General features: G+C 44.7%; 3 protein-coding genes across 6 annotated transcripts; 1 reads left to right on the forward strand and 2 right to left on the reverse strand.

The window, feature by feature from the left end:
• Positions 1-15069: 15069 nt before the first annotated feature.
• On the reverse strand, positions 15070-22118 carry SLC35C1 (solute carrier family 35 member C1). The gene is made up of 3 exons (XM_078601506.1): positions 21523-22118; positions 17375-17561; positions 15070-16066 (listed from the first exon to the last, which is right to left on the reverse strand). Exons 1-3 carry the CDS (start codon positions 21925-21927, stop codon positions 15522-15524), a joined length of 1137 nt encoding a protein of 378 aa, XP_078457632.1. The 5' UTR covers positions 21928-22118; the 3' UTR covers positions 15070-15521.
• Positions 22119-23035: 917 nt separating this feature from the next.
• SCYL2 (SCY1 like pseudokinase 2) lies at positions 23036-49131 on the forward strand. Of its 4 annotated transcripts, none has more exons than XM_078601507.1 (18): positions 23036-23168; positions 25749-25952; positions 29121-29278; positions 31212-31356; positions 32579-32728; positions 33523-33747; positions 34363-34479; positions 36710-36835; positions 39038-39214; positions 40166-40288; positions 41111-41224; positions 42084-42216; positions 44219-44337; positions 45328-45428; positions 46190-46256; positions 46372-46485; positions 47033-47152; positions 47910-49131. In XM_078601507.1, the coding sequence occupies exons 2-18, from the start codon at positions 25767-25769 to the stop codon at positions 48675-48677; spliced, it is 2943 nt and encodes a 980-aa protein (XP_078457633.1). In that variant the 5' UTR covers positions 23036-23168; positions 25749-25766; the 3' UTR covers positions 48678-49131. The 4 variants fall into 4 exon arrangements, with proteins under 4 accessions (XP_078457633.1, XP_078457635.1, XP_078457634.1 ...); XM_078601509.1 differs by having other exon boundaries at positions 46375-46485; XM_078601508.1 differs by having other exon boundaries at positions 23048-23168; positions 25761-25952.
• Positions 49132-56043: 6912 nt separating this feature from the next.
• LOC144723011 (metallophosphoesterase MPPED2) lies at positions 56044-112568 on the reverse strand. The gene is made up of 6 exons (XM_078601511.1): positions 112412-112568; positions 98940-99121; positions 79848-80073; positions 64606-64721; positions 60717-60830; positions 56044-58572 (listed from the first exon to the last, which is right to left on the reverse strand). The coding sequence occupies exons 1-6, from the start codon at positions 112552-112554 to the stop codon at positions 58454-58456; spliced, it is 900 nt and encodes a 299-aa protein (XP_078457637.1). The 5' UTR covers positions 112555-112568; the 3' UTR covers positions 56044-58453.
• Positions 112569-133916: the final 21348 nt, after the last annotated feature.

A 133916-nucleotide genomic window follows, 5' to 3' on the forward strand; every position in this document is an offset into this window, starting at 1 on the left:
GTCTTTTAAACTACATAAAAAAGCTACAAAATATTTGTATTCTATTAGGTAAGGCCCACTGAGCTTTATAGCTCTGTTTCAGAAGCGAGCTGGCCACACATGACAGCTCAACCAAGTGGCTTATCACGTGGAAATATAAAGCAGCCACATACTCCAAACGCACGTTTCTAAATGTGGAGGGAAAACCCAGAAATCAATCCACGACCACGGGGGAGAGAGACACGCAAACTCCAAATATACAGCAGCAGCAGCCGTCAGGGGTCGGGATCGAACACCACGACCTCCTGTACACCAGGCGAGGTAGTTAACACCTCGCCACCGTGGCGCCCCTTGTGTTGTTGCTGTGCACAGGCATCACGGATCTCCCGTGTAAACCACCCGTGCGACTGGCGAAGCGGAGATCATCATCCGTGTGACAAATAAAATCAACTCTCGACTTTCGGAGCCCCACGGGGTGTTTGTGTCGTTTTCTGTCGTTGCTCACAATCCGACCTTTGCACGTTGGGAAATGAAGCCTTCATCTAGCGTAAATTCGCTCGCGTTTAAACAGTGAGGCGTGTTTAAAGCAGCTCGGGGTTTATTTTCCTCAATGGATGTTTACATATCCCACCTTTTCACAGATCTGCCTTTACGCATTCCCTAGCGAGAGGCATATGGGACACTGCACTGTATGTGAGAGTATTTATTTTTTTGTACCCGTAATGCTTCACAAGACCAGTTAATGTGTTTATACAATACAGATGTGTTCGCATTAAACTGGCCCCTTCGTGAAGAGGGAGTGCTCTTGCCAATAACATTTTGAGCAACCCAGCAAGGTTTTTTTTGCAAGCCTCACTACTGGTGAGTCCCCAGAATATTGAAACCAGTAAAAAAAGTTGTCTTGTTAAGCCATGCTTCTGGATGACATAACATTTCTGGGAGGGCAATTGAGTGATGGGCTAAAAAAATCGTATTTTATAAGTGGAGAATAGAGAGAAGGGAATGTTGTCTGTCCGTTTATTTTTCAAAGCCATTTGCTAATCCACTGCTGGATGAAGGCCTCACGCTGGCTAGTGGGGGTTGGGGAAAGGGGTGGCCCAGGACCGGTTCAAATGTCACTCACCAATGATGTAGTCATGGCCATAACAAAACTAACAATAATATCTAGCCCTTTATCAATCCATCAGTACATGAAGGCCTCCCCACACTGTCAGTCATGTTCAACCATACTTCACCACGCTGGTCAGTGTGGGCTGGTAGCAGGTTTGGTCAAGGAACAGTTCATATGTCACTCGCCACTGATGTTGGCCTTGACCGTAAATTGAACTCAAGTCTCTGGGTTCGTAGCGCATTGTGCTCACCATTGCGCCATTGATCTGCCCCTATGTTTACTTCTCTACTGTGTATGCGTGTGACAATTTGCTGTACCCACATTTACCCTTACCACAGGCAGTCCTTTGATATGATCAACATGGCCACTGTGAAATAGCGATGTAAATGCTCCGTAAAATTGGCCAAGGCCAACAAGGGGTAGTCAAAAACATTTCCGAACAATACGCAGGATGAAATGTTGTACGCACACACAAATTGTAACTTTGTAATGCCACAAAGAATTGGCCCAGTACATTATCGCACGCACAATTACCAAAGGCAGAGCTTAACAATAAGAATGTAATATCGTTTGAGTATGGCCCTGTTAAATGTCTTCACCCAGCCCTCATACCTTTACCTGGTACCGTAGTCTATACATAATTAAAAATCAAATGCTGTACTACCAGGATATTGCATTACATAATTAAAGCTCTTAACGATCCACTGCTGGATTAAAGCCATCTCTATGCTGTGTCAACCACGGTGGTTATTTTTTTTTTATCATACTTCACCATGCTGGCCAGTGCAGGTTGTCGACTGAAAGAGCTCAAGACCGATTCAGACATCAGTCTCCTCTGACGTTAGCCATGGCTGGGAATCGAACTCGGCGCACATGTTTCACAGCGCAGTCCATTAACCACTGCAGCACCATTCCACTCCGGTTATGGTCGAACTCCTCTTATCCATGACCCTATTACCCGCAACTCCTATTATTCATGGGAGCCATAGGGTCCCTGAAAACCCGTATTTTACATGGGCCTCTTCATCCTATTATCCGCAATATTTATCCCCACGGATAAGTGGATGTAATATCATAGGTTAACTCCCGCTGATAAATAGGATCAGCGACAAGTCCCACACATCGTTACGGATGAGTTCCGATGTTTATACTGTAAAAACACAAAATTGCAACGCATTGCACGGTACGATTTTACAACAACAACAACGAACACAATTGCCAAAAAAAAATAAGTTAGAGGCATTTACCGTCAATCCTCATGATTTTAACCACTGACGATCAATCCCTTGCCATGAAACATCAAAACCCAGAAGGAGGTGAGAACGTCGTGGGAGCATGCACCTGTTGAGGGCAGATGGCTCTTCACTGCGAGGATATCTGAAGCACCCACATATTGTGCAACTGCTCTCCACAGCAGCGGCAGTAGTAGCAGCAGAAGCGATAATACTGCAACATCAAAGGGCACATTTCTTCCACGCTGTTATGTGCAGGTGTCGTGCATGCAGGTAACAGGTCCGATACCAGCAGCACTTATTTTCGTTATTTATTCATTCACCCGATGCATGTTACACACCGTTAAAGGCGCAAGATTCATTTCTGCCCGATGTTTAGTATAATTCTATTAATCGGGAATTGTTCCCTGGCAAAACGGCATTCACTAATTTAAAGTGTGTACTGATATTATCTGCTCATTCTCCAGCCATCTGATTGACTGAATGCAAATCCGTAAATGATTGTTCATATAATACCTTCTTAGGATGTTTGACCATATAATAATCATTCTAATAATTTACTCATGAAACCCTCATCGAGTCACATGACAATTTCAGGAGGGTCTGACTTTTGGGATGTCTGGCCGACCAGATGTCTGGAGAGAATCCAATACGCATACGGAGGGGTGAAACACAGCAACGCTATCTCCTACCCACATCGCAACACCAGGCCGACAACACATGAAAGCCCCGGGCGTTACCCATCCAGGTACTAACCAGACTCAAATCCACTGAGGCTTTGTAATCAAACGAGAGTGGGTACATTTAAGATATGTTTTTGCTTTTTGAATGGTTATATGTTAGGTAATACACAGCATTTACCACACAATGCATCTTCTCCGTTCATAAAATGTTTAAACAAAAACCTGTTTTATTTTTTCCTCTGCAAGAGAGTACTCTCTCCTGTTAATCTTATTCTCATTGGGGCGACAGACGTAACATCGTGCAATAGCGCCCCCAGTCTTTGGCTTTCAGAATTGTAATATCAGTAAAGCGTAAATTCATTTCAGTCAATGTAATATTTGATAATTGATTTTTACCCTTCTATCTGGCAACAAAACTGACACCTTTTTTACAAGGAGTCATGTTTGCATAGACCGCAATACCTGCAGTCATAATACAAACAAAAGACATAACTCTGATAATGTGCACTGTCCTTGAAGTTGATTGGTCCACACCCGAGACAGCTTTCCTTAGAGCCTAGTTGTGACACTTTTGCGGTCTATGCAAACATGACTCCTTGTAAAAAAGGTGTCAGTTTTGTTGCCAGATAGAAGGGTAAAAAACCAATTATCATATTTTTACTGGCAAATGAGGTTCCCATAATGTAATATTTGTACATTGCGTTACTGTGCAAGTCAGACCGTTAAACTTTAACAAAGTAACTATTTTTTAAAAAAGTCACGTACCGCCTTTGATTAAGATGCACGCGGAGGATGCTTGACATCTCACGGAAAATAATCTTGGAAGTTTGGAAATGTTGTAGATGTAATCACCGACAGCAAGTTGCAGCGTTTTTTTGGTGTTCTGTCTGTTGTCCTTCCACCGCACCTCCGATTAGCGCGGTTCGCTACGAACGGTGCTAAACAAGTTCAATGTACGTACGTACAGAGCAGGTTAAAGCTCTTTTTCACAGATGTCAGAGATAGACTTAAAGCCAACTGATGGATTTCAAGACCTTGGACGATGGCAACCCACGTTGTGACACTTGCAAAATCTAATTCTAGATTTGAAGCTTTCGTGACTGCAAGGATTCATACTCTTAGATACAGTCAATCTAGCTGTGACGGTCCCACCTGATGACGGAGACTTGTGTTGCCTCCGAAACGTCGTGATTTATTATTTTATTTGTATTATTACTTTTATTAATTTTAATTTTATTATTTTTTTACCTACGTGACTTTACCTATCTGTACAGGGTTGACTGTTCGGATTTTCTGTCTCCAAGTGCTGCTATTCGTCGTGATTTATTATTTTATTTGTATTATTACTTTTATCAATTTTATTATTTTTTTACCTACGTGACTTTACCGAAAACACCTATGAGTACTTGCAAAATCTATCAAAAGCTAATGTTGGTGCAGTGTTCCAGCCAGACTTGAGACCTTAATTTATTCTACTGCCCATGAATGAGCCGCTCTCTTTATCTTATACAGTTACCCACTGTTTATGTCCAACGTCTTGAAATGTGGTCTCATTTAGACACTATCAGGAAGGGAAAAAATTCTGACCCTTTCTATCATATGGGCGATGTTTGCCCATACTTCACCATGCTAGTGAGTGTGGGCTGGTGAAGAAAGGGGGGTCCCAGGAACGGTTCAGATGTCTCTCGCTGCTGATGTTCGACCTGTCGGGAAAGTCAAACTCAGTTCGCTGGGTTAATAGCGCAGGGTGCCAACTACTTGCACCACAGCTCTCTCGGTTAGAAGCTTTATGAATCTAAATTGTATTGTAACTGCAAGAAAGGCACGCTGCACCGTGTCGCGTAAGCTACTGTGAACTTGAACTTGTTCCGTTGTAAAGTTAAAGCCCTCTTGTCCACGTGGGGTCTCTCGAACTGATATGCCGCGTACATGGGCGCCTGGGTCACAATCGGCTGAAGTCACTGCTCACGAATACGAATTTCCAACAATAGCAGATCGGATCCAATGTCACCACTGAGGGCAGAACAGCATGCAAGAGAAGTTGAGGCGTTTATTTCCCATTGTGTGGTTAATGTGGCCATGATGTACAATTGCCTATTATGTCAGTTACAGAATTGCAGGATTTTCCCCCCACAGAGGATTGACACAGCTGCACAACTCAATGCGTTTTTTTGTTGTTGTCTCAATGGCAAGGCCAAAGGTTTAGAGTCCATCGGCGTATTCTTTAAGGCCAGAAGTCCCAATACTGTACAAGGTTGACTGTTCGGATTTTCTGTCTCCAAGTGCTGATATTCCCTGGTTCTTCTCACGACACGTCCACTGTCCCCATATCTCTTTCCACCGTGTTCTTCCATCTCACTCGAGGTCTCTCCCCTATTCCCTCTTCCCTGATTCGCCCATATATCTTTTCAATTTACGTGTAATATTGTTGTTCGGATTTTCTGTCTACAAGTGCTGCTATTCCCTGGTTCTTCTCTAGACACGTCCACTGTCCCCATATCTCTTTCCACCGTGTTCTTCCATCTCACCCGAGGTCTCTCCCCTATTCCCTCTTCCCTGATTCGCCCATATAACTTTTCAATTTACGTGTAATATTGTTGTTCGGATTTTCTGTCTACAAGTGCTGCTATTCCCTGGTTCTTCTCTAGACACGTCCACTGTCCCCATATCTCTTTCCACCGTGTTCTTCCATCTCACCCTAGGTCTGCCCCCCCTATTCCCTCTTCCCTGATTCGCCCATATAACTTTACAATTTACGTGTCATTTTGTGAATCCATGACTCTTCCAGGAGGAGGGTCCCCCACTGGGGTATTGCACTGCAAACACCACGCACGTGTGAGGATAATCTTCAAAGCTCCGTCCGTACAGGTTCACAAACACATTCAGCGTAATGCCATCTGTTGGCCGCTTTACAGCACCAGTGACTTTGGGATTTTCCGCTGTACGATCCACCGAGTCCATGCTTCTATACTGCTGGATTCCAGGCGTGCACAAAAATGTGTAAATTCAGCCAAATGTTGATTATTTATTGAAACTAAAATCACAACATAAGCAGATATGATGAATTCGTGTAATTACAATGAGGAAAATAGAGAAAACGTGGATTATATAGAACATGCACCAGTTAAAAACTAAGTTGCCTTGAGGAGAACAGGCCGTTAAAAAAGTATTCTTCACTAATTTTCATGAATGTTAAACTAAAAAGTAAATTATACACCACTTTCCGAACATATTTGTGAAACAGTTGCTCAGTTTGCTTCCAGTACAGTTTAACATTCCATATCAGTGTTCTTCACTCATTTTCAGAGGCGGGGGGGGAAGGGGGCACTTTTGCCGATAAGACATCAGCGTGAGGGCCGCCACGAATTTGAAGCTATTGGGTTTGACAGCACGATGTGGGTGTTTTCACATGCTGTGTATGGTCGGGGGTCACACGTCACAGGCACACTAAAGGCCACCAAGGGCCGCCAGTGGCCTGCGGGCCTTGCGATGGAGAACACTGCGCTAGAAGGAATGATGTCCGGCGGTGAAGACTGATGAAAGAATGGAACGCATCGGAGAGGGCATCCACAGGGGAGATGGAGCGATCAGCTTGTGCAGGTGCTACGTCGATCGTTCCATTGCAGGATCATGAGAGATGGTGGCAGCTTGAGGGAACCTTCATCCAAATGTGGTTTGACCATTGCTGATGATGACAAACCAACGTAGTGCAGAATAATTGGGATTCCCGCTGTGATGGATGTGGGTTTAATTGGCAAATGTCAGCTTCCTCCTTCATTTAAAAATATCAAAACATCTCATTCATGAGCCTGTTCAAATAATCTTGAGATTCAGTCAGGCTATCTTTAAAGAAGAAAAAAAACTGCTGTCGTATCCAAAGGTTAATTAAACATGATTTTTTTGGTATGAAAATGTTATTTTGCAATTGGGGGCAAAAGGTAAAAATATGTCCTGTAGCATAGTGCAATACTGCCATCTAGAGTAAATGTAACCTTCTTGTCTCTACAATAACATTGCCGTTGACTTGCGTTGATCCATTACACAATGCTCACAACTCTGCTTGTCCTCTCACAGGAAACGAAACGAAGCCACCCGCTCATTCACCGGCGTCAGCCATGCTCTATCCGCTGCTGGACGAAGGCCTCCCCAAGTTGTCATTGTCCCTCGTGGATCTCGTGACTAGACGATCAGCTGACCTCATTACTGCACCGCTAGCTCGGTGGTCGTCCTGTCGCCGTGTTTCCCTCCTTCGACAGCCGCTGCGTCGCCAGCCTCGACCATCAGCCGTCGTCCCTTCTCTCGACGAGTCGTGCCTCAGTGCCACTTATTTTTCTCGACGGTCACAAATATGTCGATGCCGATGCCAAACAGGAACATCAGCAACAACAACAGTCGGCGTCATGAGCCACCACTGTGTTGTTGCCTTACGAGGGAGCATATACTCACTTCTTTAGAACTGAATGCTGTTTTAGTTTATCTTCTTGGTTCTTTCGGTAAAGTCACGTAGAAGGGAAATAATAAAATAATAAAAATAAAACATAATAAAATACAATTCTGACGACGTTTCGGTCACAACGCAAGCAGCCGTCCTCAGGTGAAGAACAGGGCTGTCGGAAAGACAGCGTCTGAATGTCATTCAGTTAATAAAGGAGGTTGCATTCAGACATTCAGACGCTGCCTTTCCGACAGCCCTGTTCTTCACCTGAGGACGGCTGCTTGCGTCGTGATAATTGTATTTTATTATGTTTTATTTTTATTTTATTATTTTTATTATTTCCCTTCTACGTGACTTTACCGAAAGAACCAAGTAGATGAATCCCTGCAGTCACGAATGCTTTAAATGGAAATTTTACTGTTTTAGTTTGTTGTCCTTCCCCCGAACCTCCAATAAGCGCGGTTGGTTACGTACGGTGCGAAAGAAGTTCAACATACATACACACGTACGTGTTTGTTCCCCAATCCATATGTGTCTCTTGTACTGTCTCTAAATGTAATATCAAGCAGGGACCACTCAAGGCTTCTTGGTGCACTTTTCGACCTTTGTTCCAGTAGCTTTGCCAATGTCTGTGTTTCGAATGAACCCACGTCATCGTGGGTGATATGCCTTACTTGAAAGATTCCTCCTTAGGCACGTTGCGTTTGCTTTTGTATGCGAGATATGTTGAACTTTTTTGGCACCGCACGTAGCCAACAGTGCTATCAGGTTAAGCTCCAAAATCTCTCCAACCCACTCTCGCTGGCATCTTTATATCATTACCCCCTTCAATAATTGCATAAGGTGTGCGCACTGTGATAAATTTCCAGTTGTATTCCTCCATCAAACATCTTCATTTGTTTAGCCAACTTGTTGTAGAGTACTCGTGTTTTACTGATATCTATCTTGAGCCCAACTTTGCAGCCTCCTTTATTAACTTCTTGAATCATTCCTTTTCATTTATATCCATTGGTTGTTACAAACAACTGCCATCAGCAAATCTGAGATAAGTTCATTATTTACTGAGAGTGACAGTCTTAAAACTCGTCGAGGAAATGTGTGCGGAAATATAGGAACAAATTTAATACATCCCAGGCATTGAACCATGTCTTTAAATTAATTGGACAATGTACTGCAGGTCACTTTTAAAGATGCAAAGACTACCTTTCGCAGGATGGAAATATGTAAAACTCCACGACCAAACGGAGTAACTTAGGACATGAGCAAAGAAGCAGGACCAGTGATATTTTGTTCAACTCGGTTATTCTCAATTGCAAGAGTAACCTCGGTGTTGGCACAAGCAGTTGGAACGAGTTCTAGCAGAGCTATTTCCTAAAACTTTAATATGTCAATTACTGAACAATGCCTGAATCATTCCTATATTCAAAAATGGAGAAAAAACTGACTTGAACACGTGTACGATCATTCGTGTCCCATCACGTGTACGTAATCCGCTTACAACGCTCACTAGAAGCAGAATAATTTTCAATTTTGAAGCGAACCAATCACACGAACATACAGATTCTGAAATACACTAATGTATATATGAAATATAATTATTTCTAACCTTTGTAAACTATGAACAAGCATTTGACTGTAAAAATCGATGCAATTACAATTATATCGAAAATTATCCAAGATCTCACAAACCTAAGCTTAAATCAAAAATATATATTCAGAATCGAAGTGTAAAAATCATGGACATAGATAAAACAGCAACAACCACAATTTAATCCATAAATTAATGAAAATGTATTTTTCTTATCTAGATTTTATATACCACACAGGCCCCCTTGCAGTCGAAGGCAGCTGCCCTGCCTATCCCAGTTCTTGTGCAACTTTACTTTGTTTATACTGTACTGTATGTGTCATGCCCTTTGTTGAAGGCAAGCTGCCACGGTGGAATGGTCAGCACACATTGGACTTGCCACCAAAAGCCGCCGGCTCGAGTCACACTCTCCCAGTGCGGCAGCTGAAACAAAGCTGGAAGTTTCCTAACTCCCCACCACCACACGCCTCTTTTTGCCCACCCAGAAATATAAACGGGTACACAGCCATAGTTAAACTAAAAAATATATAGAAAAAAAGCTATGAACTATAACTTAACAAAAATATATATTTGCCAGGTAAGGCCCACTGAACGATATAACTCTTTTCCAGAAGCGACCTGGTGACAAATGATAGCATATGTGGACATTTATCACAGCCAAGTACTCTAAATGCATGTTTCTAAATGTGGAGGGGAAAAAAACCGGAGGACCAAAAGAAAAAAATCCACGCGACCAATGGAAGAGAAAACGTGCAAACTCCAAATATGCAGGCGTCAGGGTCGGGATGAAACCCAAGCCCTCATGGACACCACTTCACCGCGGCAGCGTATGATGGAATAAAGTATGGGTTAACTCCCACCTTTTCCAAGTTATCTGGGCAGTGCGGGGAAGAGTAGGCCAAATGCCCTCTGGAGGGGAATTCAAGTGCTCCCTTGAGTAAAAGCCCTTTCGTCAGCAGTGGCATGAGGAAATAACTGCATGGCTGCACTTTTAACTTAGTCGTTTGTAATATGTTTGTGTGTTTTCATTTCTGCCAACTGGCTTTTGCCAACTGGAACCTCCCCAAAAATAATACCGGAAAGGTTCCGAGTTCAATGTTTAAAAAAAAATTAATGCACAAGAATGTACCACTTTTCACACCCTGTGTGTACAGGGCAACGCTTTATTTAAAATGTATCTGATAGGGCAAAGTACCCCTGTACTGGTGACACATTAATTACCATTATTTCAAATTAATCTTCATATTCAAGTTCGTGTTGTTTATTATAATAAAAAAACTATTTAAATGGTACAGTACAATATAGATACAATGTATACGCTCTTCTGAAACCCGTATCATTCTTGGGAAGAGCGTGGAAGAGTAGACCAATGTATCCTCCGGAGGGGCTCTCTAAAGCACTCAATCCAGGGGGGCCCTTCCATTAACAGCAACATGAAGAAGACATTGCAGGGCTGCACCTTTCTCTATAACCACTGAGGCACTACAAAAACAAAACCGAAACAAAATCAATTTCCGAAAACGATAATAGAATATTTTGAACAATAAAATCTAGACAATTTGGATTCAAGTAAATTATTTAACTCCTTTTTACTTTTATGGAACCTCACTGAACGAGTACTTAAAATGTCTGCTCCACTTGACATTATCATTGGGCTGACAAAAAATCTTGCGAGTGAGTGCTAATGAGTGAACGTTTTCTAAGCTCTTCGGTGTGTTTTTAGAATTGGACTTCGCCGTGTGACCGAAAAAAATGCACCGGAAAGCTACAGACTTTGACTTTTAAACAACTTTTATTGCCGCCAGCAGCAAAAGAACGGGAGGCGATCTCGATATGAAATATACACAAAGTCACCAGGAAACAAATGAAAATCCACGCTACAAATCCACGCGCTGTGGCGCTAAAAGCACCGCGCACAACACGAAAGAAAAGCCACGTGGTGGTTCTGGTGGTCATCGCGCACGCCACGGTGACGGGCGAGCGCTTCGGAAGAGCGCAACTTCAAAAAAACGGACCGTGATTTGCATCGCAATTCACGAAATGCAAAATCGCGCTGAAATAATCTCTGATGCGCATTGCCGTCTCCTGCCACGCTGCCTCCATGAGAATGACCGCGCAAGGTCCTCGGCCCTCGAAGTGGTCGGGAATCCGAGGATGCGCGTGTTCTTGAGCTTGGAATGTCCGCGCGACGCGTGGGCCCCACGTTTCGGCAAAAGCGCCACTGCCAGCGATCGTTTTGACGGCAACATCGTCTCGAGCAAATCAGAATCAGAAAGGGTTTAATTCGCCATGAAAGTTCGCACAGACAAGGAATTTACTTTGGCAGGAAGGTGCATACATTCAACATATAGGAATCTTAAATAAGTGGTGTACAAGTCTTAACTATACTAAAGGTACAAAGTCTAACTAATACTAAAGGGGCTAAAGTATGTAAAAAATTTTTTTATCAAATATAAAAAAAACTGTAATATACAATATAAAAATACAAAAATACAAATAGGGTAACATAGTTACCCCAAAGGGCCCGACGCGAACAGTCCCCTAGCCCACTCTGACCCCCGCGACCTTTACGCACGCCCGATGCACTCCTTGGCAGGGGGAGCGATGATCACGTCCCCGCGCGAGCTCTCGATGAGTCCACGTGAACGCGCTCGCCCAGAAAATCCGCTGTCGGAGCTCGAAGAGTTCTTGATCGATCGACTCGCAAAGGTTGGGGGGGGGGGGCACAATCCTGGCAGGTTGTTCCCACCTGTGTCGCCGTCGGTGGCGTTACGACATCATCAGCTCAAGGGGCGCTGCAATCCGTCAGGTGGGGAGAGGGTGATCCCAATTCTAGATTTGAAGCTTTCGTGACTGCAAAAATTCATACTCTTAGGTTGTTTCGGTAAAGTCACGTCGGTAAAAAATACAAATAGAAAAAATAATAGAAATAAAATAATAAATCTATTATTATTTTCTATTGTTTTTATCATTTCTTTTTATTATTAATTTTTTTCCCTACGTGACTTTACCGAAAAAACCTAAGAGTATGGGGATCCCAATATTTGATTTGCCTTGCACGGTTCACACCTGGGCTACATATCGCGGCTCCTCTTCCCTACGTCTTTGTTCTTTTACACTGTTGTTGAAAAACACATCTCGTGGCAGTTGTCGATGGAGGGTCTAACTCGTAGCCTGCCATATTATGTTCTACATTTGCATTGCTTCCTTGCGCTGACCTTCGGTGAGGACTTGCAGCTATGTTCCACACATTTGCTCTCTATCTCGCTCTCTGGCAATACAGGTTAGGCAACCGAAATATAAGCGGAGACATTTTGTTTGAATTCGATGAAAAAAAAACACTCTATTTCAAGAGAATATGAGGAGGTGCTTAATAAATAACATCAAAACGCATTCCTTAAAAAGGCCGCATATGGCTACCCCAGCCGCAGATTCCCAAACCCTGGGTTAGGCCATCATCATCTAAACAGACTCAGGTACCCCATTGTATTTCCTGCATAACTACGTGTGTACTCACATATGTCAGCTATATTTAGAGAGTATGTCACTGCATGACGCTTGCACGATATTGGGGCGCCACGGTGGCGAGATGTTAACTACTTCGCCTGGCTTGCAGGAGGTCGTGGGTTCAATCCCTGACCCTGACGCTTGTATACATAGAGTTTGCATGTTTTCCCTGTGGTCGTGTAGATTTTTCTCCACGTCCTCCAGTTTTTCCCTCCACACTTAGAAACAATCGTTTAGAATATTTGGTTGCAGTAAATTTACACGTGATAAGCTACTTCGTTAAGCTATCATTTGTGGCCAGGTCACTTCTCTAAAAGCGCGAAATAGCTCAGGCGGCCTTAACTGGTAACATTAAAAAGGTTGTAGTTTTTTTTTATATTAAATGTGGTGAAGCACATGTGCATTCACTTGAAGGTGTACTTTTGGCAGATTAGTCTTCTCATCCGGATATCTGTGATAATAGCTCCTCTTCTGCAAGATAATTTGTGGAAAAACGCAGACAATAGGATTAATTTTTCGTGCACCTCAATTTAAATGGTAATTGTTGTCGGTTTGCTCTCCAAAACCCCGGTGTGCTGAACTGGTAACGAATTGGCATGTTCTGTTTATGTAAAAACCCTTACTAATTGGCTGTGTCAGGTGGTGGTGGGTTTTATGGCATTTATACTTATGCGATCCTACCCAAAAACTCCGTTTAAATGCCAATGGATGCATTCAGTGGCCACCATCACGATGAACTGACTTCTTATTCACAAAAAAACTGATATGGAGATAAAATGCAAATATACACTCACATACTTCAGGAATTCAGTGCCTGAGATCGCAGTTGTGGTTCATCGGGTTTTGGATAACAAAATCTTACAGACCTACGGATGCAATATAATATATTAAATGTGTGCCATCGCATTAATTATGCTCAACATTCGCATTTAAAATGCATTCCATTTACTAACGTTAAAAACCTTGAAACGCACATATAGTAGTATATTTTGTGTTCTAATGCTCACAACTTTAAAAACATCTTTGGAAATTTTAGATTTGAAGCTTTCGTGACTGCAAGGATTCATATTCTTGGGTTTTTTCGGTAAAGTTACCTACGTGACTTTACCGAAAAAACCCAAGAATACGTCTTTGGAAAGTTGTGTGCATTGTAAATGCACCCGCGGTACTTTTGAGTTGTATAAAAAAAATAATAAACATTTACCAGCTCTTGTAAAGAGCAATTCGGTGTTCTCAGGTCACAGACAACCCACTTTAAGGTGTTGATGTTTAGCCGCCATGAGACTGTAAAGGAAACCGTGATAGCAGTCATGGTGACAGTCCAAAGGTATTGCCAGTGCAAGCAGGTCATGCATCACCACAAGGGGCACGAGAAGGCTCAGCTGCACATTCCATCCAAATAAAAATTGGATATCCATGAAGTCTTCCTCTTTTACTAAACATTGTTCGCGTGGCTGATGTTGATGTCAAGCAACAACTTATTATATTACATTGAGCTGGTGGAGTCAAGATAATTGCGTCAGGGGGGGGTGGGAGATTGTATCGCTGTGAAGGTGTCGCCTTCATATTTGTCAATTGGGCATTGAGTCGTCAGATGTTCCGCGGTCTGTACTGGGTGACAGTTGTACACAGGAGCTGTTTTAATTTTCCATTTGTGCATCAGGTATCCGCATCTGCTGCCATGGTTTGTGCGGATACAGTTTAAGGTTGCCCATAAGCTTCGCAAAACATAGATGTTATCAAGTAAAATTTTATATTGTAGTCCTGTAACGTTATTCATATATTTTTTAGATTTCCAAACTCATCATATCTACACAGCATGTTACGTAATAAAATTTGACGGGTGCGTTCTCATTTGGTGAATCTGGGTGAGAGAGGTTATCACAGTACAAATTTAAATAGTTCCAGAAACCACTATAGTATAATCACCTCATTATATCCAAAGCCATTCAGTGGGCTTTGTTAATATATTCTTAATACAGCAGAACCTTAGATACGCGTTTAATTATACACAAGGTCAAATATTCTTACATTGCACTTTAACAATACTGACGCTCAAGTGTGCGATAGGGCAAGACATGCCAGCTTCCAAGTATATATCTGAGGCCACTCAAGCATTGGGATGTCCCCCGTGTCATCTTGAGGTCATCGTGATGCTTGGGACGTGTATTGGGTTCACAACCAGTGCATAATGGGACAGTTGGGTAATTTACAGAGGTGTAAAGCACTGTTGACTGCTGCGTTTTGCAATATACGATTTTGGATTTATATCGCAATATAAAATGTGGCTGCATCTCAAAGTGATGTACAAAGAGCAGGACGTGGATACCACTTAATACAGGGCAACATGAATTGTGGCTGTTAGCAGCAGTCAAACGTGGCTAGGAATTGTTTTCAGCAGATGTAAATCTCAGCAATATTTTCTGACAACGAATTGGGGAGTGGTAATATCAGCAATGGTCAAAACGGCAGAGGTCTGAATACACAGACTGTGCCAAAACAGTCACTCATAAAATAGCACGTTGGAAATATGAAAAGATACAACTCAATAACTGTTTTTAATTGCATAAAATAAAATAAATTACATTATAGTAACAAGGACAAACAAACACACCTGCTGTGTTTTCTTACCTAAAAGTAAATGAGTTATAATAACATAAGTTGGCTCTTCTTCACAGATTACGATGGGAAACAATCATTCTGTAACATATCATGAATTCTAATTTATAATTACGAATGGTTTTACCATTAAATTAAGATATAAAACAAATCAGATCAAACGCAAATACATTTTTCACACTTACTACAAGATTTTAAACATTTGATTATTAATATTTTTTTCTACAAATAACATACAAAAATTCTTCATGGTCACTTGCAAAACCTTTCATTTTCGTTATGCAACGCTAACAAAAGCCAGAAAACATTGCACCGTTACAGCTGAACGAATGTATAGCATTCATTACCGCAATGACAACACTTTAGTTCAAGCCTTCTGGAGGTCCTTCATGAAGTCCTGCTGCGCCTTTTTCATCTCGTGTCCTTTCACCCATGTGTAGAAAAAAGATCCGGTGAGGACCAGCACGTTGCTGGCCCACCAGAGCACGGTCTTGAACTCGCCAAAGTAGGACACGGCGACGACGGTCTGAACGCACGCTTTCGCCGTGCCGGACACGTTGTGCGTGAGCGGGCTCGTCGCCTGGATCTGCAGCCCCGTCACATAGCCGATGCCGAAGCCCAGCACGCCGCCCACCGTCATGATCATCCAGAAGTGCGGCGAGAAGACGTGCTCGAACGCCAACAGCTTGGGCACCTCGCCGACGAGCAGGATGATCGGCATGAAGAGGAGGCACGCGTTAATGTTGTTGTAGTAGGCGAGACGCCACAGGCTCCCGCCAACCAAGGGCAGCACCTTCTTGGTGTAGATCGCGTTGAGGGAGACGCAGAGGCTGGCCACGACGCCGAACACCACGCCGGCCACGGAGAGCGTGCCGCTCATATCCTCCTGGTCCACGCCGAGCCAGAATCCACCTGCGCTCGTGGAAATGGGAAACCACAATCAATACCACCCAGTCACATGACACCGAGTAAATGTATGAACAATAAGTGTCATTAATTCTAACCATATTGATTAAGCAATGCTACATATTAATTATAATTCACAGCTTTTTTGTCAGATGAAGGCCTCTCCCCCATGACGTGTTGGTCGTGAGGGTTGTTTGACCATATTTCACCAGGCTGGTGGCCCAGGAACGGTTAACACATCAATCGCCATTGATTGGCAGTAATGGCCAGGAATCGAACTCAGGTTGCCGGGTTCATAGCCTAGTTTGCTAACCACTGTGCCACTGCTTCACCACCATACTACAAATATAGGGCGAGAAAGTTGAAACTACAAATACAAAATATTTTCAATTTAAGTCGTGTCTAAATGCAGCCGAGCCATGGGGTTGCCCTTGAACGTGAGAAAAATAGTTAGATGAATGTATACAGCTTATCAATTCCAAGAGGGTTGGATTTTAAACTGGTTTGTCCTGCATATTATTGTTGTTGTAACTTTACCGTGTAGCTAAGATCTACGGTGCTTTTGACCAAATATCCGGGAATGTGCCCACTCTAGTTAGATCTGGAAGCTAAGCCTGTTTGAGCCTGGATGTGTGACCACAATGCACAGCACGTTGCTATAGGCTGCAGAGCGACGTGGTGGCGAGCATAAGACAGTGCAGTGACATCTATTACTTAAACTGTATGGCTATACCCCAAAATCTAGATTTGAAGCTTTCGTGACTGCAAGGATTCATATTCTTAGGTTTTTTCGGTAAAGTCACGTAGGTAAAAAAAAATTAAAATTAATGAAAATAAAATAAAAATCACGACGTTTCGGAGGCAACACAAGCTTCCGTCTTCAGGTGGAACAGTCACAAGGCCTACCTTGGATCCTCCCACCCTCAACCAGAATATATACAAATAGGGTTTTCTTGGAATTTCTCTCACTTGATACAGCAATCATGCTGTGACTGTTTCACCTGAAGACGGAAGCTTTTGTTGCCTCTGAAACGTCGTGATTTTTATTTTATTTTTATTAATTTACATTTTTTACCTACGTGACTTTACCGAAAAAACCTAAGAATATATACCCCCAAACCCTCCTTCCTTCATATCCCCCCACTGACCAGCGTTGTGAATTATGGTCAAAAAAAGCTTTATGATCTGCACGGCGTCAGGCGACCCTCATCAAGCAGTGGAGTCGCAATAAAAAGACCCGTACACGTACATGTACGAGACCCCGAAAATGTTGATGCCTGGCAGAAGCGGTGCGTGACTATTCGCAGCGAGTACCGATGATCATTCCGCAGCACAGGAGCGCTGGGAGGGATGTGCCTTGGCCCAGGATCATGTAGGACATGAGCACGTTGAAGACGGTGGTGAGGGAGCGGCCCACGTTGTAGAAGGAGATGCCCACGAACTTGAGGCAGAGGTTGTTGAAGGTAATCATGCCAGTGAAGACCAGCGACAGTGGCAGCACCTGCTCAACGAAATTAGAAATGTGTCAGTGCGCACTTTCTTATAACAGAGACACAAACTGAGGCTCCATCGTCAACCAAGATCGTGTCTTTTAACTTGCATTATGTTATTGTATTCATGTGTTCCTCGTTCTGTCTCAGTGCGTTGACAAACATGCACCTCTCCATGTCTAGTTATGCAACGTGTCCCCAAAGGAGAACTTCTTCCTAACCTACATCACTGTATACCCTCAGAGTAAATGAGTAACTTTCACCCATAAAGACAGACTTTTTTACGGCATCACTTTTATTTGTAATATAACAGTTACAGTACTTATATTTTAGTCATTTTCTGAGTTGCTTCTTGTTCAAACAGTACCTAATGAATTGATCTGCCTCTACATATATACCACATTTAAATTGTGTTTTTTCAAAAAGTTTTACACAATGTCTAGACATGTAAAGTGTTAACTTTAAGTGCTTTATTCCACAGAGCATGAAATATTAATCATTATCTCCACACAATCCCCAAAGTCATAAAGGAAAGTATGAAATAATGGCATTTTCAGCACTATATCTTTTTGGGCACATCATTCCCAGCATAACATTTCCTTAAACAATGAACATTGAGGTCTAAGTTAAATGAGCTGCGAGGCTGTAGTATACATATGCCAGGGTCCAACTGTATTGGAAACAGAGCAGTAACTCAAACAGCCTCAACGAAAAACTGTGGTGTTGTTTTCCAAAAAGTCAGGACAGTAAGAACACATTCGTAAAGAATTCAGAAGCGTTACAGTCTTGCACCAATGGGCATCCAACTGTTGGTTCACCAGACGCTCAGAATAAATCCTTTGGTTAAATATTACAATAGGATATTCAGTGCCTGCTGTTCACAATAGCCTGTCGGCTCTCCCTTGTATGGATAAATGATAAACTTGTTCGACAGGTATTACCTTACAAAAGCAATGGTCAAGCCACTGTGTCCTTTCCATCATAAAGGTGCAGCCCTGCAATACCTTGCTCACACCACTACCGTCAGAAGGGCCCCTAAAAGAGGGAGCTCTAGAGAGAATATTTTGGCCTCATATTCCACACATGACCTTCCCATCAACTGTGGTATACTCATTTATACAACTGGGTGGTAACAAACTGAGTGATTGAGAAAAACTTGTCCTATTTTGAAATGTCATTTTAAAAAAAGGTCTACTTTTTAAATGTTAGCAATGTATTCGGTAAGGGAGTGTAGGGTCATGAGCAATGAGTGGATCACTACATATTATTTTAGCTAACCTTTTCAAATGATCACAAGATGACATACTATATTGGAATGGGATAAGTGAAGTGTGATCTACACCCAAAAGTAACCTGCAATGGAAATCATAGGGCACCATCGATGTGTACAAGTTTCAATGACAATTTAAGGAGTCTATGATATGTATGGCGGTACAGTGGTTAGCGCACCACGCTATAAAAACAAGGCGGGCCCAAGTTTGAGTCCCGGTCATGGCTAAAAGCAACGGGTGATTGCTCTTTATCACTGGGAGCTGCAACAGGTCTCACTCGTTTCGGATCTACAGGTCAACTAACTTGTTAAAGCTTAAATGTTCTTGGTTCTTTCGTTAAAGTCACGTAGAAGGGAAATAATAAAATAATACAAATAACTATAACATTCTCACGACGTTTCGATTGCAACACAAGCAATCATCATCAGAATATGAATCCCTGCAGTCACGAAAGCTTTAAATCGAACAAAAAACTGCTTAAATGATCAATGTGGTAGTACTCATGTGAGCCAGTGGTGGAAGTTTCACTCTTCCCCTCGATATCTGCTGTGACACTACTTGAAAAGGCAGTTACACAAGAAAAGCAACACATCCTTATGCTTCCCAGTGCCAGAACAACGCCTCCCCTACACCCTTGCGGGTCCAGTAGGTTAAAACTGACCATACTTCACCACGCGGACATTTACATTTGTGAAGGTGAGGGAGCATGGACGTGAAGGGGCATAGAATTATTGTACAACAGTTCATGTTGCTGCACTACAACTCTGCTGCCCGTCACGCAGCCTTGGATAAAGCTACGCTCTTTATGAATGGTGATCACGACACAGACCCAAACCTTTTAGCTGGCGACATGCGATTAGATTTTGCGCATTCCGGGCGATTTGGTTATTGTCTCAAGTCTACAACACCTCCAAATACAACACCCTTCCAACTACCTCCAACACCTCCAAATACAACACCCTTCAACTACCCCCATCACCTCCGAATTCAACACCCTTCAACTACCCTCCAGCACCTCCTAACACAACACCCTCCAACTACCTCCAACACCTCCGGGGTACCGGTCACATGCGTGCCAACCAACCACGCAAAGCGCCTCTCAACCACTGCCGGCATCCTGAACTCTCCCCACCCTAACCTCGTGTGTGTGCAGCCTGACCCGTACAAGGTAAACATCGCTAAGCGGGGCGCCGTGACGAGGAGGTTGTTGTGGGTTTTGTGCAGAGGTCGCAAACGGGTTTTGATTCCTTAACCGTACCCGTACCCGCCCGTACTAGGGTCGCAAATGGGTACCCGTACCGAGTCGGGTACAGTCGGGTACGGGTACCCTTTCCCTACCCGTACCCGAAATGAGTGACAAACGGTTACTCACCAGTGACTCACGGCCTACCCGTACCCGGCCGCACCAGGGTCGCAAACGGCTACCCGTACCCGGCCAGGTACGGGTAGCCGGGTATCGGGTAGGGTACGGGTATCGGGTACCCGGTTGCGACCTCTGGTTCTGCGACTCTTTAAGCCAGGGGTGGGGAACGTATGAGACCCGATGGGCCGTATGAGGCCCATGAAATCATTTGGTCTCTGGCCCTGCCAAGGCAAACGCGGGCGGGACTCGAACTTCAATAAATCTAGGAGCAAACCTGGAAAAGTAGTTGCGAGCAACAACATCATCAATATCAGCTAACATCACACACCTCACCAGAGAAGCAGTTCCAGCCATCGCATTAGGGGTGAGTTAATTAAATATTTGACCAAATATCACGGCCTAATTTTTAAGTTGATAATTTTGCATGGCCCGCGAATGATGTTACAAATATCCAAATGGCCCTTGGCAGAAAAAAGGTTCCACACCCCTGGACTTTCAGCGTCGTCGTCGCCTTTGCCCCGGGGGGGGCAGCAGTTGTAGAGCATCAACTCTGTCATGATGTGCAAGTACAGTAGTAACAATGATGTAACTCGCTTGATGTACACAGAGTTCGCTAACAACGCTGCATATCCGAACGTCGCCTATCAGCCCTGACCAACTATTCGCCCTCGCCACCCACCCACTCATTGCCAGTATCTGTGCACAGTTTTGCCAATTACATAATTCCAACAGATGTTCACCACACGTTGCAGAGCAACGCGTTCTCCACACGTATCCGGCACGTACAGATATCGCTTCACTCCGCTGATGAGACCCAAAACATCGAAACCATTACACAACGGTGGTGGGGTGGTGGTGGATGGGGTGTTGGTGGGATGGGGTGGTGGTGGGGTGGTGGTGGTGATGGTGGGGTGGTAGTGGTGGGGTGGTGGTGGATGGGGTGTTGGTGGGATGTGGTGGTGGTGATGGGGTGGTGGTGATGGGGTGGTGGTGGTGATGAGGTGGTGGTGGTGATGAGGTGGTGGTGGTGGGTTGGTGGTGGGTTGGTGGTGGGTGGGTTGGTGGTGGTGGGTTGTTGGTGGTGGGTTGTTGGTGGTGGTGGTGGGTTGGTGGTGGTGGTGGGTTGGTGGTGGTGGTGGGTTGGTGGTGGTGGTGGGTTGGTGGTGGGTTGGTGGTGGTGGTGGGTTGGTGGTGGTGGTGGGTTGGTGGTGGTGGTGTGTTGGTGGTGGTGGTGGGTTGGTGGTGGTGGTGGGTTGGTGGTGGTGGTGGTGGGGTGGTGGTGGGGTGGTGGTGGTGGGGTGGTGGGGGGCTTAACCATCCTCCCAGCAGCTGCCGCACCTGCAGCAGGATCTGCGTGTCGCAGCCAAGCTCGGGGAAGCGCACGCGGCCCGGGAAGAGACCCGCGAGCGAGCGCATGGCCCAGCACAGCGCCACGGTCACCGCGCACTGGTAGAAGGTGACGAAGAGCGGCGCGTCGAGACCCTCCGAGGCTCCCGCGCCGCCCAGGAGGTGCTTGTTGAGGAACACCATGCTGACGGACACGAGCCAGTAGAGAGCCACCACCAACGCGATGCGGACCGAGCGCTGGGCGAGACCCGTGGGGCCGCGGCCGTCGTCGGACCCCGGCTGCAGCATGGCCAGGCGGTGCGGAGAGTCGGAGTCGTCGGTGGTGGTGGTGGTGGCGGTGGGGCGAGCGCGTCGCTCTAACGGGACCGCGCGTTCCCGCGGACGCGAGGGGAGCATTCTGGCGCGGCGGCGAGCATCGTACGAGCTTTGGTGGTTCGGTTAATGTTGACGAGGAAAGAAGGAGCGACAACGATTGTTGTGATTGTTGTTGCAGCCGCGGTGGCGTTAATCTCGTGCGAGGCTTGCTGCTAGAGCAGAGCAGCCTCGCGCTGCTGCTGCTGCTTGACACGCGCGGGATCAGCTGACTCGCGGGTAGCCAGCGCCCGATTCGAGCAGCGGGGGCTGATTCGCGGCGGCGATGACGTCATGTCGCGCACAAGGCGGTGACGTCGGAATACAGAGGCGCGATGCAAAATGTTTAAGGGAACGTCCATGAATGACGTCACGCGATTTTGGACGATTTTTGACCCTCCCCCTCCCTCCTCTCGTCACACGGCGTCACAAATAGTCAGACCCCCCCCCCTCTCAAATATGACGTCACAAAGCTCTGCCCCCCCCCCCAAATAAAATAAAACATGCTTTAAATCGCTTAAGACTATTGTCATTGTAGTGCGTATTTAATGTTGCGCTGCACTCTGATGTTGTAGGAGAAAACATTTATTAAAAAGTCTATTCAATTAAGTAGAACGTGTCTATATTTAAAGTTGCGCAATTTGATGTGACGTCACATTTCTCAAACCCCGCCCACCCCGTCACACATCGTCACAAATATCTGACCCCCACTATGTGCGTGACGTCATTTATGGACGGCCCCTAAAAGGTAACAGTTGCGTGCGTGACGTTTTTATATATTTTTTTTACAAGCGCGCGCTATTGCGAACGGCCTAGTTTTTTTTTCATAAATTCTGCGAAACCGGAATGCCTTTGGTGACGAAGCCGTCATTACGTAGAAATTAAACTGAAAAAAATTGATGGCCGGCAATGACGTAATCACGTAACACCTCACGTCCTCACAGCCGTCAAATGCGACGCGATGACGTCCGGAAGCGTTGGCGATGTCATCGCGTGGCACTCAGCAGGTGAGTGACGTAATCACCTGCCATTTGAAGACGTCATCGTGCACGGCATGAGGTAGGTTATACGTCATCGCGCAAGGCGTTTAGGCTGTGACGTAATTACGTACAAATCCGGCCCTACGACAACCCGTCTTGTAACGTCATTACGTCGCCAGCGTGACGTCATCACGTACATCTTTCCCCGGAAGAAGCTACGTAAACGTGGGGCCGTGATGATTTAAATGAATATTGGGCGCTCTACGGGGGAGATCGGAACGATTGTCGTTTACAACCCGACGCCAGGTACGAGTCTCTGCCAAGACGAATGCAAACTGTGGCCTTCCTTTCAGCGTCTCGCGTACGCGGTGTTTTGCGCTTCGACGCCACCCTGGATGACACGCCGTCCTCGGCTAGTTTGTCCGCCGGGTTCCCTCGCTCCTGCTCGGTAGAAGTTCCTAGGCCTTTTGGGGGCTGCACTCGGGAGCAGGGGCGAGCTTTCATTACAAGTGTGTAATTTTGATTGCGATTGAATGAAGTCGTTATCATCATCATCACCACCATCGGCTCGTGTGCAGGTGCTAGGCGGATTGTTGCTTCCTAGGATCGCGAGGGATGGGGATAGCTTAGAGAAGACTTAGTCCAGCAGTGGACTGATCATGACTCATGATGATGATCACTTCGTAATTGTAACATGCCTTTGATGGTCGCAGTGCTCTGCGCTACGAACCTGTGGTCGATTGCCAGCCACGGTATCTGAACTTGGCTTGAGTCTCCCTTAGGTTGCCTCGGCCTTAAATGATTACTGAATCTGTTGCGATGGGCAAACGTTAGCATTGTGGGGAGACTCAAGGCCGCTCGGTGCTGGTCAAACCACCCACTCGTGAGTTCTTAATGAAGGTCTCTAACTTGCAATTCTAAGTGATAAAAACACATCTATACGGAATATTGTGTTTTAAATGAACACATAACAAGTACGGCCCTTTGCCGTTCAACGACTGTGTTTTTTTGTCTGTACAGCACTTAACCACGATGGTTATTGCTCGATGGATTACTCGGTACTAGTTGGTATATCACTCACCACTGATGCTAGAGCTGTATTGTACCCGGGTATCGAACAACAATGCTTTTTATCAGTGCAATGACGCGCACAACATCTCTGCTATGTTACGTTTAAGTAAACGCAGCAATACGAATATCAGTTGTAAACATGTTCACGTGGAATAGCGATGTAAATGTTAAAGTATGTGAAACTGGCAACGATAATCAGTAATCCTATACTTCGTAAGAATTATGTCGATATACGGTCACGCCAGAGGTTTGTATGTCCGGAATGAACCTGATAACACTTTATTGACGTATACATCATACAGTAAAAGCTGATTTTGCTGGGTATAATTCCTTTACTGTACTTGTTATTTACACCGGCTTTCCCATTTCGTAATAATGCAATTCGTGCACGGCCAACATCAGTGTTGTTATAACCCCATTGCAAATGTCAACGGAAGCGCCACGTCCATCGGTATCATCTGGTTTGACCTTTATGCGAAATGCATTGGCTAATCATCAACCATTGTAATGCAAAATTAGAACAACCAAAAGACTGCCATGTGTTAAGGATTGGCATAGAACATTGGATCGTTTTAACAATGGAAATCCATTCCTCCACTCACAATGCATTAATTGTTTACGTGGCAATGTATGATTTACGAAGAAGACTGCTATGTGTTAAGGATAGGCATACAACATTGCATTGTTTAACAATGGAAATCCATTCCTCCACTCACAATACATTAATTGTTTACGTGGCAATGTATGATTTACGATGTATTCAAATGATATGCTAATGTGCAAATGTATTTTTTGTTGCAAATTTGAGAGATAAAACTCATTTGGCACAAGACGATAAACATGTAACGGTAAAAAAACGAGACGGGAAAAAAACACGTATCCTTTAGTCCGCTTATGAAAATGTAACAACAACTGTCAGGGTAAAGGATTCGTATGTCGTGAAAGTTACACATTACTGCAGTATTGTATTACAATTGCATACCATCCCCTTGTTTTCTGCTGGATATTTCAACTCTTTTAATGATGGACTCATACATAGTGCAACTGAATATTTTGAAATGAGTATAATTACATACCAACAGCGTATTCGCCCTGGCACGTTAACCAATTAGGCGGACGTGTCAATATAAGCATTTTTGTATTCTGCAAGAATTGTAGTCCTGGTTTTTCATTGGTAACACTGGGTTTTATTCCTGACTCTTGATATGTGGAATTTGTACATTCTCCCCTTATTTCACATGGAGTTCTTTCGGGTTCTCTGTTTTCCTCCCATAGCAAATGTCATACATTGAAATTATTGTTGTTCAGGCATTTCAAAGCAGGACTCTTCAGAAAAAAAATCTTGAAAATCAGTGTGGCTTTCCTGGATGAATGTGTAATTATTATATTAGGTTGTCCACATGGTGTAGAGTCAGTAAACTAATGATGATGATAATTGCCTCTTGTAATATATATGTATAAGCAGAACTCTGTTCTGTCTAGACATGTAAATGATCATGTTTCGGTCTATCGATCTATTGGCTATACAAATCAGTTATATCAATATTATCCAGATTCATATTCTTGGTTCTTTCGGTAAAGTCACGTAGAAGGGAAACAATAAAAGAATAAAAATATAAAACAATAAAATTCTCACGACGTTTCATGACTTTACCGAAAGATCCAAGAATATGAATCCCTGCAGTCACGAAAGCTTTACATCAAAATTATCCAGATTGTTAAACGGCTTATTTCACAAATGCTGCTGGGTTACTTGGTGTTATGGCAGGAAACAGCATTTGTCCCTTGTCTTGTGCCCGTTGTCCCGGTGGGCAGAGGACATTGCAGACTGCCATGGAGTCAATGCTGAACAAGCTGAAGAGCACCGTCACCAAGGTGACAGCAGATGTGACGAGTGCTGTGTCGGTGGTGCTGGGCAACCCGGTCACACGCGAGTTTGAAATCACCCGCCATGTCGCCAGTGGAGGGCCAGCACTCTCCTGGAAGATTTACCATGGCTTCAAGAAGTCTACCAAACAGGTGTGGACATCTTGCGTTGACGAGCCCATTCTCCGTTAGGTCTTCCTTTTTTAAATCCTTTATATTAAGTTCGCTTGCTTGCTTGCTTGCGTGCTTGCTTGCTTGCGTGCTTGCTTACGACCGTGCAAATCTTTCGGTCGTTTTTTAACCCACTTCCCGTGATCCAATCGAGCTGACATTTTCCACACAGACTCGTTGTGCGAGACAATTAATGTTCGTGAAAAAAAATTCCCAAAATTGTACACTTTTTAGGCAAAAAAAATGTATTTTACATATATTCAAATAGAACTCATTCACAGTATAAGAGCCCAGAGCGTAACCCCTCCACAGGCCGTGGCGGAGTAGCGCAGTTGGTAGCGCCCTCGCTTTCTATGCCAAAGGTCGCGGGATCGATCCCCGCGTCCTCCACAGGCGAATATATTTTTAAATCCTTTATATTAAGTTCGCTGCCATGCATATAAAGGATTTATAGTGAAAAACTTTGTTTTTACGGGTTATACTTATTTCTAGTTCCTTTCATTTTTCCTGTACATTTACCATGGCTTCAAGAAGTCTACCAAACAGGTGTGGACATCTTCTTGCGTTAGGTATTCCTCTATTTCTAGTTCCTTTCATTTTTCCTGTACAACACACTTTTTTATTTTCCCGTTGTTTATCCTGCATATGTATGCAAATAGTGCCAGTTGCCTTCTCATCACTCCCTGCATCAGGTCTTCTTCTATGAAACATATCATTGAATTAATTTGATGGCTCCCTTAGCAATGCATATGTTATGAAAGCCTATTACAGCTGTTGTTACTATAGCGTGAAGTAAAAAGCAAATAGAAAGTTTCAATTACCTGTGTTTACTATGTTTAAATCACCTGTCATTGTACAGCTTTTTCAACTTTTATAAATTAATTGAAAGTTATTCTTTGAGGCAATAGTTTTATTGTACAATGGAGTAGTAATATGGATAAAATTGGCTGATTCTTTGGGAGCATAATATGCACATCGTGGTTTGTAGATTCATATTAATTCTGGCACTCATGATACATTGATGAAATTATAATGTCAAGGATTTTATCTTTTACAATATATGCACATTACGTGCAAATGTTTTTTTTCTAGGCTGATGAAACTAAAGAGGCAGAACATACGTGACCATACGAATGAGACAAAAAAATAATTGAACATGGCACAATCGTTACAATTAATTGAGTGTCAGTGGGGTGGTTAATCATCACATGCTGAGGGCATACATTTTACATCTCTGTCAAGCAATACTTAGGCGTGTAAAATTCATGAACACATTTTGGGCCATTTACCCTCGGCCTGTTTTTTTTATGTTGCCTTTATATACAATTTCGTACCAGCTGATGGGGTTTTCATCCATTAAATAGATCATTACTATGTAAACAGTTATTTCTGTTTACGTACCCCCTGCTTGTTTGTATTTTGTCACATTAGCTTTGCTCTCGTTATGCTTAATGATTAATAGTGTAAACATCTCATCCAGTTGTGGTTGAAGAGCCTCTTGAAAGTGCTTATGTATTATTTAAAATCCTGATGGCTGTTTCATGTGTGTGATGAATATGAATAATTAAATTTATTTGAAAGTGAAAATTTTGTTTATGTTAAACGAGAGGGTGTATTTTTTGTATTTTCGGGACAATGGGGTACACTGATTTAAATTGATTCGAATTTTATACAGCAGAAACATTTAGGAACAACACAATTTGGATTCATACAGCATTTTTTTGACTTAACTTTCGTGACTGCAGGAAATCATATTCTTTGGTTCTTTCGGTAAAGTCACGTAGATAGAAAAAAAAATTGAGCATACTGCCAGTCGATAATGTAGACTGTAGCCTGACAGACCGTAGCCTGGTTTTTAAGCTGGTGAGTGTATTGGTAGTCTAATGTAGACTGTAGAAATGATTATTAAACTGAACCTGAGTGAGCGTACTGGCAGTTAAAAATGTAGACATATTCTGGTTCTTTCAGTAATAAAAATACAATTTTAATAAACCCCAAAACCACGACGTTTCGATCGCAACACAAGCGGTCGTCATCAGGAAAAGGGGGGTTAGCTTCTGAAGGCAAACTGTTTATAAAGGTTTAGAGATGGGCGTTAATGAGCGAGGACCTTAGGTCACATTTGTTCTTAGAAACAGTGAGGAGATCCAGCAGGTAGTCTGCTGATTTATTTTGAAGGAGGGGAACTTCAGACATAGTGGCCTATAGGATAATAATTGACTGGGGTTTTGCCAGACATCCTTGGTTGCTGGAGTGGACGAGTGCATGGATGATCTTGACATTGGCGAGGGTGATCTTGAAGTTAATCCAAGAGTGGATTGGTAGCCAGTGAATGGTTTGTATTATTGCGGTGATGTGTTGTTGTTTATGGATGTGTGTGAGGAGTCTGCCACTGGCATTATGGATCACCTGGCATTTGGAGGTGAGGGATTTCAGGAGGCCATAAAGGAGAGAGTTGTGTTAGCCGAGTCGATATGAGGAAGGCATGCATGAGGGTCTCAGCGGCAGCTGGGGCAACAAAGTTGCACAGATCGATGTCGGGGGCTTCTGCAGAATTAAGCTTTGTATGTAGAGAACTACAGGTCAAAATCAATGACAACTACAAAGTTACGCACAATCATTCCCATCGTAATGCAAAGTTTATGATACTACATGCTGTGATAAGGTGATGGGCACAAGCTTGATATGTTAAAAAGTTGCTCAACAAGAAAAAGTTATTTATTGAAGACAAGCTGTCCAGCAGGACAATGAATGAAGAGTCAAAATCTTTAAGGTTGTACAATAGGCACCCAGTGTACTCATGATTGATGAACATTGGTTAATTTTCCCCCTTGGCAAGACCTTGTGGGAACAATTGCACCGATTACGCAGCCCGGATGTGGAAATATTTAGTGGCCCAGTGTCAGTAGTAGCTGTAGTATCAGTAGTAGCTGCAGTACCAGCGGTAGTATCAGTAGTAGCTGTAGTAGTAGCAGTAGTACCAGCTGTAGTATCAGTAGTAGCTGTAGTATCAGTAGTAGCTGTAGTACCAGCTGTAGTATCTGTAGTAGCTGTAGTATCAGTAGCAGCTGTAGTACCAGCGGTAGTCTTAGTAGTAGCTCGAATGTTTTTTTTCTCCTACACAAAATCTGTGTCGCGTCTCCATTCCAGGAGGTGGCAGTGTTTGTATTCGAAAAGAAGCAAGTGGATCGCCTCGGGAGGACCGAGCGCGAGCACGCGGTGGAGGTTCTGAAGCGTGGCGTGCAGCAACTCACAAGGCTGCGTCACCCGCGCCTGCTCACCGTGCAGCATCCCATCGAGGAGTCCAGGTCTCAGACCCCTCCTCGGCCGGCTGTGGGACTGGTTTTTAATGCTTCGTGTGTGACACGATATAACAATTTAATGATGAAAGTGAATGTATCTTTCAAATAATAATGCATACTGTCTCCTGCGTATAATGAGGGTTTTTTTGGAGGGGGTACTCGTGAAATTGAAAGTAAAAAATGGAAAGTTGTGTTCACGAAAGCTAAAAAATTCACCCGTAAAAACAAAGTTTTTCACGATAAATCTTTATATGCGTGGCATTGGTTTTATTTTATTATTCATTTCTGTTTTTCTTGAGTAAGAGTTTAATTTTTATCACATTGGTATTTAAAATAAATATGACATTTATTTTTTCCTAAAGTGGAAAATTTTGGGAAAAAAATTTCACAAAAATAAATTGCCACGCACAACGAGTCTGTGTGCAAAATGTCAGCTCGATTGGATCACGGGAAGTGGGTTAAAAAACGACCGAAAGATTTGCACGGTCGTAAGCGCGCAAGCAAGCAAGTGAACTTAATATAAAGGATTTTTAAAAAAGATACATTTTCACAGCAACGCTGGCTTGTTGTTGGCAGTATCTCCATGTTCAGCCGGAGTGTCATGCGTCAGACAGTCACAGGTTTGTCGTGTACCGTACAGTAACTCCTGCGGCATTGGATTTTTGTGCATTCCAGAACTGGCTTGAGTTTTAGTTTTGATGATCCATTGCTATATTTGTACCTTTTATATCTCTTCTTGATATATATGATGTTAAAAAGCCATAACAATAACATTACAGGATGTAAAAATGAAAATAACGAGGTTATGTTGAGAAAACAAATGTACAGTGGTGAGTCGCACCCCTGAATTATCCTGGTATTTTGAGGGTATTGTAAGTTGTCCAGTTACCAATGAGAAAATGAAACTATTTTGACAGCCAGAATTGTTTAGAAATATGATTATTTTTGCATCTTGACTCAATGCAGGAATTTATTATTTTTTGTGATTTTTTTGCCATCCCATTTGTATTATTTCTACTTTAATCTAAATTATGTTAGCATATAATATGCATGTAATTTAAATTCATCAGAAATAATCGATACTCTGCAATTCAATGCTTGTATCTTGAGTGTAAGAATCTGTTTTATTTGAGTAATTAACACATCGTTGCGTGCGTTATCAATTTAATTTACATGAATGGGGTGGTGTGATGGAGAACAATGGTTTGCTCCCTATGCTAAGAACCCAATGACCTGAGTTGAATCCATGGCTAGAGCTCACATGAGTGGCAGAGGTCGCAAACGGGTTTTGATTCCTTACCCGTACCCGTCCGCACCAGGGTCGCAAATGGGTACCCGTACCCGTACCTGGCTGGGTACGGGTAGCCGGGTATCGGGTAGGGTACGGGTATCAAGTACCCGGTTGCGACCTCTGATGAGTGGTGAGTGATATATGAACTGGTCCTGGGCACTCCTGCCTTCGCCAACCTGCACTGACCATCTTGGTGAAATATGGTCATACATCCCCCATGACCGTCATGGCAGTGGATTGACAAAGGGCGGTGTGTGTGTGTATATATATTAATATTTATTTATACTGATTTAGTTGTCCTGTACACCATTGTCCATGAACTTGGAGATATTAATATTATTTGGGTCTTTTGGTAAAGTCACGTAGATAGAAATAAAAAAAATATCACGACGTTTCGATCGCAACGCAAGCAATCGTCATCAGAAACTCTTTCTTCCGCCGAAAGACGCAAATAATATTAATTCCTGCAGTCACGAAAGCTTTAAGCCAAGACTTGGAGATATTGTTGGTTAATAATAGAATGCTGCATTGCTCTGCATGAAACACAAACTACCAGGGCCTTGAGTTTCTTGCATTAGACAATACAGCAATGAGTATGACCATGCTCAACAATTGCTGCCTTTCATAGCATCGACTTTGGTTTGGCAGGGACTGTCTGGCGTTCTGCACAGAGCCCGTGTTTGCGAGTCTGTCAAATGTCCTTGGCCAGCACGAAAATCTCCCGTGTCCCGTGCCGCTGGAGATTCGCGACCACCAATTGCACGACGTGGAGACCAAATACGGGCTGTTGCAGGTAAGCGGACCCAGGGAGAGTGCACACTCGGGCCTCTGACTCCCTTGTTTTTCCCCGTATGGTGTGCAGGGGTCAACCAGCCGCGACGTGTATTTGTTCAAAGTCGACGAGGTTGGTGAGTGAGCCAGCGGATGGCGGCTTCAGGGGTAGCCTGATGAATATATGAATTGCTGCCAGTGAATGAGTCCCTAATGAGTAGTCTAAGATGATAGTGCTTGTGTCTGGATTAAATGTTTGTTCTTTCTAATCTGACCTTTTGCACTTGACAACACACAATGTATTTGTTCCTGGGCAATGTATACATTAGATACTTGTAAATGTAAAATGTACCTCTGCATGTCGATGCACCTTTATTTATAGTGGGACATTGTGCACCCATTCACCGGCTTCAGAGCATTCTGAGACAATGTGTCGTTTGCAATGAGAAATTGTCTGTATTAGTAAAATTACATAATTTTTGCGAATTATAGGCAGTTGAAAATATTTCCAGATTGTCACATTGTAAATGCCTGCAAGGGATGAGTTTCGCTGCCAGCTTCTAGCCAACACTGCCCTTATACAATACTTGAATTATGGGCATTGGTGAAATATATGCACATTTATAAAGATATGTTGTTATTCCACATCGATTGTGAATGTGTCAATGAAATGTAAAAAAAGCCCTTTCCGATTGGATGGCAAAGAATAAAACAACAATTTTGACAGAGACCCTTTCAGAGACATTTTGGGAAAAGGACCTGTCGGCTACACATTGATTATTTATTTAGCACATTTCACTTAAATTCCTCCCATAAATACAGCGCTCGCTGTGTGCTTCCGAACACAAGTGCCTAATTTGAGTGTCGTTTTTTTTCTCCCTGCTCCCGTCAATGCATTGAAAATTGCACCTAACAAAAAAGCTTGCATGTCATCATTGGCTAATGTATGCGACCTCTTCAATAGTCAGAGTGTGTTGTGTCTGGAGTGTTTTTGATGAGTGAATATAATCTAGATTTGAAGTTTTTGTGACTGCAGGGATCCATACTCTTTGGTTCTTTTGGTAATGTCACATAGGCATAAAATAAAATAAATAAAATCACGACGTTTCGATTGCAACACAAGCAATCATCATTAGGTGGGAAAACCACAGCAATAATTTTTTTAAAAATATAGTTTGAAAGCGATGTGCAATTTTGATTTCTGCTTTTACCCCACGTTTTTTTTTTTCTCTGTTTCTAAACAGCTCGCAGAAGGCCTGTCCTTTCTACACAATGGCGTTAAGATGGTGCATGGTAACCTAACGCCGGAGAACATTGTCCTGAACAAAAATGGGGCATGGAAGATCATGGGGTTTGATTTCTGCATCTCCTCCAGCAACCCGTCCGAGCGAGAGGTGATATCTGTGGACACTGCACATTTGTTCGTGTGTTCGCGTGTTCGCAGGCACGGCAGCGTGCATGTGCATTTTAATATCAATGCAAATTAAAGAGTAAAGGAACGCTGCGTTTTGCTGCTGCTGCAGCATCGGCAGCATTTGTCAACATTTTAGTCCAGAACACTGGGCAATTAAAGTGACACTGAGAGTAGAAAAACACAGTTTGGGTCAACATTACAATTGATGTTTTTAATAAAGGCCAACCGGTAGAAACATTAACATCGTAATTTTTGTTGATGTCATAATTCTATATCATAGTTTTTTTTTTACTCTCTTGTCCTGTATATACAGTCATGGATGAATTTAAAGAAACCACAACTGGGTAAATAACAAATAGCTCTAATCTTGCAGATGCATAATAAGCACACGGGCTGTGCTTCACAGGTCATCCGATTCAACTTTGAAATGTTATGATTGATAAAACGACCTTAAATTACAGTCGGGAGCACTGCAGTGACCTTACTGCGGTGACGTATTAAAAAGTACGAGAGTTGACGTCGCTGTGATTTCACCGGAGTACATGTGAAAGTAAATTCGAAGTCTTTTACTCATCCGCAAACCTTGAGGCATATTTCTGAGCTAACATCATTGTCTTCGTCTGCATCATCATCAACAGTGGTCAATCTACTGCTGAATTTAGGCCCCCCCGATCCACCACCCACCGTATATATATCTCTACACGGTAGGCAATCACATGTTTTTTAGTTGCATCTTGCTTCAAGCTTACGCGTTAGCGTCCGTGGCTTTTGCAGGTGACTTTCACATGCAAAGAGTGGGTGCCGGATCTGCCGCCCATGTGTCAGCCCCGGATTGAGTTCCTTGCTCCCGAGTACATCCTGTCCGTGAGCTGCGACGTGGCCAGCGACATGTACTCGCTGGGCATGCTCATGTATGCCGTGTTCAACAAGGGGCAGCCCATATTTCAGATGGACGGAACTCACGACATGTTCAAGAGCTTCAGTCGCCACCTGGACAAGGTCAGCCCTGGACAGGGGAAATGCCACCGCAGCCTCCCGACTTTGTAGCAGCGCGGCATTATGGATCCCCCTCTCGTGTGTCTGGATTCTGTATGCGGTATTCTGTCCACGTGTGTGCCGGTGTTTTATAAGGTCAACGTTTCTATTTGCAAGCTCCCTGTTTTGTTGTTACCGTAATTTATGTTTATTATTTCCCTCTTAACCTTTGTCGGGATGTTTCATTGGTAGTTAAGTAATGTATTTTTTTACGTGTGGGGGTGAGTTTTTGCGAACGCTTTATGTTAAACAAATTTTTTAAAGTGGCCATGGAATCTGTGTGCTAGATTGTGTGTTTCACATTGTGCTGTTGACCTTGATGTTAAAGGGACTCAGCCTTAACTGTGCCCTGTATTGGTAAACAGGGTGACATTGGAGATGTAGGAGAGTGATAAAAGCAGAAAGGTGATGTTTTCCAGATAGCCACCATTAGGGTGATGATAAAAAATGTGGAGGACACTGGGTTTAGCGCTGCACCAGTCTGACCGGCCTGCAGTATAAAGCAAAGCTGAATTTTTTCATGTTTTCCCGAACTGAATTTAATTGTTCATTCATTGCATTTTGTACTCTTGTGTGCAGTTAAGTAACTTGGGACCATCGGTAATGCAGAAGGTGCCAGAGGATGTTCGTGACCACCTAAAGATGCTCCTAAATGTCACACCAACTGTACGGCCCGATGCTGATCAGCTGGCCAAGGTACCCCCCACTGCTAAGAGATACATGTACACCAATCCTACATTTCCACGACCAGAATTGGACAGCTTGGATCATGTCCACATGCTTCCCGAGTGACGTGATCTCGTAGGCTCCAACCCTCAATGCTACGTATTCCCCACCCTCTCCGCTTAACTATCTTTCCTATCTTCTGCAGCTGAAGGGGAATGATCATGAAACAATAGTTTGAATAACAACAACAATTTACATTTATAGAGCATCTAAGTGTGACAGCATCTCAAGACGCAGTCCAAAAACAGCGGGACAAAAAAAAGAATGCAAGAAGCCCACACGCTACTGATGGGGCCTAGGTTAGGAAGCAAAAATAAAATATCGCTACAATCTTCCGCTGTGTGTGTTTATACATGTGCAGCATGTCACCGGTCGTCCTCCTGAGAGCGTGTGGCTATCTTCTGAGAGGTAGCCACAAGGCCTGCTTTTAAGGAGGCCCATACAATGCCGTGTAGGGGCTCGGTAAGGCTGCTGTGGGCACTTCTGCCGAGCCCGCGAGCACAGTTAAATTAACCGAGCCGGCTCACTTCCCAGCGGTGGTGGAAATGTGGCGTTAGTGTATTCAGTATTAAAAAAATCCTTGTAATCTCTCTGGTGCAATGAATCAAGCTTTATTGGAGGCATTATTCTGTGTGTGTAATTATTTATGCCCGTCTGCCCTTCCACAGAGCAGTTTCGTAACCGAGATGACTTGGGTTGGCTTAAAGCACTCACAAGCTAATCTTTGCCCTTAATGTGGAATGAAGCTGAATAAATTTTGAACCAGAACTGTGCTCCACAAAGGATGATCTTTGTTAGGTAATTATATTTTCAGGCAGATTAGCATTGACATTATGTTCATGAAAGAACACATCCTCAAGTGCAATACTGGGCACAAAATGTTTAGGGATTAGACTTTTAAAAAAAGTCATTCTCATTTATTAGCTGCAGTGCCAATGGTATTTCTTTTACATGTAAAATTTGATGGCACGCCTATTATGAGTGGCAGGGAAACATTGAAAAATAGCTTCAAATATGTTACTATGTTCATATGAATGCGGATAATAAAGTAAATGTTGGCTAAATCATCTCTAATGTTAGCTGATACTCAATGTGATATGCAGACATGAAGAACAGATGAATGTTGGTACAGTGCACCATGGACATAAATAATGAACAGCTATCTTTAAGCGGGCTAGGACTATCAATATGAGATGGTCAAGAGATGGAAAATACAGCTATGGATTTGTATGCATGTAGTGCTATAAGCGTTATCCTCTCTTATACATGGGTTTTCCACGTAATCCGGTTTCCTGCAGCTCATTAACCATTTCCCGTTCCGATGACGTACTTGTTGTACATCATAAAAACGAAACCGAAAGAAAAACTAAAATAAAAAATAATTATCGGTCCCGTTGCTCCCACAAGGCCATGTGGGCGGGAGGGCGTATGGCACAGTTTGGCGCCAGCTATCGTCGTGTTGCTATAGTTCTCTGCGGTGAGTACAATGTCTTTAAAAACAATGGCGCTATGCCTCTAAATAAAATTAACGCTGAGCCGCTTGTACATTACAAGATTCGGAGGTCAACGGGACCCACCCAGCAACTTGCAGATGTCTCGGAACAGGAAAGGGTTCATGGAATTGGTCAAACGTCCCAATGTGGGACCCTCCTGATAAAAGTATTCGGACTCATTGAGCCTTCCCTGCATAAAGGGTATTTATCTTGATCAATTAATAATTGAAGTGGGAATAGGCAAGGCTCTCAAATTAGGCATTATTGGAGCATAAAGTTAATATTATTTAACTGTAAGAACTATTACATGTAAAAGGTATCTTGAAAAAACGTAGTTGTATATATATATTTTTAAAATTCTTTTATCCACATTTTCTTCATTCAAACACATTTGACGGTCCACTTTTGATTTTGGAACCTCCCAATGGATGAGCACACAATGAACTGCATAATTCACGTTGTTTAACACACCTCACAGTATGAACAATTCTCTATTGTACGTTATCAGGTTTTTTTCCAGGACATCCATCATTAGTCTGTATCTCACCATTTTCAGTGCTCAATAAAGGTAAATCCAAATTAGTTTCCTTTATCAATGCTAGATTTCCATGAATTGTTTGTATTCTCATCTGCTAACTAAAACGACGTAAAAAATAGAGTGGTGTTGGTATAACCTAATTCACTTTTGTTCTGACGTTTCATCGCAGATTCCCTACTTTGATGACGTAGGGGCCATGACGCTGCAATACCTGGACACCCTGTTTCAGCGCGACAATCTGCAGAAATCGCAGTTCTTCAAAGGCTTATCCAAAGTCCTGTCGAAGCTCCCAAAGGTACTTGTGCCCTTTGCTTACAGCGCAGTATCGTAGGCGCAGATTTAGTTTTTATCATAGGTAATGTAATTAGAATTTACTTCACCATTAATCTTTATTGGCATGGTAGGGGGTACCTCTTTGTACATTGCTTGCTTTCAGTGCAGTGGCTCTTAACCTTTACCGCAGCCTTGCACCCCTTTGGTTCTCAGAAAGGGCATCTCGCACCCCCAGGGGGTGCGTGCACCCCAGGTTAAGAACCACTGCTGTAGTGTGTGTGCACCACTCCGTCTGCTTTTGAGGACATGCCCTTTGTGTATAGCTGGTGGGGGGTGGAGTAGTGACACATTGGTTCACGCTCTGTGCTACTAATCTGGCAACCATGCGTGGAGTTTGACCCACCCTCCCCCCCCAAACTGGCCACCTTTATTAATTTATTTCCAGGAGTCTACAATTAAGATTCAAAAGAAAGTAATTAATGATATGCACCCGCGATTCCTAATGTGAGGGACAAAGCGAACCCCTGCCCCGCCAAATATAGAAGTCAAACGCCACCTATACTGGCAACTTAAGTCATATTCTTTGGGTCTTTCGTTAAAGTCACGTAAGTAGGTTCAACCTATCTACGTGACTTTACCGAAAGACCCAAAGAATATGAATTCCTGCGGTCACGAAAGCTTTAAGTCAAGATTTAACTTAAGTTATAGTTCTAACCGTAGCTAACAGTGGCAACTGATATCTGAACCGGTCTTGAGGCACACCCCCTTTGACCAACCAGTACTAACCACCTTGGGGACGTATGCTCACACAACTGATATGGTGTGGGGAGGATTTCGAACAGCAGTGGACGGACAAAGGGCTGGAAATTATATTTTTTAAGCTGGTGAGTTTACTTCCCTACAGCCAGACCACTGAAAGAGACTAATTGGTATATTGATGGTAGCTACGGCCTTGAATTGTCACTGCTTTGCAAACAACCTCGCTGTTCGTAACCCAAGTGCGGCACAATGGCGAGATGTTAACTGCCTAGCCTAGGATACATGAGGATGTGGGTTCAATCCTGACCCTGATGCCTGTATATTTGGATTTTGCATGTTCTCCTCGTGGTCGCGTGGATTTTTCTCTGAGTCCCTCCGGGTTTTATCTCTAGTTTCAGTCTAATTTATGTGGTATCGCCCTGTGAGCCATTCGGCTCTTGAATCGGGTGCAACCGCAACAAACAAAAAATAAAAACGTGAACAAGAAAACATCATAAAGTGACTATGCGCAAACAGAAAAATTCAGTAAAAAACTGCAGAACCTGCCGTCAATTTCCGTTTGATAAGCCACTTCGTTGAGCTCGCATTTGTGGCCAGGTCGCTTCTGAAAAAGAGCGACGTAGCTCCGTTTAGAAATAGTTTCTTCTCAACAATATCCATATAATGGCGATGTTAACATCAGGGGTGGACATTGGCATGCCGGTTGAAATGCATGTGTTAATTGATAGGTATTTAACGATGCATTAAAACATTGATTAAAATAGATTATAATGCTTTTGATAAAGGCGTCACATCATGCATGTGATAATTCCAATTTTTAAAATGTTGTTGAAAATGTTGTCATACTAGCCGATTTCATTGCTTCATCTTCATGGTAAGAGGGTAACTGCTTAGAGAGGCCTTTGTTCAGCATCGTACTGTCTTGGTTGACAAGGATATGCTAATGTTATTTTTAGGCTAATGATCAGAACAAAACTGTAAAAATTAGTCTAAAAAAAACAATCAACAGTTAAAGCCAATCAACTAAAATAACTGATTCTTTAATTGAATTGTGATCCAAATTAGTGACATTTCTTTGGATTGGCAGCGGAGTGACATGTTACTCACCTCGTGATGATGTACATATGTCTCTGCATTGATTATAATTGTTGAACAACTACTTAAATCAGAACAAATCTACCACTGGAGAGGCATGTCGACTTCACAAATCCTGCTTGTGTTACTGTACAATACAAGTTGGATTTACAAAGTATCATACAATATTAGCAATCAAGATGCTGTACAGAACAGTGGGACATGGGGATCCTGGGCAAATAATAATAATTGATTGAATTCGTATGGCAAAATAGGCAGGATTAAAGAGGAAGATCTTGAGCCTGAATACTATAAATTATGTCAGTGGTTTATCTGTTGGAGGTGCAAGGGCTTAACCACGACCACCACCACCTTGTGGCATTCATTTCAGAGGGTGGTACAGCAGCGCGTGCTTCCCAGCCTCACCACGGAATTTGTGAACCCCGACATGGTTCCCTTCGTGCTGCCAAACGTGCTGCTCATTGCCGAGGACTGCACCAAGGAGGAGTACGTGCGAATGGTGCTGCCCGACCTCATCCCCGTCTTCAAGCTGCAGGAGCCCATCCAGGCACGCTCAACGACGTCGTAGTCCTGCTGCTGTCGGTTTTTCGCGCTGTGTGCGACGCTGCTCCTCCACCGCGCTTCCACCGCGCTTTGAGGTTGTGCCACCGTGTGCGCTGCCTCGGGAAGTGGGGGGGGGGAGCCGGTGACGCAGCGGTAAGCACGCCGCGGTACCAAACCTTGGCGACCCGAGGTCGATTCCCGCTCGCGGCCAACAACGCAGTGACGATTAGTTGAAGCGGTCCTGGGCCCCTCCCCCGACGTTGAATGGGCCTCAAATGAGTACCTGGTGCGGTGTGTAAAAAAACAAAATATGAGCACTGCGGAGGCAAAGGCGACCAGGCGTGATGCTGGCCGCACCACCCCCTCGTCTGTCGTGTCGGCCTTCATAGGCGCTTGCTTAACAGCACTTGCCCCAACAATCTGTTAAGGCTCCATGTGAATCTTTGTACGGCATAATGTCCAACGTTTCACCCTATGCTCTGAGAGCCTCATGAAATGAATGGAGTCGCTCGCGTTCTTCTTCAATTATATCAATTTGCCAGCTGCTACTGGTGTTGATCTAGGCTGGACAGCGTCGGACTTTGATGCGTCTGCCCACAATTATCTAGTGTTTTGAGAGCAGTGAGGTGTTTGTGCAATAATCCTTACTGTAAATTCAACCATAATGAAAATAGGGTTGCGTAAATTTGCCGGACAACGTGCTGTGACAGTGTATGTGATGTGTAAGTGGTATGCTCGCCATTAATTATATGTATCGTTGTACTTGCACCTCTGCTTGCATGAAGGCTAGCAACATGGTGAGTCTTGTGTCTTTTGCAACCGCTTGTTATTTTATTGTGGCATGTACCAGACTGTCAATGTGAACACTACAATTATGAAATTGTGGGGTCTTTATGTTGCCTTGGCTATCGTCCAAAATACAAACTTGTAATTTGTACATTTTCACTTACCGCAGGTTCTGCTGATATTTTTGCAAAAAATGGACCTGCTGTTGACGAAAACGCCGGCAGAAGACATCAAGCAGCACGTTCTTCCCATGATCTTCCGAGCCCTGGAGGCTCCATCCACACAGATCCAGGTGGGGGCAGTGCATATTGTGAAATGGCACCACCTTGTTCAAGCAAGGCGAGCTGTATTCCACTGGTACCCGTCATCCGTCTAGAGTACAACATAATCTCTGATGATGCAGAATGACGCTGCCAGTCTTTTCACCCGCACCCATAAGCGTGGCCACCCCAATACTCAAGGCTCCTCCACTGGCTCTCTATCCAATGCCAGATAAGTTTCGAAATCACAGTCGGTGTCTTAAACATACTCCATGAACTCCTGCCTGTTTTTTTCCTCTCATTTCACTCTACTCTCCTCAATGTGCTCTCTGCTCCAGCAATCAAAGCCTTCTGTATAAGCCTGCTGTCAGTGGGAGGTTGCTATTTCTCCTCTGCTGCCCCTATAATCTGGAACTCCCTTCCCCCAGTCAGCCATGTTGTCAACTTCCTGCTGCTCTTCAAGTCTCGCCTCAAGACTATCCTCTACACATGGCTTTCTCTCTCGCTGTATTAATAAATACATAAATATACCTCCAGGATGCCCTTGTCCTACTGTTCTCTACAGCATCTTGAGATGTGGTTGCAATGAGATGCTGCTAAATAAGTCCAACTTGTATTGCACAGTAATATAAGCAGCATTTGCAAAGTCTAAATGAGCCCAATAACTGATGTTATCTAATTTAATTAGTCGTCAAATAATCAATGCATGGACATCTTAAGCAGACGCAAACATTTTTTACTGAAAGACGGACCTCATTCATTTTAGCCATACAGTGGCTCAGTGTGGTGTGTTTGATGTTGGTCGACACACAGGCTCCTGTGATGTTTCACGCTTGCCACTTGTGTTTCCCTAGGAACTCTGCTTGGGAATCATCCCTACGTTCGCCAACCTCATTGAGTACCCGTCGATGAAGAACGCCTTGATTCCTAGAATCAAAAACTCCTGTTTGCAAACCACGTCTTTAGCGGTGAGTCTTTCCTCCTCTGCGAATAGCTACTGAAAGGCCCTATTGTGTCGAGGTGCCGCTGCATGCTTAAGCCTGCCGATGTATTTATTTTTTCAAAGCAAGGAGCACGGTAGAATGTTTTTCATAGGAAGTTTCCTTTCTGCAACGTTCAAGTTAGATCAGCGTACAGGCAAACACCTGCGCACAGCTCACTGTACCGTGCGTTTATCATCACCGTGCTTGCCGTCGTTCCAGTTTATGGGTTAATGCCGTGTTTATTCCAGCGCATTAAAAGGTCCTGCCAAAGTTCTTTACGAGAGTTCCTCTTTGTTTTTTGCGAGCGCGTTAAGTGAAAATAACCCTGCGCCACAAGTGGACTTCAACGCAGCGCCAGGCACTGTAGCTCGCCGTTAGCATGCACACTCAGTGCTCGTTATCCAATTTACACTCCAGTGGGGGAGATTGGTTGGGGGGAGGGATGCAGTATTGACCATGTCAATAACAATTGTATTGTCTCTCAAATCCGTGGTCCGTACAAGACACCTATTCAGACTTGCCTTCCCATAGAATGTAAAATTTTAAACAAAAACTGTCTCTTTGTTTTTCAATTATTTTATTTACTACTTAAGTTTCTTACGCGATTCGTTGCGCACGGCTGCACTTTATTTTGCGCTCGGTTGCAATTTACTTTTGCTCAGTCGGTGTTCGCCGCTGACAGTGTTACGGGTTTCTTTTTTTATTCCTGTTGCTCCGTGGCCCCTGCACCGTTCCGTTCCCTCGTAATGTGCGCCGATGCATACTTTGTTGAGGGCGATATTGGAACGTAAAAATTAACATCGAAAGATTGAATTGTCAACATGTGCACACGCCATTCTGTCAGGTGCGCGTGAATGCCCTGGTCTGCCTGGGGAAGCTGCTGGAGCACATGGACAAGTGGTACGTGCTGGACGAAATCCTGCCCTTCCTGCAGCAGATCCCATCCAAGGAGCCTGCTGTACTCATGGGCATCCTAGGTACGTACATGCAGAGGACCTCCGTTGCACGCACCACAAAGCGATCGCGTGCGCCGTGTCGCCTGCGTCGCATCGTTGAACTTAATTACGGCTGACGAGCTTATGGCTGACATTATTTGTTGCATCTGCCCTACCTAAAGAAAAATCTAAATCACAATTGAAATGAGAAATGTGAGCACGTAGATTAATGAATTGCGTAATTACCCAGGAGGCCGCTGTGCACCCATGGACTCTTTTCTGCAAGAAGATCCTGCGTTGTATGTTTTTATACTTGGATGTTTTGCAACATGCGGGGGTGTGGAACAATCCAAATGCAGTATGTTGTTAAATAATATGAAGATTAGACAAAGAATGCACTAAAATGTTACATAAAAGGGCGTAATTTTTTTTTTCATAACATGTATTTGTCGGACTAGTTTCGTGTCGGGAAGGTCTATTTTTCCCCGTTTAAATATGTCTATGCATGTTTTTGCAATGTAAGTGTACGTGGTTGAATAAGGGGCAGGGACTGAAATCAATTCCTTAATAAACCGAGCGTGATGACAATGTTCACTAGACCGTGACCAACGTGGTGGGTATGGCTTAACTAGCCCAGCACAGGACCCAAAGTGAAATTGACTTGGTAGCTGAAATGGACTGAAAAAAATGTCTGGCCCTGACTTGCTAAGTATGTTAAACTAAATTAAATGCTGATTCGACCTATGAGAGTTAGATGTTTACACATAGAAATGTTTACACAGCACTGAGGATTTCCAGTGCAACAACGTTTGCACTCCCAAAGCTGAAATTATTTTATGTTGTCAAATTAAATTCACGCTTTTGAGGGCTGTGAGTAATAGGTAAGATTGTTGTTCCTTGAGCTTTTTGTTCTTATATTGACATTTCTACCTATGTATGTATGTTGAACTTCTTTAGCAGTGTACATAGCCAAACTTATTAACCGGAGGTGCGGGTGGGGGGGGAACAAACTAAACACAAAAAGCGGTTCTCAAGAAATGAGTTTTCAATTTACAGTTATAAGTGCAAAGCTCCAGTGGCTCCAGTTTAGCAGAGTGAGTGACCCCTTTAGTAAGCATGCCGTCAGCCAGATTGAAGTTGTAAAAATTAACAAGTGACTTGAAGGAGATTGTAAAGCTTTCAGTGGACGTGTCGTTGAGTGAGAGCATTTGGCAATTCGTTTTCCTATTTCAGCCATTCAGCTTCTAATGGGACGGTGCGTTGTGCAGTTCAGACCCTGGTGGACTTGTTCATGCCTCTCATCCACACATGCATTTTGTATAATTCGCCGCATGACACATTCCATTGGTAGCACATTCAAACGCAAAAAAACACAATACATAAACGCATCATCACATACCTAGTGCATGTGTATAGCAAATGGGTTTGAGGCAAAAGTCAGGAACCGTACGTCTGTCTGCTAAATATTAGCAAACGTTCGCTTGACCCTTTGCTTGAGCATATATCTCAATCCCTTTCCCATACACGATGCTCAATTCCAGTCTCGTAGAGGTTTAATGTTGAGGCCGCCTCTTCTCTGTGCACACCAAACAACATGCATATCGTGATCTTGAAGTTCAGAATCAGAATCTTTATTTAGATTGGAGAAATGCAATGAGCTTATGAAGCTCTTTTTCAAAGATGTGCGGTAAAGTTGCTATAGTTTCTGACTTTTGCCACACCATGTACATTTTAAAGCAGCCCTTTGAATTTCGATTTAAAGCTTTCGTGACTGCAGGGATTCATCTTCTTGGTTCTTTCGGTAAAGTCACGTAGAAGGGAAGTCTCCCCCGACAGACCTGGTCTTCACCTGAGGACGGCTGATTGCGTTGTGGCCGAAACGTCGTGAGAATTATTTTATGTTTTTTTTTGTTTTACTTCCCTTCTACGTGACTTTACCGAAAGAACCAAGAAGATCAGCCCTTTGAAATCAACTCTCCCAGTTTGACCAATGCGAATGAGGTCTATGTGAGAAGAGTTACATTTCTGGCCTTCGTTTCCACAGGAATCTACAAGTGCACTTTCAGCCATAAGAAGCTTGGAATCACGAAAGAGATTCTGGCTGGGAAGGCCCTTCCCCATCTCATCCCTCTGTGCATCGACAACAACCTCAATCTCAACCAGGTCAGCGATGACGTAATCTGATATTTAGGTCTGGTCAAGGCCGGTTCTATTCAAAAGTCTCAATGCGTTTACGCCTGCATGCCACACATACACGGCCAAATTATTGCGGGGGGGGGGGGGGGGTTATTCCAGGCCTGTTCAAAGGAAGAATCAAAGCCCAGCTGTTGCAGGCTGACAATCACGTGGTTCTGCAGTGGGCCCACTTAAAATCATATTAATGGGGGACCTCAGCTGCAAATTCAAATGGGCATATCTGTATATTGGGCCAGTGTGAATTGAGAAAATCTTGGCAGTACCAAAGTAAAAACCTCAAGCGGGTACTTATACATGTGTTCCATTTGCTTGATTGTGTGCATTAAAGTACCACCAACACTGCAGGATAGATGATTTAATATGAATATGTGCACATACCCGCAGTAATTCAGCTCCATAAAATAAAACAGGATTGCTCTGTTATATGGAGCCAAATGTTACTACTTCCGATTTTTAAATAACTTCGCAGCAACGCTTTCTTAGGCAAAGCCTCTCCCTGCATGGTTTTTGCCAAAAACTAACACCGTATGCTGAGATTTTGAACCCCTCTCTGGTAAGTGGCTTGCAAATGTATTTTTAAATGGTGATGTGGCCACTTGTCAATGTTAATCGTTTGGACGTGCAGGAGGTATGTGCACGCCACGTTCACCAGCGATCGTGGCGAATTGCAAAATTAACCAGTGCACATTTCCATTTGCAGATGCCTAAAGGCCTCCATTCATTTTCAGACTGCAGTTCAAATGTAGTCTTCTAATGGCACTCCCAAGTATTTATGACGGTCTCTCCATATGCGCACAACAGTTGGCTTCACTCTCGCAGCCGTTTGACCATTCACGGTTGAATAAACAGTAATTGATATTAACACGGTGCAAGTTTGATGTTGGAAAGGAAGCATTTAGAACCAGAAAAAAAATACATTTCCTTGCAATGCGGGTCTCGTTTTCGTGCATGCTGCAGTTCAATTCCTACATGGGCATGATTCGGGAGATGCTGTCCAAGGTGGAATCGGAGCATCGCACAAAACTGGAGCAGATCAATGCCATGCAGGACCAGCAAAAGTGAGATTCTATTCGACACTTAACACCTCCGATTAGCACGGTTGGCTACGTACGGTGCAAAGAAGTTCAACATGCATACATACAGCCTTCCATTCATCGCATTTCCAAGACTTTGTGAAAACGACTGCGTGTGCTATTTAGAGTAAGAAAATATGAGGTGCAAAAAAATATGCTATCATGTAAGAATCTTTGCGTAAAATAATCTACCATTGTCTTGTTTTTTTGTAGCTTCATTTGTTCCCTTACTGTTTTTTGAATTCTTAGTTTATAATTTAAATGTAGGTTAATGTTTATCCAATACAATATTTTGGTTTTAAATTATATTTATTTCAGCAGGAAGGGCCCATTGAGCTGTTAGGCTCTTTCATGGTGCACATGTTATACAGATGTCATATAGTTTAACACAGGCTGTGGATTTCTCCACAATTATGGCTGTCACCTGATGACGCTAGTTGTAATTACCGGCGAAACGTCGTACTCGAATTGTAAATGTTGTGGTTTTACTCTCCATCGTACCGGTGCGCTGAACCAGTAACTAATTGGCATATTTGGTTTACATTACAAACCTTACTAATTGGCTGTGTCGGGTGGTGGTGGATTTAACTACATTAATATTACGCGCTCTAACCCAGAAAACCTCTTCTAGATGTTATACAGCATAGATCTTCGAGGCAATCATATACATTTCAGTGAAATGCCATGAAAAATAGTAAAATGTTTTGGAGGGTATTCTTTTTTTAAATATTGTTTTCCTGTGTTAGGAGCCTCAATCTTCCAGCACAGCTTTCTAAATCGGATGACAGTCGGCAACCCAGTGAAAAAAATCAGGTACGCATCCAAGCTGTTGTGCATGTATTGCACGTGCACTCCATCCGTAACGCGAAGCATTCGCATTGAAAGCGATGGACCGGGTTTCACGGCTGTGTAATATTTGTCTCCAAAGCAGGTGGATAGCATCTTTAAGAGTTTAGGTCTGGAGTCATCCTCGTCACCCTCTCAACCACCCAACGGAGCCAACAGCAGAGAGAATGGCCCAGCCTCGTCACAGCAGAGCAAGGTCTGACCCTCCCTCAGCAGATCGTGCGGCTGATGTGAAAAATTGATTTATTTCCACGTTAAATACCTGCAATAAATGCGCTGGCGCAGAGATGGCGGATTACCACCGGGTGGAAAAATGGAAGCGGCAAATGATGCGTTATCGTAATGAGCGCATTCATAAACATGACGGACGTGTTTTTAAGACAACAGATGAATGCGCGCCTGTGCTCTCTTTAAATTGCATTGGCGTGGCATGAATTCGACATGCGCGTTCGGTGTCCCGAGTTCGTGGGTGCGTTGGTAACCATTGTGCGATGCACTCGGCAGTTTGCGTTGCGGTTCAGAAGGGGGGCACGGAGGCTACTCGGGGATGATTCAGTGTTTTCGGGTCGGGCGAGTGCAGACGCGAAAGTTTTTCCCATCGCTGGCAGCGTTGACGGCGAACTTGAGTGCGGAATGCAGCCTATTATTTATTTATATCGCCTATGCGTTATTTATTTCGCGCCGCTCGCGTTGCTCTTGTTTAAGGGGCCACCCTTGGTGGGTTTTTTTTGTTACCACCGCAGGTCTCGCTGTCGCTGGAGGAGAAGCAGAAACTGGCGAAGGATCAGGAGCAAGCGCACAAGCTGAGGAGTCAACCAACGCTTAATCCCAAGCCGTCTGCCGCAACTGCCGCCAAGCCACAGGTAGGGCAACGGCGTGCGTCCTGCTTGTCCTCTGTTGATAATAAAGCCGACGGGAGACCAGCGACTGTCTGCACCCGAGGGCACCGAGTACAATCGCTGTGACGATGGTTCTGGTGGCATTACGTGCACGTTGCAGGAGGAAAGCGTGTGTGTGTGTGTGTGAATACAAAGCATATGCATATCTGCGAATGCTGAAATTCGCCGCATACATAAATAATGGGGGGACCACTCGCATGTACACATTCACAGATTTTATTAATTCCAGAAGAATAATTTGTCTCTAAGCTTAGACGCAAAGAATGAGCACTGCAGTTCTATATCCCTGCAGAGAAGCAATAACAAGACAATGAACCATGCTAATGTCAGTTAGTGCAATTTTATTTAATGGATATTTTCAATAAATTACCACAATTCTTGTTGGAAGAACACTGAATAAACTACATTGTCTTGTGCCTTAGTGCCTACTGCCTTCATTATGTATTATTCTCGTGTTTGTGCTCGTATGTTTTTTAAATGTAAAATTACAGACTGGACAGCCTTTTTTTTTTACCCGTCTGAACATTTTGATTAAAGACCAAAATCTTCAGTGGGCCAATAACAAGCCGGCTTGAATCAAATCGGCGGAACGCAAGGTCAGGAACTCAAAAGGCTAATGTAATTTTTATTGGTCGTCTGTTCAGGTGTCACATTTCACATTTTATCTTTACATCGGAGCTTCCGCTTGGTGGATTTGCAATTCGTTTTGTCATCTCTCCAGGCTAAGAACCTCACAGCGACACTGATCGCTGGTCCGCCGTCCATGGGAAGCCTGGCCATCGGTCAACAAAAACCAGCCATGCCGTCCACGCAGACCGCCGGCTACGGCAACCCTTCTGGCGGGGGCTTCACAGGAAGCTCGGGAGGGTTTTCCATTGCCGCGTCTACCTCCATGAGCAGCGGCGGCTTTGGCGTCGGTGCCACCATGGGCAACCCCGCGGGATTCAACGCCAGCGCAGCTCCGAGCGCGTTCGTCTCGTCGCCCATGAACAGCGGCACCTCGTTCGCGGGCGGCGGCGGCGCTACGTTCGGCCAGGGCGCGTTTGGCAACGGCGTCCCCAGGATGCCGCAGTCCGGCAGCATTCCCAACTTTCCTGCTGCGCCTTTCGGCGGCGGTGGCGGCGGGGGACTTCACCAGCAGTCGGGAGCTGGTGCCCAACAGAAGCCGGTGAACTTGGCATCTTTCGATGACCTCTTTGGTCCGCAGAAGCCCAAGGTCAGCCTCAATCAGATTAGACCGCCGATGCAGCAGCCCGCAGCACCGAGCCCGTGGCTCAACCAGTTTGCTTCTCAGCCCGGTGCGCAGGGGTTTGTGGGTGCCCCCCCCCGTGCAGGCGTTCCCATGATGGCTCCCCCCCAGAATGTTGGAGTCCCCATGTATCAGGGGAACCCGTTTATGTTGCCTCCCCCCCAGGGCTTTCAGCAAGGGGCCACCGTCAATCAAAGTAGTAACACCGGAGGAGACGCCCTGAAAGATCTGTTGGGCTGACGATGCATTTTTTGCCACCGTGGAACAACGTTCTTTAACAACGAAATATGGAGGAGCATTATCTCTGTCGACCAATGTAATACTACAACCGAGTCTCGTTATTGTAGTTTCACGCGACAGATGGATGTACAAAACACATTTGTGTAGCAGACGATGCAACTGTTATGTGAATGCGCTTCACCAAGGTCACTGTTTACATATTCCCTTCAAGCATATTTCAAATGGCAATTGAAAAAAAATGCAAATATCAACACACAAACATGTAAAGCAGGTTTATGTTTCATCATGACAGGAAATTAAATGGACAGCAGAAAATGCTACGTGAGGATGTTAACGTGACCGTAAGACAGCATAAAGCATAGCGGATCCATTCACGGGGATGGGCCTTATCTGATCTTTGCCAAAATTGCTTTGAATTTCTGCACACCATTAATTAAACATCCCTATCACCTGATATAGCGGCTCCAGGCGTAGTTAATGATTTTTTTTTACCCATTATATGTATGAGATATTATGCGAGATGCTCATCTCAACACAGTTTCTCATATATATAAATTGTATTTTTTTTCACCATATGTCAGGCACGTTGCCTCTATCTGGCATCGTTTGTTTTAGGTGCGTTTAATTTATGGCGTCACCGAGCCCAAAATGCAATAGAAGCTGCGGTCAGATTAGAACAAAATTGAGTAGGCAAGCTCCGTTTTGGGATGTTCTTGACAACCCAATGTAATTTCCCCATACACAACATGGCTCTTGAAAATAGCCAAGTGCATCGGTTGCAATATATATCCAGCATGTCAATGCAGGATGCACATCGATAGTTGTAATAGAACCAATAGTTTTCCCACACACTACGCATTGGTAGCTGGGAATCTGTTGGCATCATTCGGCATTTATAATCTCTGGGGATCTTTTCAGGTTTAATTTTGCACGCAAATGCTTCTGGGGAGATGGCGCAAGGAAATCGGCTCGTATGCGGGAGTTAGGCGGATTATTACATGGCAGGATCGTGAGAGATGGTGGTGGAATTTTTCGATTTAAAGCTTTCGTGACTGCAGGGATTCATCTTCTTGGTTCTTTCGGTAAAGTCACGTAGAAGGGAAGTAATAAAAGAATAAAAATAAAACACAATAAAATAATTCTCACGACGTTTCGGCCACAACGTAAGCAGCCGTCTTCAGGTGAAAACCAGGTCCGTCGAGGCGACAGAGTCTGTCGCCTCGACGGACCTGGTTTGTCGCCTCGACGGACCTGGTTTTCACCTGAAGACGGCTGCTTGCGTTGTGGCCGAAACGTCGTGAGAATTATTTTATTATGTTTTATTTTTATTCTTTTATTACTTCCCTTCTACGTGACTTTACCGAAAGAACCAAGAAGATGGTGGTGGCTCGGAGGGGCCTTCGTGCAGCACTGGATTTTCCAGGGCTGAAGATTATTCTTGTTTTCAGAATTCTTATTTAAATTTTCGTATCCATAAGTGTTTGTGTAAACGTTGCTTTGGTTATCTTGCACGTTCATTTTCGTCGCCAAGGCTCCAATTTTTGGCAGGTAGTTCTCAACCAGACTCGGGTTTACAGCAATGTCACGCATGTGTGGCTACACATGTGTGGCTACGCATGTTTGACTACACGTGTGACTACAGCAGTGACGTGCGGTGAGGTCAATGGCTGGGGGAGACACTGGTTCGTGTCAGATCCAGATTCAGTCTCTGATGGGGGTGTGGCCTCAAGGAGGGGGCGTGTTAGACACGTCCCCCTCAGTGAGGCAGATGTGATAGCTGCCTCCCCTGGTGCTTTTTCATTGCAGTTTCATGACGAGACCAGCGAGCCTAAATATATTTATACACATGTGAAATAAGTTACCTGGAAGGTGAGGACATGAAATGAAGGGGTCTACAAACATTACATTGGTGACGTACTGAGATAGTAACAGGCACGTGCCTATTGCCCGCGCTCCATCCAGTTACTGAGGGGTTGCGCAATCAGAGGGGAGGCTGAGCTCGTCGCTGCCTCACCTTTCGCCTCTTCCTGTATTTGCAGTGGAGCTCCGCAAATTTGGCGATTTTGACTATAAAAATGACTGGAATCGTACAGAACTTACATTTATAACACAGATCAGTGGAAAAATCTTCATATTTATTTTATTTGATTATTCTTTTTTTTTACTTTTCATAACAGCTATTTTCATTGGAGTATGACATGTGAGGCTCTGCCTCCCCTGCCTCCCCTGACCGCACGTCCCTGGACTACTACAGCTCTGATCACAGTTTTAAGTTTATAACCCTTATAATCTGTGCTTGTTCACCCATGCACATCTTATATGTTAATGTAATTGTACACTGCATGATGTGTTCACATGATCACATCCAGCACAAAATGCGTGTTTGTCAGACATGAGTAATTCAACTTTAGTGTGTTTGTCAGAGGCAAAGGTGTAGCCCCTGCAAGTGCTTGCTCACATTACTGCTGGTGGAAGGGCCTCCTCTACTCGTGAGTTATTTGGCCTCTTCTACGCTGGCGTGCGTGTTTGTACGGACGGACACGAAACACGTTGCAGTGGCGTTTTTTGTTGTTTCTGCTGCTGCTGGGGGAATTTATCCGCGACTGAAATTTCCCAGTAATTTCGCCCCGAAACCGAAATGGAATTTAAATAAGCACTAAAACAACACGAGTGCCCAGAGACACCCGATGTTTAAAAAGTGCCACGTCTCGCTAAAAAATGATGCACAATAGCTGTGTTTAACTTGCCTGTCACTCAAGCCCGACTTCCACGGGTTTAAAAGCAAACAGTTACGATTTCACTTGATTGCAGTTAAATGTTTCAATATTTTTCCAGCATTGTCCTTTGTGTTTGTACAGTGCAAGCCCCATTATGCACGTGTAACTATAGCAGGGAAAGCTTTCCGTTCTGTTTCAAAACAAACGATTAATTCCATCGTAGCGTGCGCGTAAGTGCGTTTGTGGGTGGCTGCGGTTTAAATGAGCATGTTATAATAAACGTGCTTTCTGTGGAGTGGTTGCAAACCACACAAGGCTAAAATACAGCCTGTGGATTGGGGAGGCCTTCATCCAGCAGTGGATTTGCCCGTGTGCACTGCAGAAATTTGCAAAACTCGTGCGTGAAGATATGATACCGTGCAGTGTTGCGTACTACTCTACAGATGATTTTTTACAAACTATATTGAGGAGTAATAGACCAAGTTTGTATAAAACTGTCAAGATCCCAGTTGTAAAATGCATTGCCCAAAATGATACAGGCGTGGGTTTTTTGTGAGTACCGTCATACAATTGAGCCGTGAGGTTGTGGTAAATTCAACCTGAATGCGGGTTTTACTGTGATTTTAAAACATGTGTTTTAGTTAAATAAACATCTCGTGATAACCTCGAGCTTATTAGCTTGCAGTTAAAATAACCTTTTACGTGTAATCTTTACGTTCACCCCAGCCTTAATGTCCTTTTGTGTTGGCTTTGGATAATTCTTTGCCCATGATGGTTCCACCCTCGCCCACAATGCCGTCTAAATGGCTGCAATGTGTTTAAACGACCCTGACATTTGACCGTATTCTCCCCAGGTTTCGGTACGCGAGGCAAGGTGCCTGCTGCGTTTAATCGCCGTGGGTGCGAAACAAGTGTACCACTTACTATGGTGCCGGTGGTGTAGAGAAGAGTCGATGTTTATATTGTTGAATGTGTGGACCCATAGAATTGTTTGACAGATCCTCAAGGACGGCTTTCAAGGATTCTCGGGCCATCTTATTGCCCAACCTGCGCCTGTTTCAGACCTCAAAAAGGGTTGCTCCTCGGGCGGCATGGTTAAAATTGTGGCTTTCGGGATCCACGCAACTTTTCACGAAACCAAAAACAAATGGAGATAAATGTACGGGCCACGCTTCCAGAGAAGATATCCACCAACTAGGTGGAGTGATGAAATCGGCTCCTTCGCCGGTGTGAGGTGTGCATTCTTACCTGGTGGGATCGCAGCAGCTGAGCAGAAGCCCCTTCATCCAGCAGTGGATTGACCATGGCTGGTGATTAAATATATTTCCAAATTACAGGGTGGTAATGCTTTTGGAAAATACAGATTTTATGTTAGGAACGTGACTGTCCACAGGTGGGCCTAATTATGTACCCATTCAGGGAAAAAAATGTGAACGTGTGAAAATGATTTAGGGCTGCACACACTGCCTTGTATTTATAATCCAGACTTTTAATAATTGCCTTCAGTGCATTGTTTTGGAAGCTTCTACCAGATTGTGTGGGTAAATCACAGGTTGCGTAATTATGACCCTACCATATTGGATGTTTTCACTTAAAAGGGTCCCAAACTGCACCTGTCATACTAGCACCCCTGCCTGGAATATCGTTCGCATGTCTACCATCAAACAGTTACATGGAATCTTGGGTAATTTTCATCTGAATGGTGATTGGTAGACCTTGAAAAGGGAATGTGTGTATCCCAAAAACTGGAAATATTCAACCGGGTGAATTATTTTCCATCTAAATTCGACCACAATGTAAACATGCAAATCGGTAAAATTTTATTTGATTTACCAAACCTGATGATGCTTAAAATGTATCGAACTTCTAACCCTGTGCGTGCGTGTTAAAACTCAAGACCTTGTTGACACAGTCACTCAATGAGTTTCGTTAATATATGAGTGGCATTATGGCCAAATCTGCACTGGAACCACGAGCAGTTGCTTAAGTTTCGACCATTGTGGTGTGCAGCTGTATGATTGGCGTTACTGCTCCCACCACCACCACCGCCCTCATCATCTTTCCTCCTTGTGCTACCAATTCACCCAATTATACACACCTGCAGACCTCTGTGAACAACTCCCAGAGTTCAAAATGCTGCCCCAGCAATTCTCGGTGCACCCAACGTGATCTCTGCAGTGACCCTGTCTCCTTTATGTTAAGACCGGTGAAGGAGAGCTTCTGTTCGGTCTAACACTACAAGTTTTAGAGGGTTTTTTTATATGCTCTCCGTCTACTTTAAATTCTAGAAACTCCATCATCTCTCGCCACTTTCATCAGGTGCGCGATTCGTACACACAAGCGTTGGAGATGTGCGCACCGTGGTTACAAGTAAGTAGTGAAGTCACAACGCAATAGGTTTTTATCGTGTCCAATTGCAAAGGTTGTGTGTACAGTATACATGTTTTCGTTGGGTTGTAGCATTTTGCTCGTAATAGATGTTAATATATTACTCTGCAAGATGTGGTTTGGGAACTCTGCTTGTAATTTGCCTCTTGAGCGATTAGGTTTTTGATGTTGATTACAAAACAAACGATGCTTTTCTAACACAAAGCCTGTATTTTTGCCTAAACTCTTTCCAGAATGGAATTGTAGATATTTCCTGAAGCTCTTTGTCGTTGCACAACTTTGTGGATGAAACTTGAGCGGTAGCCGTGCTTCTTTAATTCCTCACTGTCTCACTGGTACATTTATTTTAATCCATGGAAACCTAACTGGTATTAGGAGAGGGTACAATATCTATCACATAACATATCTCCGTTTCAAGCCCCCCCCCCCTCAAATAAAAACCACATCGGTTTTTTTTACATGTTGCTGGCAGGGGGGGGGGTTGCAGGGACCGTACCAAAAACGAAATGTAAAATATCACTGGTTTTACCTTTTGTTTATTAATGCGCCTGTGTGTGGCAAAACCAGTGATGGAAATTCAATGTAACATATGGTCGGTTACAGCGTTGTGGACACCAGATTGCCATTAACCAGTGTAAATGTGTTCCTGTGATTTGTAGTTTTTACGGTGTATTACAAGGTGAAATTGTCTCCTAATAAAATGGCTGGTGCAATAAACAGAATACCGTTTGTGGTGGAAACTTTTGTGTACCTTCGAGGCATGTACACGTGCAAACTCTTACACTTGGTTGTAACAAGACAAAAATGTTAGCATTTGTCCCCTGTCCGTTACTAACCATGCAGGTGAATTGGTGGCACGGTGGGTTGCCACGTTGCGCTGGTGATGACTTGATTCCTGGCTCGGGCTAATATCGGTGGCACGTGACGTCTGAACTAGTCCTTAGTATCACTCCTTCACCAACCCGTGCTGTTGAACGTGAAGTATGGTCAAACGGCCAGAGTAAATCTGGCTCTTGCGAATTAGCTGATGTCCATTGCTCCATCTCCACCGTGGTCAACCATCTTAGCCAATCCGTCCATCGGCTGCAATTCGGTCAGCAGTCTCACAGATCAGCTGCCGTCCCTTTGAGCGGTGTCTTACCGAAACTCACCTTTGTTTTAATTCAATATACCTCTAATTTGTGTTGTACAGTACTTTGATTCATGGTCCCCTATCTCAGTGTGCTTACCAGTGTGCATCTCTCCATGCATCTTTGCATACCTTTCAGCCTTTGATGTATGTTAATTAATGTTGGTATACTGCTTTAAACAATCTTTTTTTTTTTTACAAAAGAGAATTCCACCCAGCTTCCACCTTTTCAAATCATGTTCATCCTGGTCTGCCTTCAGTAATTGCTCCGTGTATCTATCTATACTATGTTGAACAAGTGTCAATTCCACATTCCAATGGTGGGAGTCGGTGTATTTTACAGGAAAAAATATTTTCTTTTGTTTAACGAAATGAAATAAATTCTGTAAATTACAAGAAAAGCCCATCAGAACAGGAACAAGATGCACGTGATTTTAGTTTTGCTTATTAATCTTTGATTGTTGAGTTCTTCAATAATTTTTCTACGATGGTGAATTATTTCACCAGTTACCATTGACCACGAGCAAACTTATATATATACGATTACATTTTTTAACCCATTGAATACCATTTTTCATCGCTTTAGTAGGTGCACAGAAATAAGTATACCTTCAATTGGGTCACGTATAAAAAATATTTGTAGCAAATGAATTATTCTGTTTTGTGAGCTCTCTGTACTTGAAGTGTACAATGTGAATAGTGACATTTATTCTCTAAGGATGTGTCAAAGCTGTGTTGTGCGTATGGAACTGCACAATTACTCAATTGTTTAACCCATTTAACACGTTACAAAAACTAACGTTGCCAAAATTTCCAAGTGATTTCCTGCTCAATCGAGCAATAAGACTTTTCATTTCATGTTCAGAGCCCTGAGTCAGTGGTGGAAATTCCACATTCCTATGGTGGGAGGGAGTCAGTCCATAGGACAACCGCTGGTGACAGTCACAAAGTGGTACTTATTTTATAGAGCCTGGAGGGATGATGGGCTTAGTAAACCCCCCCCTCCCCCCAACCAGGATTTCAACTCGCAACCTTCCAAACTAAGCAACTCGCTCAACCGTTCAGCCAGCTGGTCAATTTAGAGCGATGTGCTGCATGAGTAAGACAGTATTAACACTTGTCACGCTGCTGATAGAATAAACTTGCTTTATTGGTATTCATATGAAGATAAATAACAAAATGAAAAAAATGAAATAAGTTAAAACAAAAATAACAACAAAGCAATTGGTTTGATTAAATTAGGACGTATTACAAGTGGCCTTACAAGCAACGTAAATTTCACAAACAGGAACAGCGATCAATAGTAAAAAAAAATACAAACAGCAGCCACTGTCAAATGAATTCCAAATGCTTTTAAAAAATGATTATTTTAGTCATTAACCATGTTTAGGCAGTAGGGTATTGTAATTTTTTAATTGCTCAACACCTTAAATTTTGCTGGCACAAAGTACAATATTGCCAAACTTTAGCGTTGCATCCACACGCAGGTAAAATGCTACAAAAATGCACAATATTTAATTGAAAACCAAATTGTATGTACATTTATCTGCGATGCCACACACGGTGTTTGAAACAAGTGTATATATAGCGCGAGTATTTACGACCTATAACTTTGTTGACACTGAATATTTTTTTTTACGTAAATTACATCTGGTATAAGAGCAGATTGTTGCCATGAACAGTGCAAAACAAAAATCATCCTTATAAAAATGTTTCACACACTATGATTGTTTGCTCACAACTAAACCATACCTCAGACCTTTACAGTATATAAATAGTACAACTACCTTTCATTCGAGTCGGGGGGGGGGGGGTCACACACTGACGTTTTAATGCAAAATTAAATTAGAATAATGAATCTAATCCACCCTGTTTGGGATCTCCTAAATAATTTTTGTTACATGCGACGCACAACCAAACTGCACAAGGACGCCCACAATTAAATTATCGATACTCTGCCCGTATCGATTCCCCTGTACCATAAAAATGTAATTGATTAATATGACATGGCTTCCCCTCCCCCCAACCACAATCTAAATGCGATGCATACATTTAAATCTTTCAAAGCGTTCTCTGCTGCTCAGCGCACCGACGTGTTTCCCCAGGCGCGCCGCGCGATGTTAAATTTTATCGCTCCAATGTGCTGGGCAGCAGCGTTCGTCGGGAGGTTCCCACCAGCATGTGGGATGAAACGTCGGACATCGTGCCAAAGGGCGCACGGTACGACGTCAAGACGCGCGTCGAAGGGGTATCGGCAAGGCTGAGAGATTCCATGCAGTTGTGCTGCTGAATTGAATTGCTACGGATGTTTATTTTCAACCAGTGAGCCCCCTTTCATGGGACCTCCTTTGCCAGTACCAAAATATACTAATAGGGTTTTTCCCCTTTTTTCTGGCAACAAAACTGACACCTTTTGCAAGGAATCATGCTTACATTAACCACAATACTTGCAGTCAAATGCAAACAATACTCTGATAGTTGTACTATTATATACTGGTGTGGACCAATCAGTTTCAAAGACAATGCATAAATTATCAGAGTATTGTTTTTTGTTTGCATTTGACTGCAGGTATTGTGGTTAATGTAAGCATGATTCCTTGCAAAAGGTGTCAGTTTTGTTGCCAGAAAAAAGGGGAAAAACCCTATTAGTACAGTGAGACCCCTGTTAAAAAAAAATACCCCAGCGTGGATAAATCCAGAATGCACATAATAACAATAATAGCACCAAGAGCACAGACGAGGGGGGGGGTGAAGAAAAAAAACTGAGCTAAGTTCTATTGGCACTGGATCTCAACCGCTTAAATCATTTTAGCGAAGCCTTGCACACAAATATTCCCCCAGACAAAAATCTACGAGGTTAACTTGAATTAAAATCGTAAAGGTAAAATGTTACCACTAAAACTTTCACGAAAAATCAATTTTGGCAGCTGCACTTAAAACTCCAAGGCCTCTAACACTATCACGTTATCTAAAACGAGAAAAAAAGCTATTTGCAAAATATGTATATTTAAAAATTTATTCAGTGCGAGAGATTTGTCTTCGTCCACTGCTGACGCTTCGCTCCAATAAGTTCATCCACGTCGAATAGAAAATACAAAAACGGCAACCCTCATCTCTCACCATCCCTCGACACGCGCTCCCCCTTTTTTAATTCTAAAATATTTCTTTTCACGACTTAAGCACTGTACAATCACAAATTGTGCACGAATCCATTTACTCTTATCACTATGCATATATGAAAAAAAATGCGACGACAAAGCATTGAAATTTGCAGGGAGGTGGGAGGGGGGGGGCACGGGAGAGAGAGACAGAGAAAAAAAGTTCACAATAAAAAAAAAAGCTCTTGGTAGTCGAGAAAACATTTCTGAACAGACCCGTCGCTTCGACAATAAACATCCCCTTTGCAGCAAGCGTTGGCAGGGCCTTGGCATTGCCCTTCAGGGGGCAATGGTGGAAAAATTGAGGATCGAATGAACACGATGTCCTGCGCAACCCCATTCAGCTGTTTAATGTCCCAGGGCAGCAGCGAGGGGGGGGGGCTACTAAGACCTGCTGGGATTTGGCAGGTCTATGACGATTGGCGGATTCGTTGGCTGGAAGCTCACTGTACACAGCGATGCGTTCACGTATGTCGTACAACTGTCCGTCATGATGCCATAACCTATGAGGAGGGGGTGGGGGGTAAGGGGAAGAGGCAGAAACGGGCTGTGCATTATTATTTGTATGACCACTATTATTATTGTTGGGTGGTCAAGTGCGGCGGATGAGCAAGTGCAAGCCCAATTTTAATTGGTGCTACAATAGAAATATCCAGTGACGAGCCGTGTGGGATTGCGTGTGTGTCTGTGTATACAAGTGCTAATGACAGACATCCCACGAGAGCCGTTCACGGACTGTTGTGGAAAGTCCTTTTAGTGAACAACTATTTATTCTAGATTTGAAGCTTTCGTGACTGCAAGGATTCATATTCTTAGGTTTTTTCGGTAAAGTCACGTAGGTAAAAAAATTAAATTAATAAAAGTAAAATAAAAATCACGACGTTTCGGAAGCAACACAAGCCTCCGTCTTCAATCAAGTGATACAGCTATCGTGCTGTGACTGTTCCACCTGAAGACGGAGGCTTGTGTTGCTTCCGAAACGTCGTGATTTTGTATTTTATTTTTCTTTTACTTTTATTAATTTTAATTTTTTACCTACCTGGTGACTTTACCGAAAAAACCTAAGAACAACTATTTAGGGGAGGTGGTGTAGCGAGCACCATGCCCGGCCACATTTGTCTCCCCCAGTGCCGATGATTTACACGTGACATCAAGTACTAATTTCTGGCTCAGGTCACCCACAGGAGACCCAGGCCAGACGATTCAGAACTGCACCGGTTTCTCGTGGTGCCTTGTTTTGTGCGTGTCCTGGTGTTGCAAGGATCGCTCCACGGTTACCGTTATGGCCCAGGACCAGTTCAGATAACCCTCGCCACGGATGCTCGCCGTGGTCGGAAATCGAACTGAGGTCGTTCGGTTGATAAAACACCTTGGGGTGCTGGGTGCTGAAGTGGTTCGTGCACTGCGCTACACCCAGGATCTGTCGCTATGCTTTGTACGTAAGAAGTGTGTGTCTGATAATTGTTTTTTTACCATTCTATCTGGCAACAAAACTGACACCTTTTTACAAGGAGTCATGTTTGCATAGACCGCAATACCTGCAGTCTTAATACAAACAAAAGACATAACTCTGATAATTTGCACTGTCCTTGAAGTTGATTGGTCCACACCCGAGACAGCTTTCTTTAGAGCCTAGTCTCACATGGGTTGGACCAGATGACGCCAAAAGGCGCACGTTTATAGGCGCACAATTATCATATTTTTACTGGAAAATGAGGTTCCCAAGTGTGTGTCTTTGTGTGGGCGTAAGTGAATGCGTGAAGTGCGGGTGTGTGTATGTGTGTGTGTATGTGTGTGTGTGTCTAAATGTGGGAAGCGGTGGTGTAGTGGTTAGCGCGTTTCGCTACGAACCCGGCGACCCGAGTTCGATTCCCGCTCACGCCCAACACCAGTGACGATTATTTGTACCGGTCCTGGGCCTCCCCTAGGTCGACTCAGCCTCAAATGGGTGCCTGGTGCGATGTGTAAACATTGCACCAGGTACTCAAAGGCGGCCGGGCGTGGTGTTGGCCACCCACCCCCTCGTGTGCAGTGCCGGCCTTTATAAGTGCCCGCTAACAGCACTTGCCCCTACAGTCTATTAAGGCTATACTGGGGGATCTTTTGTGTGTGTGCGTACATACGGATGTGCGTGCGTGCGTTTAACCGATTTGTATGCGCGCACTTGCATTAGTGCAACGCGTGGCACATTCGTGCACGCGTGAGTGTACGTCCCCGTGCATCTGGTGCGTGCGTCGTGCGCGCGTATTAGTAAGCCACTGGAGCAGTGCACTTTTAAATCTAGAATGAAAACTCATTCCGTTAGAACAGTTTTTTTTGGCACGTTTAGTTTGTTGTCTTCTTGGTTCTTTCGGTAAAGTCACGTAGAAGGGAAATAATAAAATAATAAAAATAAAACATAATAAAACGGCTGCTTGTGTTGTGGCCGAAACGTCGTGAGAATTATTATGTTTGATTTTTATTATTTTATTATTTCCCTTCTACGTGACTTTACTGAAAGAACCAAGAAGATGAATCCCTGCAGTCACGAAAGCTTTAAATCGAAATTTAGTTTGTTGTCCTTACCCCGCACCTCCCGATTGGCACGGTAGGCTACTACGTACGGTGCGAAAGAAGTTCAACGTGCGTGTGTGCGTGCGATACCGACCCTCGTGTATGTGCCCGAAGACGTGCAGCTTGGGCTGTACGCGCTTCTGCACAGTGTTGAGCAGCTCCACGCAGCCCGCCCTCTGCAGCACCTTCGGGACCCAGTCCCGGAACCCTGCAACGAGGCAGACGCAACACGATCCGGGCTATTACGCTAAACACTTGCAGCCTTTCTCCCCCGTCCTGCGAGAGGGCGCGCACGGCTCACACTGGGTGGTCCCGCAGATTGAGCCGCTTCATACTGGGGGACTTCTCCACATTGCCGGAGGAAGAGTTAGGGGGCTTATATATCTCTCTCTCTCTGCGCTTGAGTAATGTTCAAGCATGTATTATTTAATACGATAACCGGAGCCCGCACCCACGCGGCACTCGCTGAAGCCATGCTCGCACGTACAGGGACGGAGCGCGGGATTAGGTTAAAGCAGCTATCGAATTAAAATGCGAACTTAACAAACAAAATCCGGTGAAATAAATTACCTTCGTATATTTCACAAGAATATACATTCATTCTTTGAATGAACATATAATGCAAACTACAGGATTGAAAACTGCGCAAGTGCACAAGAAAGACGTGCAGCTATGTTAATAATGCTCGCTTTTAATGAAATTCAACGCGGTAAAAAAAGTCCAAACTGACAGCTCCGGCATGGAATTTCACTGGATATTAATTTCAAGAAATTTGAGAAAAAATCACTCGCACGAGCGAGTGGGAAATGCTCTGGTGATGTGGCAACTATTGCAGGCCACCGTTCTGATACTCACACTGCAAAAGCTACTCATCTTAGGCTGAGTCGACCTCGGGTAGAGTCCTCTGACGAGGTTAAAGTGCCGATAACCAATGATGTTCATTGTAGCCAAGAATCAAATCTGTGTCGCTGGAGTAGTAGTACTGTTGTGCAAACACTCATTCTACAGTATGTGGCAAACCTGACTGTAACATGTCTGCCCTGGCCAATTAACTGCCAAACACCCAGGGCATTTTTGTATCGATGTTCACACAAATCCGATCTTTTCACATCCAGTAACGAATGTTAATCTCCCATATATTCGCTCACTACTAAAGCACAATCGAGCAGTTGCTCATCTTCAAAGCAGTTTGCCCTTCATCTCGATACGGGAACACTAATAATTTTCTATAGCCGTTCACATATCTGACCTATTTACATATCTGCCTATGCCTCCAGTCCCCGGAGGCATATGCCATCGCACTGCATTTCAATTAATCAATAACCACCCTCGTGTTGATTCCCCCTCTCCGTTAGACACGGACGGACGTACGTGCATCAACAAAGTGTCACCATTATTTTTTCGATTTAAAGCTTTCGTGACTGCAGGGATTCATCTTCTTGGTTCTTTCGGTAAAGTCACGTAGAATGAAAATAATAAAATAATAAAAATAAAACATAATAAAATAATTCTCACGACGTTTCGGCCACAACGCAAGCAGCCGTCCTCAGGTGGAGAACAGGTCTGTCGAGAAGACAGAGTCTGACAGAGTCTGTCATGTCGACAGACCTGTTCTCCTGCTTGCGTTGTGGCCGAAACGTCGTGAGAATTATTTTATAATGTTTTATTTTTATTATTTTATTATTTCCATTCTACGTGACTTTACCGAAAGAACCAAGAAGATGTCACCATTCTCCCAACAGTTTCCAGACCCGGCGGTCTGCTGAACGACGGAGCGGTCGCAGCGCAAAACCGCTCAATATAATGAGCGTGCAAAGAAACAACAAAGACGCAAAACGAGTCGAATAATGCCGTGGTCAAGGAATCGGATGGGGGAGCAGGGATTGAAAGCAACAATTGCAAGAATGAATGAATGAAGGCACTGGGGGCGCCGGCCACCATTAAGGGCACAAAGTGGCATTGGTCGTTCTGTGTCGAGGAAGTGGCAAACAAAAGGCTGCGGAGGACCACATAGTAAGGGCAATTTTTTTTGGTTGTTTTACAAGTCCTCAATGCAGCCAGCATGAAGCCGGGGGTAGTGGACGCATTCATTCATTAGGGGTTTGTTTTGTAGCTGCTGTATCCAGGCAGTGTGAGACGGAAAGCGGTGGAGCAGAGTGGGAGGGGGGGTGGAGAGTGGGTGGGGGGGGTGATGGAGGTGGTGAGTGGGTAATGATGGGGGTGGTGGTGATGGAGGTGATGGTGGAGAGTGGGTGATGATGGAGAGTGGGTGATGGTGGTGGTGAGTGGGTGATGGTGGTGGTGAGTGGGTGATGGTGGTGGTGAGTGGGTGATGGTGGTGGTGAGTGGTGAGTGGGTGATGGTGGTGGTGAGTGGGTGGTGGTGGAGGTGGTGGTGGTGAGTGGGTGGTGGTGGTGGTGAGTGGGTGATGGTGGTGGTGAGTGGTGAGTGGGTGATGGTGGTGGTGAGTGGGTGGTGGTGGAGGTGGTGGTGGTGAGTGGGTGGTGGTGGTGGTGAGTGGGTGGTGATGGTGAGTGGGTGGGTGATGGAGGTGGTGGTGGTGAGTGGGTGATGGAGTTGGTGGTGGTGAGTGGGTGATGGTGGTGGTGGAAATGGTGGTGGTGAGTGAAGGAGGTGGTGGTGGTGGTGAGTGGGTGGGTGATGGAGGTGGTGGTGGTGGTTGTGATGGAGGTGGTGGCCATGTGCGATGAAAGCGGTGGTACAAAGGAGGTGACGGTTGTGGTGGTGAGATAATGGGGGTATTGGTGATTATAGTGGCAAGAGTGGAGGGTGGTGGTAAAACTAAACTGTAAATTTAACTTATTTGTATTTCACCAATTAAGGCCCACGGAGCTATATAGCTATTTTTCATAAGCGACCTGGCCGCAAATGATAGCTCAATGAAGTGGCTTATCATGTGGAAATTTATAGCCGCGAAATACTCTTTGCGTATGTTTCTAAATGTGGAGGGAAAAACCAGAAGACCCGGAGAATAATGCACGCGACCACGGGGAGAGAGACACGCAAACTCCAAATATACAGCAGGCATCAGGGTCGGGATCAAACCTACGACCTCCTGAATACCAGGCGAGGTAGTTAACATCTCGCCACCGTAGCACCCCGTAGTGCTGGAAGATGGTGGTGGTGGTAGTGGAGAGTGGGTGGTGGTAGTGGTGGTTCTGGGGGATCGTGGTGGTGGTGGTGGAGAGTGAGTGGTGGAAGAAATGAAAGTGCTGGAAAGTGGTGGTGACGGCAATGGAGGCTCGTAGTGGTGGTGGAGAGTTGGTGATTGTGGTAGTGCTGGAAGGTGACGGTGGAGAGTGGGTGGTGGTAGTGGTGGTTCTGGGGGATCGTGGTGGTGGTGTTGGTAGTAGTGCTGGAAGGTGGTGGTGGTGGTGGTGGTGGAGAGTGGGTGGTGGTAGTGGTGGTTCTGGGGGATCGTGGTGGTGGTGTTGGTAGTAGTGCTGGAAGGTGGTGGTGGTGGTGGTGGAGAGTGGGTGGTGGTAGTGGTGGTTCTGGGGGATCGTGGTGGTGGTGTTGGTAGTAGTGCTGGAAGGTGGTGGTGGTGGAGAGTGGGTGGTGGTAGTGGTGGTTCTGGGGGATCGTGGTGGTGGTGTTGGTAGTAGTGCTGGAAGGTGGTGGTGGTGGTGGAGAGTGGGTGGTGGTAGTGGTGGTTCTGGGGGATCTTGGTGGTGGTGGTGGTCGTGGTGGTGGTGGAGAGTGAGTGGTGGAAGAAATGATAGTGCTGGAAAGTGGTGGTGACGGCACTGGAGGCTAGTAGTGGTGGTGGAGAGTTGAGATTGTGGTAGTGCTGGAAGGTGGTGGTGGAGAGTGGGTGGTGGTAGTGGTGGTTCTGGGGGATCGTGGTGGCGGTGGTAGTGCTGGAAGGTGGTGGTGAAGAGTGGGTGGTGGTAGTTGTGGTTCTGGAGGATCGGTGGTGGTGGTGGTGGTGCCGGAGGTGAGGAGTGCAGTAGTCTCCGTACCCAGGGGAGGGCCGTGCGTCATGAGAACATCGATTCCCTCGGGGATCAGGTTCCACTTGTCGAGGAGCGGCTGTCCCCGCTGCAGGTTAAAGCCCCAGCCATAATACCACGGGGTCCTGGGTGGGGACCATCACAAACAACACCACTGTCATCATCAATCATAATCATCATCATCATCAATCATAATCATCATCAATCATAATCATCAATCATAATCATCATCAATCATAATCATCTTCATCATTCATCATCCATCATCATCATCAATTATTACCATTAGTATCATCACTATTACCGTCGTCAAGTTCATTATCTTCAGGCTGCAAGTATCCGCAATCATTTGCCTGTGCAAGCCTTTCAGTGCAGCAGACATGCGTGGACATGTGCAGCCGCCCTTTGTCCATCCAACACTGCGCTGGTCGTGGGAATTATTTGACTGTACTTCACCACGCTGATCAGTGCAGGTTGGTGAAAGCAGGAAGCATAGAAGTGCAGTGGAACAATGGATCGTGTTGCACCGCCCTCTGCTGCCCACAAAATAGCAGCCTTGCCGCAGCCGATAAACTGTTCGGCACGCTGGTCACCCATTTAAAGCACGGCCCAGGCTCAAGCCTACTTGCTTCGGACATCAAAGCAAATTGAGCAGAACCTTTAGTGATTTGGTCATAGGAATGCAGTATATATATATTTTTGTATTTTAATACGTAGAGATCTAACTGTGTCCTCAGGGTCAGGGTAGAGCCAGCAAATGCTGAGATGCCGAGTACGAATCCAGCTTTCAGCTTGCCACGTTTAAACCGGGGCTGTCAAGCGTAGCAGAGTTGATGGTCTCAGCTCGGTTAGCACACACACACACACACAAATTACGATATTGAATTTCGGTTGAGAATTAAAAGAAAAACATATCGGTTTCCCTTGCCATGCACGGAACGTTTCTACGTTTGCAGGGTGTGTGCTACAGGGCAGTGCCCCCCAAGTTTGGCTTATGGAGGTCACTGGGAGGGGTCTCAGATGTAGTTGTGCGATATCACCTTCCGCAGGGCATTCTCTAACGGGCTTGACGCATTACTCTGCCAGAGCTCCCAATGGATATTTTGTCCCACGACAGGTTGTCAATAATGGGATTCGAATAAAATTGAGAAAAAAATATTAAAAATGTGACTTAAATACAATGGCATTACTGCAAGATACTGAACACACACATTTCATTTATTTTTATAAGCTCATCAATGTCAACATGCGTAGTATTGCCCTGCAGCAGTTTAGCCCAGGAGGGTCTCATTACACCATCTCCTATCTCCTACAGCTCAATCCCGTACCCAGGGGTGTTGTTTACCCATCAAGCATTCAGAATTATGCAGCTTGCTTTTCTTTTGCAAATTACATTCTATTAGTCAAATCGGCATCACGGTGCACGGGGAATATATTCCCATTAAGAACTCCAGAGGACCACGTTGATTATCTCCCAGAGAGCGGACTCGCGAGGATGAGGTCACAGAACTACCCTTCGACAGGCCTCTTTAACCACACTTAAGGGGATGCCTCATCTGTGCCCAGCAAAGTGTCTTCATCGCATGTCAATCAAGCCAAAGTTATTAAAGTTATCAAAGCTGAGATTTGACAAACAACGTTTCAGAAAATGGAGGGGGTGGGAGGGGGGGAGCGTTTCGTGCAATCATTGACAGCCCGGGTTGAGCCCATTGACTCGCCACGCTCAACAATCCGGTTGAGAATCATTCCCGTCAGAAACCCAGATTCACACCCAGGATCTTGGCGGTGTCGGCTCCGTGCTCATGCGGCATTGGTCCACCTGCCGTGCTTTTTCTTTTCGCGGAGAGCCCGTTGAGATTCAATGCCCGCTTATTGCATGGGAGGACCTGTGACCCGTGGAACTGAAGAACGATGTTTTGTATCAAAAAAAAACCTACATTAATTTCAGTAATTATCACGTTTAACACTTGAACTGCGACTCTGGAAGAGCAATGGGCCTGGCTCTGAAAAAAAAATCTATTCTTCCAATTATTTCGTTTAAGCCCATGGGGAAATATGTTGGATTCTTTTTTTTTTAACCAGCCAGCAAAAAATATTGGTTCTTATATTTTATTTACTAAATGTATTTTCCCCCTGTATAGTCGCTGAAACAGCAAACGTACGTATACTGTAGAGTACAGAGCATTTTAATAATAAATCAAGGCATTACATTTATGACTCGCTGGGTTCTCTGCGGAGAGACAGCTCAGGATATTTACCACAGCACCGGTGCCAGAATGGCTCAACACACATCCCACCTCTTCCGTGGAAGCAACAACTCCTAATCCGGGTCAGGTTCGTAAATGTACTTTTAATAATGATGCAAAGAAAAAAGAAAAAACCATTCGGTAAAATCAAGTGTCTCCTTTTAACAATGCGATGTGATCGTGGGAGAAATTGTGCCGCATGTCTCTCTACGCTGTACAACCCCCCCCCCAGGCTCTCCGTGAATCTGGTCTCTGCTCAAAGCACAGTGACCGGTTGTGGCTCGCGGCACTGCAAACGTGTTGTGTGCATGCACACACCGAGATAAAGATGCCCCCCCATCCAGCCTTTGATAGACTGTTGGGGCACTGTGTTCTGAGTGAGCACTTCTTCAAGGCCGGCACGGTACACGACTGGGTGGGTGGCCAATGCCACGCCCGTCCGCCTTTGTCTCCCCAGTGCTGCTGTTTACCCACCGAATCAAGTACCCGTTTCAGACAGAGTTGACCTCGGGGAGGCTCAGAACCAGTTCAGACCTTCAGCGCTGATTTTTACCGCGAGAGGGATTTGAACATGGGTCGCCGGATTCGTATAGTGCACTAACCACGACGACACGACCGCTCCCCCCACACACACACACGGACGCAGGACCTGACCCTTTTTATATGTACTTTATAAACCTCAAAGTAAATGGATATAGCACGATACTGCTCACATGGGCATACTCTTCCGGGAAATCACCACAAGGGCAACCCTGTAATAACACAGGTCACACCGCCGTTCATAAGTCATATCTATACGGCCAGGTTGGAATGTGATGTTTTTGCAAGGGGAAAAAAAAATTCAATAAGGCCCTTACACCACAATTTCCTTATTTATGCTGCAACGAAGAAACGCGGCGGGCAAGCGCACCCACACACGCGCGTGCCAGGCAACTTAAAACGCTTGAGAGCAGAAAAAAACACAAGGCGGCAACTGAGAAATATGGATTATGGTCTCGTTTCTCTCAAGTACAGTTACATTTAGGCATTGGAACCTGCCCAGGCCCTCTCTCTCCTCTCTCTCTTGCCATGTAACTTGGACAGCCCCAACATACGACGACTTCTCACGACGAGTTCACACGGCCACACATCCTTCTGCGGCGCTGCGGAGGTAGAAAATGCCAGCCTCGTAATTTTCTCATCCAAAGCAGTTTTGGCGAGAAGGCTGCAACACCTTTCGCTACACCTTCCTCAAGGTGGGGGGGGGAGTTTGAAACAAAGGCTCTTCTCCTCTTAACCAGCAGATCCGTTCACAGGCTGTTGCGCCCTGCGCTGTCTTGCCTCGAGATTGAAGGCGTTGTAAATGAGATAGCAACGAAAAATCGTCAAGTCACAGCTAATCGCATCGGTGAGAAGGCGCGAGTGGAATCGCTGCGATAAGATCATAGCGTCTTTCCCCGTTAAGTTTTAGCCACATTGCATGGCCGATGTCACCAGAGTGATATCATGGAATGCCTTATTGTGATATTTAAGTTTTGTTTTTATTTGAATTTAACTTGTGTCGGATAGACTTGGGGGGGAGCCATACGTATCTGCAAGATAAGCATATCTGCCCTGAGTAAAAACAATATAACCTTCACAAATAATACATATGTCGGGTGTGAGGTGATTGTTACGCAATGCTTGATATTTTATGTGGCGCGAGCAGCTTTGGCAGTGTCTCACTGCTCCAGGCCACGTGCTCAGGAAGGATCTTGTGTATTTGTTTTGTTACTCTCGAGTTTAAAAGCAGAATGACAGATGGACAAACAAACATTTTTTTTTTTCAACGCACGAACGGTGGTACCGTTCAATAAATAAAGCAGTGCAGTGATGAGTTAAAAAATCCTGTAATTTAGCCGTCCATCAATATGAGTCTCCAGCGAGTAATCGCAAACAACCAATCGCTCCGATGTTTGTTGCCTGCTGTCCGGGTCAGGTTATGCCATTAAAAAAGAAACTTGGTTTTGAAAAGGGAAATATTTGCTGACGTGTGGCATATTACTCATCCTCGTTCTAGTTTTGGTTTCTCAGTTATAAGCGCAATGACAAACATCTTTCAAGAATTCAATATGTATGTTGAACTTCTTCCGCACCGTACGTAGCCAACCGTGCTAATATCGGAGGTTAGGGGGTATGACAACAAACTAAGCACAAAAAGCAGTCCGAAAGAAGTGAGTTTTAAATCGAGATTTTAAAATGCATAGCTCCAGAGCCACAGAAGCGCATCTGAGAGCGCCGCGATGCGGTAACCGTCTTTATTCGATCAGCAAAGCATTGTGGTTCATTTGTGGCAAGCACGTCACGGTGCAAAATACGATAAGTACTCTTGATTTGATAGCCATACTTTTGAACGAACGTTTCCCACTAGTTGCTAAACTGGAGTTACAAGAAGGCAAAGCTGATGTCAATGCCACACAGAGTAGAGTTTCACCACATCCGGCAGTGGCAGCAGCGAATCATTGTCTCCCAGGCTGCAGACCCATTTCCATATTTTTTCCCCCTAAACGTGCATTATTTGCAGCGTCGACAAAGCGCCCCTGAAAAATGTATTCGCATAAATTTGAAAGCGCCTGACCGCATCTGCCAAATTACAAATCTGAGGATGCCAATCCCCTCTTCAGGTTTCGTTGCAGCTAAGAATTATAGACTCATGCGCGTCACGTGATCGAGTGAATCATGGGAAAGTATTTTTTGTTGTTACGCGCACAGAACTTTTTCTTTTTCAACATGGAGTCAACCTCATATGGGTTAATGAATGTTACGTTGGGTTTTCTTTTTTAAATACAGATACAGTAATTGGTTACACTAAACTGGCCTTTAAGTGAGTTGATCGTTCAGCGAGTATAGGACTTCATAATATTTAAGCAATGGATATTAATACATAAAGATAATAACGACATTATAAACACATAATATTAAAATAAACATGGTTAAGCCATACATTGATTAATTATTACTGTACCTACAAAACCCCTCGTTAACAGGAGAATGGTCGATAAGCGAACACATTGGGCTCTATGGAGATGTAGGGGTGTTACGGAGGAGCTGTATGTGTAGGGGTGTTAGAGAGAGAGCCGTTATGCATGGCAGCTTATGGGAAACAAACACAGTGGGCGGGGCTACGTGAGTGCACGGGGGGGGGGGGTGCTCTCAACGACGTCCTCACCAGGCAGCCCGGGGCCCCACCCCTCAGCGGGGGTGGAGTATAAAGGGGGATGTGTCAGAGGGCTCGGGGAAGAATGTTTAAGTAAACTCTTGAAGACCGAAGACTGCCTAGCTAGAGCCCTGGACTCCCCTGGGACGCCGCCCTTGTCAGGGCCACGCAGGACCGAGCCAGCAGCGTGGTCCCGTGAACCAGAGCCAGGACTCTGGGACTCCGGGTACCGTAGCCCGACTGACCAGTGTCGGGCCAGACAGCCTCCCCTAGCCCAGTAATTGGAGGATTAGGAGGCAGGCTAGGGGTAGCTAGCCGTGTGTTCCCAGCTATCCGGGTGAGGGGGCCGATACCCCCTCCAGTACTGTATGTCCCCAGTGACTGTTGTGAAATAAATACGTGTGCCTCTACTCGGGTGTCCACGCGTCCTCAACGGTACTACAGAGACACTACACTACTATACACTACACTACATTATACACTACACTACTATAGACGACACATTGGGCTCTATGAAGACACTACACTACTATACACTACACTATACACTACACTACTATATACTACACATTGGGCTCTATGGAGGCACTACACTACTGTACAGTACACTATATTACATTCCACTACTATATACTACACTATACATTACACATTGGGCTCTATGGAGACAGGACACTACTGTACACTACACTATACACTACATTACTATACACTACACTACTATATTCTACACTACTATACACTACACACGACACTACTATAAACTACACATTGGGCTCTATGGAGACAGTACACTACTGTACACTACACTATACACTACTATACACTACACTATACACTACACTATACACTACACTATACACTAGACCACTATACACTACACTATACACTACACTACTATAAACTACACTATACACTACACATTGGGCTCGATGGAGGCCCGTCGTTAAGCGATTTGTCGTGAACAGGGGTGGTCGTTAAGAGAGGAGTTCTACTGTAATTATATTACTCACTCCAATCACTCGGTCACCGGCGGTCAGTCGCCTACTCATCACTCTTCTATCGCTACTATCATGGTCACTGTTTCGGTTGACTTTCATTACTTTATTCCTCCACCTATGTTGAAGACTTGTTCTACCAGACTCATTGTTTCGTCTCATTCCAACTATGTTCAACCACCACCAACACCTGACTCCTAGGCACCATTTTGTGTTCAACCACCACAATGCAGGTCTCAGCACTTCTCTTTCTGCATCTTTCATCACACCGCTCAACTTTGGAACTCTCTCCCATCGCCTTCCCCCCCCCCCAAGTTGTTATAATCAGGCTCAATGCAATAAATGCGTTAACTGATGGTGCTGTTTGTTGCAGGCCACTTGACAATTTGTTGTTGTTGCCTGTGCTCAGCAACGGATGTTTAAAACTATACATATAAAAGGTGTTTGAAAAGGATGGACCCGATGTGAAATCGCTATATCTCTGCAACCACGAACCGCCCATGAATGAAACTCTTACCACTTGAAAGGGCGGGGCATAGAGAGGGCGGGGCATAGAGAGGGCGGGGCATAGAGAGGGCGGGGCATAGAGAGGGCGGGGCATAGAGAGGGCGGGGCATAGAGTTTCAAATGATCACAGCTAGATGCCTCTCCCAGCGCACAAACAGCCCCTGGCCTCAGTCATTCGCGAGACGCGCCGCCTCAACGTTGGAGAGGTCGCACGGGACCCCAAGACTTGGCGCTACACTCCTGGCCCCCAAGATCCCCAGACATCACCACACCCTGCGGCTTTTCTTGTGGGGATACGTCAAAGGCCGTGTTGTTTTTGTGCCACCATTAGCGACTAATCTGGATGACCTCAAAAACAGAATCACGGCAGCGGTGACTTCAGTGGAAGAAGACACTTTGAGAGGCGTTTGGGACGAATTCAACTATCGTCTCGATGTTGTCCATACAGCAGGTGGAGGGCACATAGAGCATTTATAAAATGGTTTTGTAAAATGTGATAACTCATGAAACCGTTTGTAACTTTTCGTGTAATTGTAATATGTTGCCATCGCGAAATATACTGCTTTGAAATTGGGTCCATCTTTTAAAAACACCCCGTATATACACACATATTTAAAACATTGCCAGATTATAAATTACCGAGTCATATTCTATGTATTCCTCAAGGAGACGCACGCGAAAACATAACAGTGCCATCGTGCCCACAAAAGTGCCCACGTTCGGAGAGAGAGCAGAGCGGTGTGACTGTGTAAGAGGACAACGCCACTTCGTCACCTTGGGGAATAAAAAAAAAGACAATGACGATTTCCAAATCAATCCACTGCGAGCCACCCCGCAAGGACACTCAATACAGGCGCTTGAATTTTTCCGCAATACTTCTTAACGACCCCGCGGCGCGCCGCGTTGGAGGAAGGCGGCGATCGTGCGGACGGGGTTCGTGCCGCACCGGTGTCGGGCCCGCACCGGGGTCAAGCCCGCACCACGCCACGCCACCCGGCGGAGCTTGTATATTTTTGACGCGACAGAAACCGAGCACGGTGTTCGGCACGGCACAGCAGCCTCAACCGCCCCCCCCCCCCCGCTCGACAAGGACAAATGCAGCCCATTAAAGCAGGCTGTTTCGCTGCCGCCACACCGCCTCTGGGCAGCGGTATTCCAAGGCAAATTAATAATCTCTACTGGGATTTGAGACCTCGCGTGACATCTGGCGGTGGGGGCTGACACTTCCCGTGAGGGCTTTTTTTTTTGGGGGGGGGGGGGCAAGGCCCTGGTAATTAACCCGGATTAAATCTCCCACCGCCAGCAGCCCACCCATCCTACCCCCAGCTCTAACCCCTTCACTATTTAGTCTTCTCCCAACTGGCATGTTCAAGGCTAAGAGCCGTGACCCCCCCAACCCCAAACATTACTAGGTTAAGCACGTTGAATAATAACACGCTTGCATTTTTTTCGCTCTCTCTTCCCTCCCTTTCTCTCGTGCCCGTACTGAGCCGTTCATTTACATACATTTGAGCATGCTGCAGTCATTCTATAATAATGTGCATTAAAATTCACAGTTCGGTAGCATTGTGGATATAACACGTTGCTTGCATATATATTAATAGCCATGTATGTGCCGCACGCAAGGAATACAACGGATAATAAACCGCATACGAAATATTAAATGAGTTTAAAATTTATGCTGTCTGCACATTATCTTTGAATGTGAATTTTACAGATTATTTTTGGGCTTTCATGTCCACTCAAAGGCTTATTTATTCCCACAGTTTGTGTGTGTGTGAAGAGCTCTTTTAGCATATAAATCATTCTGTTCACAGATAACCAGCAGAGCCATGCAGTACATGCCTCTGGTTCAAAGGTCACAGTAAAAGTGTTAACAGTAAACAATAAACATAGTAAAAGGTATATGTACAGTTTATGCACCGTTATTATATTAATCCGCAAAATGTTTTTCCCAACTGAAGTTAAAACCATGTTCTGGGAAAATAAAACGCAGGATAAAACCAAGAATTAGCCCACAATAAAAATTGTTAAATTGGGCAAGCAATTATTTTTGAAAACAAAGAACGCAAATATTGACAGAACCTTTCGTGGACTTCTAAACCACATATGGCAGGGTGCGACAAAGCAAATTGCTTTATTTAATTATTCGTTTCATGCGCTGCGCTTTAAACACCGACTATATATCTATCAACCTACTCGCCCGCACAAGGGAAAGATCTGCAAACCAAAAACCGTAGACTCGGCCCGGAGTGAAAAAAACACGAATCAATTTGCATGCACACCGGATTGCCATGACTCACTAAGATTCATATTTTAAGTTTGGCGATGTAAATTTGCAGAGTACATGCCCTGCCGGGTGAGTTACAACAGGGACATCCGTACATCATGACGGAACGGATGCATTCAATCTGCAGAAATAAAATTTCAATACTGTACCGTATTAACATTTCTCAGAAGGTGCAAAAAAAGTATACATAAAGTATTTTTTATTTTGGAACGACAATGCTATTTGCACGATCACGGATGGCATGTCCTAGCCACTGGTACTATCCATCAATACTTGAGACCCATAATTGCAGAGGCACAATAGCCAAGCATGTGCCCTAAGCACTGTTAAAACAACTATGAAGACGGAGCAATGAAATCTAAACTAAACTTAAATTTGTTTTTATTTTACCAGGAATAGGCACACTGAGCTGGCTATCACAAATGACGGCTTAACAAAGTGGCTTGTCACCGTGTGGAAATTTATAGCAGCCAAATACTCCAGACACACGTTTCTAAATGTGGAGGGGAAAAACCAGAGGACCCAGAGAAAAATCCACGCGACCGCGGGGAGAATAAATATACAGTGATCAGGGTCGGGATCGAACCCACGACCTCCTCCATACCATGCGAGATAGTTAACATCTCGCCACTGTATCACTCCAAATTGGCTATATGTGCAGGAGCTGGATGGATTGTTGACGGCTTGGGTTATCCAGCAGTGGATTCATCATTGATGACGACAAAAGATGATTGATGATGATGAAAACGAATGTTTCAGTGCCACCCGTTGGCCATTTCCTTTGAGCAGATTCAAGAAGAGCTCGATTAGCATTCTGGCTTCTTGATTGCACGCCGTTGCACGTTTTCCTCCTTTGGCTCTTCTCCCATTATTTTGGAGCCAAAAATCATCATCATTAACGTTTGCGTGACTTTAATTATTGTAAAATGTGTTACTAATGCATTTGGCACCCACGTTTATTTTTGGGGTGTTCCGTTAATGAGTGCCGCCTGCTTGTTGCGCGGCGTTGCCACGCTGCCCATCTCCGCAGGGGCCTGGGTTGCTAAAAACGCCTCTTGAAGATTCTTTTGCCCAACCCTTCCGCCCCCCCCTGCCCCCCCGTTATTTTTGCACATTCGCAACTGCCACCGTGGCGAGCGAACCGCCGAAGCGACGTTTGAGAGCGCGTCGATCTCGGTCGAATGGCCCCTTCGCATTTCGACACGGGCAGCAGCAACCACCGCCGCCACCGCCGGGGCGACCGACCATGCAGCTTGGAGAGAGAGTCGCGGCGATAAGGGCGGCACGACCGGTCGCTTCGCTCGCTGGTTGACGGCCGCCCGATGGAAACTTGGCCCATCTCTCGCCGCCGCGGTTCACTCCCACCACCACCCCCCCCCCCCCCCTCAAATGGCTCTGAGCGACGGCGTCGATACGAGGCCGTCGGAAGCCATCCGTGCTGTCAGGTTGACGACGCGCGTTTAGCCTGCCAAGGTTAAGGTGACTATCGGTATATTAACTTCGGCGTTAATCATGGCAACGTGCGAACAATATCATCTTCATAAGAAATATAAATAAATAAATATTTTACCCGAGTGTTGGTCCATACAATGCTCAGTTATGAGCAGGTCATTTTACAATGCATTGTCTAAATATATGTAAAAAATAGTAAAAACCAGCCAATATCAATTCACCAATGGATTAAGGCCTCTCCAGGTCGTGCGAGTTTTTATTTTAATTTTGCCATACTTCACCGCACTGGTCAATGCAGGTTGGTGAGGGGGCAGGGAGGGCACTCGCCACTGATGTTACCCATGGCCAGGAATCTAACTCGAATGGCGTGTTTTGGACCCAGTTTCCAGGTATGCACATCCATACCAGACTGCTGCTGCTGTTGTTCTATGGCTACCGTAGATTTCCTTCTCATTTGTGTTTTGGCGAAATGCTCTTTTTTTGCACGACATTCCTTGCAAGCCCGCTATTGTTTGAAGGACAAGTGCGGCAACCAGGACGCGTCCGATTCATTCAAATTCACCCATTCATTCTTTCATTCCAAACCCGTTCCCGTTGTGCAGTGTTTCGTGCGACGCAGCGACAGACGATGCTCAATTTACGCCGATTGCAGATTTAATATCCGAGCAGTCGCCACCGGGGGTCTGTTTCCAAAAACACAGCCTAGACAAAGGCTGGCAGCAGTCGTCAGGCAACAGACCGCTCGTCACGCTATAACCTTTCAAGGCACGGCGATCGTTTCGGACTCGTGCAATAACGCGGCAAGTTTTGCCGAAGTTGCGCGTGCAACTTGCGCGCACACGCACGCACGCACGGCTTGGGTGTCTCTGACCGAAGAAAAATGACCCGGTGATTTATCACTTTCTCCCAACATGAAACCTGAACGACTGCTGTGGGAGCTAATTGAACAGAGCGCTTTGATCATTCTGTCACGGAGACAAAGACGGACGCTCGGTAAATGGGAGTTTTACTGCTCTCCCGAGGCGGGTTTACGGGACAGAAGCTGCTTTGTACACACTTCATTGCCGTCCAGATAGACAACGGTGAGCTCATTTGTATGGCGGGGGCCCCGCTCAGGAGAAGCGCTGGGTGTTTGTACCGCGAACAGATGGTCGTGCACCTAAAACAGCGGCAGTGGCCGCAGCACGCTGCATCGTATCCTCCGCGGCAATTAGTCAAGCAGACGCTCATTACCGACCGCTCAGCAGTTAGGTGGGGCCCCTTCGCGACGGGCTCGAGGTGGAGAGGCGAGCGAACGTTGCTTTCACGCTCGCCTTTGTTTAAGAAGCTCGGCTAAATGCTCGACTAATTTTAGTCTTTCATGCGGAGGACATGTTTTGTGCGAATGATTGCAAAAGGACAAGCGGGTTTATTTATGTTGTTTGTTCAGCCCACGAATAAATGCCCTTACCATTAAATGTATATTGTGTTGCATGTGTCCATGAAAGAGATAGAGACGGAGCGTACGGGAATGGCAATTGCTTGCACATTCTACATGTCTGGGTGACCTTTGACTTGTGAATGTACAAGTGCATAAAAGTATGTGTGTGTGTGTGTGCGAGTATGTTTGTATGTATGCGTACACTTTGGAAATCAGACAAGGTTACCTGCTACATTACAGACTCAATTGTACATTTTTCCTTAAAGCATGAGACGTTCATTGAAATTATCTGGAGAGAAAAAAAATACACAAAGCAGTTGTCTGAAGGACACAGCACTATATATTTTGTATGCATTGTATTATATATATAAATAATAAACCAATCTGCTGATTCTCACAAAGCAGAATCCACTCATCTGGTGGAAGGTTCCAAAACTGGGTCTGTGATGATATAGCGCTCCCAATGCCTTCTGGCCCCGCTCGCTCACGGTGCTAATTATTGGAGCCTGCAGGTAAAAAGAAAAAAAGAGAGAGAGGCTTTCGTAGTAATGGGGGGGGGGGGCACATCACAAGGGCTTCTAAAAAAAAATCTCCACGCTAAAGCGAACGCTCCGGAGATCTGTTACGTAAAACACATGCTCCCACGTGTTTGGCTTTGGGCCTAAAATACAGAGGAAATGCCGCCTGCCAGCTGCGTGCCGTGTTAACCGACCCAATGCCAGTTTTTTTGCCCTCCTGGGTAGGGTTCGCTTTCCAGGGTAGAACGGCGGAATGCTGAGCACGGGGGAAAACTTCAGTAGCGACACTTCGCCCGAAATCTAGTAAAATCTATTTCCAGCCATAACAAAGCGGGCCACGTGGCGATGCGGGGGTCAATTAGAGAGCCCCACCGCCGAGGAGTCGGTCTTGACGATGATCCGTAGGGCTGCTGTGGCGTGAGCAATTGTGGTAACCCCTCGATAATGTGGGTCACCTCATGACAGATTCAAATTTATAGAAGGAAAGCCGTGGTCCACGTTCTAATTGAGCCACGGCAATTTCTTTAGGTTAAGCCCGCGTCGAAAGCCCTGGATGTATTATTTTTAAGCGTTATAAAATGTACAAGTTAAAGGACAGAAGCACACGTGCGTCCGTGCGTGCATTGGGCAGGCAGTGATTCACTCCCTCTGGGAGTCATGAAACTTTCAGGATTCATGGTCACAATAATTCGATTCAATAATCATTCATTTTTTGCCATTCGTGGGGGAAAGTCAAATCTATCTGTTGTGGCGAATGGGTTTCTGCGAACCAATCGCACACCGAATAGAATAGAATAACAATGATAATAAGCATTATTAGTTGCTAACTGTGATAACAATCTTGCCAACTGCCATTTAGCGGCATCTGCAAACCGTGCGAATGAAGCACAAGTCCACTGCTGTGCTCCCGTTATAATGTAAGTGTGCACTTTACATTTCGAGCAAGTTTGCAAAAGCAACTATTCACAGTCGTGGCTACGTTTTTGTACGAAATGAAAAAAATGTATAAATTCTGAAGGTTTTCAAATGCAATTGACCGGGAGTTAAGATTTTTTTGGGTTAGATCGCATCAGTATAAATGTGTCGTAACCCTCCACCACCCAACACAGCCGCCAATTAGTAAGGGATTTGTCACGTAAACAAAACGTCAATTAAATTTCGATTTAAAGCTTTCGTGACTGCAGGGATTCATCTTCTTGGTTCTTTCGGTAAAGTCACGTAGAAGGGAAGTAATAAAATAATAAAAATAAAACATAATAAAATAATTCTCACGACGTTTCGGCCACAACGCAAGCAGCCGTCCTCAGGTGAAGACCAGGTCTGTCGGGGAGACAGCGTCTGACGTGTGTTGGAGAGTAAATCCACAATATTTACAATTTGAGTAGTACGACGTTTCGCTGGTAATTACAACCAGCATCATCGGGAGATTTGGCAGAATAGTGAAGCCACCCACCTGCTGCCGGTCTTAAACGGAGCAAGATGACGTCATTGCTGTTACGACACATTTCTGCTTACGCGATTTAACCCAAAAAACCTTTATTATGAATAATATTAGTCGCGATGATGTTTGATTTTACCTTTGTCCGGGATTACTGCCACAAAAGGTGGATAAGTGTATTACCAGGACACCTTCAGGATAATTAAATCATTATAAGAATAATTAGAATTATAGGCAATTGAGTTCATGAAGCAGAAAAAAACAACGAATTATAGTGAATATATTTTCCCATTAAAAATGGCTAATAGAAGCAAGAAGAATTAGCAATTATTGAAAATATCAACAAAATATATATACTAAAATCTACCTGACAGTCACCGGATTTTGAACACTGAAACGTTTGCATTCATTCTCCCTCAAGCAAAGTAGACGGACATATGAATGTGCCTTGTATTTGAATTTACAATGAAAGTATTTGTGCTGCGCTAATCTGGATCATCTGTACTGTATTGTTCCTGAGCATCATTCGAACAAAAAGTAAACTCCCTACAGATCTGCCAAGGATCTTAAAGATATAGAATATGAATCCAAAAAAGACAATCATATTATTAATATTATTGCTCAAGAGTTTATCAGAGGTAAATCTCTGCAATGTATTGCTCACGTCACTGCTGGTAGATGGGCCCCAACTAAAATAAGTTCCAGAGAGCCCTGCAAGAGGATATTTTGACCCGCCTTTCTGCACCGGCCGGGGATCCTGGAAGAGGTGAAAGTCCCCACGCTTCACCCCACCACACGCCATCTGCCGATCGATCCAACTGTGGTGTAGCCATTTACACTTGCTGGGTGGACAGAGACGACGGGGGGTGCGGGGGAGATTTAAGAAACTTGCCACACGATTTCAAACGCAACACTGGGAGGTCAAAGGCGGTGACTCTGGATTACAAGTCTTGTGCACTTACTACAACACCCTCAATGGCAGCATACCAGTAATTACTAAGAGGTTAATTCAACTTAAAAGCTTCCAGTAACAATCTATGAATTTCCAGCCAAACTTGATTTTTTTACATAAATTCACATTGTGCATTAGATTTAAGGGCTCATTCTAGTCCTTTAACTTTGACTTTCGTAAAAACTGGGCTGCTTTGACACATTAGAGCCACAGTGGGCATGGCACGTGCCTTTGGGGGCAGCGCGAGGTACTCACCAGGGCGAGCCGTAGATGCGGAAGCCCTTGACCGTGACCTCCGAATCCTGCAGGTAGATGCAGTTGGTGAGCAGCCCCTGCACGTTGTCGTAGTCTTCCGGCTTCAGCTTGGTCACCGACGGGAAGCGGTAGTAGTCCTGCTTGATGAGGTCGGCCATGAAGTTCTTGTCGAAGGTCAGCTCGTGGTTGCCAGCGATCACCACCTTGTACTCGTACGGCAAGCTGCCTGCGGTGGGCAAACAGAGCAGACGAAAGGGGCGCGGTTCCACCACAGGCCGTACGGTCGCTGGATCTACTGCGGTGTCTCACCCATCGACAGTTGAGGAAAGTAAGTGGGATTTGGGGCAGGACGCCGTCACGAGTTCGGGCGTTAAAGACGAGAGGAGCGATGGTGAGAGGGCGCGCGCCATAGGAGGGAGCGCAACCGGGCAGACGTCCACCTTGGAAAGGTGGAGCCGCATTTAGCAGCGCGCGTTGCAAGCAACGGTCGCGCGCGAGTCCATTGTTGTGTTCACAATACAGGATTCCCTCGTTAATTTCGAGGGATGCGTTCTGAAAGATGCTTGTGAACAGCGCATTTCACAAACAATAATATTGGCCTACGAGAACCTATCTTTGTAATGAATTAACTGAAATAAATACGTATATAAACTATGGTGATGATGTGTCTCATCACTTTATCTCATCACATTTTCTCACATCACATTCTCTCTCATCACTTTTTCTCTCCCGCTCTCTCAATGCAGTCGTGTAGACAGTTTCAGATGCGATTGGTGGAAAAGCCAAAATCGTGGAAAGCAAGTTTGTGAACGACGAGGGAATAACTGTACAAAGCCGGCGTGCAAAAAAACCACCATCGCACTCAGGCTGCTTTCACTTTCTTGTGCAATTAATTCATGCCCTGGGCAGGGGCCCGAAAGGTTTAACACACCACCGGCAGCCATCGCGATGTTTGCTTTCAGAAGCTCCTGCGGAAAAAAACAACGTTGCACTGTGGTACCGTGAGAAATGGTGATGGCTTTGGACAGGCCTTAATCCAGCAGTGGATAAGTCGTGGCTGAAGGATGATTCCCACGATGAATGTGGGTTTGACAACCCACTTTGGACGGTTTGTCCAGATGCATTAAAACACAAATAAATAAATAATCGGTGTTCGCCGTGTTGTCGGAAATCAGAGTGGTTGGGAAATGTCAAAGCAATCAAGGGGCTAACACGCACCGTGTGTGCGCGTGTATAAATTATTTCGTGGTGCTACCGTGTTTGCAGTGGGGAACAAGCACAATCAACATTTTTATAATTTCAACACGTTTGTCAATAACGCTGCCTTGAAAAGGGAACAAAAAAATATTTAACAGGCAACGTTTCGGGCAACGGCCCTCTTTCATCGCACGTAAATCAACACACTGTGTAAATAGGTAGGTGGGTCGAAGATCTATTTGCTATCCTACTTGCCCTGCAGGATCCTCTGAGGCCACACACCCAAGCAGTAGGAGTACAAGCATGCGCTTCCAAACCTGCCCATTAAAGTGTCTACCCCCCCCCCCACCCCCCCCAGTAATGTATTATCCTTCAACACCCACTCAACACCTTTTTTTTGTAAACATCAGCTTGCTACAGAAGATCAGGGCAAACTGAATACATTCCCGCGACTGCATTAGCCGTTAACTTTTTCTCTCCGTCTCTCTCTCCCCGGCGCGCAATTGAAACGGTCGGCAGAACGTTTCAAATGTTACCGCCTCGGTCCACCCAGCGGTTATGCGATCGGCAGGTCGTGCACGTTGGAGTAAAGTGTGGGTGCCCGCCCCCCACCTCTTCCAAAAGCTCTGGCCAGTGTGGAAGAGTAGGCCAAAATACCATCGAGGAGGCCCTGGCACCAGCAGTGGAGTAAGTCAAGAAATTTCAGGGCTGCAACTTCGCCTTTTTGGATCACCTTTTAAATCATGTTTGTGTTTATTCCATGTCCTATTTGCATAGCTATACTATCATGCATTCTGCACATTACTTGTTAGTATTCCATCTGCTTATGCACTTTGGCTGTAGCTCTCCATCAGGGCCATTATACAATACCCAATGAAGTGTAAAATTATACTTATGCATACAGTGAAGGCAGCCGAGCGGTACGGAGACTAAATTAAAGTAAAATAACTCAGACCTGTTATGTAAAAAAAAAACTAAAATTTAAATGATTGGATTTTCTTTCGCTCCGCACTGTTTTTTGACGTAAAAAAAAAGAAAATGAAACGGTGAAGCTAATCGTGAAATACAAAATGTCAAAAGTGTGCTGAAGGCATGAGAGTGAGGGCGAGCGAGCGGAGCACACCGAACTCCCCCCCCCAACCCCCCCCCCCCCTCGTGACTGCAGTCTCCACGCCAGCGAAAGCAAAGCTGCGACGAAAGAAAATGCACACGGATTATGTTGCAAAGCAAACAAAAAGAAACGCCCCTAAAAATCACGATTAATTAAAGCTCACGTGCGACAGTCGCCAAAATAAAAAATAACATGTCCCGATTAAACTTAATCAAATTTAAATGCGCCGTAGAAATTATTTGGTTCGCAGATTTTCGTCAAAAAGCTTAAAGAGGCAAAAAGGTGCGGCCCTGCAATTTCTTGCTCATGCCACTGCTGGAGGAAGGGTCTCATTTAGAGGATATGTTTGGCCTACTCTTCCACACTGGCCAAACATCTCGGAAAGGGTTGGAATACCCACACTGCACCCCACCCCGTGACACAATTGACCAACTGTGGTGAACCCATTAATACTGCGGGGTGGACAGAGGCCAGGTGGTGGGGGTTTAAGAAATCTGTTCGTTTTATCAACTGGCGTGCCGGGAGATTGAACAGCTGACCCCTGGATTGCAAATCCACTGCGCCAACCATTACACAGTGGCAGCATCCCAAATAAAAAAGGGGAGTGGAAATGTTGAGCGTGGCCTTGTGTTTCGGTGCGACAAGCCCTCCCAAAGTCTAAGAATGAAAGTCCGAAATTAAGTAGAAGGGTAATTAAATGTAAAACAATATTTCACGTTCTTGTTCCAACCAATTAATCAAGCGACGTAGAAGTCCATCAATAGCAGGAGTGATCATACTGGGAAAGCACAGTCCACACAAAGAACGCAAGAATGTCCAACGCTTGCGTTCATCCGAATCTGAATCTTTATTTATCCTGGAGAAATCCGATGAGCTTTGAAACTCTTTTTCACAGATGTCCAGGAAAGCGGGTGACTTATAATGCACCTCTAACACATTGAGGACCACCCCACCCATAAGGGCAGGTAGGGTAGAGCAAGTAATCAATTGTTTGTGAGAGCAGCTAAAATTAATGAATCTTCAGAAGTGAACTCCGCTGAAATGTGAGTGGGGCCCACGTTGCGGCCACCATTGACGAGCGCGTGACGAGACGCCACAAGTGCATCTGTTGGCGCCACCGCTTCAGCGGATTCTCTAAGGACACGGCACTCAAAGCAACGTGAAGTGTTTGTTCAAGTGTCCCAGCAATCGGTAAAAACGAGGCGGCCGCGCGGGGCAGCTTTGGGACATTTCTCCCGCGACTCTAAGAACCTTCGATAAGTTGCTTTCGTTTGGCTGTTGGGAGCCTCTGGCATTCATCTCGAATCTTAAACACCGTGAACGTGGGCCGGTGTGATTTGGATAACTCGCAGCGGCCCACAGTTATTAAAATGCGCTGCTTGTGTTTTTTTTGTTCGCCCATACCTATTTAGCGGGTATCATTGTCCTCGCTCGCGTCTTTGTCAGTGCACTCACAGGTTTCTGGCCAACGTGACTCACGCCAACTGCTCCCCACGCCCCACCACTTGATGGTGACGAGTCTCCATTTCATTTTTTGCTATTGCGTAAAATCTCAAATTTTAATTCGCAACAATGCTCCGGTTGTTTATGCCGGCGAGGAGTTTCCGTTTGCGATATATCTATTTGTAGCAAATATGTCGACGAACGAGACCAGAATGATAATAGGGTTTTCCCCCCTTTTTTCTGGCAACAAAACTGAAACCTTTTTACAAGGAATCGTGTGTGCATTAACCACAATACTTGTGGTCAAAATGCAAATAAAAAACACACTCCGATAAAATATGCATTGTCCTCCACACCAGAGACAGCTTTCTTTTGAGCCTCGTCTCAATTGGTGCTAGACCAGAGGACGCCAAAAGGCGTACCAGAATACACTTAAATAAGATCCACGAGTGAATATACAAGAATTTCCCAGCAGGAAGAACTAAAAAGCACAACCCATACTCATCTATGCTGTGTCCCACCACCACCACCATGCTTCTCTCCCTCTGCTTCTCTCCCTGTGCTGCTCCACTTTGGAGTTGCCTCCCATCGTCCGTGTTCCCAAGTTCTTACAACCTCGCCCGATTCAGGAAACGTACTCATTCCTACCCATTACACCAAAATAGCCCGCTCTCTGTTGCTTGCTGCTGAGCATTTTGGGTCCTCTTGCTTGCGTTCAGCAGCCAGATTAACAACAACAAAAACAAAGACCCCACTGATAACCCAAGTGCGGTTTTCTTGATTGGGAATGCGCGTTGAGCGTTATTCCATCTGTGAGGCTCTCGCCACTAGTGATCTGGGTAATCTAGCCTGGAGATTCACACTCATATACTGCAGGCTTCCGACTCATCAGATAGAAAAAAAAAGCACGTAAAAAATATATATTAAATAAATGAAATTAAATGTAATGTATAAAAAAATATATGTATATATAACGGCGCGGAGGAGCCGAATACGTTGATGCAGCAACTCGTCCACCCGGACACGTCGCTCACAGCCTGGCACAGCTATGCTGAGAGGAAAAGTTCCGACGCACACCGAAGACGATCCCCCGCTGGGGGTGGGGGGGGCGCGGCCACCCGCCGCCGCCAACCCCGAGGACGGCTTCCAAACCTCGCCGAGGAAGCGATCAAGACGGGCGGCGGGGGAACGCCGTCGCGCTCAGCGCCGCAACCTGAACGTGCGGCACACCGAAGGGTCGTCGCGGTCAAATAGGATCCCTCCTCGAGCCGCCTCCGAGATGAGGGCGGCCCCCCCCCCCCGCCCCCCCCCCCTCGCCTCCTCAGGACGTACGTCGGCCTTGCGACGAACAGCCGCCGCTAAGAGGGCGGGCGTGAACTCTCGCGCCACCGTCTCTCTCCCTCTACGGCGAACCGGAATTCTGGGGCAGCGAGAGGCGTTAAGGCGAGGGGGTGAGACGTCATCGTCGTCATCGTCGTCATCATCGTCATCATTGTCGTCGTCATCATCGTCGTCATCGTCGTCGTCGTCATCATCATCATCGTCGTCGTCGTCATCATCGTCGTCATCAATTACGAGGTCAACACTGCTGCAGATAAAATCTCTGTTTAAGACAGCAAAGCAATTTGACACTAGAAGCTGGAAAGAAAAAAAAATACAGACGACTGGGTTAGGATTTTGCAGTTGTGCTGCTATTACGGCTCCCCGACCCCGCTTTGGTATCGTACCACGCGTGTTGTTGGGCACGATGTCTGACATCCCGCTCCACGTGCCTTCTTCAGGAACTGCGACTGCAAGTGTGGGGGAACTGAACAACTCAGTGGCTGAAGAAACCACAACCCAAATAGAAGGTGCCTCGAAGCCGAAAGCTGTGGATGCCATAGGTCGGCTTTATTTGGGTCTAACCGAATGATCCAGTTCCTGAAGCAACTCCCAGCACGTGGAGCGAAATGTCAGACATCGTTCCGAACAACAATCCAAACCACGATGGACAGCTAGACAGATGAACGGTTTTTTTCTTCCAAAATCTGAATAACTAATCGGTGCCCAGGATCTCTGCAGAGGCATAGTACGTAGCCAACTGTGCTAATCACAGGTGCGGCGGAAGGACAACAAACTAAACACAAAATTAGTTACAATATATAGTAATAGGTTTTTACCCTTTCAACTGGTACAAAAACTGACACCTTTATACAAGGCATCATGGTCCAACACCAATGGAGACTAGGCTCTAAGAAAAGCTGTCTCGGGTGTGGACCAATCAACTTCAAGGACAGTGCATATCATTATCATTATCAGAGTTGTTTCTTTTTGTTTGCATTTTGACTGCTTGTGTTGTGGTTATTGCAAACATGATGCCTTGTATAAAGGTGTCAGTTTTTATACCAGTTGAAAGGGTAAAAACCTATTACTACAAAATCAGTTCTAAAGAAATGAGTGTTCAATCTAGATTTAAAAGTGCAAAGCTCCAGTGGCTTCCTAACATCGGAAGGAAGAGTGTTCCAGACGGCCGCAGAAGCGCATCTGAAAGCTCGCGATGCGGTGACCGTCTTTGTCTGTTGATCAGCCAAAAGCTGCTGCTGCTGCTGCGAGGATGAACGGAGTTCGCCTGATGGTTTACGCTCCTTGACGAGATCAGCTAGGTATTGCCGTTCATTTGTGGCGAGCACTTTGTGTTGTAGCCTGGCGACACTGCATCACGCTGACAAGGGAGGAAGGGGGGGGGGCCTCGCACACCGGGGGCGAGGAAATCCTCCGCGTTGCTCCGTAATCACCTGACAGCAACACATGCGACTCCAATCTCCTTCCCGGATTAAAAACTAAGCCCCGTCGTACGTCGGCACGATGAAAAAAATGTGACGTCAATGCTGTTTTTGGGCTCCGTTCTTTGCGAGCCTTTTTCAACATTAAGTTTCCTTCCCAGAGCCGGGTGATACAAAGGGCTTGCTTGCGCACCGCCGGTACAAGGCGTGCGTGCTTGCGCGTGCATGGGCGCACTCGCAGAGAGAACTGAGAGTCACGTGACGGTGACCGTCATCGCGCCGCACGGACACCCTTTGTTAAAACTAAAGAGCAAATGGATGCAAGCGCATTTTCCTTCCTACAAATTGCCCGCTCGCACCACCCGGCGGCCGAAGGACCACCGCTAGATGGAGCGCTGGAGACCACCTGTAGAGGGTACCTTGGCCTACTCTTCCACGCAGGTCGAGACGTATTGGAAGAGGTGGCAGCACACACACTCCACACTCAATGCAAGCGACTTGCCTAACGGCTAACTGTGGCGTAAACCATTTTATAACGCTCGGTGGACGGACTGAGGCAGGGAGGCATTTTTTAAAACTTGCGCCGTTGTTTCAACTGCCGTGCCAGGAAATCGAACCGGCAAACTCCTGGACTGCAAGTCCAACGTGTCACCCATGGCAGTGCATGATTCGTCCTCACACTTTGGACTTGTCGGGGTGACATCGTGTGGGGCAACATTTGTCCGCAGATAAATGGAGGGGCCCAGCTGTTAAGATTGGAAAACGTAGCGTCCAATGTTCAGGAAATGCAACCATCGAGAAGAAAATTAGATTACATGCTCAGTGGGCCAGCCAGTAAATTTGCGGAAAGCCACTCAAGGCGTGAAATTGAGCAGTCATCAGAATATAACAATGGCAAAAAACACGAAAATCTCACCCCACACCCGCAAAAAAGACGGAGCCATTCTAGAGAGCCCTCGCTTAATAACTGCAAATATAAATTCACAGATATGTGGACACTGTCAGTAAAGTGCTCCGCAATTAAAAAAATATATATATGAAAAAGCTCGCAGGCCGTCACCTCTGAATCCGCCGTGTTGTGTAGCGGATCAACCTTCTCGGAAACTATACCGCAAAACGTAAATTGGACGTGGAAATGAATTTCATAACAATCATCATTTAAGCATTAGCCTATTTACATTTCATCAGTGTCCCAAAATGGTTACGGAAGCCACTGCTGCAGTTTATAAATGGAAAGTGCCGTGTAAAACACCAACATGTTTAATGACTAAAGCACTGAGAGAAAGGCCTTGCGAGAGCTCACAGTTGTGTAACCGCACCAGCCACGTGAAGGATTATGTGAACACACACACACACAGCAATGGTGATCGTCAACCATTCTCTATCCACTGCTGGATGAATGCCTCCCCCCACACTTTCCTCACAGTCCAGTGCTGCTACAAGCCGTCTCGCTCCTGCACACGAGCCGATCTCATCGCTCCATCTCCACGTAGGGTCGTCCTATAGGACACGTTCTCCTCTGGCTACTATTCTGTAAGCGCTTTTTTCTATCTGCCACCCGAGTTAATTTGCTAAAGTTGTTGTAAATCCCTTGTCTGAGAGTGCATCGAACTATTAACTACATTGTGTTTAAATTTTGATTTAAAGCTTTCGTGACTGCAGGGATTCATATTCTTGGTTCTTTCGGTAAAGTCACGTAGAATGGAAATAATAAAATAATAAAAATATAAAACAATAAAAATGCTCACGACGTTTCGACTGCAACACAAGCAATCGTCATCAGGTGTGATGATTGGTGCAATCGTCATCAGGTGTGATGATTGGTGCGATTGCTTGTGTTGCAGTCAAAACGTCGTGAGAATTTTATTGTTTTATATATTTATTATTTTATTATTTCCATTCTACGTGACTTTACCGAAAGAACCAAGAATACATTTTGTTTATTTTACCAGGTAAGGACCACTGAGCTGTTTAGCTCTTGTTCAGAAGGAACCTGGTCACAAATGATAGCCCAACGGAGTGGCTTATTACGTGGAAATGTAAAGCAGCCAAATGTTCTAAATGCACGTTGATTCTAAATGTGGAGGGAAAAAGTAGAGGATCTGGATACAATTTATGCGACCACGGGGAGATCATGCAAACTCCAAATATACAGGCGTCAAGGGTCTGCAACGAACCCACAACCTCCTGTATACCATGCGAAGTAGTTAAAATCTTCCGGTCTAACTCCTTATCTTTGATTTGTATTTTACTGCTTTCTTCACGCAATCTCAATGTGGAAACTCCTACTTTGTGAATGCTGCTGATAGTGTATATATAGTTTATATTAATGTCTTGCATTGTGAGAGCTTAGATGACTGTGACCAGTAGTCATTGATGGAAGATACAGCCAATTATCAATTATGATCGCAATTTAACTTTGTTATTAATTTTAAGTTGGAAAAAACATTTGATTTGTAACCACAGTTCACATTCATATCAGTTTACCCACACAAACACACTGGGTAGGAGCACTTGGAACCTGAGTTAGTGGCAAATGATATCAACTCGTGCTGTCCATCAATGGTGAAGTATGGTCAAAGATCTTGAGACACGGAAGCCTACACCCACCAGTGGATTGACAAAGCGGTTGTAATTTAGTTTTTATATATCCACACAGTTGAATACTATAATTGCAAGCGGTTTTTTTTATCCCACGTGACAAAGTGTATTGACCAAAGCTCTACCCCCCCTCTTGACCCCACCAACAGCTGCCCCCCGCAGCACAAAATAATAATGTATTATTGATTTGAAATCTCGGTAGGATGCTGACTCATACAGCCAGCGATTCCTATCACTTTCGCTTAAAAATCGGGATTTGGATGCCAGTTCAGCAAACAAACAAACAAAACTAAAAATGTGTTCCGTTATTTTTCTCACTACAGTTCACAAGAGGTGGAAAAGTGCTGTGATTTAGTCTCCGCCTTGCAATCCTCAACAGGAGCTTTACAGAAAACGCACCGCTAAGAGGTCTGCACTGCTTGCCACGTTTTCATTTTTCCGTGCCTGTAATTGCAAGACAACACGCCACAGCACCCAAACAATACATAACCTCTAAACAAAACGTTGCTCTGTATCTCTAGCAACATGGACATCGCTCTCCGATGTGTTTCTCGGGTTGTTACCCGCACCTCGTTCGGCATGATGCCCGACGTTTCGCTCCACGTACTGGGACCTTCAACGGGAACTGAATACATTTGTTCAGTTCGGCCCAAATGAAGCAAACTCATGGCATTCGAATTTGCCGGCATCTTGCCAGCTCTATTTGGTATCTTGGCCGTCTACGCCAGCCATCACATGCCAAACCACACGTGGCACCACCCCGAAAACCCGCCCACCGCACCATTGTAAGACCCCGACCGCAAAAACCCTAAGCAGTGGTACAACATACAACATTACTCAGTCCTTGAGCGATTACGGTGCAAGATTTGCCATATTAATTCCTCGTAAGAGCTTGCTTTTTTTTTTTAAGCGAGCACCGCATAGATGGCAGTGGATATAAACGGTTGTTATGTCATGTGGCTATTATAGAGCGACACATATTTTGATGGGAAATGCGTGGGGGCAAAGTGCCCAAACTCGGCGTGAACAACCCAGAGAAGAATAAATAAAAAAAATCTCAAATCCACGGGACTATGGGAAGGCCCAACTCCTAACATCCCGACACTGATGCGAACGTGGTGGGTTCATCACTCCGCGACACCAGATACACGCCAACACACGTGGCAGGATTTGAAAATTGCTCATCCTTCAACTTGACAAAGCTTTCAATGTCACGGTGTCGGGACAGCCCAGAGGAAATAAGTGTCTAGACAAGACCCACAGATCCAAGGGGAGAACATTCAGACTGCACATAGATAGCTCAGACACCGCCTACTCACTTTACTCCCTCCAATACACCCACCTTTCAAAGGGATAAAAGGCCAAGGTGCACCCCCCCCCTTCAATTGCTTGCTCTCACACCACCGCTGGCAAAACGGCCTCTATCCGGGGGAGTTCTACAGAGCCCCTGGAGAGGGAACTTGGCGGACTCATCCACACTGGTCAGATGTCTTGGAAGAGTTGGGAGTTGCCCACGCTTTGACCCACCATGCACGACCTTTGCCGATCGGCCACGGTGTAGCCGCTCATACCGCTGGGTGAACAGGAGCCGGGGCGCGGATGACGAAACCTGCCCAGCGTTTCAACTGCCGCGCCGGAAGATCGAATGGAAGCGATGCCCTCCGGATTGCCGAGCCCGGCGTGCCAACCGTTAACGCCGCAGGCACGGCGGCAGCATCCTCCTGAGTGGGGCACTGCCGCCGAAACCGCCGGTGTAAAAAAAAGCGTTGCCCCGTAAACTCCGTGTCGCACGCTTGGGGTGAACCGCACTCTCGGAAGCGTGGGACACGTTTTAAATTGCCCGAGAAACGACACCGGAAACTTTTCTCCCTTGCGAGCGGTCCCCACCGCAGTGAGCCGCGGAGCACTGGCACGATTGACATTCCGGGCAGCAAGCCACAACTTTAGCAGCAGAGAGAAACACGTGGACAGAGTGAGAGACGAGAGGAAAAAAAATCCCAACTGTGGGAGATGGCCGTGTAGGCACTTTCCCGGAACCAACGTCTGCGATACTTTGCATTCGTCGTGTGCCCGGGATGTTACGGGCCACGCGGCGTCCATCGCACGGTCAAATGCAACGATGCACTTTGCATTAAGGGGACCAGACGAGACTTGGGCCAATGCTCGATTCCCCAAAATGCAGCGGGTTATTTTTTTCTTCCACAGAAGACTCTCTCGTGACATTGACGAGAAAACCGAATCACCTGCACGTATAATTACCGACGTCCTGAAATCCTCAATAAATCAGCTGTTTTATCACGAAAAAGAACGTTCCTTTTAACAACATCGTTAGTGTTACATGTTTGTATCTTGCAGCTAAAGAAATGTGTACGTGGTGGATTTGTGTGCTGCACTACGAACGCTGGCAAACCTGGGTTCGATTCTCGGCCATGGCTAACATCAGCCTTGGGGAGGCGGGGAGGGGGGAATGTTATCTGAAGCCCCCACCCCCTTCACCAACCAACCACTGACCTGTGCTGTGGAGAATTGTCAAACAACCCCCATGGCTGACACGGCATGAGGAGGCCCTCATCGAAGAGTGTGTGTGGACAAAAGGGCTGTCAAATATCATCATCATCATTATTATTATTATTACGATGAGCCGCATCAAGGCGCCAATCAGCAGCGTGTGAATTTTGTCTTCTTCTACTTTTTCCACCCCGTGCTTTCGTTCCATTTCCATCCGAGCAATTTTACAAACATTTGAGATTATCAGCAGATGTCCCTTTAAATTCGGAGCCGGTCAACCAAACCGCGCTTTAATTTATAACACGACACACCCCGACCAGCTCCAAATCACCCTCGTAGCACCGAAAGGCCACATTTTCCTCCTGAATTTTATTGAACCTTTTCATCTCTGTGGAAGTTATATATTTATATATATATAGCGAGTAACATCTTTCTTAGCAAACTGCATTACACTGTGAAGATATTTTTTTTTTCCTTTAGGAAATCCTAACCTCGGTAAGCGTACCTAAATAGCGGTTGCAATATACCGGCGTTACCATCACTCAATACAATAGTTCGAGGCCACGTTGACAAATATACACGGTGTTGGCAGTGCCACATCACACAGGGCATCGCTGAACTCATCAAGGAGCATAAACCATCACACGAACTACGGTCATCCTCACAGTGGGTTTTGGTTCGCCATCGAACAAAGACGGTCACCGCATCGCGCACTTTCAGATGCACTTCTGCGGCCGTCTGGAACGCCTTCTTCCGATATTAAGAAACCACTGGAGCACTTTTAAATCATCTAGATTGAAAATTAATTTCATCAGAACACTATGGGAACCTCATTTGCCAGTAAAAATATGATAATTGGTTCTTTACCCTTCTATCTGGCAACAAAACTGACACCTTTTTACAAGGAGTCATGTTTGCATAGACCGCAATACCTGCAGTCATAATACAAACAAAAGAACATAACTCTGATAATGTGCACTGTCCTTAAAGTTGATTGATCCACACCCGAGACAGCTTTCCTTAGAGCCTAGTCTCATATGGGTTGGACCAGATGACGCCAAAAGGCGCACAACTCAAAGACAATGCACCATCAGAGTATGAGAGCTCGGGGCAAGCATCTACACTATGGGAACCTCATTTGCCAGTAAAAATATGATAATTGGTTCTTTACCCTTCTATCTGGCAACAAAACTGACACCTTTTTACAAGGAGTCATGTTTGCATAGACCGCAATACCTGCAGTCATAATACAAACAAAAGAACATAACTCTGATAATGTGCACTGTCCTTAAAGTTGATTGATCCACACCCGAGACAGCTTTCCTTAGAGCCTAGTCTCATATGGGTTGGACCAGATGACGCCAAAAGGCGCACAACACTGTCTTTGAGTTGTGCGCCTTTTGGCGTCATCTGGTCCAACCCATATGAGACTAGGCTCTAAGGAAAGCTGTCTCGGGTGTGGATCAATCAACTTTAAGGACAGTGCACATTATCAGAGTTATGTTCTTTTGTTTGTATTATGACTGCAGGTATTGCGGTCTATGCAAACATGACTCCTTGTAAAAAGGTGTCAGTTTTGTTGCCAGATAGAAGGGTAAAGAACCAATTATCATATTTTTACTGGCAAATGAGGTTCCCATAGTGTAGATGCTTGCCCCGAGCTCTCATACTCTGATGGTGCATTGTCTTTGAGTTGTGCGCCTTTTGGCGTCATCTGGTCCAACCCATATGAGACTAGGCTCTAAGGAAAGCTGTCTCGGGTGTGGATCAATCAACTTTAAGGACAGTGCACATTATCAGAGTTATGTTCTTTTGTTTGTATTATGACTGCAGGTATTGCGGTCTATGCAAACATGACTCCTTGTAAAAAGGTGTCAGTTTTGTTGCCAGATAGAAGGGTAAAGAACCAATTTTCATCAGAACAGTTTTTTGTGTTTTATTATTTGGCCTAACCCTGCACCTCCGATTATCACAGTTGGATACATATGGTGCAAAAGAAATTCAACATACATACTTGCATACATCACGTGCAGGGGTTAAATGCAGCTGGTTCAGGTGTTTTGTTAGTGTAAAAACGCAGCGGTGGGGTAAAGTCGCACAGCCGATGTATGTACGTTGAACTTCTTTCACACCGTATGTAACCTACCGTGCTAATCGGTGTGGAAGACAACACAGTAAACACAAAAAGGGGTTCTAGATGAGGTTTCAATCTAGATGTAAAAGTGCATAGCTCCAGTGGCTTCCTAATATCAGAAGGAAGAGCGCTCCAGGCGACCGCAGAAGCGCATCTGAAAGGGCACGATGCGGTTACCGTCTTTGTTCGATGGTTAACCAAAAGCCGCTGCGAGGATAACCGAGGTTTGCTTGATGGTTTATGCCCCTTGATCCTCCTGGTTGCAGTGGCATCGGTGTGTGTGTGTGTACGCCCGAGCGCTTGAATTTTGCATGTTTTGGGGAAATCAACCATCTAGTGTTGCTTTTTAGATAAGTGGTGTTTGAGATGGTGAAACGATAATGACAAAGTGGAACCGATGCCAAGTGGTGAGAGTAGCAATCTCGACTGACGCCGTCAGCAGCAAACAAGTGGAGTGCCGCTAGAATCTCGGCGAAATCTCTCCTCGCAAACCAACCCCCCCCCTCCCACGAACGTTAGCGTGGCCGTTAAAATGCAGCTGCTCGAGAGGCGGCCGGATGGCTCAGAGGTCGGAGCGCCGAGCCGGCAACGCCGAGGGACATGGGTTCAAATCCAGGCAGGCGCCTGTGACAAAAAAACTGGTTCTCAGGCGTAGTGAGTTTGTGGTCTCGGCCCGATCACGGATGACTGCACGCGAAACAAAAACCCCGAACATTAATTTTAATTCTTGCACGCAAGTTGTCTAACTTCCAACTAGGAGAGAGATTAAACATTCATATGACTGTCAAGCGACGAACATTACTCTCACGGTGTTGCCCTCTACCGTGCGGACTGGAGGTGACTTGAAGGGATCTCTCTGTAGCAAGGCCGTAGCCATGGAGTCAACATGGGGGGGGACCAAATCTTCCTGGGTGTCTCGGGGTCCCCCCGAGAAAAAGATCAAATTTTAAAACGAACTTCCTGCCATTTCCTGCCCAAAATATTTAAAAAATTCACAAACACATAGGATGCACTTTTTATTTATTTTTTACAATAATGTCTAATAGTATATTGTATTACATTGCTCTGTTTTTTTCTTTTTTACCTTGTCTTGTTTCGTTGTATGTAATGGCAGAGATTAGAGATTAATAAAGTACAACCATAACCACGATCATATAAACATAAATCGATTTTATAGTGATATATTTGGGGGATGTGTCCCTTCCTCCCAATATATATTATCATTACGGCCTTGCTCTGTAGTATCCACTTCTGTGAGTGATCTGAAGGAATACTTTGTCATCATCACACGATGCCTGCAGTGCCATTGGGAGTGGTGAGAAATATATATATACACACACACATATACACATACGACAAATATAAATAAATAAAAGGCAGCTGCTTGTGCTCCAAACAGTGACGGATGTCTGGAAAGTGGCGTGCACATCACAAGAAACTAAATTCCAAGCTGGGGGCTTTTGCTATATGTAACTTGACATGTAACTTGACGCTTCAATTTATTTTAATATTTCTCCGTGACAGCCGTTTATAAGGTAAACCACAATGCGGTGCTTTTTTTTGTAATAAGTGGGTTTTTGCTTTCCGCAATGTTGAGCGATTGCAACTTGGTTCTCAGCGAGCCGAGATGAGGCTTTGTTTACTGTGCTCCGTGTAAAAATAACGGTTCGGATACGATGCTGATCCTTTATTTCTTTATTTAACCGGGAGACGAAAATGCAGGCCCATTGAGACGCACAAAAATATCACCTCTTTTGCCTGGGCGATCTGCTTTACAATCGGGTCGCTCATAATACGAAATAAATATTCTTTTACGTTCTTGAATTAAACAAATCTATGCTGTACTTAAGAATAATTTGAACATTCATGAATGCGAATTGCAGTTTAAAATCTGAATTGTATAGCCTCCAAATCGGCCGTTGTGTCCGCATAGGTACATGCTTGGCATTGTGCTAACGTACAAGACATCGCTGCAACAGAGAAAAAAGCTATTAAAACAATTAATAGTTACCATTTCGGACAATAGATTTTTAATTATTGATTAAAACAACACTATCATAGTTTAGAGCAAAAACCATTGATCGTAACGATACTACACCATGTAATGATTTCTAGCGAGTCAATGGCAATATTATTTTAAAATCCTATAATCCTAATGTGTGCATAAATTATCAACAGAGAAATACATTTTCTGGCAACCCATGAGGCTTTCGAGCCCAAACTCCAGTCTCAGATTCATCATTATCCCATCATCTGGCCTCGGTTGCTCCAAAATTAATCCAGCAGCAGTTTTCCAATTCAAAACCAGTTCCGAATATAGTAATGTGGAGTGCTCCGATGTGCTTTGGGATTCTACCGAAACTGAACTGAATTGTTTAGGCAGATGGAGCAAAACATCGGACATCGTGCATGACAGCATGCGGTAACAACCCGAAAAAAACATTGGGGAGCTGTACAACATAACCACCAAAACCTCAATGTAGTTACGTGGAATTTCCACCGTGGCTTTATAACCTAAAATGCAGTCAAAACACCACTGAACAATAATTCTGCGTGGGAATAACGTGTTGATTTATTCATCTGTACTCGGCTCATCCGGCATCGCTCTGTTGAATTGTTGCATCACAGAACCCATGAGATATGGTGACGCAGTGGGGGAGTGGGGCCTTCCTCCAGCAGCGGGATTAATCTTGGCTGATGTGGATTATTTAGCTCCGTACATTTATATATTTTTTTTGTTACTGTCATGTACTGTAAATATATCAAGCACTTGCTGAAAGTTGCATCGTGTGTGCAATGTGGGGAAAAAAACCGAAACCCTGCAGCATAGAGACAGGTGGCATTTTCTAAGCTTATTACATCATTTCAGTGGAACAAATAAAAATTAAGTGAGGCATGTATCACAGTAATCTGATTACCACAATCCCTGAAAGCACATGGAGAGGTCACAGGGTGCGTTGGGTGCAGAGTCTGCAATAGAATGGGCTGTGCCAAAAGTTGTAAATCATGAGTTTCCCCAAGCATCTGTTGAAGCCAACCAGCAATGGAACGGATATTTTTGTTTCGTTCAAAAACCATTGCAATTGATTACTGAAACCATTTAAATTGTGAAATTTGGGCTATTGACACTTGGGAATTCAATTACCGATTGTTCGGCTGCTCCATGCGAGTAATGGGCCTGATCATTTTGGATTTATATTTGAATCGTAAGCGGTCACACCCCTGTTGCCACTCACTGGACTCTCACGGCAAAAGCACAGGACCCTACCGACGTTCAGCGTACCTGATCTCACGAGCACAAACAAAATAAATAGTTCGACTTCTACAACCAGTGTGTGTGTGTAGATATATATATATAAATCAAGCCAACAATATCGCCAAATTTAATTATCAAAATCCTCATTACGAAGTTAAATCGGCTCGTGTGTGGCCACCGGTTGGATTATTACACCGGAGGACTGCGAGCGATTGTGACGGCTTGAGTAGGCCTTCATTCAGCAGCGGATTGACCATGGCTGACGATGATGACGAATAACAAAGTCGTGATCAGGTCACAATCCGCAACGATGAAAGCGCACCGCACCCAAGTCGCCAATCCTGACCGCTGTAACTCGTTCGCAACGCCACTTTGGGCCCTTGTACTGTCCTTTGCTATGGTTCACGGATGGGAAAACCTAACCACTAACCATTAACAAACAATTTTTTTTATTTTACCAGGTAAGGCCCACTAAGCTATATAGCACAAATGATAAGTGAACAAAGTGCATTTATAGTAGCCAAAAATTCTAAACGCACATTTCTGGAGCGAGAAACCAGATGACCTGGAGAAAAACCCACGCGACCACAAGGAGAGAGACATGCAAACTCCAAATATACAGCAGGTGTCAGGATCTGGACCGAACCCACGACCTCCTGCATGCCAGGCGAGACGGTTAACATCTCGCCACCGCGGCGCCCCTACACACCATCGGCCTATTCCGCTGAATCCTCCCGTTGGCTCACAGAGTTGCGACTTGCGATCGCACGTCCGCCGGCGGGCGGCCACGCAGAGCCGGTTGCCGCTCTGCCGCAGCCGCGCACTCTGCGGAGTGGAGGTTTTGATGCCGTTGCCGCTCGTAAACGCCCAGCCGCGACAACAATGCGGTGCTGCAAGCAATTGCGCAACGGCAAACGACGGTCACAAGTCAGCCAATGAGCTAACGAAGTTCTGCGTGTCCCCCCCCCCCCCCCCCCAGGAGCTGCCTCTTATTTGCTACGCGAGACCAGTTGTTGGGAACAGGTAACCGGGCGTGTTGCATGGTTGTTTTTGTACCGATTTATCTTTCTTCGTTGCTGCACATCATCCTATTTGTTTTTGGATGTTGTCATTTCGGTGACCCAGGTCGCTCGCGTAAATGAGACGTATCAGTCCCATGCGATTGGGATTAATATAATGTAGCATGGAAATGTGAACCACATCTGAAGACTTCCTACAGAAATATCGGGGTTGTTTTTTCGCTTTGTTATTTTTCAAGAGAGGGCAATCAGCCATGGGTAGAGAAAACAAAAGGAAAGGTCTTGGATATGGACTTGAGCCGGGGCAGGGAGTTAGCAGCAGGAATTGCTGGGGGAAAGGAGTCCCAGACCACGAGGGAATTTCTCACCCATCCGGCGTGCGTCTCGTCGCGCTCTCCCGCCGGCACGAGCGATTGCCTCCCGTCTCACATTCGCACGAGAATCCATCGTTTTAACGCAGTAAACACTGCATTTTTACATCCCACCATCTCCCCCCCCCCCCCACCAATGGTTTAAGGTGAATGTAGGCAAGTATCAGGTTAGGCCATGCTCATCTAAAGTCATTTTCGGAGGCCGACCCTGATGAGAATGACATGGGGACATGGGCCACGCCCACTCGCTTCCCAGGGGTCTCAGCGACGTGGCATCACTGGCCTCTGCCACACATTGCACCTGTTCCAATGGGGCAGCGCATGGATTGTGTACACGGCTAAGATGGTTGGGGTGGGGTAGTGGCGCAGTGGCCACGGCTATCGCCAGTGCCGAACCGGTCCCGGGCCTACGACCCCCTTTTACGCCAAACCCGCACTAAACACGCTGGCCGGAGCGGGTTGGTGACCTACGACCATCACGGCGCGTGCAGGAGCCCTTCATCCAGCAGTGGAGTGGCGCGTCCCATCCTTCTATAGGACCGCGAGCGAATTAGGCGAAGTACGGTCAAAACGAGTCGCACGACCGACAATGGCGCAGAGGAGAGGCCGTCGTCCCCAGCAGCGGCGTCGGCAAGGGGCACCCCCCCCCCCCCTCCTCTGTTGCCGGACCGTCAGGGTAGAGGCACTCACCGAGCCACTCGTTGAATTTGCGCAGCTCGCTGGGCAGGCCGAGCTCGGTGAAGTCACCCGCGTGCAGGAGGACGTCGCCGTACGGCATCTGCAGGCCGTCGGTGCGCGAGTGGGTGTCGGAGACGCACACGAAGCGCGTGTGGCCCGGGGGCTTGGGCGTGTCAAACGGGATCGGGTCCACCCTGGCAGACGGGGATGGGGGAAGCGGAGACGGAGGGGGGGGGCAAGACATAATAATTACAGACATCGGGAGGGGCCCTTCGTTAAAACGCGGCGGCGGAGAAGAGAAGCGGGCTTCAAAGGACGACGGGCGAGCAGGAGCTAATAGGTCGGTTGTGAAATAGACGCGGGTTTTGATTTATTTGAGCTTCATTATTTATTTACGCTTATTTATTAACGAGCAAAAAAATGTGGCCGCGACGAGATCGGGCGGGATATGAAACGAGCAGAGAGGCCGGCCACGCTGGACCCTTCATGTTGCTTTTGTTTAGAGAGAGCAGCAGTTATTTTTTTGATGGCGATTGTGAGTGCAATTCTTTTATTACTATTTAAACGTTTGTACTAAGCTGTGCACAAGGAAAAAAGGATCGCTTTCCATGAATAAAAAAGGGGCCCCAAGACGTGCACTCGTCAGGCCAAGTGTAATGCCGAATGAAACTGCTGCAACTATTTTCATTTCGCAAATAGACTTGAGTCATGCTCTTTTGACTGTTCAGTGAAAAAGTATCGGGGGTTTAAAAAAAAAAAGCGGCCCGAACAAAAAAAAGAGATCCGTGTACTTAACCGCACAAAAAAAAAGGCACCGACCAAGAATGTTCAACCGCTCGCCTGTTATTACAAAACGATCCCGAGGAGAAGGTGAAAAAACTTTCGGACTTTGACTCGACAGAGGAGGAAGCTTGAGCCGTATCTCTCCTTGCTTTACAATCTCGGAAAATCCTTCCAATAAATCTCAGCGACGGGGCCAGGTGAGGGCCATGCACCACACACTACATTTCCCGCGTCCGCGTGTGCAGCGACTTGCCTCGCGCCGTGTTTCAAATTACACGCGGAATCCCTCCAGCTTTTTCTAAACTTTAAACACACCTGCCATTACAAATTAGGTTCCTCCAACCACCCTGCCCCACAGCCCACCCCCGCCTTCTCCCCTGCCGCTGCTCAACTCTGTGAGGCATACATTTAGGTAGACATCGCCATCGTCATCAGCAGCAGCAGGCACAATCTATCCACTGCTGGATAAATGCCTCAAAGCCGTCACTATCCGTCACTACGCTGCAATGTAACAATCCGCCTCGCACCGGCACACGAACCTGGTATCGTCAAGCATAAGCCGTCACACAAACTCCGGTCATCCTCACGGCAACTTTTGGCTGGCCATCGAACAAAGATGGTCACCGCATCGCGCGCTTTCAGATGCGGTTCTGCGGCCGTCTGGAACCCTCTTCCGATGTTAGGAAGCCACTGGAGCTTTGCGATTTTAAATCTAGATTGAAAACTCATTTCTTAAGAACTGTTTTTTGTGTTTAGTTTTGTTGTCCTTCCCTCGCACCTCCAATTAGCGCGGTTGGCTACGTACGCTGAGAAAGAAATTTCAACATCTATACATGTATCCTGAAAGAAGTTCAATATACATATACATTCCCCTCCGTTGGCTACGACTCCCACGTTACTTTTGAGCATTGAGCATCATCCCTCACAGCGACGTGTCCTGCCCCAAGCCCACTTGCTTAACAGTTTGAAGATAGATTACGAAAACAAAAAAATGGAGCACAGATTGAAACGGTGTGCACAGGAGTGTGGGGCGATATGTAGGCTTGGTATTGCATTGAGAGAGAGAAAGATAAACCCTCTTGTTCTTAAACGTACACGGGCTAAAGACAGGTACGTGCGGAGTCTGTAAACTTTATTTAGGCCAGGAGAGAACTCGTCGAGATGAAGAGATATGTGTTTGCGAGAGGTCTGAAAGATACCGCATGCGGGGGGGGAAAAAGTAAATGCAGATGCGAGCGTACAAAGTATAAAATCCATACTAAACAACAACGGAATAAACGTGCTAACACACGCAGTTCGGTGATATGTAACGTGCAATTTACAGCGCGGCAAACGGTGTAAATTTGAGAAGAAAATTACAAACAACTTTAAATAGCAATAAAAATGTTGTGCATTACGAAGAAACACTATTTCTGCATGAAAAAATAAATTCTTGCACAGGTTTCTCCCATTAATTCGTGGAGCCACATAAACAACACCTCTTTTACGACTCGTTTAATGCAATGCAAATATTTGCAACAAATGTTTTTACCGCGCACGCGTTCCTTCGGATGTCTGAAAGCAAAAGGGATACTTAGTCGTAAAAAAATCTAATTGTGGCCAGGAACAAGCAAGGGAGAAGGTGAGGAAGGAGGTGGGGGGGGGTGTAAAATGGACCGGCAGGTTTCATTGTTCCGACGGCGGCGTGTAGGTCAGTCATCCGTACGTGACTAATTATGTAAAATTACTGGGGTCGAACAAATGAATTTTCCGAGAGCATCATTGGAACACTCTTTGTCTCTGTAATGGAAACTGTCACAGGCTGGTGATGAACTATACATGCCTCCGTAGTTTTGTGTGTGTGTGTGTTGCCTTTAACACATTCACCAAGCGGAATTTCCTTTGTTTGTGTATTTTAAAAAACGCTGGCTGTACCAACCCTTTGGGATACTTCCGATCGATGAATTAAGAGCCCGTGTTTTGCACACCATAGTCACTATCGGAAATACGAGCAGAAATCACGTGGTAATAATAATATTACAAAGCCAGCAGGGCTGGTAGCATGGGCTGTAATCCACGCATTTAAGCGCAACGAAGGCAGTATTCATCTTCTTGGTTCTTTCGGTAAAGTCACGTAGAATGTAAATAATAAAATAATAAAGATAAAACATTATTAAATAATTCTCACGACGTTATATTTTTATTATTTTATTATTTCCATTCTACATGACTTTACCGAAAGAACCAAGAAAATGAATCCCTGCAGTCACGAAAGCTTTAAATCGAAGGCAGTATTCATGAGATTCCCTGTGAGCAGTTTCACAAAAAGGCAACCCTCGGTCGAAATTTCTAAATCATCTTAATACTATGTACGGGGATGTTAAATGTTAAGGCAGTTGGCTACCTATTGTTTGCAGCAATCATACGAATGATTTATGGCAAAGGAGTCAACGGTAACTGTGAATGCACCATATCTCCATCCCAGCGTAGGTGGGAAAAGCCGCCTCTCGTTCGGGTACGTTTGACACCGCATTATTTAATGAGCGGTTCTCCGTTATCGAGGAAGGTGGAGAAATAATTTGAATCCGAATTACGGTGCTAATTGAATGACATACGATAACCCGAGTAGGTAACAAAAAAGGCAGCTCACGATTGTGCTAACGATCGCCAACATCTTCGAACGTGTTAAGAAAGTTCCGCCTGAACGATGACCCTCTGTTTGAGCCCGCTAATTCTCTCGCGTAATATTATTACAACAGATCCTCGTGTGTGGTAGCAAGATGACGACGACGGCCTCGGCTCAGTCGCCCCATGGCTTTGATCTGCCAAGAAAGCGTTCCACCAACCGCGATTCAGTGACCGGTCGCAGCCGCGCACACCTCCTTCCACATCGCAGTGGCTGCACCCACCCGACCCAAACCATGGACCACATCGGCAGCAACTGCATTTAGATTAAATTTCGATTTAAAGCTTTCGTGACTGCAGGGATTCATCTTCTTGGTTTTTTCGGTAAAGTCACGTAGAAGGCAAATAATAAAATAATAAAAATAAAACGTATTAAAATAAAAATTCTCACGACGTTCTGGCCACAACACAAGCAGCCGTCCCTCGGGTGAAGAAACAGAGCTGTCGGAAAGACAGCGTAGTTCAGCGTAGTTCATTGGGACGCTGTCTTTCCGACAGCTCTGCTTCTTCACCTGAGGACGGCTGCTTGCGTTGTGGCTGAAACGTGGTGATAATTTTTATTTAATTATGTTTAATTTTTATCATTATATTATTTCCCTTCTACGTGACTTTACCGAAAGAACCAAGAAGATGCATTTAGATTATTTCGATTATTTTGCTGCGATACATTTCCTCACGATAAGCCACTGTGTGTTCAGCTATTATTTGCGACCAGGTCGCTTCTGAACAATAAGTGAATAGCTCAGTGGCCTTTTCCTGGTAAGATCAAAAAATGTTTAGTTTTATATATATATTTTAAAGGAATTTGTATAGCTTTATATACTTATTATATATACTTATTGTTTGCTGTTGTATCGTTCTGGCCCCGTGCCCCTACTGCGCATCTGTGAAAAAGAGCTTTATAGCCCATCAGATTCCTCCTCCAGCATAAACAGATATTGTGATTCTGAGTTGACGCCCTCTCATTTGGTGGGCTGGACAGCATTTGCCGTGCGACTAGTGAAGCTAACACATGGCTCACAAACTTAAACCAGGAAGTATAATGTACGACTACTTGCCATACGCTCACGTGAATTTCTTTTTTTTTTCTACTCATCTCTATTCGGCTGGTCCCAACGTGCACGGCAATTGACTGGCATCAGAAATATACGTATTTTATAGAGGCAAGCAAAACTGCAATTGTTTCCTGTCCAGGATTAGTCCTCTCCACGTTTTGCGATGCTCTGCTTTGCACGCCAAAAAAAAACAACATCTCCACTTCACGCCTTGACACCACCAGTGCAAAGGGGACATAATTGGTGATATAAAAAAAATCCCTCCACCTCAAAAATATATATCTACGTACACAACAAAAGGGAAGTCAACAATTGTTGGTGCAATCATTGAAGCGAAATCCAATCAGCGTACAAATAACCAGAAGTCTGTCGCATGGCAGGGTCATGACCCTGCCGAGCCCACACGCGGGCAGTTAGCGCTGGCCCCGGCTGCCGTCTGGCGCACACCGCTCAATCGAACTTGATTTTCGGACCAGAAACCCTGGCTCCTGCACCGCACGGTGGCAAGCCGAGGTCTGAGAAAAGGTCAAAGCCACTCAGTGGGAAGAAAAAGCCTTCGATGTGGTGCCACGCTCCTCGGGGAGAAAGGTTTCCTCGCGATAATTTCCCACAATTGTTCGACGAGCCAGACGCCGCATGCATCGCAGATTAGCAAGCCCTCGCTTAGAGCGGGGGCGGGGGTGGGGGGGACAAGGGGCATGCAAAAACTCAGGGGGACATAACAGCCACTTGTAACGAGATCTTTAAACAAAATTTGTAAACGCTAATCGTATTGAGTAACGATAAGATCTGCTCTTTGTCTCTCGCACATTCTGAACTAGCCCTCACCCCCCTCTATGTACATGAGGAGAGGTTGCCAAACACCCATCGTTTAATTGTACGATCTTTTTTTTTCCGCCATTTTCTGCAGCGCCCTCCAACTAAGAACGAGACAGGGGGATTTCTCCACAATTCTGATGACGTTAGTTGTAATTACCGGAGAAACGTCGCACTCGAATTTGTAAATGTTGTGGGTCTACTCTCCAACACACCGGTGTGTTGGACTAGTAATGAACATGTTTTGTTTATGTGGCAAACCTTACTAATTGTCTGTGTCGGGTGGTGGCGGGTTTAACAACACATTTATATTTAAACAATCTAACCCACAAAAAACTCTATTATGGATATTGGTTGTGAAAACACATTATGTGTTAAACCAAATGCAGGCACTATGAGACCTCCTTTACCAGTGGCAAAATATAGTAGTAGGTTTTTACCCTTTAAACTGGTACAAAACTGACACCTTTATACAAGGCATCATGTTTGCAATAACCGCAACACAAGCAGTCAAAATGCAAACAAAAAGAAACAACTCTGATAATGGTAATAATATGCACTGTCCTTAAAGTTTTCGTTTGCATTTTGACTGCTTGTGTTGCGGTTATTGCAAACATGATGCCTTGTATAAAGGTGTCAGTTTTGTACCAGTTTAAAGGGTAAAAACCTACTACTACAAATGCAGGCAGTTTGTTCATCACGAATGAAGCTCGCAAAATCAGCGGTAAGGATACCGCAGCAGGTCGAGTCGGTGTGTGCGAGTGCTTATTACAACTAGGAACCAATAGAGTTTGACTTGACTACAATAACTTAGAAGGGGAGCTGAGAATCAGCTGTAGGAGGGGGGGGGGGCAAGGCGGGGGTGGGGAGAAGGAAGGAGCCCTCCCCAAGTCTAATCCACCCCCGAATGCGACGGAGCTAAACTGCGTGACGCCGACGACCGCAGAGCTCGGGAGACCCTTACCCTGCCACGTTCTCGCTTCGAGGAACACTGCGGGCAAAAAGAAACGGGTTAACGCTACCTTGCCACAGTACAATGAGAGATGAAGCAATTACCGTATGCAAACTTTGCTAACCGAGCCACAAATCCTCGCTGTCCCCCCCACTTCCACCCCCCGAGGGTGGAGGGGGGGCACAAGAGAAAAATTCAAAGAGACAGCCCAGCGGCAGCGCCCACACGCCATGGTGACGACAACGGCAGCAAAATAAATCGGCGCCATCGAAAGCGGCGAAGGTTTGTTTTAAGAGATCCACAGAACATCTCGAGCCGAGGTGGGATCATGATCATCACGATCCATGGGCAGATGGCCCGTAGGTGTCCACAAGTACTCCTTGTTGTGTTTAGTTTTGTTGTCCTTCGCCCACACCTCCGATTAGCACGGTTGGCTATGTACGGTTCAAAATAATTTCAAAATACGTACATGCACATTTCATCATTTGTTTCCATTTTCCTCCGTCTTGTGCCAAAACGCTCAAGTAGTGCCACATCTTCCAGGCACCAATCTCTTATGTCGTCGTCAAGCAATTCCTCTCATTCCAGTTCCTTCCATTTTTAAATCCTTTATATTAAGTTCACTTGCTTGCTTGCGCGCTTACGACCGTGCAAATCTTTCGGTCGTTTTTTAACCCACTTCCCGTGATCCAATCGAGCTGACATTTTGCACACAGACTCGTTGTGCGTGACAATTTATTTTCGTGAATTTTTTTTCCCAAAATTTTACATTTTTTTAGGAAAAAATAAATTATATTTAATTACCAATTGCTTAATGGTGGCAGGCAATCATCTGACCCATAGGTGGCAGCCATCTCAAGCCAGAGGACGAGAGGACTCTAGCCGCCACACATATAAAGGATTTATAGTGAAAAACTTTGTTTTTACGGGTTAATTTTTTATGAATAACACACTTTTAATTTTCCTGTTGTCTATCCTGCATACTTGTCCAAACCAGGTAAGGCCAACTGAGCTATATAGTTCAGTGGGCCTTACCTGGTAAAATTAAAAGTTGAGTTATTATGTTCAAGTTCTTTCGCGCCGTACATAGCCAATCGCGCCAATAGGAGTTCTAAAGATATGACTGTTCGACCATTCAAAACTCAGCGTGCTAACCACTGTAGCTGAACGAAGGCCTCGCTCACGCAGTGTCACTCGTGGGGATTGTACGACCTCGTTTAGAGCACGCTGGTTCACGCTGATTGAGGGGCCAGCGACCGGTTCAAATCTCATTCGACGTTGGCCATGGCCAAGAATCGAACGCAGGCCATGGGCTATCTTAGCACCACGGGTTAAAGCAATTGCAGCGACTGCACATCTGTGAAAAAGAGCGTCATAGCTGATCAGATTCATCCAGTCTAAATAAAGATCTGGAAAAACTCCACCTAAGCCTAAGTGGAATTGGACTGTCATTAGCCAACAACAAAATGATGGCAGGGTGCTAGTTTAGTTTTGGTTATGTCCATCTGTAGGCCCCAAGAGGCCTCTGTTCTCTCCTAATGGGTCCATGGCCCTCAGTGCCAAGCCACCCTAACGACAACAAACAACATTGTCTATAAGTTAACGTATCCATGAAGGTGAGCGAGCCAGAAAATATTTCCACACCCAGTTAGACCACATCCAGTGAGCTCTAGCAATGGCTGTGGCTTTGAGTCACGTCTTGACTGCTAGGCATACCCCAATCTACCGGCAAACCCGAAAATATTCAGTCCTTCTTTTATGTTTCATTTGTTTAACAAAGTGACCTGGGTGCAGGAGTGACCGGTGTTGTCTTCGAGTCTCGGGAATCGACTTATAAAGGGAATAGTACACTTTTCTAGTTTTATTTCTAGTGTGCACGTTTGTGTAAACTGTGTTTGAGCAGAGGTAGAATGGGTTAGGGTACTCCGCTACAATCCCAGTTACTCATGTTGTATTATTCTCAGCCAAAACACCAACACAAATACATAGGCGACCAAATATGCCTGTTACACGGCATGTAAATTGTGAATATAGGTGTGTTATTTCACGTGAATTATGGTGACATTTTATGCATAACGGTTCAACATTATAGACGATAACAATAAAAAAAATGTTCGCTTTATGCAACTGCCAACAGAACTACTGCACATAGGTAAAGAATACGAACAACGATGTACATGTCATGCTTACACAGGGTGCATATGCTGGCGCGTTGCACGATTCCGTTGATTACTATAAAATGTTATTTGCATACAGTTAAACATTATTACAGATGACGATAGCAATAACGGTGCAGCCAATAAAGCCTAAAACATTTACTCGATATTGTCCGTGGAACCTTTGGCTTTGCTCTGTGCTCCTGCACAAGAAGACCCTTGCAAAGCGTTTTGCTGCTGCTGCAGTCATAACATCCTGCAGATAAAAAAAATCCAAATTCGCCTAATCAGTGCCATCTGTTACCGCGCCGCCAACCAAGACTGCAGAATTATGCCTCACCCGCCCCGTACACTGCCAGCGCAGGCAGAATTCGAATACATCAAAATGCTTTAGCGGTGCATTTTTACGCGCAAATTATACACTTGACACGTGGAGAGCTGGCCTCATCCGGGGGTGGGGGGGGGCAAAGCCCAACATTTTACGAGAGCTCCGCGGATGCATGGTGGGGAAGGGGCAATGCCGCTTGTTTAGCGGCAGCACGAACACATCCCTGCCAAACGTTTGGGAGGTTTGCCGCAAACTCTCCGGTTCGCGTGCTGCATTCAAATTGTCGCAACGCTTCTGATCGCGGGTGCGCGACCGCCACTTGAAAGTATATAAATGAAAGTCCAAACTGCATGGACTCTGGAGGGTGCGAACATCACTTGCAGCGCGAAATTACAACCCACGAGAAGAAAGAAGTGCCGTCCTCCAGGAATCAACCAGCGAGCACACTTTATGAAAAAAAATGAAATGTACGCAGAATAAAAATTCTTTACTTCCCTTGCAAATATATATATGCTTGACTAGGACCAATGGGATGTTACATTTTTCAAACGTTGCAAAAAAAAAAGTACCATATGCCGTATTTAATATCAACGTGTTGACAGAAAAGTAATTGAGTCTAGGTGCGTTAAAGGCTGAGTGGTGCAATTGGGTTTCGAGCTACGCATGCAACCGGGGAACCTGAATGACAATCGTGAAAACTGCAAATGGCTTGAGGTTACGGAAGGACAAATTAATTAACGGGTACAGCACTCACATTGGCATCTTGCACAGTTAACACATCACAAATTTTCAGTCATTCAAAATCCGTACTCGCTCAATGCCAACTTAAAAGCGATGGATTATTTCAATCAAGTAAAAGGTATTTAATGTAGTAATTAAATCACAACTGACAAAACAGACGCGAGTTGATTTTTTTTTTTTTGCCGGTTGTAACTTTTGTAAAACTCTATTCCATATTCTGTGTGAGTAATGGCAGGTAGTCCCAGCAGTGCTTGCTGTGCACAGACCAAACAAGTCGGTATTGCCAAAGGAAGTGACTTGCGCTCTGAACTGTAATGAGATGGACATACAGAAACTGCACCCAATCAATCTTCATTAAACCAAACAGCTCTGCGATTTTTAAGCAAACGTGGAAATTAAGAAGAAATACATGTTTCTTCATTCACCTTGATTAAATTCCGCTCTTGGAGTTGTTATTGCGGAAACCTCAAAGCTCATTTGTCTGGGACTTGCAAAGAATGTGGCATGACAAATGTATGTTTATCCCCTATGCTGTAAATTGTCACGCTGTTTTTTTTATTACAATTATTATTTTGTGCAGGGTTTTCTGGCATCAATGGCATGAAAATATAACGGTTGACAACAACAACCTCGCAGAGCAATAGAAGCGGCCAAAAAAGAAAATTGGGATCGGACGCGTCACACATGCAGCAGTAGTCTTAACGGATTAGCAAACAGCCAATATCTAAACAAATGGCAATACCCAAGCCATGAATCTTATTCATTATTATGCAACAACACTTGCATTCACAATATTCCTCGTACAAAAACATTGATGTTTTGACACAAGTCATTATTGAATCCCCAGAAATCCCAAAGGACATACTTATACATAAGACCTCTACAAAACACCAATATGGGAATGGTAGAAGCTGTAAGATAGCATTCAGAAATGTTACACAGATGGCATGAACTGTTTTTACTTAGACATAATATTCGTTGTATATATGTCCTGGCAGTTTGAACATTGGGCAAGTTCCTTAAATAGACCCCCCCGCCCCACCCCGAGCAGTATAAATGGGTAATGCCACGATTAGTCGATAGATCAAGCAGGTCGCGCGTGATTGGGTAACGGGCAGGTGCTCCCACCTTTTCCAAGACGTCTGGCCAGCATGTAGAAAGTAGCCCAAATATGTATCCTTCAAAGGGGCTCTCTCCAGAGGTTGCTCTAGTGGAGGCCCTTCTGGCAGCAGTGGTGCGACCAAGAAGTTACGGGACCGCTCTTTTACCTTCAATCTAGCATAAATAAAGCGCTCAAATGCATCCCCCCCCCCCCCCCCGTACAAGCTCCAGCAACACCTCCACTAACCACATTTGACAAAGGAATAATCCTACGCCAGGGGGGCAGATACACTGCTTCCCTGGCGTAGGATCACACAATTTCCACTTCTGGGTCTGTACAACGAATGTGTGCGAGCAAAATACAAGCCCCCTTTTATGGCAGTAGCGTAGCGTGGTTGGCACGGGCCCTGATGCAGGGAATGAAATGGGGGCCCTTTCCCCCTGTCCTATTAGGTCACCACAGTGGTGAGATGTTAACTATCTCGCCTGGAATTGAGGAGGTCGTGGGTTCGAACCCGACCCCTGCTGTATTTTTGGAGTTTGCATGTTGTCCCCGTGGTCGCGGGGTTTTTTCTCTCCACATTTAGAAACATGCTTTTAGAGTATTTGGCTGCTATAAATTTCCACGTGAAAAGCCACTTTGTTGAGCTATAATTTGTGGCCAGGTCACTTCTGGAAAAGAGCTATATAGCTCAGTGGGCCCTACTTGTTAAATAAAAATGGTTCAGTTAAGTTTATTTCCATCCCACTTTGTAGTCTGGCCCAGGCCTGGGCCCCTCTGGCCTGTGGGACTTGACTTGGGGGAAAGTTGTGCCGCCTGCATGCCAGATAACTATGCCGCTGCCTTTTATATTTAGCCTTATATAGCAGTCTGTATTTGGACATAATAATAGGTGCTTGCTTGTTCTGACGAAGAATTAATGTCATAAAATGGCTGGCAATACACATCTTCCTAAATCCCCAGAATATTTCTACATATTTCTTCGGTAGATCTGGCGATAAATACGAATGAATGAAAACCTTTATTTGTAACTCAGACAGCCCATCGAGACAGCATGTGCCTTTTCCAACACAGATCTGTGAAAACATGCAGTGTACACAACTGTGCCAACAGGAAATGTTAAAATAAGTGGTAAAAAATAAACAAAGCAGGCAATCTTGGACCAGGGAAAAACACCGCACCAGTAAAATGTTAACAAGAAAATTCGGAGATATATATTTTTTTAAATCAAACTACATGGCTAAATCTTTAAAAAAAATACGTTAAAATTTGTTATGTTAAGATTAACACCCCAATACATTTCAGTGAACGTACCAAAATGTGTGACGGATATAGAGTAAACGGAGAGGAAGTCCATTAGCAAAGTATAATGAACAGACAGGCAGTAATGTCTGCCAACATCTCATTACATGCATTTTTGACCACCAGCCTGTTGGCCTTCTGGACAAATGTTTTTCGGCAGCATTTGTTTTAAGCGGGAAAGCTCTGGGCCGGTTTCGACCTCCAGTGGCTCATCAGCAGAGTCGGTCCCATTAAGCAAATCCTGCTGAAGTCGCTGAACGTTCTTGAGAAGAAGACCAGCTCTCCAAAAAAAGGTGTGAGCCCCATTCAGCGCAAACACAGCAACACTGTTCTACACTGATCGCACGCTGTGGTAGAGAATCATGAGTCGTAAATATATATATACATATAATGAAAAGACAAAAAGTGCGGTTCGAATATACATTTGAATTACATTTGAAACGCAATGGACTTCATATGGCTTTGCTGTTTCAGCTCTGAAATGCGCTAGATATAGACATACTTGTTCCAAGACAAAATCAAATGCTAATGTGGTTAATCAGAATAAAATACAGCCTGGAAGCCAGCTGCCAACACCCTTGTGTAACTCAAGATAAGAATCTTGGGGACTTTAAAAAAAAAGGCTGCTTTAAAAGCTATTCTGAGCACGGTGGTAAACAGGAAGGAGTGACAAGGAGAGAGAGAGACAATGGGCCAGTTGAAAAGGATTAAAGTGTCTGAAAAGATTTCTTTATAAAGAATGAATGATTAAGTTGGATGGGATGGCCAGGAGGGAAATGGGGATTTCTAAAGCATAAAACAAGAGGTCCCGAGTTCTGCATATGGACTTCCGGGGCAAACACGAGAGAGTGCTGGCAAACAGATTGTGATGTAGAGAGAGAAGCGAGAGCATTAACAATTTGATTTTGATGCACCTGGCCACAGCCTGTAGATGGAATAGTGCTGCGTAGGTTTCAGCGGTCGTGCGGTATCGTCCTCGGATGTGGTTCCCGGGTCGTACCACATCGAGTGCCGTTCAGCATCGATGTTTTGAAAAAGCTCCCAGCATGTGGAAGCGAAATGTCAAACATCATATACTGAACAACACATGGTATCAACCTTAAACTAAACTAACACATTTACCTTTTACCACGTAAGGCCCAATGAGCTATATCGCTCTTTATTCAGAAGCAACCTGGCCACAAAATGACATCTCAACGAAGTGGCTTATCACGTGGAAATGTATAGCAGCTAAATACTCTAAACACATGTTTCTAAATGTGGAGGGAAAAACCGGTTGAGCCGGAGAAAAATCCCCGCGACCACAGGGAGAAAATGCAAACTCCAAATATACAGGTGTCGGGATCGAACCCACAACCTCCTGTATACCAGGCGAGGTAGTTAACGTGGCGCCCAAAACCAGATGTATGCATGTTGAACTTTTTCTGCACCATATGTCGATCAGATGAAGGGAACTGAGCAACGTCAGTCAAGAGGGCATCTAAAAAGTCCTCAATATGCTGCAAAACACCCATCGTTTTTGCATGGCTTTCTGATGGCATCGGCGAAGATGGAGGTGCGTGCGTGTGCGGCGCGCGTCGCTCACATGTGCACGTTGGGGGGCTGGAAGCGGCTCTGGTTGATGTTGTAGTAGGTGAACGCCTGCGTCGGGTTGGAGCTGTACTCGTCCACCTCCACCTCGCCGTCGCCCGCCTGTACGGCGCCCAGCTCAGCCCGGCTGTACGCCATCCCGCGCACCGTCTTGGGTCTCGAAGGGCGGCCCCCCCCCCTCCTCCTCCTCCTCCCGCCGCCGCCGCGGCCGCCGCCCCCCCCCGCCGCCTCCGCTCCCCGCCCACCCCACGCCGCCGGCCGGCCGGAGCACCCCGCTATCGCCAAACAGCGCTCTCAGCGGCGCGTCCTCTGGCACCCGGGAGGCAGCAACGCCCGCCGCTGGGGCATCACAGCGCCAGGCTCAACAGCCGCGCGCACCTGTTAAGGACAAAGCAGCAGCAATGACAAAAAGATCACCGACCCGCTCGGTCATTGTCGTCGCCCCGGCGCCTTGCCCTTCTCTCTCCCCTCTCGCGTAGCGGGACAATGCGGTGCCAATGCATTGCACCAGCTGCCCCCTGACCCCCGCTGCCTCCACCGGGTTTCAGTTAACTCCTGAAGAGGATCGATGAAATAGAAGGGCAGACGACCCGATGAAAGCGGCGCTGGACAGTCAGTCGTAGTTGTCACTGCATACCGTGTATAGCCCCTCTCTCTCCACTCGCATGTGGGCCATTGCATTGTACCACCTACCACCCACTCCCACGTACCGGGTTTCAATTAAGAGGCACAAGGAATTAGAAGGGCAGACGACCATACGAATGCGGGAGTGTGACACTTGGATGGTTCGAAGCAAAACGTGCGAGTGCAGAGTCGAGTAACGGACTGTTCACAAAACGGAATAGTTTTCGTCACTTCATATGACACCGCCTATTGGCATCGTGTGCTGTGATTTACATGTTGTTTTTACAGAAATGTTTTATGAACCGTCTACAATCGGACTGAATCTGACACGCGCATAGCTTATTTGGACTTGTAAATATATGCATTCAATGTAACCTTACATGCATTTAAAACAAATAGAAATGGTGCGTATATATATATCTGGCTGTGACGGTCCCACCTGATGACGGAGACTTGTGTTGCCTCCGAAACGTCGTGAATTTTATTTTTATTTTTGTTTTGTTTTATTTTACTTTCATTACTTTTAATGTTTTACCTACGTGACTTTACCGAAAAAACCTGAGAATATATATTTCTCCTGTTAGTGCATTGGATGTACCCTTGTTCTGGAAGCGCATATACATTTGTGTTCATCCTATTGATTTTAGAAAAACTATCTTCATCAAATGAATACCACTTGTATGGCTTTGCTAAAGATACTCAGTTTTGCTTTGTTGCAGGCAAGAACCACTTTGGCCATCATTGTGACCTCTAAAGTACAACTGGCTATGGATCCATTATCAACACAAACAGCTATGCATCGGTTTAAGCTTATCTTTAAAGCGTAAACTACCATACTAAAAAGTTACCACAAAGCCCATCTGGTGTACGAATGCTGACTTTAACCCCTTGTAATTTAATATGTGCCTCAGAATCCCTATCTTACATCCCAAGAGCGAACACTCAACCTGGAAATTTATATTTTTGTCACGGTGTTCCTCTTGCATGGGATAACATTGCATCTATCTTGTGTTTAAAAGGCGACTCCCTATCCATTCGGGTTTTGAAGGGAAATCGTATTTGTTGGTGCAGTCTACAACCCATTATTCGCTCGCTCTCTCTCTCTCTGGCCTCTGTTTTTTTCCCGCTATGAAGAAGGACAATTTCCCAAAACTTCTCCGATTGTGTTTTTTCCCCTTTAGGGCCACAATGTTATTGACAAAAGTGTTGATTATACTTGTGCCCCACTGCCAATGCAGCAACAGCAGCAGCCCCAAATAATGTTTACTCGTTACCTTGTACCCTATACCTATACCACAGCAACAACAAAAACACGATATTGGAAACTCTACCCTAAACATATAAAATGTATGTTTTTGTGACTTAAAGTATATTTTAAACATATCTACACTGTCGCTAATTGTCAAGGATTTAGCTTTGTTCTCAGTTTCGTGGTGCTGTCGTATCGATGGCTCGCTTGCATGTGCATTATCGTGCTCCATTACCCAGGCCTCCTTGAAGAGCAGGCATTTTGAGTCTTTAAGGGCTGTCACCTGGTTTAAATAAAGGTGGGAAATGAGCGAACTGGAAACCCAACAACAGTTTTATCTGCTTGTGCTTTTCAACCGGCTTCACACACGCTCAGTGTTAATCATTTGGCAAAACTACGTTCTTTCTATCAATTACACAACTCCTCTTATCTACAAACCAGTTACCCGCAACTTCTATAATCTATGGAAGCTGTAGGGTCCATGAAAACTCCTATTATCCGCGGCCCTATTCTTCCTGGTTGTTTTGCAGACAAGTGGAATAAATTCGCAGCGAACATCACAGATAATAGGATCCTGGATCCTTGATGTTTGTCCCTCACATCACGGCGGATAACAGAGGAGTTATTTTTCGATTTAAAGCTTTCGTGACTGCAGGGATTCATCTTCTTGGTTCTTTCGGTAAAGTCACATAGAAGGGAAATAATAAAATAATAAAAATAAAACATAAAAAATGTAAAAAAATACATTCAGACGCTGTCTTTCCGACAGACCTGTTCTTCACCTGAGGACGGCTGCTTGCGTTGTGGCCGAAACGTCGTGAGCATTGTATTTTATTAGGTTTTATTTTTATTATTTTATTATTTCCCTTCTACGTGACTTTACCGAAAGAACCAAGAAGAAAAGGAGTTATTCTGTATGCTGCGGCTCACAGATGCACTGCTCAGTCGTCCACGCTCGTGGATCGTTCGACGTGACCAACGTTGTCACCGAGTGCTAAGACAGCGTGGGCGAAACACATGGAACGCTTTTTCAACGTACGTTGATAAAATGTTAATTTCTATTTAGGACCCTCCAAATGGTCCAGTGCCACCACCAACCGTTCCCAAGATCTCCACTCCTCCTGTGGGCAATATGAGCTACTTATAGCAACACATAGGTAGCAGATATCTTGAGCCAGCATTCACAAAATACCGAGAAAGCATTGGCTCTTGGTGTTTTGTAGTCCTCTGCCCAATTGCAGGTCTTTTGGTTTTTACTGACAATAAAGATGCATTTATTTATTTAGGAAAGTACTCTATTTGAGATTTTTGGCCAATGCCTAGTTGAGTATTTTTTTACCGAGTGATAATTGTGAACCTATAAAAGTGTTGCGGCGATAGACGTGAACTCCCATTATCGTTGCCATTTGTCACTTTTGTTGAAAAATTACCTCGAGTGATTTGGCGTCATTATTTTTCTTCTTCTCCAGTAACGCCATTCTTTACGGCCTCAGAGAAGAGGCATGCACAGCACACATTTATCCATTTGGAAGGCTTGAGATCCTTTAAATGAACATGCACATTAAGGTCTATTGTCCTTAGTCGGCCCAAAGTGAAAATGTCAATAATCACGGGCCATTAATATCAAGAATGTTCAAACTATGGGGAGAGGGCCGCTGTATATCAGGCCACGTCTGTAACATATTGAACAGTTAATTTAAGACGAACCGATCTGCAACGGATGGGCACCGTGTACAGGCGCTGCGCCGCTAAGCACAGACTGCCAAGCGTCAACCCGTACGCGCTTTCTGCAGCTGTTACGCGAAACATATTGTGCTGACGAGGCGGCCAAATGAAGGAAATAATCAGTCATGCCATCTTCACCTTAGAATGACGTTATAATGCATTACCCGGCAAACATCAAGGCGCAATAACGGCTCCAGGCATGAAACAGCCATTCCCCAGCGCAGTTCAAATGCCTTTGAGATGCAGCATCTTTCTAATCAGAGCAAACTGCCACAAATGATCTGCCGCCAACGTAACCCCAATAATCACTCACGGCTGTGATTTGTGCTAAAGCTGAATAATGACCAAAGTTGGATTGCACACGAGCAAACCCCTATTGTGGTGTGTGTGTGTGGGGTGCACACAAATTGCTGAATTGAGAAAAATATCGTATTGGGAAAATATCTTAGGAGCGGATAACTCAAATGCCTTTGTCATTGTTGTAATAAACAATAGGAAACTGTGCCACGTCTTCAAAACGTTAAGTTTCTCAAAATACCAGAATGTTTCATCGTGTACAATTACAAGAACAAATGACAGAAGCTGTGTTGATATAAAAAAGAAACCGTATTAACAATTGCTGTAAAATTTGAGTGGTTGAAGCAAGACACAAAAGAGCAAACAGTATTCGAATAAAGAATTGTTCATAGACATTCTTTTTTAAGTTAAACTTTACTGCTCCCTGTGATATGAAAATGCACAGCTCAGTAGAAATGCCAATATCCTCAAGAGTGAAATTCAAAACCAGATGCATTTATTGGGCTCAGGCGCTGGTTCCCGTGCCTGGCGCTGGGCTGGGCTACATACACTTTAAACAGGGACCCCAAATGGTTGGACGCTATAAGGCGTGTAAATATGTCCTATTTTGCAAAAACCAGACGCTCAACATATATACTAATTTCCACATTTACCACAAATACAAAGTCATTTTCCATTAATAATGCAAGAGATGTTCCAGATTTTTTGGTACTCTTTCTGAATTCAATTAGGCTAACAGACCATATGATAATTTTTGAATGTTTCTCCAAACTTTTAAAGTCTTTTAATTCCGTGAATTAAAAATATATTAATTGTAACGTCAAAAAATAAAATTAACATGAACATTTAAAATAAATAATTTAAAATTTATATGACTAAAATATCCCCTAATTCCACTACAATTTCATGTAAAGTACTGCAATTTATATTTCAAACGAAAGTAGTAATTTGCAAACAGTCTTATATTCTACTTCTTGTTACAATGCTATGGAACACATTTTTTAGTAAGCTTGTAAATTACAAACAAGAATGTGAATCTTGACTTAAAGAATACGAATGTGAATGGCCCCTTTTATAAAAGGGACCACTTCAGATCTGCTAAATTACACAACAAATGGAACTTAATGGCAGACAGCTATTAAGCCATAAATTCCTTGGAGGAAATTTCCCTCACCCCCCTCCGCCCCCCGCCGCCCCCCCACTTAGAAAAAAAAACACAAGAGATGAGTGCTCAGGTAGTTTCCGGCTATGCACACAAAGCCTCCCTCTGTCCTGCATGTGGCCCGGCGGGTGGGAATTAGGGGCTGGGATGTGTCCAAAATGAGAGCCAGTTAATGCACACAGGAGGGAAGGAGAGGCACAACCATTCACATAAACTCCAGACGAGAACACCCCCCACCAACCCCACGCAGGCCCATCACCTTTGGATAAGCACACTGGTTCTCAAACAACCAAGCAATTTCTCTCGGCACTATTTATCAGCACACCTTCAGAAAAGCAAGCTCGCGCACACACACACACACAAAAAGCTTCAGCATGACTGAAAAATTTCCATTTCACCGCATTAGGTGAAAATATGATAAAGCCACAGAAAACTAGGGGTGGGTGGGTGGGTAGGTGGTGAATATATTTACATTATGAATGCAAGCTTGCAGTGCAAGCCTGCACAGCCGATTATAGCCAATGAACACCTTCAGAGGGACAGATTTGCTTTTAATACATTCTCTTAGTTCTTTCGGTAAAGTCACGTAGGTAAAAAACTGCAATTAAAATTAATAAAAATAATTTTAATTTCATTTTTTACCTACGTGACTTTACCGAAATAACTAAGAGTATGAATCCTTGCAGTCACGAAAGCTTCAAATCTAGTTTTAATACATTGTTTTACGATAACGTCCAGCACATTTAAAGTAGTATTCACATACCCCATTTTTTCACAAATGACCCCCACCCCCTACAAAAATAATAACAGAGTGTTAATGACGTTAGCACTAGTACATGTGATCACCAACCCCCGTGTATAACTCTTAACTTGCAAGCCCCTTGAATTATTTGACATAATTTCCTTGGCGTTTTGCTTTGCATTGGGCTCGTAGCGTGCGCCGAATAACCATGGGGCTTCGTTCCATTCAGGGTTCACGTTTATTTCAGCCCCACTAAAGCCCTGCATGGCTTAAGCCTCATTTCAGCAGGAGCAACAACACAAAAATCTCGGACGCAACCCCTCACCCCCCGCATAGTCTCTCAGTCACGGAATCCACTCCTCTCCCCTCATGCGCCTCCCATTGTAAGATTAAATATCAAGCGTTCCCTACCGGAAAAGCTAGAAGGCACTCGAGTTACCACCGTTTACCATTTGTAATTTCTGGACGCTTACACAGTGAGCGCAAGTCACAGTGCTGCTATAGGCTACAGTCATTGGGGCTACATACACCTTCTTAGGAAGATCTTAAACTTTAATGCAAAGGCATGCCGCTTCAATGATGCACGTACGACGCATATTGTTAAGAGCATATCTTACGATGCCTCGTGTTGACGCGTGTAGCCGCGGTTGTTGTTTTTTACTGTGGAAATTGCATCCGTAAAAAACACAAACTTGGATTGTAAATTTGGTTTTGAGCTTCATAATATACCACATTATGTAATGCAAGTTTACAGACGTCTTGCCTTTTGTTATGCGCCCGAGTATTTTTCTCACAATGAATCTCAACATAACTGCTGCAATGAATAATGCCGCGCAGTGGTATGCACTCTTCGGAAGGAATCTTCAGCCGACTATTCAATGCTCCCCATCTTGGCCAAATTAAATGTACACAAGAAATACATTGGGTGCCCGTACCCTGCTAATATCATAACCCCGGTTTAATATCACAGCTATATGAAGCACATAACCAGATGCCCTTTAAACAGGGGTAAGTGTAAAAAAGAAATGCACACAATCCTGGATGTGTGTCTGTTAAAATGTAGCCCTGTATAGTAGCCAAGTGCAGTTTTCTGATTAACATTCGCTCTAATGATAATAGTTCATCTACGTCAGTTAACAATCGGTCAAGCCTGCCCTATTTAAACATCATTACAAACACTGCATCATTTAAAATTATGTCAATATGCCAGACCTACATTTACAAGGTTAAGTAAGTGGCAGGCTTGGCACAGGAATTATCTATCCTGATTTTTAACTGCAAAAAAAATCACCGACTGGTGTTTAATTCCACGAGGGCTTTGTTGCTGGTTGACAAATAATACCATTAGGTGCTTTCATTAGCAAATCAGTTTGTTTTGTTTTAATTTATTATCAAATGGGGGTTCACAACCCAGTTGAAAATTAACACCGCGACGCAACATGCAGATCCAGGACACTTGGTGGCATTTACAAATCAGAAATGCATTGTTTACAATTCAGTATCATACATTATGCAAACAAACACGTGTTTATAATGGCTGGGAATAAAAAAAAAATACATTTTTGTGTTCAATAAAAAACACTGGGGAAAAATAAATCAACGTGGCAATATATAACAATCGAATGTAAGGTTTTAAAATATTTAACGTTACAAATTATAAACACATTAAATCGCTGCACACATGCGATGGCTTCTAACCCGTGCCCAATTAATCACCGTCATCATCAATAATAAACGTCTTTTGTGGGAAAAGAGTGTACAGGGAATGCTGGAAAGGCTGCAATATTTATTTACTACGATACAAGAGTGCATGTTGTGCCGTCTGTAAACGAATTTGAAAGCATATTGCTAAATGTGTTCACAGAGTACTGTGTTGGTAAATTGATACACTTGTAGTTGTGCGTATTGTTTATGCACGTCCACAGATTCTACACATTGCATAACAACATGGAAAGCCTATAGCAGTGAAAAAGTATATACACACACACGTACTCTATGCACCACATACCTGTACTATGGGTATGGTAAAGGTGCAGTCCTGCAATTGCTTTTTTCACGCCACTGCTGGTAAAAGGGCCTCGAATAGTAAAGAGTCCCTCCGGAGAAATTGGCTGACTCTTCCACGTACTGTGTGTGTGTATATAACAAACTATGCACCACAAACAATATCTACAGACCACCCACAATGACATTACATATGCTATTTTAACATATCCATATAACATTTAAACTGGTTTTCTGTATTATGCATGTGAATTACTGCCATGTAACTACACATTGCGTCTCGCTGCCTCCACCCCACCTCCCAACCCCACCCCAAACCCCCCTTTGGTTTCCTGGCCCTAAGCTCCCAATACCCCCACTGCCTTTCCTACATTCAGCCATTCCACGCGCAGGGTAGCCAGACCATCAAAACCACCAAAATTGCCGTACTTCATTAAAAATTCAAGCGGCAGTTGTTAAAGAGCTATTCTCAGAATTGATTTTCAGGTGCTGCAGCTGACCGGGTCCCCAACACCCCCCCCCCCACCACTCTTAACCCCCTCACCCCCACCACCCCTTCGTCCCCCATCAAATCCATCCATAGCCAACAACCCTTTCTACCTCCATCTCTCTCAAGGCATTAGGTCCGGTCAAACGCCCTGTGTCAATCATTTCATTATCCGCTCCCCACACGCCTTTGACATTGAACCCTTGGGCAATGGGGGGCAAACCCAGAGGGCAAAAGAGCCGGGCTAAGATGGGATGTGCTGGGTGCATGGGGTTGGGTGGGTTGGGTGGGTTGGAGCAGAAACGTACAGCACAGCCATGTAACTCATACACGCGCGCGCACACACACACACACACAGGTAACAACAACACTCCGAACATGCGCGCACATGGATGTGCACACGGTACAACGTGCACACGTGGGCAGGGCTGGACGATTTGGGGGAAAATATCTAATTGGGAAATTTTCTGACAGATATTGCGATTTGATTTGCGATTAAATTGATTAAAGTCAAGCTTCAGTTCAATATTTACTGTGTAATAGATTTAAAACATGTGATGGAGCATTACCACATGATGCCTTCAAAGTATGAACTCTATATATTCTAATGCAAGGATGAGAACTTAAAAGATATGAATTACTTACAACATGTATTTATTAAAATGTTTTAATTGAAATAGAACAATCAAACATAGAACAATTGTTAAGTTAAATAAATAAAAGTATAACAATAAAACAATTCCAATAATAAAGTAATATGACTTTTCAAATCGCAAAAAATCTCAGCCTATGCGATTTGCTCATCGCATCCTTTCAAATTGCGATTTCAAAACGATTAATCGTTCAGCCCTACACGTGGGTGACACGAACTACAAGCACCGCGTACACATTTGTACACACGCCACAAACACACACACATCATCCGGATAGCATAAACTGTCAGGGCAAGTACATTGCAAATACGCACCCATAGAGGTACACACACACCGCAGACACATGCGCACAATTATGTGTAGACTCTACATATGTACACACACTACCAAAATATGATTGGACAATACCAGTGACTTACACATCGGTACCCATAGGGACACATACCACACACACACACATTATCACATCGGCAGACACTGAAACACGCATACGCACTCATACACAATACATAGAAACACATCACAAATGAACATAGACACAACGGAGAAACACGCGTACGCATAAGGACACAATTACGAACACACACACACAGGCACAACACAGAGATACGCGCATACACTCATACAAATAAATCAAACACACACACATACGAACACCCACGCATAAAGATGCACATATATACAAAAACAAAGGCACAAACAAAGATACCCCCCCCCCCCATATATCCGTAACATACTTTTGGGGCCAAGTGCTGTTTGCGAGCGCCTATTAAGGCCGGCAAGGCACACACGTGGGTGGGTGGCCAGCACCACGCCCGGCCGCCTTTGTCTTCCCAGTGGCGATGTTTTTACACCAGGTACTTATTTTGAGGCTGAGTCGACCTAGGGGATGCCCTGTTAGGGCAAGTTCTGTTAGCAAGCACCTATACACACACTAATATATATATACACACAAACACGTCCTTGAATGTACGTATATTCTTTAAGTGGTCTTTCGGTAAAGTCATGTAGATAGGTTCAAATTGTATTTAAAAAAAAACAATGTATGTAGAAGTTCTTAAACGCAAAGTGTGGAGGGGATAAATCCACACATGATTTACTCACGCAAGCAGTCGGGATTTGATGTTTTATGTAATGCTCTAAAACCATGTGCGTTCACCGTGACATGTATCACTTGTACCCCATCAGTAGCAAGATCAGCTGATGATGATGATGATCATGCCGAATTATCATAAAGGATGTAAGAAGACGCTGCTACTGATGCTAACACAGTATGGAAATTTGCTGCTGATGATGATGGTAATGCTCGCATATAAACAATGCGAAAAGATGCTGCTGCTGATGCTTCTGCTGTTAACAATCACACAAATAATGATAAAAGTATGCTGCTGCTGGGAATCATGATGCTATACTGCTGATGATGATGCTGATGAAGATGATCACACAGAGAAAATGCTAAGAGATGATGCTGCTGATGCTGATTATGCTGCCGATTATAGTCGCCCATACAAAATGCTAAAATATACCCATGTTGATAATGATGATTCTGCTGCTGATGATTATTATGGTCGCACCTAAATAATTCTAAAAGATTGCGACTGCTGATGATGCTGATCACACACAGAAATTCCAAAAATATGCTACTGCTACTGCTGCTGATCAGATGTTACCGCTGATGATGAAACACGAATGCTAAAAGACAAATATGCTGATTATAACACACAAATAATGCTTTAAAATGTTGCTGCTGCTGCTGCTCCGACTGATGATGATGCTGCTGCTGCTGATGAGGATTACAATCACACACGAAGAATGCGAAACGATTCATGTTCGACTTACCACCAACGCGATGGTTGTTACCAGCTGGATCTCGCAGACTTGTGAAGAGGAAGAAGCCAACAGAATCGGAGAGGCAGTTGCGTTTCGTGGTCACACACAACCCACACACACAACGTGTGTGCTGTGTGTGTGTTGTATGTGTGTTGTATACACACACCACACACACAACACCCCACTATACCGACAGAATCTGAAATCTCTTCACAGCACGCAGTTGGGACTGCCACGCATCGGGATGGCTATTATTTAATGCCAGACAACCACGATTACGACCGCATCACACAATCACCTACCCCATCCACCACCCCTTGCCACCACTACCACCACCCACCCCTCCTCCTTCCACCGCAGCCGGATTACAGAACACACGTCAATAGAGAAAACAACACAGAATAGCATCAGCGTCCTATTGCTGGCACGTTACGCTAATGTGGGAATCGCAAAGTGGGGGTGGAGGGGTCCGGTTTTTGTGCCTTATTCTCTCTCTCTTCCTCTCTCTCTCTCTGCCTCTTTCTCTCGCGGGAGAGATGCCGGCTCTGGTCTACCCCTTTCCTCCAGCACCCCCGGCACTTTTCTCTCCGTCCGCCGTCCTATAAACAGCTGCTTTCAAATTAAAAACCACCACGCTCACGACGTCCCTAATAACTATGATGCTCTCTCTGAATCCGTCGGGTTTCTCGGTTGTTGTTGTTGTTGTTTTAATCTCGACAGAAAGCGACAAAGCAGCAGCAGCGGCTGCACCAAAGCGCAGCGTTTGTAATATGCGGGAGGACCTTGGGTCTGAGGATCGAGGGGTGAATGGGGAGCGGAGGTGGAGCAGGAGGAGGAGCAGGAGGTGGTGGGAAGGGGGAGGGAGGTTATTCCGCTTATTTATTTATATTTCTCTTTGTGTGTGTGTGTTGGTGGCGTGCGTGTGTTGGTGTGTGTGTGTTGGTGTGTGTGTGTTGGTGTGTGTGTGTTGGTGTGTGTGTGTTGGTGTGTGTGTGTTGGTGTGTGTGTGTGAGGCTGCGTTGGCTGGGTCATGTAGCCCGCATGCCCAGCCACCGCATGCCTAAACAGCTTTTGTTCGGCCGGATCGAGGGGGCTAAACGGGCGCGGCACGGGCTAGAGAAGAGATGGAGTGATGTGGTACAGGAGGACGTGGAGCTGAGTGGACTTGCCGATGACTGGTACCAGCGGTGTCAAGATCGGCCTCAGTGGAGGAGGCTCGTGAAGGACGCTACTGGGCAGTTGGAGGCAGTCGCCCTCCAACAACAACGGAGGGCGGAGGAGCGACGCTCACAACAACGAGCGGAGCGCCGGGTGGCTAAAGCACAGCAAGTTGGCACAGTAGGGGGCACAGGTGGTGCATCAGCCAGTCATCTCGGTCATCTCGGTCAGTCGACCCGTGGCACCTGGGTCTGCCCCGTGACCTCCTGCCAGCGGGCGTTCGACACTTCACGTGGCCTCAAGGTGCACATGGCCTGGCACAAGCGTCGTGGTGACGTCACCGCCACTTAGTGGCGAATGGCGGTTGTTGTGTTGGTGGGTGTGTTGGTGGGTGTGTTGGTGGGTGTGTGCGTTGGTGTGTGTGTGTTGGTGTGTGTGTGTTGGGGTGTGTGTGTTGGGGTGTCTGTGTTGGGGTGTGTGTTGGTGTGTGTGTGTTGGTGTGTTGGTGTGTGTATTGGTGTGTTGGTGTGTGTGTTGGTGTGTTGGTGTGTGTTGGTGTGTTGGTGTGTGTGTGTTGGTGTGTGTTGGTGTGTGTGTTGGTGTGTTGGTGTGTTGGTGTGTGTGTTAGTGTGTATGTGTTGGGGTGTGTGTTGGGGTGTGTGTTGGTGTGTGTTGGTCTGTGTGTGTGTTGGTGTGTGTGTGTGTGTTGGTGTGTCTGTGTTGGTGTGTGTGTTGGTGTGTGTTGGTGTGTGTATTGGTGTGTGTGTTGGTGTGTGTGTGTTGGCGTGGGTGTTGGTGTGTGTGTTGGTGTGTGTGTGTTGGTGTGTGTGTGTGATGGCGTGTGTGTGTGTTGGCGTGTGTGTTGGTGTGTGTGTAGGTGTGTGTGTGTTGGCGTGGGTGTTGGTGTGTGTGTTGGTGTGTGTGTGTGTTGGTGTGTGTGTGTGATGGCGTGTGTGTGTGTTGGCGTGTGTTGGTGTGTGTGTAGGTGTGTGTGTGTTGGCGTGTGTGTTGGTGTGTGTGTGTTGGTGTGTGTGTTAGTGTGTGTTGGTGTGCGTGTGTGGGTTGGTGTGTGTTGTTGGTGTGTTGGTGTGTGTGTTGGTGTGTTAGTGTGTGTTGGTGTGTGTTGGTGTGTGTGTGTTGGTGTGTGTGTTGGTGTGTGTGTGTTGGTGTATGTGTGTTGGTTGGTGTGTGTGTTGGGGTGTGTGTGTGTTGGTGTGTGTGTGTTGGTGTGTGTGTGTGTTGGCGTGTGTGTTGGTGTGTGTGTTGGCGTGTGTGTTGGTGTGTGTGTTGGTGTGTGTGTGTTGGCTTGTGTGTGTGTTGGCGTGTGTGTGTGTGTGTTGGTGTGTGTATGTTGGTGTGTGTGTGTGTTGGTGTGTGTATGTTGGTGTGTGTATGTTGATGTATGTTGGGGGAGGGTGAATGGACTCGTGTACTCTCTCGTGCCGACCACACAGTGCACACGAGGTTTGCCTGTGACTATTTTGTCGATTCGTTTTTTTGTCATTCTGAGTTAATTAGATTGTTGTGGCCACGGTGCCATGGGTCATATTGTGAGTGTAAGGATTGTTTTTGTGTTTGTGATTGTTGAGTTTTTTTAAAAATTTGCAAACGGTTTCCCATTTAGCTAGTCGAAACGAGACAGTATAGAAGAGACAGGACATAAGCGAAAAGACAATTTCAAACAAAAGAGTGCCGATGAGAGAATGAAAGAGCAAAGCAGTAAAACGACACGGCACTGACGAGATAGTTACAGGCAAGACAGGCAGTACTGAAGAGGAGGCAGTACACATTCACACAAAAAAATTAATCAATTATTCACTCGGAATCTTGATCTAAGATTGAAAGATATTGAGATAGAAGTAAGAATAGAAGGCGGAAGGGGAGATGGGGGTGGATGATGGACAATCTCAAAGAGAGGGAGGAGATACACTTAGAGGGGGGATTGCATGAGCGAGAGATTGAAAGATTACTGGAGGGATGGGGGCGATGAAGAACAGAGGGAGTAAGAGTGGAAGGGATGGAGGAAATAAAAAAAATATATACGGAGGAATGATGGCTTAAAGAGAGTGGGAAAGAAGAGGGGGAGGGGGGAGATTAAGGGAGGAATTAGGGGATGCAGAGTAGCGACTTAAGACGACATTGTTATATGGCGAGTGAAAGTGGGATGGATATCGGGCGGGATTGGAAGGATGTCTGGATTGATTGACAGAAGGATGGAGGAATAGAAGGATCACTTGACGGAAGACGGGATATGTGCAGGGAGCGATGGAGAGAGATAAATAGGGGGTGGATAGAGGGAATTGCCAATAAAGGAACTGGAAAGAATGGGTGGTTGGACGGAAGGTTGGAGCAAGAGAGAGGGAAGGAGGTATTTGATGGAGAGCCGTGCAGATGGAGCAAGGGGAGATGAAGGGAGACAGGATAAAGGGGGGGGGTGGTTACATAAAGCAAAGATTAAAACAAAAAATACGAAATGATGAACGAAGCAAAGTGCCGACTACACCGAGCATCTTCTTGTTTCCACTGATCGTAAAAAAAAACGAGAAAAAAAAACGAGAAAAAAAAGAGAGAGAAAATTCGCCCGAGAGGTGGAGAGGGAGTAGGGAGGGAGTAGGGAGGGAGCCAGGCGGTGTGGGTGGGCACAGGAGGCGGGATGATCGGGCCGAGGAGGCGCGGTCTTCCGACCCGGCCACCCGGGTTCAAGGGGCACGACTCCGCCGTGCAGCGCACGCTTCCACCCCCCCCCAATTGGCCTCGGGCTCGCATTGAGCGGTCGTCTTTGCGTCTCTTGCACCCCTAGGGCTGAACCCCAACAGCGCACCGCACACGTGTCGTCAGTGCCGTACACACTCCCGTACGCGTAAACACGCGCGCGCTTGTTGTATAGTTTACACTTGCGTGGTGCCGCCGTGCAGGAATGCGTGCGACACTGCGAGAGCATGTGGGTTGCCCTGCTTGATTTCGACGTGGCATTTGGCAATATGCTGCGTGATGTGCGCGCTTTATACGGTGTGTGTGTGTATGTGCGTGCTCCTCCCCATAGGTCTGCTCGGCTTTAAATTAGTATCTGGTAGTGGTGCGTTAATAAAAGAAAATCAGAACCGAACGTGGTTCCTGACCTACTCTCAGGTTTTTTCTTTTTTTTGGTTCCTGACCGCTACACCATCACGCACGCCTCCACCTACTTTTAATAGACGCTCACTTAACAGCACTTGCCCCCACGGCATGTGAAGGCCATACGGAGGGGGGGGGGGTTATTTTATACGTGAGTGCTATTCATTGCGGGTGCTTATGGTAAAGTTGTTGCCTGCTTGCGTTGAGAAATTAAAACGAGAGGTTCACAGTGTGTCCTGCTAAAGTGTCGGTGGAGAGGGCAACGTGGCACTTACGCAGCGCTCAGAAGTAACTGGAATTGTGAACACTGCAATCCGCGTTTCTCTGTTAATGGATACGACAGGAATGACTGAGAATGCAAGGGATACAGCTTTGACACCACAAGTATCGTACAAATGCAGTACTCCAATGAGGTGGTTTGAGGTTCAATATTATGCTGGGTAATATTGTGTGGAAAGGCACTTCGGTTAGGATTCCTATTACTTCAGTGAGTTTGCTGAACATCATTTTAAGATTCCTGCATGAGTACAATCATATAAATCTTGACTTAAAGCTTTCGTGACTGCAGGAATTCATCCTCTTTGGGTCTTTGGTAAATTCACGGAGATAGAAAAATTATTTTAAAAAATCACGACGTTTCGATCGCAACACAAGCAATAGTCCTTAGGTGAAAAAATATTCACAAGTAATCGTCCTCAGGTAAAAAAGAAAATCGCTATATTTTTCCACCTGAGGACGATTGAAAAAATAGCTATATTGTTCTACCTGAGGACGATTGCTTGTGTTGCGATCGAAACGTCGTTATTTTTTTTATTTTATTTTCTATCTACGTGACTTTACCGAAAGACCCAAAGAGTACAGTCATATAATTAATAAGAGCTAGGATTGCTGCTAACTCGGACAATCCAGTAAGGTTAACTTTAGATGTATACACAGCATGGGTACAATGATGTAGGAGAGCTAAAGTTAAGATTGCTGTAACTCAAACTTTTATTCCAATGAGCTGGCTGGAAGGTCATCGTATGATTCATATAGGGGTATAATCAAGTTATGTTTTATAACAGTGGTTCTTAACCTGGGGTGCGAGATGCCCTTTCTGGGGGTGTGAGACATGGGCAAATGTTTTTTTATAACGAAAAGCATTGAAACACAAATTAAGCATGGGCACTTAAGTACAACTACTTTGTTAAATCAAACCTATGTATTAACATTATACATGTGGATTTCATTACACGTGTTTGAACGATTCAGAACCAAATGGGTGCAAGGCTGCAGTAAAGGTTAAGAACCACTTTTAGAACTACATAATGTTGGAAGTATAATTACTGTATATTGTGAAGGGTATTTTGTTTTTTTGATTCCCTATAATAAAGACTTTCAGCCTTGCATTATCACCGAGTCACATTTTGCATTGTTTAATCTTGTATTTAGTGTCTTCAATGTGCACATAGGTTATGAATCATGATGTATGTGCTAATGCATAGTGCTGGCCTGTAGCAGACATTTAAATTGTACTTGACTGATAGCGTCACGAAACTCATGTATTGTTTTAAACTGTATTTCATTTGAAGTGTCTGTACCCCTTTTAACCAGGTAAATGGTTACATATGGAAGAATTTAAAATGTGTGCATTCTGGTTAGGGCTGTCCGCTTCCAGTAATTCGCCAGTAATTACAACTAGCTTCATCAGGCGATGAAGCTAGTTGATGTAGCTCGTTGTAATTACTAGTGAAACGTCGAGCTCAGATTATAAATGTTGTGGCTATGCTCTCCAACGCACCGGTGTGCTGTACTAGTGACGAATTGGCATGTTTTGTTTACGTGACAACCCTTACTAATTGGCTGTGTCGGGTGGTGGCGGGTTTAAACGACACATATTTACGCAATCTAACCCAAAAAAACTCTTATGGATGATATTGGTCGCGAAAGCCTACGTGTTAAACAGTACAAGTACGTTATGAAATACTTAACATAAGTACAATATCAAAACTTAACAGCAACGGAGAAAACAATATTGAATTAAAATGAAGATTGAATTAAAAAATACTTTGAAAGTGAAATTTAAGTTTAAAAAAATGTTATAACAGAAGATATAAAACAATACTTTCTGGTCATTGGCATGTAAGAGATTCATCCCTAGGTGTAAATATACAAGTGAAGTTACATATTCCGACTTGCATAATATTCAATCAAACAATGTACGGTATCGCAATAATTTATTTGCGGGAGTTTTTATGACCGTGCTGTATAAGCCCTCCGATGTGTTTTAAGGTTGTGCTGCGTGTTGTTCGGTGCAACGTCCGACGTTTCGATCCACATGCTGGGAGCTGCGGGAACTGTATCATTTAACTGAATTATTCAGTTATTAGTATTTATAAAGTTGATTAGTTCCAGAGAAAAAAAAATTGTCACGTGAAGTGAAATGTTGAATGGACATCTTGTTAAAACACATTGGAGAGCTAAACTAATAACATGTTGAATCCTGATGTAGTCAGCATTGCTTTTAAGTGCAATTCTGATCAAATATGCAATGTATGCCAATTATATGCAAAATATATTTTACTGACTTTCAATTAGTTAAACTATACCTTTAGAGTAGAGTGTATGGAAGCAATGCAGAGTATAAATTTTTTTTTAAAGATAATTTGTACTATTTAACTCTAGCATAACAACTTCGATGTTTGTAACTCTAGTAAGCTCATTACCACTGCCCAGTACCATTGAAAACAATGAACAGTTACCAGATGCAGCCTTGCACACTGGGGCTTTAATGCACCCTCAAGGGCCACGTGGGTGTATATACTAACGTTCATCCATCACTGTGATTGCTCTGTTCATAAATTGTTCCAGTATCATGACAAACGGATTGCGTGTGTGGGCATATACAGTAACGTTTTCCCGCCGACCCCTTTTGCTCTCCGAAACCCACAACAAACACTAACCCAATGAATGAACCCCCCCATGTCCCAATGGCTCTGTGCTTTAACACAGATCCGTCAAGGTCAAGCTGCTTTAAAGACGTCAAAACGCTATAAACCAGTCCCGTTTAACAGTGTGGGTGGTCTTCGGGGTATACGTCCCGTGTAATGTTACAACTTACACCGATCCCTTTGATCGTTTAATTTGACAGCTTTATGTTGACCTTAACGGTACAATAAACAAATCAACGTAAATTGACATGGTATTTCGTATGAAATACTAATAATGCCCATTATTTAACTATAAAAGCATCATGGAGTCTTAGCAGTAATTTTCAGGAGGATCCTGAATTGGTGATGTTAGACCAATTCCATGGATTCGTGTTTGGCATGTGAGGGGAAATGAAGCACCCGTAGGAAACCAATATATATAGCAGAGGATAACACTTAAAACTCCACACAGATAGATTGAAGAATAAACATCTGTACCACCATCTCCTGGCTCTATACATGTGTAGTGAGATGGAATGGGTCACTGGCATGTAGCGCTGGTTGCTGGTAAGAAGGGGATCTGCTTCTGGAGCAGCTCTGTCGGCCAGCACGTCATGGAATAGGCAGGAGGAAAGGGTTTGGGGATAATGTGACAGAGGGGGCACGTGAGATGAAGCCCGGGGACCTTCTAGTAGGTTCTAGAAGGGGGACGTGGCCGAGGGTGGAGCGAGGCTGCACTAGGGGATAAAAGGGGGGCCCCGGACAGGACTCAGGGTTGTTGTTGGAGTGGAACCTGTGGAGCTACGCAAGTCATCGTCATCGTCTTCGTCATCGTCTTCAGCGTTGTTGGTCAGGCAATCTGTTGCTGTCCTGACCAAAGTATAGTTATTCCGATAATTGCTTTATTACCCTTTTATCTGGCAACAAAACTGACACCTTTTTTACGAGGAGTCATGTTTGCATAGACCACAATAACTCTGATAATGTATGCACTGTCCTTGAAGTTGATTGGTCCATACCCGAGACAGCTTTCCTTAGAGCCAAGTCTCACATGGTGTTGGACATAACGGAGTTATGTTTTTTGTTTGCATTATGACTGCAGGTATTGTGGTCTATGCAAACATGACTCCTCGTAAAAAAGGTGTCAGTTTTGTTGCCAGATAAAAGGGTAATAAACCAATTATCATATTTTTCTACTGGCAAATGAGGTTCCAATGGTGTATAGTTATTCCCTGTGCCTGTGAAGTCTATAATACACAGAGTGCCTCCTATTTTAGTGTCTCTGAAGTGCATCACTACACGTATGAATCCTTTGGCTCGATAAATAATGCTATTTAAGTAATAAATCTTGACTTGAAGCTGCTCGCAGCAGACGTCGCAGCTGTCGCGATTTTCACCTGAAGACGGGCGCTTGTGTTTCGTTCGAGACGTCGTGATTTATTTTATTTCTACCTACGTGACTTTACCGAAAGAACCAAAGAGTATTAAGTAATAAACATTGATGAAATTGTTTACAATTGGCAACATAAATATAAACTAAAGTTGTAATGTTAAAATAAGAGTTTAATTGTAGAACAAGCCTTGGCGACTGACTGTGTTTCGCTGAGTATCAATCTCAATGAAAATACTAGATTTCATATGGTAGTTTTGTAAAAGGTCTTCTGGGTTTGCAATGATCTAACTACTTGTGATCTAACAACTCGAGTAATTTGCATTAAAAAAAATACTTGTTCTATGTTGTAGCAAGAGGAGGCTACATTTATCTTACAAGCACACAACGTTCTCTCATTTGCCTTTTGAATTGATATTCTGTCGCTAAATGGCATGATTGAATGGAAGATAAGCTTGTCATGAAAACAAATAGCAGTGCAGCGTACCTTATTGACATTTTTAGGTCTAAAACAACATAAACTAATTGGGTATTTGTCTAATGTTTAAAGCAAAAATAACAATTCACCATGCTATTAATCTTAAATTTGGTCATATTGACCTCACAGAATGAGTAAAACAATGCACCTCAAACTGTTTATATCATTTAATTTAAGGTAAATGTATTAACGTGCCGTAGTCTTGCTAGTGTTGAAAATCACAGTTTTACTTAATTAGCATAGTCAGAGTTAATGGATAAATTAAGCATATCCCTCATCTCATTTCCCATTAAAAAAACAATAGGCAATGGCATTGCAACTCAGTCTTCTTAAAGCAGAGGAACAACACAAGTGATTTGATACGTTACACTGCACAAGCATTAGGTGTAAAGGGTAAAAATATCTAACCTCTTAATGCAATACTATAATGAATCCAAGAGTCTCAGCCACTCCTGATCAAACTAGGTTTGTTGATGGTATCAGTCTAATCACCAGTGAGGGCACACAAAGAAAGCCCTATTTTTTCAAATTTGCAGTGGCCAGGACACAGTGATTCTTGGATCTATCCGAGTTGAGCTTTGAGTATTACCTCCTCATATGTGTGGGCTTTGTACTCGGTAGTGTGGTTTATTCCAAACCAGTCATTAATGTAATGGCTCAAATATCCCAATGAAAAAGGGCATTGAAACTCAGTGGTGGTTTACTGGGTAAATAAACGGTATTACAGTTTTATAATTATCTCAATTGAGGACCATGATGAAAGTATGGTGACTCGTTAAGGCTTTCCTGAGTAAAGAGAATACTTGCAGTAGTTTCATTACATTTGGGTTATTCGAGCTCTGATCATTAAAACAAATTCAGCTTTGGTATATAATGAACTATATTTTCTGGGCATTGTAAAAGCCATGCAGCTAATGAGCATAAAGAAGTGAAGTGAAGTGACATTCGTGTGACATAATCTATGTTTCCCTCCAGTATAAATAAATATTCCGATTCTGAATGGCCAATTCGTATTGTTGGGGAGCTGTTAACTTCCTCGCCTGGTCTACAGGAGGTCGTGGGTTTGATCCAGACCCTGACGCCTGCTGTATATTTGGAGTTTGCGTGTCTCTCTCCCCCGTGGTCGTGTGGATTTTTCTGGGGATCCTCCGGTTTTCCCTCCACGTTTAGAATCACGCTGCATTATGGCTTTAATCGAAGTTGTCTTGTGGTTGTTGTTGTTGTTGTTTGACTTGCATCCCACTGGGATTTTTGCACAGCGTTGGTGTACGGTGCTTTTTTTTCTGGAAGACTTTGCAGTTTTTGCCTGGATTTTTCTGTTTGCTCATAGTCACTTTAATATGTTTTCTTGTTCATGTTTTTGTTTGTTGCGGTTGCACCCGATTCAAGAGCCGAATGGCTCACAGGGCGATACCAAATAAATGAAACTGAAAACTGAAACTGCATTACGTGTCCACACGATAAGCCACTTCGTTGAGCTATCATTTGTGTGGCCAAGTCGCTTCTTAAAAAAAAAGAGTTATATAGGTCAGTGGGGCCTTAACCTGGTAAAATAAAAGATGTATAAATTTTGATTTAATGCTTTCGTGACTGCAGGGATTCATATTCTTAATAAAAAATATATAAAATATATATAAAATAAAATAAATATTTTTTTAAAATAAAATTTATATTTTTA

Source organism: Lampetra planeri, chromosome 16 (genome assembly GCF_965212315.1).
Source record: "Lampetra planeri chromosome 16, kcLamPlan1.2.h2, whole genome shotgun sequence".
NCBI classification, from domain to species: domain Eukaryota; kingdom Metazoa; phylum Chordata; class Hyperoartia; order Petromyzontiformes; family Petromyzontidae; genus Lampetra; species Lampetra planeri.

Bases quoted from the DNA above. Each gene is read 5' to 3' on its own strand.
- SLC35C1 (XM_078601506.1), bottom strand. From the start codon at position 21,927: ATGCTCCCCTCGCGTCCGCGGGAACGCGCGGTCCCGTTAGAGCGACGC. The intron at 17,562-21,522 runs GTGCGGCAGCTG...TTCGTTGAGCAG, and splicing joins ACACGCAGATCCTGCTGCAG to GTGCTGCCACTGTCGCTGGT. The intron at 16,067-17,374 runs GTACTCGCTGCG...CCACGAGCGCAG, and splicing joins GTGCTGCGGAATGATCATCG to GTGGATTCTGGCTCGGCGTG.
- SCYL2 (XM_078601507.1), top strand. From the start codon at position 25,767: ATGGAGTCAATGCTGAACAAGCTGAAGAGCACCGTCACCAAGGTGACA. The intron at 41,225-42,083 runs GTGAGTCTTTCC...CCATTCTGTCAG, and splicing joins TGCAAACCACGTCTTTAGCG to GTGCGCGTGAATGCCCTGGT. The intron at 45,429-46,189 runs GTGAGATTCTAT...TTCCTGTGTTAG, and splicing joins GCCATGCAGGACCAGCAAAA to GAGCCTCAATCTTCCAGCAC.
- LOC144723011 (XM_078601511.1), bottom strand. From the start codon at position 112,554: ATGGCGTACAGCCGGGCTGAGCTGGGCGCCGTACAGGCGGGCGACGGC. The intron at 99,122-112,411 runs GTGAGCGACGCG...CCCGTCTGCCAG, and splicing joins CAGCCCCCCAACGTGCACAT to GGTGGACCCGATCCCGTTTG. The intron at 80,074-98,939 runs GTGAGTGCCTCT...TGCCCACCGCAG, and splicing joins CAAATTCAACGAGTGGCTCG to GCAGCTTGCCGTACGAGTAC.